We start from the raw sequence: 144,179 nt of genomic DNA on the forward strand, positions 1-144,179 counted from the left end.
ATCTGGTTGTCAAGCGGTTCCTGAAGTCTACTACCCATCTGCAAGACATCCTAAAAATAGCCATGAAACTTTGCATGCACTTCAGCCACTTGTACACCGCAAAGCACACCCTCCTTGAGCTGCAGCGGCAGAACGTCATCCCCCCACATGGGCTGATATGCGACGTTTCAACCATTGGATTTCTACTCTCCATATGTTGGACCGACTATACGAACAGAGAAAGGCTATAAACGATTTCCTGATGATCCAAGCGGACAGCAGTAGTCCCCTGTGTAACTTCGATGTCAGCCAATGGCAGCTCATGCGTGACACCTGCCGTTTGCTCAGGCCCTTTGAGGAGGCCACGTTATTTGTCAGTTGCCAGAACTACGGGATGAACGATGTCATTCCACTGCTTCATGTCCTGGAATAGATGTCGGTAATACTGGCTGGTCAGGGGACTGGAGACGTGGTGCATAGAAAGATGGCAGGCAGAGTTTGATAGGTTTGTCTGTCAATATCTCTGTTTACAGTCAGTGGACGGGACCATCATTTATCATCATTTGTTAACCTCCAGAAGTAGGTCATCGGCACAAAGGAGGAGTCATTTTTACAGCTCAAGGTATCCTCCCGGAAGCTTTACCTCTGCACGTCGACGGTCTGCTTTGTAAAGCTTGTGTAAAATAAAAATCCCACAGTGTAGGAGACTCTTGATCCAGCACAGGCTGCTTTGCTCCTTCAAAATCAATGGACTCTGTACAGCGTGACACTGATGTATAATTTCTCATACACCAGACTGAAAGAGTATTCCAAGCACCTGTCTGCCCAAATAGCTGCCGAGAAGCAGAAGGGTCTTGCCATTGAAGTGGGCTCAGAGCTGAACCTAAAAGCCAAATTTTCCTGTTTACCCGGATTCAAAAGAAAGGACAGAGATCCACTGGCTGGGCTCATACAGATTTCATCCAAGCCTCCACTCACCAAGGCAAGCACAGAGGACCGGATTGTGTGGACAGGTTGGTTCTGCAGGATGCACAAAAAGGACAATCTATTGGAGGTGTTACATAAGATATTTACTTGCCTCCCGCTCTTCCTGTATAACAGCTCTGAGGCGTTTATGGCTATTGTAGGGACGTGGTTCCATAGAAACAATGACTGTTGTTTCGGTAATCTTGTGATCAGTTCTCAGGAGCTTACATGGCTAGCAGCAATGTGGACCGGGTATGATGTGTCTGGATCATTGTCGGCCACATGGACATTTCTTATGCCATCCATGCAGAGGACTTCAAGACTTTATGGAATGATATTCATAAATCGAGGTCACGTTGGAGGAATTTCTTCAGACACTTTAGAATCCACTTATCAGCAAACCAGCTCATTCCGTGAGTTGGCTTGTTTGCTGGACTGTCCTCCAGTTATCAGCCATAATCCCATACATTTCTTTATCCGTATGCATTACTCCCGTGGTAATCCCGATACTGGTTGTCAATCCATTCTTGTTGATGAAGCTGTTTGTCTTTTAAATCTTGTGGTTTTGCCCCTTCTGTGTTGTATTTTATGTGTGTTAATATCCTGTTTGTTAAATAAACCTTGTTTTCTCCCCCATTTAAAAAAAGAAATACATTTGTTTATGATTCGTCTTGAATTTTTTTTATTTCTTTAAAAATTGGCGAACCGACGAATGGAATTTTTGAAAAATTCGCTCATCTCTAGTCATTACTATCACAGACAGACTGAAATTTTTTTAGAATTCTAAAATCTTTTTAAGGGGAGATGCTGGGGTAAAACTCAACCGGCCAATTGCCTAGGGCCCCAACCCTCTCCGGGTTTCTCAGACTCTGGTTCCTGGCTTAGGAGTTCCTGCTCTAACTCCATAAATTGCTGTGTCCATATATGGAGCCAGTACTATGAACATGAAAGGGGTATCCCAAACCCTGTGTATTTAAGTCTTATTTAGACGCTACTTTTGAAATGTTTCTGCCAGGATTCAAACTCACAACCATGTACATTAAAGTCAAGAACCTAAACCACTGAGCTATAGAGCTCAATGTTAAACTGCTGCTGAAAAACCTCATAGAAGTTTGTTGTGTATTAGGTATTCATATACAGAAGTATCATTTTATATTCTTTGTAGTAATTGTAAAAAAAATGTATAGCACAAAATTTTGTAATATGTAATTACTAAAAAAATATATAAAATGATACCTTTGATATATATGAATGCACAATGCATGGGAAACTACCATTGAGGTAAAAATAAAACTAGATAAAACTTAAATACACATGGTGTCCCCAACAGTGAAAAGTTTGAATTTATTGATTTTTTTTTAGCAAAATGTAAAATATGATCAAATAACACCCGTGCTAATCCACACCAACCTTTTTAACTTGATTTAGGGTGGGTTCACACTAGCGTTAGGGATTCCGTTATGACTTTCCTCCCAGTCATGAGTCTATTAGGACGGAAAGCAAACGGAATGCCTTTTAAAGGCTTCCGTTTTGCATTCTGTCTGGGCATTCCGTTATTTTCCGTTATAACCATGTTATAACGGAAAGCCATAATGGAATTCCTAACGTTAGTGTGAACCCACCCTAACCAGTATTTTTTTTTACTTTTTTATAGTTATGTCTACGGAGATGAGTGGAGGATCCTTTTTTGCGGGTCGTTTTTTGGCAATTTTGGGGTGTGTATGATCACTTTTTATTCAATTTTCTTCGGAGATAAAGTGATTAAAATACGGCGCATCAGCCTTTTTCATTTTTTTCTGTTACGCCATTCACCATATGGGCTAACTTTTTTAGATTTTAATAGTACGGGCGTTTTTGCATGTGGCGATGCCCATAATGTTATATTTTTTTGTTTGTTTATTTTTATTTTGGGGAAAGGGCAGTGATTTAAATTTAATTTTTATTTAATTTTTTAAAAACATTTTTTTTCTTTTTCTTAGGTCCTCAAGTAGACCAGAACTTGCAATAATCAGATTGCAACTTATACAGAATAATGTAAATTGCTCCATTATTCTGTATAGAAATCACTATATCACAGTCAAATGCACCCACCTGCTGGCCTGAACTGGGATATACTAATAATGAGCCTGGACGCCTAGTGCAGGCTGCAGCTCATTTTTAGAACAGGCTGCTTTCCCCGATCTCCGCTGGGGGAAAGCCTGCCTGAACAGGAAGCCCGCACTTCCGGTTTTTAATACTCTCATATGCCGTGGTGACGTTTGACGGCATCTGAATGGTTAAATGTCCAGGTCAGCATTACGGCAGATCGTGGACATTGGCCTTGGGTACTGTATGAAACAGCAGGCACCGGGTTGCTATAGCACCCGCTTCGCTCCAGAGTGGGCCCATCTTTAAAGACTCGATATGCGCCGTACATTTATGACGGATGTTGGAAAGTGGTTAATGGTCACATGACCAAATGTGTATAGGACAGAGCTTTCTTTCTGCATGGACACTGTAGCTCGTGCAGGTACTTTGGGAGAGAGGGGTTGTGTATGCCTGCAAGTGGCCGTATGAGGGAGGGTCTAGTGGTGTGCAGTCCTGGGGTACATGCTGTATGACCACCCGCTCTGTTGCTGTAGCTTTTTGTGAGTGAGGAGAACTTATTCCTGTGAAGGGAGGGGGTTCGTGGCGTATTCTGGGGTCCATGAGGGTGCAGATGTGTGAGGAGCTTTATGGGTTGTAAATCTGTGAGGGAGGGCCGGAATCGACAGACTGTGCTGTTAGTACATTATTACAAGACTTTGGGGCCTCACTTTTTCTGGCAGCAAATAAAATGTTAGGGTGCATAAAAAGAGAGATACAAACCTGTCCATTGTAATATTGCCCATTTATAGATCCCTCGTAAGAGCACATATTGAAAATCTGATTCAGTTTGGGGCTGCTATAAGAGATATGAAGTGGGTTCAATGCTGGGTGACTAAATTATTAAATGGGATAGTAAATCTCTCTAAGGGCTCACACGACTGTATGTATTTTGCGGTCTACTAAAAATATGGATGATGTCCGTGTGCGTTCCGTATTTTGCGGAACGGAACAGCTGGCTCTTCATAGAACAGTACTATCCTTGTCCGTAATGCTTACAATAATAGGAAATGTTCTATTTTTTGCAGAACGGAAATACGGACATAGGGAAACGGAATGCACACAGAGTAACTTCAGTTTTTTTTTGCGGACCCATTGAAGTGAATGGTTCCGCATAAACAGAAAGAAAATACATTTGTGTGCATGAGCCCTTATAATGACCATACAAAGAACTGGCACATGATTAATTCTTTCCAAAGACTCTACAAAGAACGGTTACTACTTCTTAGTGCACCCCTTTTCCCCCCTTGTTTTTTCTCCAGGCATTCTCTGGCGCCCTTCCCTGCCTTGCTCACTCCTTTTTTTTCTTTGTCTTAGGGTAGGGCAGTGATGGCTAACCTCCGGCACTCTACAACTACGACTCCCAGCATGCTTCATTCATTTCTATGGAGTTCTGAGAACAGCCAAGCAAGTATACATCTTGGAAGTCGTAGTTCTACAACAGCTGGAGTGGCGGAGGTCAGCCATCACAGGGTAGGGCATTCTCTAGTTTGACTTCTTGTACTGCATTCCATGTGGACGGAAAGGCTTCTTTACAGTTAGAGCAGTCTGGCTATAGAATGCCCTACTGCAAGAGGTAGGAATGACAGAAGCATGTCAAAACAGGGTGAGATGTCTATCTAATTGCAAATGGCATTAAATAGTCGCTAACTTTTCAGACAACTTACTCTCATTGGTCACTTTAGGTGAACCTGAACAAATGTGCAAATTACTTTGATTAAAACTTTTTGAATTCTCTGACACGGCTCCTTCCAGCAATTTTACTCTCCAGTGTTTCTTTCTTTAGTGGCTGAGCTCAGTGAGAGTCTGGTTATGAGCAGGGCCCTTCCTCCATTTGTAACTCATCCACCCCCCCCCCCCTCACCTAAACAGAGATGGTTACTTCGGGTGATCAAAACTTTGAAAGGCACTGAAGGGAAGAAATGTACTTTATTTATGAACCATTAGTGTCTATCTCTGCTTTTCTCAGGACGGTTAAAAATTTGTGAAGGGAAGTCTAGACTGGTATAGTACTGACAGACTGTCTGCATGTGGACATGCCCCCGAGCTCTAAGAGAACAGCAGGATGCTGCTTTACAACAGCAGAACAATTAGCAGCCTAAAAACAGCACGGGAGTGCTTGGGGAGGCTTGAAAATAATCCAAACCATGTCCCCTATCAGAACATGCATTTTTTTAGATTCTTTTGAAAACTCGGTTGCTCTTTAAAGGTGATAAGTAATTTAACTTTGGATGATGTATAACTGACCTGAGACATTTCAGACTTGATGGCCATGTAAGTAACTGCACAACTTATGATACTGTATTTGGTGTTCAGCATAAAAGAAGACCCAAAACATTGATGGAATTGATTTTATTCTGCATAATAGTAAATTGATGAAGTCGAAAACATAAGTCACCCACCTCCACCACCCACATAACACACAACAGGAACTCAATAGGAAGGATGTTAGTAGGAATCTTTGGTCGCGTCGTCATCATTTTCAGATGCTTTTGACAATCCAGCCTCTATTACATTTTACCATATGATAAAGTTAGCCTAAAATACACACTGACTTTCCCATTTCTTGCAAGTGTAATATTAAATGGAATAAACCTGCATGCTTCACACAGCCTGATCCTCTACTAGTATAATTACATAGGTAATTGCGCTACTTGTTGATTCTGTCACTGACTTCATCTGGCCGCCATCCATCAGTCGCTCCAGTAATTCAGACACTGTTACACACAACTTGAGATGTTGCCAAAACATGTTTTTCATTTGTCATTTTAATTAGAGAATCTATAAAACTCTCTCAGCAGCTCGGCAGTGATTAATCTGTTTGTGGCATCAAAAGAACAGTACTGACTTGAGCTGTGGTACCAGCGCATAGGCTGTCTGACTTCCTCCCAGTCATGAGTTCTTAAAGGGATTGTCTCATGTGATATTAGTGTCATTAATTAATGTACATCTTTCAAAGATGTGTACAGTTGTGTACAGTATTACTATCCTGTCTTATCTTGACCTTCAGTAGGCCATACAATTAAATCCCCCATACTCTGCTGATATTGCCCCATTCTACACAGCAAAGCTGACTTCAGAAGAAATAAAGCAAGTCACATATAAATAAAAAAGGCAACACTAGAGTATCATGAAATTTATAGACATTTGATTTTGTTTTTGTTTTTATGAGAGATTCCCTTTACATAACAAATCCCCAACCTTATGACAACTCACTTTTGGGATGAATTGGAACAAAGATTATGAGCCAGATGTCTCACATCAGTGCCTGACCTTACAAATTCTAAATGGGCATAAATTCCCAAGACCCACTCACAAAATGATGTGGAAAGCTTTTCCAGTAGATTGGAGGCTCTGTTATAGCTGCAAAAAGGGGCCAACTCCATGTTAATGCCCATGATATTAGTTAGAATGGGATGTCCAACAAGCTCCTATAGGTGTGATGGTCAGGTGTCCTCATACTCTTGTCCATACAGCACATTGTTACAAATATTCAGCTTACATTTTTGTTTCATGGAGCAAAACTGTAAGGACTCCTTAGAAATTTTGCTGATGTCGGTTCACACAAAATACAATAGAAGATTGTACACCTAAGGTTTAGCACAGTCTCACGTTTGCCTTATTATCCCCCTAATTCAGTTTGACATGGAATCAAGAACATCTAGAAGACCTTAGGAGATACTGTAATGCCCAGAGAAGCTTCATTCATCAGCATTCAGGGCCTGCCACAGTATCTAGGTGCTGTGTGTCAGCAAAAGACAGGTGGAACCAAAGTTCAGGAGATAGCTGGGGAAGGTCCTGCATTGTAGTAGACAGGAAGTCTGTTGTGTTTCCTGGACAGGGAAAAAGCAGAAACAGAGGTATCTACACCAAGTGTGTCCTGCTCAATTTAGAGACAAAGAGCTGTGCAAAGTGTGAGAGCAAATTAGAAGGTTGCAAGTGAATAATCAAACAATCAAAGCAGCCAGGCAGGAGCTGGCCACAGAAATGAGTGGAGCTTGGGTGCAACAATAGCAATGGTGATGCCTTCCTTGCACCAAAAGCCTAATTTGCATATTAAGAAAAAGTGTTATAACTCGGGAATGGAGAAGAAAAACAGGTGAACCACAGCTATGTGTCTATGCAACAGTTTGATAGTGAGGTCATTAGTGATGGATTCCCTTTATCGATGGCCGACGAGCAGAAGAGAAGAAGTCTGAGTGGGAGAAGTGAAATGAGAGTAGGGCGATGTGGAAGACACTGTGCTGCCTATGGATATGGATGAGGTCTGGCTGCCGCAAGGGGGACTGGGATAAGCTGTTGTGATAGCTGGCTGCCACCTTTGCTTGCCCACAGGATGGTGTGATGCCACTTCATGTAACTCAATAGAGTTGTGGTGCCTAGGTTTGTGTTTGCCCGATAGTTTCTGGCCGGATAGCTGGTGCTGTTACTACCCATATTCTGGCTCTGGGTCCTTCATTTGAAACCCTTCCATAGCCCTGACATTTTAGGGCCTCTCAGATAATACTGTGCACTACCTGTGTATTGGTATAGTAATCGTGTATATGCTGGTTTTAATAAATTTAACAACAGCACAAAAAAAATTTGATTGAAAACGTGTGGAGACAGAAATAAACAAAAACAGATTTAGGCCTAAATTCGTTATCATTCACAGATAATTTGTTGCCCTACCCTGTGTATTGGCATACTGATCATTAGAAATGAGCGAATTTCTAAAAAATTTGATTCGACCGGTTCGCAGAATTTTCAGAAAATATTCAATCCGAATTTATTTGTGGCAAATTGCGTTAAAAACAGCTGGCTTCAGAGAGCCTGTGTAGTGGTGTAGAACACTGGTAGTACTGGTAGTAAAACAATACTGTAAGCCAGTATGACACGCAGATGAAAGGAGTCGCTCTTAGAATCAATGCACACTTCACTTATTTGGCCAGTTATGGGGTCCAAAACAGACCAAATAACTCAAGTGTGAACTCAGCCTTACAGGTCAATGTTAGCATCAAGAAGAAGCGTACTCCTTTTACACCGTCATCAGCTGATTCCAGATAGATGTCTACAGAACCTGTTCTATTAAACACTTATACAAGTAGAGCCCCCCCCCCCCCCCCTGACAGAGTGGAGAGGGCGTCAGCAGTAAGTTTGTGTTGACGTCACTGATTATTTTGCCCTTCCTCTGATCTGTAGAGCATCCGCCTTCACTCGGTCAGCATTTGGTCAGGAGTGGATCCAAAACAAAGATGACACGTGAATGGAATATTTGCATGTCTTCTGTGTTTTGTACCCACTCCTGCTTTTGGCTACCAAATCATAAGCCAATTCTTATGGGACTATACAAGCCTTACAGCTGCTACACAGACAGGATCCATTTTGCATCTCATTTTTCCTTCCCTCTGACAGATCAGAAGAAGGGTCAAATTAATAATGATGTCAACCAGACCAAAAAGGCAAAATAGTGGCCCAGTCATGAAGTGGGGAGGGTGGAAACATAATGAGAAGTTCACAGAGTGGCCCAATGACATAGTGGTGAGGTGGAAGCAGCATGAGGAAACCACAGAATGGCCCAGTGACATAGTGTTGAGGTAGCAGCAGCATGAGGAGACCACAGAGTGGCCCAGTGACATAGTGTTGAGGTGGCAGAAGCACGAGGAGACCACAGAGTGGCCCAGAGACAGAGTTGGCAGCAGCATAAGGAGACCACAGAGTGGCAAGGTGACATAGTGTGGAGGTGGTGGCAGCAGCAGCATGAGGAGGCCACAGATTGGCACATTGACAGAGTGGGGAGGTGGCAGCAGCAGCATGAGGAGACCACGGAGTGGCCCACAGACAGAGTTGTGAGTTGGCAGGCAGCATGAGGAGGCCACAGAATGGCACAATGACAGAGTGTGGAGGTGGCGGCAGCAGCATGAGGAGACCACAGAGTGGTAAGGTGACTTCAGCATGAGGAGACCACAGAGTGACCCGGTGACAGAGTGGGGAGGTGGGTGGCAATAACAGTACCTGCTGACAATGGTGGGTGTAAGAAGGAGCACTTGGCATCATATGTGCGGCATCAGGCGGGTGGCAACATCAGAATAGTAGCTGAGGCAGGTAGCCAGAAAAAAACTGTCTCTTTTGTCAAAGTGTTGATGTGGCACCATGGATAATCTAGTCTGATGCATCAGGAATTGGTGTTTCAAAATCCTTGCTGATCCATGCCTGATTCATCTTGACAAAGGTCAGTTTTCACATTTTGGGTGGACTAGTGAGTTCTCCTTGGGGTAACTATGGCCCCCGCCGCACTAATGAGAGGAAACAAAAAACAATAAAGAGGTTTAGGGTACACGATATTATGGGTGGGTGTACAACCCTGAGAAATGGAAAAGAAAAGTACCCGGAGGGTCGGGTGCCAAGAGGTTGGATAAGGAATCTATAGGTCTACGTGGTTCAGAATCCAAACGGGTGGGGAAGGCTGCACAAATGGTACGGGTGTACAATAGCTAGCACTCTGGTAAGCATATATAAAAGAAGATTACGAGTTAAATCCACGGGATGGGTCACCCCACGTCTGAGCCGTAACAAAAACCACACCAATAGGCGCCAATCCCTGTACCAATGAGTATTCCTGGTTGTAAGTGATAGAGTTCCCAGATATAGATTAGACAATATTAAGTAAATGCATACTGAAGACAGTTTAGTTTGTGATCATTTAGCCCATAGCTATACAGTGAGAATAAAAGATGTCTCAAATGTCAAGTATTCTACTCACTTTACAGGAGGGATGTCCGTCGGCTAAAGCTCAAGACAGAGCCGGGTCCGCTTATCGTATGATGGGAAATGATGGCAGCCGGGTACGATATACGGACCCGGCGAGGGGGGCTCTGTCCGAAGGTGTCTTGAGCTTTATCCGACGGACATCCCCCCTGTGAAGTGAGTAGAATACTTGACATTTGAAACATCTTTTATTCTCACTGTATAGCTATGGGCTAAATGATCACAAACTAAACTAAACTGCCTTCAGTATGCATTTACTTAATATTGTCTAATCTATATCTGGGAACTCTATCACTTACAACCAGGAATACTCATTGGTACAGGGATTGGCGCCTATTGGTGTGGTTTTTGTTACGGCTCAGACGTGGGGTGACCCATCCCGCGGATTGAACTCATAATCTTCTTTTATATACCCCGCTGCACTAAACACCCACTCTGATGCCACATTACTGGCCGGGCAGGACAGCTTTTTCAGGGCAAACTTGGCCAGTTGTGGCCACAAATCCAGTTTGGCTGCCCAGTAGTCCAGCGGATATTTAATGTGGGGTGGCAGGGTGCTGTCCAAGTATGCCACCACCTGCAGGTTCAGGTTCTGCTCCAGGTCTAGCTGCTAGTGAGTAGTTTCTTCACTAGGCAGGTTGAAGAAAGCTGCTCATCAGCGACTCTAGACTCAAGTTGTTGCTGATGGAGCTGGTACTGCTCCTGCCGCAGCAGCCATGGCAGTGGAACGTGAGCGCAGAGGGCTCCCTCGGTCAGACCTACAAGAGGATGGGTGAATGTGCACATAGACAGTAGCCAACTGACTACATAGGATGTCTCTATAGTAGTTCAGTCTGTCCTCTTTCTCAGCTGGTGTAAAAAAGGCTCCATTTTGGACCAGTAGTGAGGATCCAACAAGGTGGAGAGCCAGAAGTCAGCCCTCTGCCAAATGGTGACAATTCGTCTGTCCCTACCCAAGCAAGTAAGCATGCAGCGGGCCATTTGCGCAAGTGACTAGAAGGGACTCCCTGCCTCCATCTACTATGCGTACTGCCACGGTTTGCCTAGGTCATCTGCCTGGTCTTCCTCATCTCCTGTCACTGGCCTATGGTGTGCGTAGTGACATTTTCCTTCACTTGGTTGCCCGTGACTACGTTTGGTGTTGTATGCATGTGGTGGCAGTGTCTCAGCCTTCTGGCTGATCCCCAGGACATGGTTGCCTTGCATGCCGTTGCCCGCGCAACAGTTGAAGTGTGTGATTATGTGTGTACTTCCCCTTTAAGTGGCCGTCTTCCCTTGCCTTGTGTTGGAAGGGTTAAATCCCTTCTGTGTGTGTGAACACTGGGTGTGTCTGTGTGGGTGTGGCTACTTGGGCCTATAAGGGCCTCAGTTAAGATCACTAGTCTGAGGGGTACTTCAGCCAGGGTTAAATCCCTTCTGTGTGTGTGAACACTGGGTGTGTCTGTGTGGGTGTGGCTACTTGGGCCTATAAAGCCTCAGTTAAGATCACTAGTCTGAGGGGTACTTCAGCCATGGCTAGCTGGAGTCAGCGTCCTGTGTTATACCATCTGCCAGTGGGGGCCACCCTTGTGGTCATAGGTTCATGTATGGTGTTATGAAGATGTTTCTTTGGTCTTTATTTATTGCAGCGTATGGTTTCCTGGGTTCCTGTGTGGTGTGTGCTGTGTCTCTTGTGTTGTTGTGGACAGCAGCACTTATACATGGGTTCCAGGCTCTGTGTCTGTGGCAGGTAGGTGTGGTACTAGCTGCACTTACCTGCCATTGCCATATGTCTGTTTCTGTTTCCCCTTTCTTTAAAGCTTGGCCAGTGAGACTCCTGTTCGTCCGTATCTAGGAGGAACAGGTAGTCTTACCCAGCTCCTAGTCCAGGGCCACCCTGAGGGCTAGCAGGAATATCAGGTTCCGGTGTATGAGCCCTCCTACCATCAGGGTCGGCTCATACGGCTAGGAGACAGGGTCAGAATTAGGGATGGATAGGAGGTGACCTGCTCCCTGATTCCTGTCCTGGCCTTGTACTGACCATCCATCTTCTGGCATCACACGGCTGAGGGTTTTCCCCATCCTCAGCCGTGACATCTCCCTCTTGATCTTCCAGCTGCTCCTGCTCCTCTTCCTCCTCTCCTCTCACCTGTGTAGAACCCCCCCCATTTCGCTATACATAGCCTGTGCTCCAATATCCTCCTCCCCCTCTTCCAGTTCAGCCCCCACAGGGCTCATGTGGCCGTGAAATCTAGACGCCACGTCTCCAGTCCCCTGACCAGCCATTGTTACCATCATCTGTTCCAGGATGAAAAGCAGTAGAATCACATTGTTCATCCCATAGTCCTGGCTACTGAGAAATAACGTGGCATCCTCATAGGGCCTGAGCATACAGCAGGTGTCACGCATGAGCTGCCACTGGCTAATATCAAAGTTACACAGGGGAGTACCTCTGTCTGCCTGTATCATCAAGAAATCGTTTATGGCCTTTCTCTGTTCGTATAGTCGGTCCAACATATAGAGGGTGGAATTCCAATGGGTGAAAACGTTGCATATCAGCCTATGTTGGGGGATGCCGTTCTGCCGCTACAGCTCAAGGAGGGTGTGCTTTGCGGTGTATGAGTGGCTGAAGTGCATGCAAAGTTTTCTTGCCATTTTCCGGATGTCTTGCAGATGAGTGGAAGACTTCAGGAACCGCTTGACAACCAGATTGAACACGTGCGCCATGCAGGGCGCATGGCTCAGCCTTCCTTGACGCAGCACTGAGACCATGTTCTTCCCGTTGTTCCATGGTTCCAATTTTCAATTGTTGCGGAGAAAGCCAGGATTCAATTTTTTATTAAGGACGCAGAGAAGTCCCTCCGCTGTGTGACTCAGGCAAATGAGGTGTTGACCAGCGTGATACGGCCATGCCCTGCACATGTGGGTATACTGGAGGGGCACTGAGGACACGTGGAGGATGAGGAGGCGGACATTGCCGCAGGACCAACGGCGTGAGAACGTGGAGGCGGAAGCTGCGTCATCTGGCCAAGTTGCTGGTGTGGCAGGATATATGGCAGGATATACCGTATATATTGTCCTTGCCCATAGTTACAGCTCCACACGTCGCCACTAGAGATGAGCAAATTTTTCAAAAATTCGATTCGCTGGTTTGCCAATAAAAAAAAATAATAATTGGTTTGATCCAAATATATTTGAGGTGAATTTCATTAAAAACGGCTATTTCCTGGCTGCAGAGAGCCTTTATAGTGGTGTAGAACACTGTGCCTTGCAGTAACACGCATGGGGAGTCTGCTTTGGTAGTGAAATAATACTATGATCCGTATGACATGCAGATGACAGGCGTTGCTCTTAGAATCACTGCACACTTCACTTATTTGGGCAGTCATGGGGCCAAAACTGACCAAATCTAGTATAAACTCGGCCTTACAGGTCGATGTTAGCACCAAGAAGAAGCGTACTCCTTTTACACCGTCATCAGCTGATTCCACATAGATGTCTACAGAACCTGTTCTAATAAACACTTATACAAGTAGAGCCCCCCGACAGAGTGGAGAGGGTGTCAGCAGTAAGTTTGTGTTGACGTCACTGATTATTTTGCCCTTCCTCTGATCCGTCAGAACAATAACCCACAAAAAACTGATCCTGTCTGTGGAGCATTTGGTCAGTAATCCATCAGTATTGCTAATGCAAAAAAAAAAAAAAAAACAGGAGTGGATCCAAAACAGAGATGACATGTGAACGGAATATTTGCTCAAGGAGGGTGTGCTTTGCGGTGTACGAGTGGCTGAAGTGCATGCAAAGTTTCCTTGCCATTTTTAGGATGTCTTGCAGATGGGTGGAAGACTTCAGGAACCGCTTGACAACCAGATTAAACACGTGTGCCATGCAGGGCGCATGGCTCAACCCTCCTTGACACAGCGCCAACACCATGTTCTTCCCCTTGTCGGTCACCATGGTTCCGATTTTGAGTTGTCGCGAAGAAAGCCAGGATTCAATTTCTTGCTGAAGGACACGGAGCAGTTTCTCCCCTGTGTGACTCTGTTTTCCCAGGCAAACCAAGTGCAGAACAGTGTGAGAGTGATGAGAGGGGTCACACATGGCTTGCATACACGACATGCCTCCAACATAATTCTGTGATCTCTACATGAAAATAGTCTTCTGTTGACCAGACTCTTGGCTACTGAGACTGGACTTTGTGGAAGACAGGGTGGTGCTTAACTGACTGGAAGCATTATCTGCTGCAATCCAACCGACCACCTGGTCGCACTGGTGTGACTTTGAGAGTGGTGTCTTGTGCCACTCTGTAAACTGGGACATGAAGCTAGGTATCGTGGATGAGTGTGTTTCTTGTGCTCTGGCAGCAGGCACAGTTTCAACGCGCCCAGGGCCACGGCCTCTGCGTGCACCATTAGCAGCATGGCCACTTCCCCGTCCCTTACTGCTCGCCTTGAACATATTAATGGTATATATGCTTGCAAGTATGTCACATGTACAGTAGCGCAGGGTTTGTACGTGTATGCGCAAATAAATTACACTGAATGTCATAGATATTTAGGATGCGCAAACGTTATACAGGAGATGTAGCACAGGTAATGTTGCTGTCACCAGCACCTAAGAAAAAATTACACTGAATGTCACTGATATTTAGGATGCGCAAACGTTATACAGGAGATGTAGCGCAGGTATTGTTGCTGTCACCAGCAGCTAAGAAAGAATTACACTGAATTTTCACAGATATTTAGGATGCACAAATCTTATACAGGAGATGTAGCGCAGGTAATGTCGCTGTCACCAACGGCTAAGAAAAAATTAGACTGAATGTCACAGATATTTGGGATGCACAAACGTTATACAGGAGATGTAGTGCAGGTAACTTGCAGGATGACAGGCCGAACTGGATGGACAAATGTCTTTTTTCGGCCTTATGTACTATGTTATAATGTTACTATGTTGATGTCGCTGTCACCAGCTGCTAAGAAAAAATTACACTGACTGTCACAGATATTTAAGATGCGCAAACGTTATACAGGAGATGTAGCGCAGGTAATGTCGCTGTCAGCAGCGGCCAAACATTTGTGCTGAATGTCACAGGTATTTTGGATGCGCAAATATAACACAACAGATGTAGCAGAGGTTGTGTCACTGTCAGCAGCGGCCAAACAATTGCACGCAATTTAGTGCAGGTTGCGCTAATAATATATATTGCAGCCATATAAAACAATAGTTCTTAAAAGGACTTTTGGGTCTCTAACACCTTTCAACAGTAAACCCTGCCTGAAAAACAATTCCTGTCCCTAGACTATTTGTCCCTTCTGCTGCAGCTCTCCCTGACTAAGACTGAGCCGAACCACGTGTCATCGGGTGCTATATAACACCCGATGATGCGTTCCGGCCAGCCAATCACTGTAATGCCAATAACAAACACATCGCGCTCGAGCGCACGCGGTGTTCGGCCGAACACCACAATGTGCCGAGCATCGCGATGCTCGAGTTAAAATGGTGTTCGGCCGAGCATCCTTGCCCAACACTAAACAATACCAAAAAGATAAAATTCTAACCATGTGGATATAGAATAAACGGAAACAGACTATTGAGGCCTGATGCTTATTTTCATGTTAACACTCTCAGGCAAATTGTTGCTCTACCCTGTGTATTGGTGTACTGATCACCTATATGCTGGTTTAACTAAATTGAACAATCCCAAAAAAGATAAAATTCCAACCGTGTGGACATAGAATAAACAGAAACTGACAAATGAAGCCTGATGCTTATTTTCATGTTAAGAATCACAGGTAAATTGTTGCCCTACCCTGTGTTTTGGTGTAATGATAACCTATATGCTGGTTTAGTTGAATTCAATAAAAAAAAAAAAAATACATTAAAATTGGAACTGTATGCATGGACATAATAAACAAATTCATCCCTAATAATTTATTCTCAATCACTGATGTATATAGTTTTTCAAACTAAAACAAAAAATAAATAACTAAATATGTAAGAGGATCTGATATGCTAGATTGATGGATGAACATGTGTTGTAAGGTTTTCTCTTATTCCACCCACCACCCCCCTCGCCTTTCCCTTCACTGTCCCTGGAAGTAGAGAAGATAATGCTGTGGCCCTAGTCTTGTTTTAAAGCTTATAATTCTAGATTTCAAACAAGAGCATATCTTCTGTAAAGCTTGAGGCATAAAGGGTTAAAGCAGACCTCAGACCTCACAACTGTGATAACTCTGGTGGAGGTCTAGACAGCCTATCCAAGTTTACACCATCTATAGAATTAGTAAATCTGCCCCATTGTGCTCCCTAGATGTGTCTTAGTTTTTTTCTTTTTTACTGGAGACAATAAAACAAAGCTAGATTTGAACAATCTATAGGTGTTAAAAACTAGGAGGATAAAAAATGTATAAATAGTGATATAAATGTGAACTAAGTAATTCAATTACCAAAGACAAGTAAGGTAAAGGTAGAGAGTAAAAACCAAGATTAAGGAAGTGCTTGTCTGAATTAAAATAGGAAAACTATATATATATATATATATATATATATATATATACAGTCGTGGCTAAAAGTTTTGAGAATTACATAAATATTGAAAATGGGAAAAGTTGCTGCTTAAGTTTTTATAATATCAATTTGCATATACTCCAGAATGTTATGAAGAGTGATCAAATGAATTGCATAGTCCTTCTTTGCCATGAAAATTAACTTAATCCCCAAAAAACTTTCACACTGCATTTCATTGCTGTCATTAAAGGACCTGCTGAGATCTTTTCAGTAATTGTCTTGTTAACTCAGGTGAGAATGTTGACGAGCACAAGGCTGGAGATCATTATGTCAGGCTGATTGGGTTAAAATGGCAGACTTGACCTGTTAAAAGGAGGGTGATGCTCGAAATCATTGTTCTTCCATTGTTAACCATGGTGACCTGCAAAGAAACGCGTGCAGCCATCATTGCGTTCACAGGCAAGGATATTGTGGCTACTAAGATTGCACCTCAATCAACAATTTATAGGATCATCAAAAACTTCAAAGAAAGAGGTTCAATTCTTGTTAAGAAGGCTTCAGGGCGTCCAAGAAAGTCCAACAAGCGCCAGGATCGTCTCCTAAAGAGGATTCAGCTGCGGGATCAGAGTGCCACCAGTGCAGAGCTTGCTCAGGAATGGCAGCAGGCAGGTGTGAGCGCATCTGCACGCACAGTGAGGCGAAGACTTTTGAAAGATGGCCTGGTGTCAAGAAGAGCAGCAAAGAAGCCACTTCTCTCCAAAAAAAAAAAAACATTAGGGACAGATTGATCTTCTGCAGAAAATATGGTGAATGGACTGCTGAGGACTGGGGCAAAGTCATATTCTCCGATGAAGCCTCTTTCCGATTGTTTGGGGCATCAGGAAAAAGGCTGAAAAGGTGAGCGCTGCCATCAGTCCTGTGTCATGCCAACAGTAAAGCATCCTGAGACCATTCATGTGTGGGGTTGCTTCTCATCCAAGGGAGTGGGCTCACTCACAATTTTGCCCAAAAACACAGCCATGAATAAAGAATGGTACCAAAACACCCTCCAACAGCAACATCTTCCAACAATCCAAAAACTGTTTGGTGAAGAGCAATGCATTTTCCAGCACAATGGAGCACTGTGCCATAAGGAAAAAGTGATAACTAAGTGGCTTGGGGACCAAAATGTTGAAATTTTGGGACCATGGCCTGGAAACTCCCCAGATCTTAATCCCATGAGAACTTGTGGTCAATCCTCAAGAGGCGGGTGGAAAAACAAAAACCCAGTAATTCTGACAAACTCCAAGAAGTGATTATGAAAGAATGGGTTGCTATCAGTCAGGAATTGGCCCAGAAGTTGATTGAGAACATGCCCAGTCGAATTGCAGAGGTCCTGAAAAAGAAGGGCCAACACTGCAAATACTGACTCTTTGCATAAGGCCCCATGCACACGGCCGTGTTTCACAGCCGTGTGCGGGCCGTGGAACCGCGGCCTGGATCCCTCCTGAGAGCAGGAGCGCACGGCGTCACTGGTTGCTATGACGCCGTGCGCTCCCTGCTGCCGCCGCAATACAGTAATACACTGGTATGATCTATACCAGTGTATTACTGTACTGTGCCGGCAGCAGGGAGCGCACGGCGTCATAGCAACCAGTGACACCGTGCGCTCCTGCTCTCAGGAGGGATCCAGGCCGCGGTTCCACGGCCCGCACACGGCTGTGAAACACGGCCGTGTGCATGGGGCCTAAATGTCATGTAATTGTTGATAAAAGCCTTTGAAACATATGAAGTGCGTGTAATTATATTTCACTACATCACAGAAACAACTGAAACAAAGATCTAAAATCAGTTTAGCAGCAAACTTTGTGAAAACTAATATTTGTGTCATTCTCAAAACTTTCGGCCACGACTGTATATATTAATTAAAATATAAAAATAAAAAATATATAAATTAGGAAGGAGATTTGTAGTTAATAGAGCAGAGTTTCTCATTCAAGATCCTCATCTATTAGCCAGAGAAGGGCTACAAAAACTTTCTTTCTCTGGAGGACTTGACACATCTGGGCATTATACAGATAGCATTTGATTTCAAAGGTGTAATACCACTCTTCCCCCTGTGGTGGCACTGCAGGGGAGTTGTACACTTGCTGTCAGGGTGCTCCTGCAGATTACAGAACATATCTTCAAGATAACATAAAGGGCGAGGCACCACCCTTGATGACAACCATATGTTCTAATAGGCCAATAGCCCCTTTCATGACCTGAATAATATTTCCTAAACACTTGATGGAATAGTTGGGTGAATATAACTTTAAATTATGAAATAGGAAAAGTTATTTTTATGCGGGATGAATAGAATCTGGTTGCCATGCAGAATCTGAAGCCAAAACACATTTTCTTCCTTCCAGGTGACGTGTGACCTTGCAATCTGTTAGAAGTGTTGCTATGGAATCTCTCATTTCTACATTCTGCATTGACACCGACTGATCGCAGCTTTTAAATTAACTCTAACAATGAATATGAATGTTTACACCAGCAATTAATGTAGGGAGTAGCTGACATCCACATTCAATTATATCTTAGATGTCTGGGAGGCACAATCACAAAAACAGCACAGTAATTGGCACCAAATATATTTGCACGCCTCCTAATAAATTTGGTGCATTTTTACCTATAAAACAGGGAAATCGAGTAAAAAAAAACACATTTACTTAACAGTTTCTGCCATATTTTTGCATGATCTGTTCTAAAAATGGTGTTACTCATTTAGTTACTTTTTTCATTGCTTACCAGTTTTTAAAAGTGATGAGAAAAGTGAGTGCGGTCTCCAAGAAGATGTAGCTTTCCTAATATTAACCTCATTATGACCAAGAACTGTACGTGTATGGCTGGAGATGAAAATTTAGCAGGAGCAGATCAGGACCCTGGAGCCTGAGGGAAACCGCTGTGATACATCCTATACTCAGAAACACTACCACTCCCATCCTCCTCTCTGGATCCTCAAGGGCTCGCATACACCATGACTACTAAAATTATGGGGAATGGTTGTTCATCCAGGGAGTTATTGTAATTGCCTGATTGGAGTCGGAAGGAATTTTGTACCCTAAAATGAGGAAAATTGGCTTCTGCCTCACAGTTTTTATTTTTTTTGCCTTCCTCTGGATCAACTTGCAGGATGACAGACCGAACTGGATGGACAGATGTATTTTTGCAGCCTTATATACTATGTTACTATGTCACTAAATAGAAGTGGACCAATTACATATTTTCATTAGATTTTTTTTTCTAGCAGATTTTTTTTGTGAGAAAAAGGAATCCTAAGATGGAAAAGAATAAATGTACTGTTTTTGATACAGTTTTTCTCCCCCCCCCCCCCCCCCCCCATATATACTGAATAGACTTGTAATGGAAAATATAATGTCAAAAATACAGGTGTCTTAGCATAGCATGTAGGATGCAGGAGAAATTTACAATAGAACTAAGAAATATATTTAATATACTTTCACCTACCATTTTATGCCTCAGCTGGCTACAATAAGTAGCTGATTTCTTTCTCTCACTGCCACATTATATACTTTATATTCAGTAAATCAGCGGCAGGGCTACTTAGTGAAGCAATGAGAGGAGATAGGTCGTGAAGGTTAATCTACATATGCAATAATCCACTAAGTGTCCATGATGCTGTGAATGCACGATTTCCAAGGTAAATGGGAAAACATTAAATATCCATGACACATGCTGGGAAGAAATGTGAAAACTATAAAGCACAGCATGATATTTTATTTTATTTGCGCCCATTTACCATGAAGCTTGACGAATACAGCTCTTGCTATGGAGGCATCCATTATGTCTCCTCCCTCCCCAACGCCATTTTTTAGGGGCACAGTTTAGATTTAATTTTCCAATAGGAGGCACTTGCCCCACCACCGGACATTTCGCAATGGAAGCAAAGCAAAATAATCGCCGCCTATTAAAAAAATCCTCCTCCCAGGTCAATTCATTTCAGTTACTTAAATGACCCCATCTTCATTATGGGGACTGGACCTCTGCTGCTTCCTGAACAGTGTACATAGCACTCATTGCATACACTGAGCAGAAGGCAAAAAAAAACGTCTCTGCTGTCACTGTGGAGAGTCAGGCTGTCTGTGGACGATGGATCTCCTTTCCTGTAGATGATTGATTTCACTTTACTTGGCCCAAACCACAGGATACGGGCATGATTGGCCATCACAAGAGTGGCAGTCCGTCCTCCCCCCTCATTTCTCTGCTCCATTCAGTTCTATGGGGCTGCTGAACATAGACGAGCGCATTCTGGCAGTCCCAGAGTTGAATGGAGTGGTGGGCATGCATGCATGGGCCCCCTTCACATGATCCACGGAGGCCTTAGTAGTTGAATAAGGGGTAAGTTGTCGTCATTGGATAACCCCTTTAACCACCTCCGGACCGCCTAACGCAGATGTGCGTTCCGGAGGGGGCAGCCCTGCGCACAGTCACGCATATATGCGTCATCTCGCGAGACGCGAGATTTCCTGTGCGCGCGCTCACAGAAACGGAAGGTAAGCGAGTGGATCTCCAGCCTGCCAGCGGCGATCGCTCGCTGGCAGGCTGGAGATCTGATTTTTTTAACCCCTAACAGGTATATTAGACGCTGTTTTGATAACAGCGTCTAATATACCTGCTACCTGGTCCTCTGGTGGTCCCTTTTGTTAGGATCGACCACCAGAGGACTCAGGTAGCTCAGTACAGTCGGACCAAACACCACACTACACTACACCCCCCCCCCCGTCACTTATTAACCCCTTATACACCCCTGATCACCCATGATCACCCCATATAAACTCCCTGATCACCCCCTGTCATTGATCACCCCCCTGTCATTGATCACCCCCCTGTCAGGCTCCGTTCAGACGTCCGTATGATTTTTACGGATCCACGGATACATGGATCGGATCCGCAAAACGCATACGGACGTCTGAATGGAGCCTTACAGGGGGGTGATCAATGACAAGTGGGTGATCACGCATATAGACTTCCTGATCACTTCCCTGTCATTGATCACCCCTCTGTCATTGATCACCCCCCTGTAAGGCTCCATTCAGACATCCGCATGATTTTTACGGATCCACTGATACATGGATCGGATCCGCAAAACGCATACGGACGTCTGAATGGAGCCTTACAGGGGGGTGATCAATGACAAGTGGGTGATCACGCATATAGACTTCCTGATCACTTCCCTGTCATTGATCACCCCTCTGTCATTGATCACCCCCCTGTAAGGCTCCATTCAGACGTCCGTATGATTTTTACGGATCCACGGATACATGGATCGGATCCGCAAAACGCATATGGACGTCTGAATGGAGCCTTACAGGGGGGTGATCAATGACAAGTGGGTGATCACGCATATAGACTTCCTGATCACTTCCCTGTCATTGATCACCCCTCTGTCATTGATCACCCCCCTGTAAGGCTCCATTCAGACATCCGCATGATTTTTACGGATCCACTGATACATGGATCGGATCCGCAAAACACATACGGACGTCTGAATGGAGCCTTACAGGGGGGTGATCAATAACAGGCGGGTGATCACCCATATAGATTCCCTGATCACCCCCTGCATTGATCACCCCCCTGTAAGGCTCCATTCAGACGTCCGCATGTGTTTTGCGGATCCGATCCATGTATCCGTGGATCCGTAAAAAATCATACGGACGTCTGAATGGAGCCTTACAGGGGGGTGATCAGGGAATCTATATGGGTGATCACCCCTCTGTCATTGATCACCCCCCCCCCTGTAAGGCTCCATTCAGACGTCCGCATGTGTTTTGCGGATCCGATCCATGTATCCGTGGATCCGTAAAAAATCATACGGACGTCTGAATGGAGCCTTACAGGGGGGTGATCAGGGAGTCTATATGGGTGATCACCCCTCTGTCATTGATCACCCCCCCCTGTAAGGCTCCATTCAGACGTCCGCATGTGTTTTGCGGATCCGATCCATGTATCCGTGGATCCGTAAAAAATCATACGGACGTCTGAATGGAGCCTTACAGGGGGGTGATCAGGGAGTCTATATGGGTGATCACCCCTCTGTCATTGATCACCCCCCCCTGTAAGGCTCCATTCAGACGTCCACATGTGTTTTGCGGATCCGATCCATGTATCCGTGGATCCGTAAAAAATCATACGGACGTCTGAATGGAGCCTTACAGGGGGGTGATCAGGGAGTCTATATGGGTGATCACCCCTCTGTCATTGATCACCCCCCCCTGTAAGGCTCCATTCAGACGTCCGCATGTGTTTTGCGGATCCGATCCATGTATCCGTGGATCCGTAAAAAATCATACGGACGTCTGAATGGAGCCTTACAGGGGGGTGATCAGGGAGTCTATATGGGTGATCACCCCTCTGTCATTGATCACCCCCCCCTGTAAGGCTCCATTCAGACGTCCGCATGTGTTTTGCGGATCCGATCCATGTATCCGTGGATCCGTAAAAAATCATACGGACGTCTGAATGGAGCCTTACAGGGGGGTGATCAGGGAGTCTATATGGGTGATCACCCCTCTGTCATTGATCACCCCCCCTGTAAGGCTCCATTCAGACTTCCGCATGTGTTTTGCGGATCCGATCCATGTATCCATGGATCCGTAAAAATCATACGGACGTCTGAATGGAGCCTTACAGGGGGGGTGATCAGTGACAGGGGGGTGATCACCCTGATCACCCCCTGTCATTGATAACCCCCCTGTAAGGCTCCATTCAGACGTCCGCATGTGTTTTGCGGATCCGATCCATGTATCCATGGATCCGTAAAAATCATACGGACGTCTGAATGGAGCCTTACCAGGGGGGTGATCAGTGACAGGGGGGTGATCAGGGAGTCTATATGGGTGATCACCCCCCTGTCATTGATCACCCCCCTGTCATTGATCACCCCCCTGTCATTGATCACTCCCCCTGTAAGGCTCCATTCAGACATTTTTTTGGCCCAAGTTAGCGGAAATTTTTTGTTTGTTTTTGTTTTTGTTTTTTCTTACAAAGTCTCATATTCCACTAACTTGTGTCAAAAAATAAAATCTCACATGAACTCACCATACCCCTCACGGAATCCAAATGCGTAAACATTTTTAGACATTTATATTCCAGACTTCTTCTCACGCTTTAGGGCCCCTAAAAAGCCAGGGCAGTATAAATACCCCACATGTGACCCCATTTCGGAAAGAAGACACCCCAAGGTATTCCGTGAGGGGCATATTGAGTCCATGAAAGATTGAAATTTTTGTCCTAAGTTAGCGGAAAGTGAGACTTTGTGAGGAAAAAAACAAAAAAAATTAATTTCCGCTAACTTATGCAAAAAAAAAATAATTTCTATGAACTCGCCAGGCCCCTCATTGAATACCTTGGGGTGTCTTCTTTCCAAAGTGGGGTCACATGTGGGGTATTTATACTGCCCTGGCTTTTTAGGGGCCCGAAAGTGTGAGAAGAAGTCTGGGATCCAAATGTCTAAAAATGCCCTCCTAAAAGGAATTTGGGCACCTTTGCGCATCTAGGCTGCAAAAAAGTGTCACACATCTGGTATCGCCGTACTCAGGAGAAGTTGGGGAATGTGTTTTGGGGTGTCATTTTACATATACCCATGCTGGGTGAGAAAAATATCTTGGTCAAATGCCAACTTTGTATAAAAAAATGGGAAAAGTTATCTTTTGCCAAGATATTTCTCTCACCCAGCATGGGTATATGTAAAATGACACCACAAAACACATTCCCCAACTTCTCCTGAGTACGGCGATACCAGATGTGTGACACTTTTTTGCAGCCAAGGTGGGCAAAGGGGCACATATTCCAAAGAGCACCTTTCGGATTTCACAGGCTATTTTTTACAGATTTTGATTGCAAAGTACTTCTTACACATTTGGGCCCCTAAATTGCCAGGGCAGTATAATTACGCCACAAGTGACCCAATTTTGGAAAGAAGACACCCCAAGGTATTCCGTGAGGGGCATGGAGAGTTCCTAGAATTTTTTATTTTTTGTCACAAGTTAGCGGAAAATGATGATTTTTCTTTTTTTTTCTTTTTTCCTTACAAAGTCTCATATTCCACTAACTTGCGACAAAAAATAAAAAATTCTAGGAACTCGCCGTGCCCCTCACGAAATACCTTGGGGTGTCTTCTTTCCAAAATGGGGTCACTTGTGGCGTAGTTATACTGCCCTGGCAATTTAGGGGCCCAAATGTGTAAGAAGTACCTTGCAATCAAAATGTGTAAAAAATGGCCTGCGAAATCCGAAAGGTGCACTTTGGAATATGTGCCCCTTTGCCCACCTTGGCTGCAAAAAAGTGTCACACATCTGGTATCGCCGTACTCAGGAGAAGTTGGGGAATGTGTTTTGGGGTGTCATTTTACATATACCCATGCTGGGTGAGAAAAATATCTTGGTCAAATGCCAACTTTGTATAAAAAAAATGGGAAAAGTTGTCTTTTGCCAAGATATTTCTCTCACCCAGCATGGGTATATGTAAAATGACACCCGAAAACACATTCCCCAACTTCTCCTGAGTACGGCGATACCAGATGTGTGACACTTTTTTGATGCCAAGGTGGGCAAAGGGGCACATATTCCAAAGTGCACCTTTCGGATTTCACCGGTCATTTTTTACAGATTTTGATTGCAAAGTACTTCTCACACATATGGGCCCCTAAATTGCCAGGGCAGTATAACTACGGCACAAGTGACCCCATTTTGGAAAGAAGACACCCCAAGGTATTCCGTGAGGGGCATGGCGAGTTCCTGGAATTTTTTATTTTTTGTCGCAAGTTAGTGGAATATGAGACTTTGTAAGGAAAAAAGAGAAAAAAAAAAATCATAATTTTCCGCTAACTTGTGACAAAAAAAAAAAATTCTAGGAACTCGCAGTGCCCCTCACGGAATACCTTGGGGTGTCTTCTTTCCAAAATGGGGTCACTTGTGCCGTAGTTATACTGCCCTGGCAATTTAGGGGCCCATATGTGTGAGAAGTACTTTGCAATCAAAATCTGTAAAAAATGACCGGTGAAATCCGAAAGGTGCACTTTGGAATATGTGCCCCTTTGCCCACCTTGGCATCAAAAAAGTGTCACACATCTGGTATCGCCGTACTCAGGAGAAGTTGGGGAATGTGTTTTGGGGTGTCATTTTACATATACCCATGCTGGGTGAGAGAAATATCTTGGCAAAAGACAACTTTTCCCATTTTTTTTATACAAAGTTGGCATTTGACCAAGATATTTTTCTCACCCAGCATGGGTATATGTAAAATGACACCCCAAAACACATTCCCCAACTTCTCCTGAGTACGGCGATACCAGATGTGTGACACTTTTTTGATGCCAAGGTGGGCAAAGGGGCACATATTCCAAAGTGCACCTTTCGGATTTCACCGGTCATTTTTTACACATTTTGATTGCAAAGTTCTTCTCACACATTAGGGCCCCTAAATTGCCAGGGCAATATAACTACCCCACAAGTGACCCCATTTTGGAAATAAGACACCCCAAGGTATTCTGTGAGGGGCACGGCGAGTTCCTAGAATTTTTTATTTTTTGTCGCAAGTTAGTGGAATATGGAGCTTTGTAAGAAAAAAAAAAAAAGAAAAAATCATCATCATTTTCCGCTAACTTGTGACAAAAAATAAAAAGTTCTATGAACTCACTATGCCCATCAGCGAATACCTTAGTGTGTCTACTTTCCGAAATGGGGTCATTTGTGGGGTTTGTAGAACCTCAGGAAACATGACAGGTGCTCAGAAAATCAGAGCCGTTTCAAAAAGCGGAAATTCACATTTTTGTACCATAGTGTGTAAACGCTATAACTTTTACCCAAACCATTTTTTTTTTGCCCAAACATTTTTTTATCAAAGACATGTAGAACAATAAATTTGGTGAAAAATTTATATATGGATGTCGTTTTTTTTTGCAAAATTTTACAGCTGAAAGTGAAAAATTTCATTTTTTTGCAAAAAAATCTTTACATTTTGATTAATAACAAAAAAAGTAAAAATGTCAGCAGCAATAAAATACCACCAAATGAAAGCTCTATTAGTGAGAAGAAAAGGAGGTAAAATTCATTTGGGTAGTAAGTTGCATGACCGAGCGATAAACGGTGAAAGGAGTGTAGTGCCGAAGTGTAAAAAGTGCTCTGGTCATGAAGGGGGTTTCAGCTAGCGGGGCTGAAGTGGTTAAAGGCTAAGAATACTTTCCGGGCAATTTTTTTTATGATTGCATTGTACTCATTTTGGGTTAAAAATTTTCAGTAGGTCTTTATTAACCCCTTAGTGACCAGCCTGTTTTGGGCTTTACTAACCAAGCGTTTTTCTTCCTTTTTTCATTGTCGCGTTCCAAGAGCTATAACTTTTTTATTTTTCTGTCTATATAGCTTTATGAGGGCTTGTTTTCTGTGGGACAAATTGTAGTTTTTAATGGTGCCATTTTGGGGTACACATAACTTTCCGATTAACTTTTATTAACTCTTTCTGGGAGGGAGAGGGGAAAAATAGCAATACTGCCACTGCGTTTTTACATTATAAATTTTACGGCTTTCATTTTTCAGTATAAATAATATAATATCTTTATTCTCTGGGTGAGTACGATTACAGTGAAACTAAATACATATAGTTGTTTTTTTTACGTAGTCCACTGCAGTAGATGCCCCCAAAAATAGGCATTCACCTGACAGCAAAGGCCTTTTATGCCTCTGTACATACAGTTGCAAGAAAAAGTATGTGAACCCTTTGGAATGATATGGATTTCTGCACAAATTGGTCATAAAATGTAATCTGATCTTCATCTAAGTCACAACAATAGACAATCACAGTCTGCTTAAACTAATAACACACAAATAATTAAATGTTACCATGTTTTTATTGAACACACCATGTAAACATTCACAGTGCAGGTGGAAAAAGTATGTGAAACCCTAGACTAATGACATCTCCAAGAGCTAATTGGAGTAATGTCACGGCTGAGAATGGGGAAAATCCTCAGCCGTGCGATGCTAGGTGATGTTGTGGCTGCTCGGCCAGGAGAACAGGATAGGGAGCAGGTCACCTCCTCAAGCATCCCTAACCTGACCCTAACTCCTACCTGCATGGGCCGACCTTTAAGGTAGGAGGACCCATGCACAGGAACCTCGGAGCCCTGACTTACCCTCCGCAGATCCCTGAGCTAGGAGCTGGGTAAGACGGCCTACTCCTCCAAAGTACGAAGGAGCGGGAGTCTCAATGGCCAGGCTGTTGGGAAAAGGGGAACACAACAGCTTTACGGGTATGGCAGGCGAACTAGAAGTTCCACCAACCTGCCACAGCCTTGCTGACTTGAACCCTGTGCAAACAGGAATCCAGAACCGTAAACTGCACAAAGTCACAAGGAAGGTCCCAACAGAACATCACATACAACATAACACACATGAATGACATAAAACATAACGACAATATCTTCATGACCACAGGGGTGGCTCTCACTGGCAGGCAGAATAGACAGGAGGCTGCTCCAGCCAAGCATGACTGAAGCAACCCCCAGACCTGTGCTAACAGTGAGGCTTTATAGGCCAAGAAGCCACACCCCACAGTCGGACACACCCAGTGACACACACACACACTGGGAAGGGAGTTAACCCTTTCAAAACCACAGAAGGGAAAACACAACTAAAAAGGGAAGTGTCCAAAACACGAAACACACTGTGGCTGTTGCCGCAGGCAACGACATGGGTGGCACTCATGTCCTGGGAGTCAGCCCGAAGGCCGGGACACTGCCACCACATGTACACACAACGACCAAACGTTGCCACGGGCAACCACAGTGAGGGGAAGATGTAAGTGCACACCACACATAACACAGAGTGCACACAGACATACAAAAGTGCATACAAACACGCACACAACTCCAAGGGAACCGCACACATAACTGTTGTCCGTGGCAACCGCACCTGAGGCAAACAGCAAAATGCCTCCAGCTGCGGTTGACACAACAACCCGAAAACCGCGGGCAACTGTATGCGGCTCCCAAGGAGTCACGGCCATAAACATGGTCGTGACACTCCCACCCCTCAAAGCCCCCCCCCCACCAAAAAAAAAACTTGGGAGGGACTCAGACAAGGGGATAGGAGAAGGGAACGTCCACTCTCAGGAAATGGTTCCCAGGAAGTCGCTGCCAGCTGCATCCTCTCCCAGCACACACTCAGCCAGTCCAGCGAGGCCTGCAGCCCGACACAGCAACACAGGAAGAGAACCACTGAGAATGGACGAGGGGACTCTCCACTCACGTCCCCACTCCAGTCGCTGCCAGCAGACACTCCTACCCAGCACGCAGCCAGACCACAAACGGAATGCTGCCAGCAAACGACCAGAGATGGGAACATGGAGAGGGACGAGGGATCACCAACACGGACACGGAAGGTAAGGTGGCGGGGAATAAGCCACCAACCGTGCCGTTAACGGTGATCCCCCTTAACGCTCTCCCTCCGGAGAACGCGCATGCAGGCCACAAGAAGATGGCACTGCATGCTGCACCCTCTTTCGAAGGTGTGCTACCACACACAAAACAAACACCAACGGTGCAATATAAAACTCAGGGGACGCCAAGACAAAGCACAGTGAAGGGATGGCGGGGAAACGCCACTCACCGCGCCGTCAGCGACGAAACCCCCATAACGCTCTCCCTCCGGAGAACGCGCATGCACCCCATCCGCATATGGCTGTACATGCTTCACCCTCTTTCGAGGGACGCCACGTGAGAAGCCTCTGTGGTCATACTGTCACGGCTGAGAATGGGGAAAATCCTCAGCCGTGCGATGCCAGATGATGTTATGGCTGCTCGGCCAGGAGAACAGGATAGGGAGCAGGTCACCTCCTCAAGCATCCCTAACCTGACCCTAACTCCTACCTGCATGGGCCAACCTTTAAGGTAGGAGGACCCATGCGCAGGAACCTCGGAGCCCTGACTTACCCTCCGCAGATCCCTGAGCTAGGAGCTGGGTAAGACGACCTACTCCTCCAAAGTACAGAGGAGCGGGAGTCTCAATGGCCAGGCTGTTGGGAAAAGGGGAACACAACAGCTTTACGGGTATGGCAGGCGAACTAGAAGTTCCACCAACCTGCCACAGCCTTGCTGACTGGAACCCTGTGCAAACAGGAATCCAGAACCGTAAACTGCACAAAGTCACAAGGAAGGTCCCAACAGAACATCACATACAACATAACACACAAGAAGACATAAACATAACGACAATATCTTTATGACCACAGGGGTGGCTCTCACTGACAGGTAGAATAGACAGGAGGCTGCTCCAGCCAAGCATGACTGAAGCAACCCCCAGACCTTTGCTAACAGTGAGGCTTTATAGGCCAAGAAGCCACACCCCACAGTCGGACACACCCAGTGACACACACACACACTGGGAAGGGAGTTAACCTTTCCAAAACCACAGAAGGGAAAACACAACTAAAAGGGGAAGTGTCCAAAACACGAAACACACTGTGGCTGTTGCCGCAGGCAACGACATGGGTGGCACTCATGTCCTGGGAGTCAGCCCGAAGGCCGGGACACTGCCACCACATGTACACACAACGACCAAACGTTACCACGGGCAACCACAGTGAGGGGAAGATGTAAGTGCACACCACACATAACACAGAGTGCACACAGACATACAAAAGTGCATACAAACACGCACACAACTCCAAGGGAACCGCACACATAACTGTTGTCCGCGGCAATCGCACCTGAGGCAAACAGCAAAATGCCTCCAGCTGCAGTTGACACAACAACCCGAAAACCGCGGGCAACTGTATAAGGCTCCCAAGGAGTCACGGCCATAAACATGGTCATGACAAGTAAGGTGTCAGCCAACTGGAGTCCAATCAATGAGATGAGATTGGAGGTGTTGGTTACAGCTGCCCTGCCCTATAAAAAACACACACCAGTTCTGGGTTTGCTTTTCACAAGAAGCATTGCCTGATGTGAATGATGCCTCGCACAAAAGAGCTCTCAGAAGACCTTTGATTAAGAATTGTTGACTTGCATAAAGGTGGAAAGGGTTATACAAGTATCTCCAAAAGCCTTGCTGTTCATCAGTCCACGGTAAGACAAATTGTCTATAAATGGAGAAAGTTCAGCACTGCTGCTACTCTCCCTAGGAGTGGCCATCCTGTAAAGATGACTGCAAGAGCACAGTACAGACTGCTTAATGAGGTGAAGAAGAATCCTAGAGTGTTAGCAAAAGACTTACAAAAGTCTCTGGCATATGCTAACATCCCTGTTAGCGAATCTACAATAAGTAAAACACTAAACAAGAATGGATTTCATGGGAGGATACCACAGAGGAAGCCACTGCTGTCCAAAAGAAACATTGCTGCACGTTTACAGTTTGCACAAGAGCGCCTAAATGTTCCACAGCAGTATTGGCAAAATATTCTGCGGACAGATAAAACCAAAGTTGAGTTGTTTGGAAGAAACACACAACACTATGTGTGCAGAAAATGAGGCACAGCACACCAACATCAAAACCTCATCCCAACTGTGAAGTATGGTGGTGGGGGCATCATGGTTTGGGACTGCTTTGCTGCGTCAAGGCCTGGACGGATTGCTTTCATTGAAGGAAAAATTAATTCCCAAGTTTATCAGGACATTTTGCAGGAGAACTTAAGGCCATCTGTCCACCAGCTGAAGCTCAACAGAAGATGGGTGTTGCAACAGGACAACGACCCAAAGCATAGAAGTAAATCAACAACAGAATGGCTTAAACAGAAGAAAATACGCCTTCTGGAGTGGCCCAGTCAGAGTCCTGACCTCAACCCCATTGAGATGCTGTGACATGACCTCAAGAAAGCGATTCAAACCAGACATCCCAAGAATATTTATGAACTGAAACAGTTCTGTAAAGAGGAATGGTCAAGAATTACTCCTGACCATTGTGCACATCTGATCTGCAACTACAGGAAATGTTTGGTTGAAATTATTGCTACCAAAGGATGCTTAACCAGTTATTAAATCCAAGGGTTCACATACTTTTTCCACCTGCGCTGTGAATGTTTACATGGTGTGTTCAATAAAAACATGGTAACATTTAATTCTTTGTGTGTTATTAGTTTAAGCAGACTGTGATTGTCTATTGTTGTGACTTAGATGAAGATCAGATCACATTTTATGACCAATTTGTGCAGAAATCCATATAATTCCAAAGGGTTCACATACTTTTTCTTGCAACTGTATATTGCGGACATGCTAGCGGCAATCTAGCCGTGCATGTCCGTATCTCTATAGCCCCAAACCTGGTGACAGAATCCCTTTAAGTCAAAATTTGCCAGGGGTATAAATAATTATGGGCAGCACTGTATATCTGTATGTGTGTATTTTATCTACAAGTGGCATATTAGTGGCATATATTTATCATATTTTATGTATTTTATATCTAATTACATCATATTTTATGTATTTCATATACAATTCGGTACGATAGTTTTTATTTAATTATTCATTTTTATAGAATAAATTTTACAAACCAAGTACCATTATTCAACCTCCACTTATGGATTATGTATTAAATTTATCTACCTTCTCTTTCTTTTTAACTGGTGTTTACTCCCGTTAATATGTTTTATTTATATTTCAAAAAAAATTTTTTTAGACTTGACAAAGGGGTCCCATGTACCCCAAAATGCTTTGTCTCAGAATAAAGTAAAACTATATTTGACTCCTGGTTGTGACGATGCGCTCTGTGCGGAAGCCGGGACGGCTGGGGCACGCTCGCGTCATAAGCACGCCCGGCGTCGCTCGCTCCCATGGTAACCACAATAGGGCTGAGTGCCGAGCAACTCACTTGGCGCTCGGCCGCATTAGAACTCAGGAGTCATGTGATGCTGGCCACGTCACATGACTCCACCAGCGCCTTATTTAAACAGGCAATCTGCTAGCCACAAATTGCCCTTTATTGAGGTCCTTCCTGCGAGATACTCATCTGGTTTGCTGTTCCTGCTTGGCTTCCGATTTCCCATCCGTCTCATCCTTTGGTCTTGGCATTCCCTCCTGGTTTTGACTTCGGCTTGTCCTGACGATTCTCTGCCTGCTCCTCCGGTACCTTTCTGCTCTCTTGGTCATTGACGTGACTTGTTTGACTTTCCTGTTACTTGTGTTGTTTGTCTTCCCTGCACTATCCTAGCTAAGGGTTTGTTGACCAGTTGTCCTTTGTCGCTAGGACTTGCAAGGCAAGTAGGCAGGGACAGGGGTGTGGGTGGAGTTCAGTGGTCACTACCCCACCCACTGTGTGTGTGACAGAATAACAGTCCATCTTCTGAGAAACCCATACAGGTCGGGATGACTCAGAGATCAGCGTCCCCGACAAGGGGCTTGTTTCTATTGTGGCGAGTCAGGCCATTGGATTAATCAATGCTCCAAGAAACCTTCTTCCGGTAAATCTACCAAGATGGTTGAGCTTAAGAACCAGATATTTCCTAATGTGGTCAAGAATAAGTTACTAGCACCTATTACTGTCTCCATGGGTATAAACAAATGTTCTTGTAATGCGTTCATTGACTTAGGTTCTGCTGCCAACTTTATTGATATGAGATTTGCTTTAAAGTTGGGTATTCCGATTTTGACACTACCCACTCCCATCCACATCAATGCTATCAACCCAACCCCCTTGGTGGGTGGTACTGTGAAGTATTCTACCCCTGAGATATCCTTGACTGTGGGGGGGGGGGGGGGGGTGTAACTCTGAAATATGCTCTCTGTTGGTTCTAGAAAACTTACCAGTAGAGGTAGTACTGGGAATGCCTTGGCTCCAGTTAAATAACCCTATTATTGACTGGACCAAGGGGGAACTGGTGAAATAGGGGGTGGAATGCGACTCGTGCTTGTCTGTAGTGCAAGCGGGGGTCTCAGCAGAATCCAATACTTTGCCTTTACTCTTAAAGGAATATATGGATGTATTCTCCTCCTCGAACCCCGAGTTGCTACCGCCCCATAGATCTTTTGATTGCGCCATTGAATTGATAGAGGGGGCCAGGTTTCCCAAGGGACGTATCTATAATCTTTCCAGACCTGAACACAAGGCCATGGAGGATTATGTTGAAGAAAGTCTCAGTAAGGGACACATTAGGCCTTCTGTATCTCCTATGGGGGCGGGATTTTTCTTTGTCAAAAAGAAAGATGGAGGCCTCAGACCTTGCATCGACGACCGGGAGTAAAATAAGATTATGATCAAGAATCAATACTCCCTTCCGTTGATTCTTGATTTGTTTAATCAAGTAATGGGGGCTTCCTGGTTCTCTAAAATTGATCTGAAGGGGGCATATAACTTAATTTGAATTAAGAAGGGAGACGAGTGGAAGACAGCTTTCAATACGCCAGCTGGACACTTCGAATATCTTGTAATGCCTTTTGAACTCAGCAATGCGCCAGCTGTGTTTCAAAACTTTATAAGTGATATTTTTTGAGAATTCTTGGGTAAATTTGTAATTGTCTACCTTGATGATGTTTTGATTTTTTTTCCCCTGATTTTGAGAGTCATGTGTCTCATGTTGGAGGTTTTGAGGAAGGATCAATTGGCGGCCAAACCGGAGAAAGGTGTTTTTGGGGTACAAGAAATTTTGTATCTTGGGTATGTTCTCACTCCTCACGTTTTTAAAATGGATCGTAGCAAGGTATTAGCAATTTTGGACTGCGTAAGGCCATCATCCTTAAAGGCCTTACAACGTTTTTTAGGATTTGCTAATTATTACCGTAGATTTATAAAGAATTTTTTGGTAATTGCGAGGCCCTTAACCGACCTCACCAAAAAAAGGGCGGACCTGGAGAACTGGCCTGTTGAAGCTAGTGAAGCATTTGAGACACTTAAGAAGGCTTTCAGCTGCGCCCCAGTTTTGACTCAGCCGGATCAAGAGAGACCTTTTATTGTGGAGGTGGATGCCTCTGAGGACGGAGTAGGGGCAGTCCTCTCTCAAGGTCCCGCTAGTCTTACCAATTTAAGGCCTTGTGCCTTCTTTTAAAAAAAAAATCTCCAAGAGAGAAATTATGACGTAGGGAATCGTGAATTGCTGGCCATTAAATGGGCGTTTGAGGAGTGGAGACATTTTCTTGAAGGGGTTAACATTGTGTTACCGTTATTACTGATCACAAAAATCTGATGTTTCTTGAGTCTGCTAAGAGGTTGAATCCCCGCCAAGCCATATGGGCATTGTTTTTTACACGCTTTAATTTCTCCATCACTTTCAGGCCAGGAAGTAAGAACGTGATGGCAGATGCCCTATCCTGGAGTTTCTGTGCGTTTCAGCCTACGGATGCACCGCCTGAAACCATATTGCCAGCTAGTGTCTTTGTAGCAGCCATGTCCCAAGATCTTACGGCTCTTATTAAGGCAGAACAACATCTGGCCCCGGCACTCACACCAACAGATAAGTTGTTTGTTCCTGAACAATTCCGTCTCCGGCTGTTGGGTGAGTGTCATGACTTTGTTTTGTGTGGACATCCTGGTATCAAGAGCACTAAAGAGCTGGTATCTAGGTCTTATTGATGGCCCACCCTATTTAAGGATGTCAAGTCCTATGTGTTGCCCTGCGAGGTGTGTGCCAAGTCCAAAACCCCTAGAACTCGTCCTGCTGGTGAACTGCGACCCCCTACCCATTTCCAGTAGACCCCGGTCCCATATTTCTATGGACTTCATCACAGATCTGCCACCTGCTGAGGGTAAAACTGTGGTTTGGGTAGTGGTCGAAAGGTTCAGTAAGATGGTACATTTTGTTCCACTTGCTAAACTTCCCAATGCTAAGACTCTGGCCTCTGTATTGTTGGAACAAATTGTATGTTTGCACGTTGTCCCCGAGAACATTGTGTCTGATAGAGGTGTCCAGTTTGTGTCTAGATTTTGGAGAGCCTTCTGTCAGAGGTGCCAAATCTCATTGTTTTTTTCATCTGCCTATCATCCTGAGAGTAACGGGCAGACGGAGTGACTTAATCAGTCTGTGGAACAATTTCTCAGGTCATATGTCTCTGGTAATCAACAGTTGTGGGTTAAATACCTTCCTTTGGCAGAATTTGCGATAAACAGCCATGTTAATTCGTCCGCTGTTGTCTCCCCATTTTTTTGTAATTACGGTTTCCATTCATCATCTGTCTCCTCATCTAAGGATAAGGTCTCGTCTGAACTGTGCACAGTTTGGGCTCGGGTTCAGTCGAACCTAGAAAAAGCTCAAAATAATAAAAAAATAAAAGCAAATAAGAAACGTTCTAAGGGGATGGATTTTCAGGTTGGGGATCAGGTGTGCCTATCCTCTAAGAATGTGCCTCTTAAGGTGACCTCCAAAAAGTTTGCACCTCATTTTATGGGTCCATACGAGATTACGGAGGCAATTAATCCAGTGTCATTTAGATTTAAGTTACCTAAATCTTTCCACATCCATGATGTCTTCCACAAATCTCTACTGAAAAAACATGTTACTCCTGTTGTTCCTTCACAGTCCGCTTCGTCGCTAGTACTGGTTAATAATTCTGAGGAATTTGTGGTTTCCAAAATCTTGGATGTTAGGAGAGTCCGTAACTCCATACAGTACCTCGTGCACTGGAAAGGCTATTGACCGGAGGAAAGGTTCTGGGTACCAGCTAAGGATGTTCACGCCGCTAGACTTGTCAAAAGATTTAATGTAGAACATCCTGAGAAGATTTCGCCTGGGGCCTTGGTCCGGTCGCCCCGCGTGGAGGGGGGGTACTGTCACGATGCGCTCTATGCGGAAGCGGGGACGGCCAGGGCGCACTTGTGTCATCAGCGCGCCCGGCGTCGACTGCTCCTATGGTAACCACAATAGGGCTGAGCACCGAGCGGCTCACTCAGCGCTCGGCCGCATTAGAATTTAGGAGTCATGTGATGCTGGCCACGTCACATGACTCCACCAGCGCCCTATTTAAACAGGCAATCTGCTGGCCACAGATTGATGTTATTGAGGTCCTTCCTGTGAGATAATCACCTGGTTTGTTGTTCCTTCTTGGCTTCCAATTTCACATCTGTCTCATCCTTTGGTCTTGGCGTTCCCTCCTGGTTTTGACTTCGGCTTGTCCTGACAATTCTCTGCTTGCTCCTACGGTACCTTTCTGCTCTCTTGGTTATTGACACAGCTTGTTTGACTTTCCTGTTACTTATGTTGTTTGTCTTCCCTGCACTATCCTAGCTAAGGGTTTGTCGACCAGTTGTCCCTTGTCGCTAGGACTTGCGAGGCAAGTAGGCAGGTACAGGGGTGCGGGTGGAATTCATTGGTCACTACCCAACCCCCTGTGTGTGACACTGGTTGTGTTCTGCGCCTTGTACTATCCCCTACAAGCTTGACTACCACGGTCCGGCTGCCTCCTACTTCCTTGTACAGTGACCTCTGCACAGGGCACAGAGCGTGCCTAGAAAACTCTGCCATAGAAGTCAATGAGGTCCCCTCCTGACCATTGTGTCTATGGCCCATGTGCTGCCCCCATAATCATTTTCAGGAAATATAAAAAAAAAAATCTGTAATCAGAAAAAAAAAAATATGTGTTGTTATCTAGTTTTAACTGGAACATAAAATTTTTGATAATACATTTCCTTTAACGCTGCTGCACTATTGATTTATTTAACAATTGAGTGAGATACAGTCCACACAATTGCATGTGACTTACTGGATTGCTTTCATACTACACTTGTAATCCCGAAGTTAAACATATTCCCCGGAACTGGTATCTCACGGCTAATATGCTTTTTCTGGTTATATGTGTTCTCTTTCCTTTTTTTTTCTGCATCTAGCCCAGACCACCATGATGGCTTCTCGTGATCACTGCTCAGTTTGCTGCCAAAGCATCTTTTGTCCCTCTGCTTCTGCAAAGATCACCCGTTTCTACAGTAACACATATAACTGTAGTCCCCCACACCAGACCCCTATATTAATTAAGACCCTAATCTAGAGCCATAAACACATTCAATCCCAGAGGAGACACTACAATTAATTCAGTGTTGGATAATTCAGTTGCTAGAGGATTTCTATTGCTTTACTAATGAAGCTTTTCTCACATAGTGGATTTAGAGATACATTCTGGTTTAAATGTACTTTCATAATAATATATTAGGAATAATTAATAAGCCCAAAAGAGTGCCGCCACCATTCACAGTCATTAGGCCTCATTCAGTAACTGCACGGAATAGCATTGTCTTATCTTGGCACAGTTCAATCGTTTTATCAGCGCCTGTATCCAGATGGGTTAGCACTATAAATAATGCTGAATCGTAGAGCAAACTGCTCTGTATAAATTGATATTAGACTTCATGCACATAGCTAAGCCTATATAGAGATATTACAGGTCCATATTACAGAGCCATAGGTAGTCTTTGAGCACCAAATATGGTGCTTACCGTACTGTATTCTTCCCTATTAGAAATGCACCTAGAGGAAAACACTTCTCCATGGCATGTGATTGTAAAGTCCACATATGACACCATCGTGCTGTATGCCTATCTATTGAGTTAAAGGTACAAAACATGGGCCTAGAGATTTCAATGGGATAAAGGTACAAAAAGGTACAAAGCACAGGCTTAGAAATTTCAATGGGATCTATATTATGAATCTGTACAACACAGATCTGTAACGTATCTTTATGTATCACTAGAATGGGTCGTTACCAAAGTAGCTACGGGCTGCGTGACTCAACAATTTTAATGAGCACTAATGTATTGTGCAATAGGCATCTAGCAGCCTTAAAGGGGTTGTCTCACTTCAGAAAGTGGCATTTATCATGTAGAGAAAGTTAATACAAGCCACTTACTACTGTATTGTGATCTAATGTTTTGCAATATGGATAATAACAATACATTAGTAAGTGGCTTGTATTAACTTCCTCTACATGATAAATGTCACTTACTGAAGTGAGACAACGCCTTTAAAGGGAATATATATTATCAGAAAATGACCTATTGTTTAAATCCAAATTTCTATCTTAAACATTTATTAATGACTTTTGATCGTGTTATTTCCAAATTTCCATTCCATATTTAGAAAAAATCCTAAAATCCTTCAGTTTTTATCTTGGCAACTAAGCCTCATAATAGATGCCACTTGTTGGTCTGTAAATATATCTCTTTTGAGCAGTCATCTCATTATCATCCTGGGATTGTGGGAAGGATTACAATGATAGATATCACCCCTCATGCTCTCTCTCTCTCTCTCTCTCTCTCTCTCTCTCTATATATATATATATATATATATATATATATAGTATATATGTAGCCCAGGGTGGCTGCTGTAAAGCAAAAGCATATGCTGTTAACAACAATTTAAAAAATCTACAATCAGAAAATAAAAACAGATTATAAAAAAATGGAATATGTATCAGTGCCTGGTTTTAAACAATTGAAAATAAATTATAGGTGACTGTTTGCCTTTAATTAAAAAAAAAGGAATAGACTCTTCATGCTCGTAATAAGATCATGCAGATAGATTTCTATCATTGTAAAGTGCTGTAAATCAAGACTCATATACTGCGATATTAGCTCAGGGGTGATTAAACATAGCACAACCTCCTGCAAAGTACTATGGGCCACATTTATTAAGACCAGTCTTTTATATGCCCAGTAAGCACCTGTGGATCGCCTCTACATAACTTTGGCGTATTCCCCATTGATTATAAATGTAAGACAGCTTCCGTGCTGTCTTACATTTAGACCATTTTCTATGCCTTCCCCGCTCACGCCATGCTCACTTTTTTAGACCTGGCGTGAGCGGGGAAGAAGTTGCAGATTATTCAAGATGTATCTTTTTTCCTCAAAACAGGGGGGGGGGGGGGCGGTGTTAGTGCATTTTATAAAGTGAATATTAATGAGCGCTAGTATGCAGTAGGCGCGAGGAACAGTCAGTGTAGTGCTGGCTATGCTCAACGCTCCCTGGTCTTCTTCCGGGTGCCCATTGAAATGTGTCCGGACTGTGTATAGTGTCAAGTCATAGTGCATGTAGGCAGAAGACCTGGGAGCAGTGAGTGCATGAAGGCACTCTGTCCGAGGCAGGAGAGGTAAGTTATTTTATTGATTATACTGTCTGAGAACTGATAAAGAATGGAGGTCTGATAAAGATAAGTTGGCTGATTGGTGGGGTCTGATGAAGACTGGCAGTCTGATCTGAGATCTGGTAAAGATTAGGGGTCTGATCTGAGGTCTGATAAAGATTGGGGGTCTGATCTGAGGTCTGATACAGATTGGGGGTCTGATTGTCAGGTCTGATCTGAGGTCTGATGAGGATTGGGGGTCTCATCTGAATTCTGATGAAATTTTTTATTTTTTTTCTCAATTTCCTCTTTTAAAACCTAAGTGCGTCTTATGACCAGGAGTGTCTTATACAGCAAAAAATTACTATAGATACAGATAAACTAAAATAAAACATGCAACAAACTGTGTAATGTAGGTATTACATATGTACAATCTATTTATTATCAATGTGCTGTAGTGCCGCTTTAAATAAGTGAACGACTAAAAGATGCCGCAACATTTCAGGACTTCAATGGAAAGCACATGTATTTGTTCCTCGACTCTGGAGATTTAGATAGATATATCACATGGTTGTTTGTGGGATTACTATATGAACATGTAATAATAGTAACCATGGTGATTCACATTTCTTTTTTTTTCTTTCAAGAAGTAAGTAAATTGAAAAGCTGTCTTTCTTCATATATAATAAAATACATAAAGATGATAAACAATGAAACATCACATTATATAAAACTTACACAATTGTTGTAACAGTGTATTGTACAGTATCAGAGCAAAAATCAGGAGTGGGTCAAAAACACAGACAAGGTACAAATCTCTTCATTATAGTTTTTTCTGTAGGTGTCACTCCAGCTTCGGCTTACAGATACTGACGCAAAATATGGAGCAGAATACTGCTATATGAAAATGACCTTAGGCGATTTCAGACATTGTGGATTTGCAGTGTGGATTTTGCTCTGCAAATCCATAGCAATTAACTGTAGAAAAACTACATGGAAAAACCTACAAAGAAGTCACACACAGAAAAATGACCATGCTGCGCATTGACAAATCCACAGCATGCTCCTTCTATTATGGAAACGCTGAGGATTCCACTGAGAAATCCACAGTGAATCAGCAGCAAGTCCACATGTAACAGATGCAGATTTTGTTATGGGATAGTCACAGATGGCGGCATGATCAGGAATAGAAAAATCCCACCAGATGTGACCTTCCCCTTAGGGCTCATGAACACTAATGTGTGCGGCCCGTACCCGTATTGCAGACCGCAAACAGCTTGAATGGGTTTGCAATCCGCAAGATACAGAGCGATGCAGAGTGGAGTCACGGAGCACGACGGAGCACTTCTATGATTAAAAAAAGACTTGTGGCAGATCAGATATCCTAAGCTTGATGTGGACTTATACCGCCATATAGTGCAAGAATAAAACTGCCACACAGTTTAGTAGTTAATAGTAAGAACTCTGGTGGCCAAGGATAGTGCAGAGGTTAAGACCTGTTTCTTTAGTGGTCTAAGTTAGTGGAGGGGCTAATTCAGAAAACTGTACATTTTTCTCGATCAGGTACAGCAGTTGATGATTTTTTTTCGCTGTTCTTAAGGGAACTTCCTGTTTTGGTCCTGCCAAACAGTTAAGGGGTCCGTGCCTTGGCCAGTGATAGCATCGCACCTCTTCTCTTGGAGATGGGTCTAAGAGAAGGTGCGCACCACATAGACTTACTTGGATTATGGAGATTCTCTTCACTGATATTCGTTGCTGGCCCTGGTTATGGGGTAACATTATGGCGTCCCCCAAGTGGCATGTGGTTGCAGAGACATGTAGTATTTGAATAAAACATGGGTGTAACCATAGGCTTAGCTGTCATAACAGCTGCTATGGGGCCCAGATTTGGAAACTGGTTGCTCAAGTGTAAGAAAGAACAATGTGGGAGAGGAAGTTCGTGCACCTATGGAGAAATCTATGACAGCTCTGAGCTGCCATAGATTTCTGTCTTCATTTACACCAGAAAAGTGGCATAAATGAAAATAAATGTGCAGATGTAAGCCGTCACGAATGAGGAAAGTAACCCCAACACCAGCTTTTGCCAAAACAGAATTTTATATAAATGTGGCAATAAACACAACCACAAATGCTGGGAACATACAATCAAATTAAATGCACCCAGTCCGAAGGCTGAGACCCTTGTACTGCACAGCACGGTGCCCTCCGATAGATGAAGGAAGAAAATGCAGTAATTTACCTACTGGTGGGCACAACTAAACTGCCACATCTTACCTGTTATTACCCTAAAAACATGTATCCTCCGTCGACAGCCGAAACACCTGTATAAGGGTACTTTCACACTAGCGTTAAAGTTTTCCGATATTGAGTTCCGTCACAGGGGCTCAATCCTGGAAAAAAAAAAACGCTTCAGTTTTATCCTAATGCATTCTGGATGGAAAGCATTCCATTCAGTATGCATCAGGATGTCTTCAGTTCAGTCCCTCCTACGGTATTTGGCCAGAGAAAATACTGCAACATGGATTTCCCAAGCCTACACTTGCCGGAATGCCAGATCTGGCATTAATTTCCATTGAAATGTATTAATGCCGGATCCGGCACCAAGTGTTCTGGAAAACCGGATTCGGTTTCCTGGTCTGTGCATGTGAAGACCCTTAAAAATGTGAAAAAAATAAATACCGGATCGGTTTTTCCGGATGACACCGGAGATACGGCTCCGGTTTTTGAATGCATTTGTCAGCCGGATCCAGATCTGGAAGCAAATGCTATCCGTTTGCATACGGATTTCCGCATCCGGCAGGCAGTTCCAGCAACAGAACTGCCTGCCGGAATCCTCTAACGCAAGTGTGAAAGTACCCTAAAGTGTTTGCAGACCGCTTCAGCAGCCGACTCTGCTGTCTGGTCTATGGTGGATCTGTCATGACTAAACAGCATGAGTGTCCCGAGGTAGAGTACCCAACCTGTACGTAATCGATCATAAGGAACGCTAGGGGCGCTGAGGTCCGGATGGCCTGGAAAGAAGCCCGCTGGGCCGACACTTAAGACATACCTCAGCCACTATGTCTGCCAGATCTGGACAGTATACCAGTCGTTGGAGCCACATGAACGTTTTGTCGCTCCCGAAATAGACGCCCCTCTCATGGGCTTCCCGGGCGGCCTTTGGTCCCAATGACATGGGGATGACAATCTGTTGCCGGAACTGCAGCTCTGACTGTAAATAGTTGCTCCATTTAGATAAATTAGGTAAAGTATAGGAAGCAAGGCAACCCCCTTAAAGGACATGGCCCTGGGTAACAGTCAGCTTATCCCACTGCCTCAACAACTTTTGGCCCTCCAAAGTAACACGAGCCGGCTCTTCTGGCAGAGGCCAGTTCTTGGTCCAGGTCCTTTCTTTCACTTTTTCACAGGTCCAGGCAGCCATTCTGGACCCTCTCCCAATCAGCCAATGTCTTTCCCAAAACCATTGGCATCCCGGACGCCACCAGACTTGAATGTGCCACTTCCTGGAACAAGGGTAATCGACTAAGGTCAGGAGTTCCAGTGTCCTCTAGCTCCTCATCGGCACTCTGAGCTGACAACCCCACAGAAACTTGGGAGAGTGCCGTTCTCCCTACCTGACTGGAACTTGATGCTGTATTTGTACTTAGAAAGGTGAGCCAACCACCTCTGCTCAAGCGCACTAAGCTTTGCATTCTCCAGATGTGCTAACGGGTTGTTTTGTTATCCATCATCACGGTCACCTCTGCACCTGTCTGGTACTCTGCAAATCTTTCGGTCCACACCAGTGCCAGTAGTTCCAATTTAAAGGAGCCATAGTTGTCAGGATTGCACTCTGACTCCCACAGAGACTGGCTGCCATAGGCAATGACTCTCTCACGTCCATCCTAGACTTGGGATAACATGGCCCCCAGACCATGTAGGCTTCCGTCAGTGTACAGCAGGAATGGGGTGTCGAACCGCGCATAAGCCAGAATCGGGGCACTGGTCAGCGCCTCCTTCACTGCTTCAAAGGCCTCTTGTTTCCAGAGTCCCCACTCAATGGGACAATTCTTCTGGCCCCCCGCAGTGGCCCTTAATAACTCGTTTAACGGACCCACCAAATGAGAAAATTTGGGTGTAAACCTCCTGTAGTAACCGGCCATGCCCACGAACGCCCACACCTCTCGTAGTGTACTCGGCTGGGCCCACTTTTGGACGGCTTCCACCTTGTTGGGGGCCGGCTTTACCCCCTCCTGGGTGACCAAATGTCCCAGATACTCTATCTTCTGTCAAAACATTTGGCACTTCTTGGGCTTGATCTTGAGCCCATGGTCTCACAGCTGTCTTAGGACCTGTCGCAGCTTCTGGAGGTGAGCCTCAAAGGAGGCCCAAAACACTACTATGTCATCCAGGTATATCAATACCGACTTGAAGTTGAGATCTCCCAGACAGTCTTCAACATTGAGGCAGCGTACAGAAACACATCCATCCTTCACAATAGCGAGGGCCCGGGCTCCCAGTGGGCGAGTCTGCGTTTCCTCTTGGTAAGCGGGCTTGAGCAGGACCTCCAGTCCATTTAGTTGTCATCCAGCCCCCACTGGAAGCATCAATATTTGTTCTTGTCGAGGTTGGATTTTCACCAGGGTCCTCTGTGGCACCCTCACGTGTTCAATAGGCCGACCGGACATGTTGCCCTTTCGCAGACTACAGCTCCTCACCATCTGCTGTAGATCCTTCTGGGTTGGCCGGTGTGTGGTGGCCCGTTGCCAATACTTCGGCCCTTCTTTGGCATAGAGTTGATGGTCTAGGTCTCTCAGCACGTTCTCTCCAGGACGAATGGTCCACCAGCACGACCCTCTTCTTGCCGACGCCTTGCCCAAACAGTCGGACCCGCATCCAGACTATCCCTCGGATGTCCACCTCTCTGTTATTGGCAGCCTGTCAGCCTGATGACGCTCTCCTATCTTCCGGCTCCATCATATGTCCAAAGTGTCTTTCAAAGAACTCCAGAGGCATAAGGGTGCACTCTAATCCTGTATCAACTAGGCGTTTCCATAACGGGGCTGCTGGCATACAGGTCGTGTTCCTCGCGCATAGGGCTTAGCTTCTGGTGTACCGCCGCAGGACGCCCACCTACTGCGGCGGTCAAAAGTTTAACGTCGGCTCGGACTTCATCTGTTCTGGGCACTCTCTAGCCATATGGCAGTACTTTTGACAAGCCCAACAGAGGGGCCCCCTTTTGACGTGCCCCTGCTCCTAAATAGTCCTAGATGGAGTGGCGCAGGGTGCTGGGGTCATTTCCGGAGGCCGGGGAGATTCTGCCTTCATCTGGGACACTTCCAGCCGAAGTTCTCTCAATTCTGTCCGCAGGGCCTGGACCACATCCTTTAAGGACTCTACAGCTTCAGATGCAGACCGACCTCCCGTAGCATGGGTAACACTCACTACTCTCACCGCCACAGGCATGTACTCTTCCTCTCCCTCCACGACGGCTAGGTAGATGCTGTAGAATGTCATGTCGGGTGTCATCCGGGTCATGTCTTGCAATTTGTCCTGTAAAAATTTGTTGGAGAGCCCCACTATGAACTGGTCTCGTAGTAGCCGGTCCACCTCCCTGAAAGCTCCCATGCCCTCTGGATCTCGCCGCTGTATTTCATTTAGCGCCTCCTGTAGGGCATTGGAGTACTGTATCAGGGTCTTGTCCTCTCGCTGTGGTCGGTTAAAGAAGTGGCTCCGCAGCTGCACTATTTTAGCACGCCCCCCTTGGGCTCTCTCCCGCAGGGAGAATATTTTCTCTATGGTGTCTCTTGGATTCAGGCCTTAACATCACTGTCCGTCTGACGTCACCCTCTAGAGCCCCCAATGCAACCTCTGCCTGCAGCTCGGGGGTCAGGTACACATCCTAACCGCACTTCGCACCCTTTCAGTCAAGTCCTGCAATGTCATATTTTTTCCGTAAAATTTGTGGAAGATGACGCAACAGTGCCCCCGAAGGGATGTAACCTACTGGTACGGGCATGGCGGGGGCAAGCTGTATCAGTGGGGTTGGGGCAAGTTGGTCTTGCATTGGCGCCCTCCGTGCTGGGTCCTGGATCGGCGCCATTGGCACCGGGGGAAGATCTCCTGTCGCGTTCCCATCCATAACGGTCGCTGTATCCTGCCAACTACGGAAAGATGTAAGCCATGTACTGAAGTGGGCTCCCCAAGATACAGTGAAGTCACGAACGAGGAAAGCAACTCCATCACCAGCTTTTGCCAAAACAGAATTTTACTTGAATGTGACAATAAACACAACCACAAATGCTGGGAAGATACAATCAATTTACATACACCCAGTCCGAAGGCTGAGACCCTTGTGCTGCACATCACGGCACCCTCTAATAGATGAAGGAGGAAAGTGCAGTAATTAACCTACTGGCAGGCACAACTAAACTGCCAAACCTTACCTGTTATTACCCTAAAAACAAGAACCACTGTATGGGTATGTGTTACTGGCTATCCTGCGGTGAAGCACAACAACTTACAATCTTACCAAGTTCTACAGTATTCCCCCTCCCATAAATGGTCCTGTGGCACATCCCTGAGTATTCCTCCTGAGCACGAAAACGCCAGCCTGGCTTGAGTTTGTAAGAATTGTATCAGCTCTCCAATGTGAAATGTCACTTTGAGTTATGGAGTCCATAAAATGAACAGTAGTAACACTTGTGGCCTGACACAAACAGAAACCCTAACTAACTAACTATAGGCCTAGTCTCAGTCTCTAAACGCCAACACTGTGATGAGTTGCGTGCATGATCCTACTGACCTGGGTCTGCTTTGCATCCGTTGGTGACTCTGAACAGAACAAATGTCATTCCAACAAGCATGCGGTACCGCAGTGTATGTTGCTTTGTTCCTCTGCTCTCATCAGCGTTTCTAGCAGCAATCCTCCTTCCTCTGGATAGAATGAGGATCTTGGAAACGATCAGCTTCACTTAGCTGCAGCTCTGGTCACTGAGGGATGCTATAACACCTGGATGCCATCATATTCTCTGCTCACACAGTTCCTTAGTTTCACCTCCTTCTAAGATAGTTGCTCTCTCCTTCTCTTCTCTCCAGCCTGTAGCTGTGTTTAGGAAACAGCAATATCTTGTGGCCAAACAGCAGAATGTCAGTCCAGAACATTTCATTTAATCACACAGTGTTCAGACAAGGAGAGCTGTTTCCCCATCTCACACGGGACCCAATGGTTCTGCCCCCTCCCAGCCCTAACCACACCACTTGTTCAGAAAGTGATGAGAGCATTGTTGAAACACCCCTTGCCATTAAATGTGTGCCAATGTGGTGTTTAAAAGGTCACAAACATGGGGTTTGCACCTTTCTGACATCAGAAAAGCGGCCTGGAGGGAATGATAAATTTCCCTCATTGTTTCTTTTTGCAAGGAATATTAAGCGGGCGTGTTCTGCCTCCCGGCACTACTATGTGGCTTCTCTGATATATGACGCTATTATGCATACCTTTATTATTGATACTAATAATGCTTACATTTTCTGTCAATAGATGATGGGGACCGAGGCCGATCTTATTTTGTTATGAGGAAATATGAAATCTAGCCATGGTCCTGAACAGAACATAAATATACACTCACCTAAAGAATTGTTAGGAACACCTGTTCTATTTCTCATTAATGCGATTATCTAGTCAACCAATAACATGGCAGTTGCTTCAATGCATGTAGGGTTGTGGTCCTGGTCAAGACAATCTCCTGAACTCCAAACTGAATGTCAGAATGGGAAAGAAAGGTGGGCTACAACAGCAGTAGACCCCACCGGGTACCACTCATCTCTACTACAAATAGGAAAAAGAGGCTACAATTTGCACGAGCTCACCAAAATTGGACTGTTGAAGACTGGAAAAATGTTGCTTGGTCTGATGAGTCTCGATTTCTGTTGAGACATTCAAATGGTAGAATCCGAATTTGGCGTAAACAGAATGAGAACATGTATCCATCATGCCTTGTTACCACGGTGGTGGTGTAATGGTGTGGGGGATGTTTTCTGGGCACACTTTAGGCCCCTTAGTGCCAATTGCCGATCGATTTAATGCCAGGGGCTACCTGAGCATTGTTTCTGACCATGTCCATCCCTTCATGACCACCGTGTACCCATCCTCTGATGGCTACTTCCAGCAGGATAATGCACCATGTCACAAAGCTCGAATCATTTCAAATTGGTTTCTTGAACATGACAATGAGTTCACTGTACTAAAATGGCCCCACAGTCACCAGATCTCAACCAGATCTCAACCCAATAGAGCATCTTTGGGATGTGGTGGAACGGGAGCTTCGTGCCCTGGATGTGCATCCCTCAAATCTCCATCAACTGCAAGATGCTATCCTATCAATATGGGCCAACATTTCTAAAGAATGCTATCAGCACCTTGTTGAATCAATGCCACGTAGAATTAAAGGGATTCTGTCACCAGGTTTCACCCCCTCCAGATAAAAATATGGTTATGTTCAGGGAGCTTTAACCATTCCTAATGTGGTCTTATAAATGTAATCTGTAGGCTCATTTTGCTAAAAATACGCTATTACTAACCTGTCATTCATAAAAATAAGGTGCCCAAGGGGATGTAAATGGATCCAAGCTGCCGCCCGCACCCACAGCCGTTCGTGCCCAGCTCCGCCTTTCCCGACCTCAGTGCCACCTCATAATCTTCTGTGACGCCTCCCGCTCTCCCTCCCTCCCCCCTCCTCCTGCTGTAAGATCGCTGTGACGCCTCCCCCCTCCTCCTGCTGTAACATCGCAGTGACGCCTCCCGCTCTCCCTCCCTCCCCCCTCCTCCTGCTGTAACATTGCAATGGCGTCACAGAGTCACAGCGATGTTAGAGCAGGAGGAGGGGGGAGGGAGGGAGAGCAGGAGGCGTCACAGAAGATTATAAGGCGGCGCTGAGGTCGGGAAAGGCGGAGATGGGCACGAATGGCGGCGGGTGCGGGCGGCAGCTTGGATCCATTTACATCCCCTTGGGCACCTTATTTTTATGAATGACAGGTTAGTAATAGCGTATTTTTAGCAAAATGAGCCTACAGATTACATTTATAAGACCACATTAGGAATGGTTAAAGCTCCCTGAACATAACCATATTTTTATCTGGAGGGGGTGAAACCTGGTGACAGAATCCCTTTAAGGCAGTTCTGAAGGCAAAAGGGGGTCCAACACCGTATTAGTATGGTGTTCCTAATAATTTTTTAGGTGAGTGTAAATTTGGGTTTTTACAAAATTTTGAAAAGTTAGGTTACAATAATAAAATTCAATGTTTTAGTAGTCATGTATGTAAATAATATGCATGATAAATATATAATACCTGCACCTTATTGTTTATACCAAACTAAGCTTCATTTATTATATATTTTATATGTATATGGGTACTTTCACACTAGCGTTTTTCTTTTCCGGTGTTGAGTTCCATCACAGGAGCTCAATACCGGAAAAAAACAGATCAGTTTTATCCTAATGCATTCTGAATGTAAAGCATTCCGTTCAGGATGCATCAGGATGTCTTCAGTTCAGTCTTTTTGACTTTTCAGGACGGAGATAATACCGCAGCATGCTGTGGTTTTATCTCCGTCCAAAATTCCGGAACACTTGCCGGAATGCCGACTCCGGCATTAATTTACATTGAAATGTATTAGTGCATGCGCAGACCTTTTAAAAATGTGAAAAAAAAATTCTACGGATCTGTTTGTCCGTATGACAAACGGACAGATGGATCCGTTCTTGCAATGCATTTGTGAGACGGATCCGCATCCGGATCCGTCTACAAATGGTCTCCGTTTGCATGCAGATTGCCTGATCCGGCAGGCAGTTCCGGCGACGGAACTGCTTGCCGGATCACTCTGCCGCAAGTGTGAAAGTACCCTAATATGGTTGTATTATATGCAGGTAGTTAGCAGGATATTTTTTTTTTTATTTTGCAATTATTATAAAACTTTTGTTTCACCTTTTTCCTATTCAATAGAGTTGGTCTATATAGATACATCACACATACAGCTGGCATACCACAAGGTGGAGCTGTACCAGCTGTTTTTCCTTTGTATAAGAAATCCCAGGGATGTACGTTATGTATTATTTAATGTACAGTTTATTTTTTATATGGCACAATATTTTTATTACAGTATATTGTAGTCATTTTGCTTTTCTTTACTTGGAGAAAAATGTCACCGTGTTACATAATGTAATACAATCTCTTATAGATATTTACAGCACTAGACAAAGGATTTGAGATTGATAAAAAAAATGTTGGCTTTCACATTTGCTGCTTCAGTGTTTCTTGATCTTTTTGTCAGATGTTTCTATGGTATACTGAAGTACAATTATAAGCATTTCAGATTATTTTTTTATTTATTTTTTACAAATCCATCAAGTTTATACACAGACTCAATATTTCCAGTGTTAACTCTTCTTCTTCAAGACTTCTTAAGTTCCCCCTGGCATGCTGGTTGTCAGCTTCTGGACCAAATCGTCATCAGTGCGTGGAATACATGACTATGATGTATTTTGATTTGTCCACAAGCTTTTTGAGGAAGGACCACAGGTTCGCATGGGATTCAGATCTGTGGAGTTTCCTCGCCATGGACCCAAAATTTCAATGTTTTATTTACCAAACCACTTAGTTCTCACTTTTTCCTTGTGAGAAGATTCTCTATCATACTAGAAAGGCATTGTTTATCACCAAAATTGCTTTTGGATAGTTGGGAGGATTTGCTTTTGGTAGATGTTTTGATCCTATTTTTTAATTTGTGACAGCGTTCTTAGGCAAAATTGTGAGTGAGCCCACTCCATTGGATGTGAAGTGACCCCGCACATGAATGGTCTCAGGATGCTTTACTGCTGACATGACACAGAAATCGTGGTAGCATTTCCCTTTTCTTCTCTAGATAATTTTTCCAGATGTCCCAAACAGTCTAAAGGGGATTAATCAGAGAAAATAACTTTACCCCAGTCCTCTGCAGTCCAATCCCTGTACTTTCTGCAGAATGTCGACCTGTCCATGATGTTTTTCTTGGAGAGAAGTGGCTTCTTTGATGTCCTTCTTGACACCAGGCCATCTTCCAAGGGCCTTTACCTAACTGTGTGTGCAGAAGCATTCACACTTGCCTGCTGCCATTCTTCAGCAAGATCCGCACTGGTGGTGACTAGTGTTGAGCAAGCACCAAAGTGCTCTTGTGCTTGGGCCGAACACATTGGTATGCTCATGTGTTCTACCGAGCACCCAAGTACAATGGAAGTCAATAGGAGAACCTCAGGCACCCCCTGCTCAGAAGAGAAGAGAGTGTCTGGTTCAAAAAAAAGGTTAGAAATTGATGGAAACCCCATTAAAATGGTTTGGAAACAGCATTAAGAGTATAGCTGGATGCATCTTAGACTCCTATTATGTACGACATACAATAGACAACCACACCAAAGGCTGTATGCCAAAAGCCAGGTATGTGCAAGCCATCAAATTATCTGTGAGACAGATTACAGCCAGCATACCTTACAATGGCAGCCTTGTGCACTATGAGATATTTCAGACCAGCTCTCATCTGACTGAGAGCCAGTAAGCCTCAAATTTGTTTTGCATCTGTTGGATGGCTTGGGTGGACCTGCACACCTAGATCAATATCATTAGGGCGACAAAAAGTTTTCTGATTGTCCTAACATAATATTTGATAACCTTTCTATACAGTTTTGTCATGTAAAAACTCATTTGCATAAACATGGGCATATGGGAAAGACATGCAAAGGAGCCGAATCTGCCTTGTTTTTCAGCTGTCATAAAACTATGAAAACCAATAGATGGCGCTATTGAGTTATAAACAGCGCCCTCTATTGGTTTCACAGTCTTATGACAAGAGTAGATTAATAGTTTTGTCAGAAGACTATGAAACCAATAGATCTTGCTGTTCATAACTCAATAGCGCCATCTATCGGTTTCATAGTCTTCTGACAAGAATATTAGACTATGAGTCTAATTAGTGTAGCCTTTTGCATGGAAAATTTGTGATCTACACTGAGTTATTACCCAGCTTCCCCAGTGTCAGATTTTATCACTGAGTTATTACCCAGCTTTCCGTGTCAGATATCATCCTAGTGTAGATCGCAAATATTCTAATCGCAAAAGGCTACACTAATAATCTTGTCATAAGACTCATAGTCTAATATTCTTGTCAGAAGACTATGAAACCAATAGATGGCGCTATTGAGTTATGAACAGCTCGATCTATTGGTTTCTTAGTCTTCTGACATAACTATTAGTCTACTCTTGTCATAACACTGTGAAACCAATAGAGGGCGCTGTTCATAACTCAATAGCGCCCTCTATTGGTTTTCATAGTCTTATGACAGCTGAAAAACAAGGCAGATTCTGCTCATTTGCATGTCTTTCCCATATGCCCATGTTTATGCAAATTCGTTTTTACATGACAAAACTATATAGAAAGGTTATTGAATATTATGTTAGGAGAATCAGAAAACTTGTTGTCGCCCTAATGATGTTGATCTAGGTGTGCAGGTCCACCCAAGCCATCCAACAGATGTAAAATATTAGGTTTACTGGTTCTCAGTCAGATGAGAGCTGGTTTGGAATATCTCATAGTGCACAAGGCTGCCATTGTAAGGTATGCTGGCTGTTATCTATCTCATGGATATATGGATGGCTTGCACATACTTGGCTTTTGGCATATAGCCTTTGTGTGGATGTTTATTGTATGTTGTACATAATAGGAGTCTAAGATGCATCCAGCTATCCTCTTAATGCTGTTTCCAAACCATTTTGATGGAGTTTCCATCGATTTCAAACTTTTTTTATGTACCAGACACCCTCTTCTCTTCTGAGCAGGGGGTGCCTGGGGTTCTCCCATTGACTTCCATTCTGCTCGGGTGCTCGGTAGAACACACGAGCATACCGATGTGTTCGGCCTGAGCACACGAGCACTTTGGTGCTCGATCAACACTAGTTGCAATCTTACAAGCATCCTTGGCTGTAAAGCCCTTTTGATGCAAAGCAATGATGATTGCACGTGTTTCCTTGGAGGTAACCATAGTTAACAGAAAAAGACAATAAATTCAAGCACCACTACCCTTTTTAAAGCAACCAGTCTGCTCTTTTAATTCAATCAACACTTTCTCCTGAACTAACGAGAAGATTCTGGCCATTAGTGTTGAGTGAAGCGGATCTCCGTACAGAATCAACGTGACAGCTCCCATCAGTGCCAGGCCTGGGCATGCACATTCATCATTACTTGAAGCACAATGTGGTTACAAAGAATATCTCTTGCTCTGGATATCTATCTATTATCTATCTATCTATCTAGTAGTAGAAAAAAAAGGCAAACCATGTTTCCAGATGCCAAACTTGATCTCGAGAATATCCAGCACCTGGTAAGACCTGTCTATGGACTACAAAGAGATTTTTAATTGATTTTATTATGCACAATTGATTTATTCTATACACCTGATCAATTTATCAACAGGGATCATGTCACGTTATGGACTTTATGCACTAGATGATTTTTAGAAATGTATGGTTCTATGTAATCATGTCACAAATTGAATAGGCCCTGTATAATCATGTCTTTTTTTGGAATTTCGAAGTGTAATCACGTCTTTTTTTTATTTTTTTTATTGATAATTATGTAATTATGTTACACCTGATTGACACTAGTATTTACAGTGCTGCCCATAATTATTCATACCCCAGGCAAATTTTGACTTAAAGTTACTTTTATTCAACCGGCAAGGAATTTTTTTGACGGGAAATGACATAGGTGTCTCCCAAAAGATAATAAGACGATGTACAAGAGGCATTATTGTGGAAAACAAAACATTTCTCAGCTTTTATTTACATTTGATCAAAAAGTGTCCAGTCCAAAATTATTCATACCCTTCTCAATAATGAATAGAAAAGCCTTTATTGGCTATTACAGCAATCAAACGCTTCCTATAATTGCAGACCAGCTTTTTGCATGTCTCCACGGGTATTTTTGCCCATTCATCTTTAGCAATGAGCTCCAAATTTTTCAGGTTGGAGGGTCTTCTTGCCATTACCCTGATCTTTAGCTCCCTCCACAGATTCTCAATTGGATTCAAGTCTGGACTCTGGCTGGGCCACTCCAAAACGCTAATGTTGTTGCCTGCTAACCATTTCTTCACCACTTTTGCTGTGTGTTTTGGGTCATTGTCATGCTGAAATGTCCACTGGTGCCCAAGGCCAAGTTTCTCTGCAGACTGCCTGATGTTGTCGTTGAGAATCCTCATGTATTGCTCTTTTTTCATGGTGCCGTTTACTGCGATTAGGTTCCCTGGTTCATTGGCTGAAAAACACCCCCAAAGCATTAGGCTCCAACCACCATGTTTGACAGTGGTTGGAGCCTAATGCTTTGGGGGTGTTTTTCAGCCAATGAACCAGGGAACCTGGTGTTCTTTTGGTTGAAGGCTTCTCCTTTTTTACGCCAAATGAAGGAAACATCATTGTGACCAAACAATTCCATTTTTTTTTATCTGATCATAACACAGAAGACCAGAAGTCTTCTTCTTCTTTGTCCAGATGAGCTGTTGCAAAGGCCAAGCAAGCTTTTGTGTGCCTTATCTGGAGAAGTGGCGTCCTCCTTGGTCTGCATTGTGCAGTGTCCGTTGGATTGTTTGCCTTGAGACATTGCCACCAGAAGAGCCCAGATTCACCAGGATGGCCTTGGTGGTGATCCTTGGATTCTTTTTCACCTCTCTAACTATCCTCCTGGCCAGCACAGGTGTCACTTTTGGCTTCCGACCACGTCCTCTGAGATTTTCCACAGTGCGGAACATCTTGTATTTTTTGCTCAAATGTAAATAAAAGCTGAGAAATGTTTTTTTTTTTTCACAATAATGCCTCTTGTACATCGTCTTATTATCTTTTGGGAGACAACTATGTCATTTCCCGTCAAAAAATTACTTGCTGGTTGAATAAAAGTAACTTAGTCAAAATTTGCCTGGGGTATGAATAATTATGGGCAGAACTGTATATATAAGGTTGCTGTTAAATGGGTTAATAAACCATCCACTTTTTTCACGTTATGCTGAAGTGCTGCCTTTTTCTTCTACTTCTATTAAGTGAACCTTGGTTTCCGGTCCATTTGAAGGATTTGCACCCTCACTACAGTGTGCTGCTTTTTACTTTTCTATCTATCCATTCCCCCATGACATAGACCAGGAAACCTAGTACATGATTCACACTTCCATATTACAGATCTGTATAAATTCCATTTATTTTAATTTAAAAAAAATTGCTAGTACTTTTAAATATTTTTATTCACATTTCTTTTTTAGGCACTTTTTTTAAGCAGCATGATCACACGGATCCATATTGTTGCTCTTTTTAACCCATAGAAAGCAATAGGTCGAGTATGAAAATGCATGTTCTGTATTTGCATAGTTCACACGTGAGGATTTATTCTAATTTTTTGCATTCATATTTCAACAACATTAGAAAAATAACTAATATTTTAATCCTTTAACGAATAACAAAACATAAATAACTTACAGCAAAATATGGAACCAAAAATGAAACAAATTATGAAAACTGATTAGGATGCGTTTGCATTTGATCAACACATGTATGAAAATACAGATTAAATACCGATGCGCAATTATTGATCTTTTTTAAATGATATGTTCCATTTTTGTCCGTATGTTGCTCTAGATTTGTTAATATTTTTGTCAAAAATGTAACAATTTTCTTTTTTTTTTTGCTGTTTTCGTAAAAAAACAAAACAGAATGCGCACAGGTGAACTAGATATACAAACACAGAACATACATTCTCAAATTCAGTCCATTGACTTCTACCAGCTAAAACAAATCCATATGTATAAAAACAAATATCGCCACACGCAGACAAAAAAACTGCGTAGAAAATAACGGAGATTTGAATAAATATGTTGACACTTCTTTCAATAGGAATACGGAAGTGTGAATGAGCCATATGTCCTACTGCACACAAACTATAAAGTAACATATTCAGCTCTGCTACATCTGCCTAGCTCTTGAGTTGCATTTAGCAGATTTACAGAACAGACTGGCAGATATACATTTCCATTGCCTCAATACATTCCCTTCCAAAGGAACATTCTCCCAGTCAATCGTCGGTGAGCTGCAGACAGCACATGAGCATCCTAATTAAAACTACAACTCCCAGCAGGCTTTGCACGCAACCACTCCCCGGCTCAGATCGGCACTGCTGGAATATCTAGATGAGAAGAGCAGGCAGGCAGCCTGGGCTACAAGTGCGGGCGCTGACAGCTCCGGTGCATGCTGCGGGCTGGGATGGGGAGCATCTCGGGGAACCAAAGCAATTGGTAAGTACCAAGAGAACTCATGGTATTGCTACATTGTTGCGGTGAGTATTATTTTATGCATTGTTCCTCTCCTATGACAACAGCTTTATAGCATAAAGTACAGTAGTCAGTGCATGCTCAGCACATCGTCCCCATCCTCCAATATATGTCTTATCATCTACTGTGCATTCCTGGTTTTGCACATTTTCCCAGACTTTCCAGATTTCTATGGACCCAGGATTAATATTACACGTTACTTTGGCGGCGTGTTTGCTCTCGCTACAATGTGAATGTTAACCCTTGGTGTATCCAGGATGCAGATTTAATTAGAGCTGATTCTTTATCATGACATTACTGGATTTCTGCTGCTGAAGCACCAGGCGCATCCCCCCCAGGGATTATCAAATTTCCTTGGAGGATCCTCGGTATCTCTGGGTTACAATACCCGGCTCTGCACATTCTCCTCTGCCCCCAGGGACTGTGCGGACAGTGTGCTCTGCTCGGGTTCATTAGTCGCTATCATTTATTTTATTTTTTATATGGACATATTGTAAGTGGCGGCTTTAAACAGCTGCCATTGATCTGATTTATGAAGGTTAAATGTATCCTGACTTTCAGATCCTGCTTTTTCCCTCCGGCCGTCATTAAGTTTTCATCTTGGTTGTAGGTTTGGAAATGCTGTATGATGGATAAGAGGCTGGGGGGAGGAAGAGGAAGAGACATGCATGAAGTATAGAGGACAATGTACTGTATGGGATATAGGAAACTGGAGTTGTCAGAACCAACTCTGGAAGTTGTCAGAAAATGTCCTTTACTTACTCATCTCAAGAAGCTCTGCGAATGGATGTATTGTACTGAGGAAATCTCGTAGGGTTATTTAGTACATACTCTTCGTTCATTTGTACAGATTGACTAGGACTGGATTACAGGGAGGGCAAAAGAGGCCATTACCTAGGGCGGGGATGGCCAACCTGCAGCTCTCCAGCTGTTGCAAAACTACAACTTCCAGCATGCCCAGACTGCCCACAGCTATCAGCCTACAGCATTGAGTTCCTCCACCCCCTCAAAGACATAAATGAAATTTCTCTAAAATAATAATGCTGGACCATCTTCTGTGGTGTTCCGTTCCTCTGTTATTCTTCTTGGAATGGTGCTATAGTGTTACCCTTCCTTTGGTCATTAGGGTGTGTCCCTGCTCCCTTCACATGTGGCAGATTTTGTTGTAAACACTGAAACCAGTTCCATTCACCTGAATAAGACACGGAGACATGCACCAACCAACAACCCTCTTCAGATGAATGGAACGGATTTTCAGTTGCGGGAATATTCTGCAGCAGAATCTACCGTCTGTGAAGGCACCCTGACGCTGCAAGTGCCGACTGTCACAGGGTGTGGGGACAGGTTCTATTGCCAAGGGGATGGTAGCATCCAGTTATCACTTTATTCTTACATTTGCAGGAGGAATACAGAAGAATGACACATTTCCGAGTTCTAAGAATAAAATGCTTCCAGAATAGTTAATTTATGGTGGATACGAGTAGTTACAAAAACAGACATGGCAGCAGAGGCGACAGATCCTCTCTAAAATGTGCCTATGGCAGTATGAAAGATTCAGGCTTCATTCCAGTATCCGTCCATGAAATACAGATGTATGTAAACCCATGTGGACAACCAAAAGGCGTCTGGGTCCATTATTTCTGCACCCACTGAACGGAATGAATGAATCTCGATTGCAAAATGCATTTGCTTTACTTGGTTCGTGGGCAACACTGCTTGTCCAGACAGCACACGGATGCAAAATCCTGTTGTGTGACTCAAAACTCAATAGGTGATTATTTATTAAAGGGGTTATGTCATGATTGAGAAATGAAAATCAGACATCATATAAAGGTGAAAAATTAGAATATCGTGCAAAGTTCATTTATTTCAGTAATGCAACTTAAAAGGGGAAACTAACATGTGAGACTCATTACATGCAAAGCGAGATATTTCAAGCCTTTATCTGTTATAATTTGGATGACTATGGCTTACAACTTATGAAACCCCAAAGTCTCAATTTTGAGGTCCCCTTTGCTCAGGGGGTATGGACTAATTAGCTGACTAGAGTGTGACACTTTGAGCCTAAATATTTAACCTTTTCACAAAATTCGAATTTTAAGCTGCATTAATGCAATTCCTTTTAATTTGCATTACTGAAATAAATGGACTTTTGCACGATATTCACATTTTTTGAGTTTCACCTGTAGCACATGACAATCTCTTCCTAATAAAGCTAGAACCAGTCCTGTACCTCAAATGGATCCAGCAATCTCCACATTAATTGCTCTGCTAGATTGATATGAAACTGGCAGCTCAGGAGGCATGTCCTTTCTCAGGGGGTATGTCCTTTCTGCTGCAGCTCTCTCTATCACAGCTAATGTGTGTCCACCTCAGCAAGGTGGACAGAGAATAAGAAAAAGGACAAACAGCAGGTGGCGCTATACAGATACATTTTATTGAATAACTTACTGGCTATGCTAAATTCATAGTTGCACGCATGCAAAAGTATTCAGATCCAAGTGCTGGTTTGAAAACTGTAGAATATTTTTTGTGGGACAACCCCTTTAAGAAGAGGATCAGGGCTCCACTCTACTGCCTGCACTGCTAACTAGAAGAAATGCCAGAGACTTGCATGTTACAGTATATCATAGGGAGAGGGTGATAAGCAGCTGTCAGATGCCTCTGGTTCCACTTATCTTGAACTAATACAAACGTGCCAAAACATGTTTCCCCTAAAAGCAGCCACCCTGGTTGCCCCCTAAATATTAGATTAGAGTGCTGTTGGTGCCTTCTACCATCAATGATATTTACTGACAATTTTCCGTGTCCACCAGGCCTACTGTCATGGCCTTGGTGTAGTGCGCATGACACTTTGTCGTGCATGCCGCTTGCCAGGGGCAACGCATTTATGTCAGCTTGTATGTGCCTTTTTGCCCTTTTCCTGGTTCCTCCCCTGTCTAGTGCTGGAGGGATTTACTACCTTGCTTGGTGTGGTCAGTAGGTGCTTCTTATACCTGTGGCTTAAGGCCAGGAGTCAGTTGTACTCCAGCCTTGGTTTGTGCTGGAGTTATGCTCCTTGTCTGGATGTTCCCTCTTCCAGTGTGAGGGCCACCTAGTGGGACATTGATGTCTCCAGCAATGTCTTTCTTATGTCTTCTCCATTTTTCCTACCTTACCTGTTGTTATGTTTGGTATGGGTATATGTTCAGGGGTTGTTGTACGTCTAGATGTTGTTCCGTGTCTTGTCAGTGTTTGGGATATTCTGTCCGGCATGTATGCTAGATGTTCCCCTGTTTGTCTGTTGTGTCCTGCGGAAGGGAGCTTCATGGTTTCCCGGAGGGGTGAACCAAAAGTCAAGTCTGTGAGCTGTTGCTGGAGTGCTGGTTCCTGTGTGTCAATACGTACTGCATACGTTTGGTGTTCGTATGCAGTACGGTTGCATGACTTCCAGTTTACCTTGGTGTGGTCACAAGTTACCATGCCTTCCTGGGTTCTAGGTTCAGTGGTTATCCCCACCACTGGATACTTACCTGCCATTCCACCTGGCTTCCTCTCCTTGCTGTTAGGCCTGCAGAGAGTACTGCTCTCCCATGTCTTGGAAGAACAGGTCGTCTCTACCCTGCTCCTATGTGAGGGATTATCAGGGTGACTCAGGGTCCTAGGTATCCTGGGTATGAGCCATCCTACCATTCAGGTCCGCTCATACGGTGAGGAGGTAGCGCGAGTATTAGGGACGCTTTAGGAGGTGACCTGCTCCCTGATCCCGGCATCCTGGCCTAGCTGCTTCCCCGCATACCATATATCGTACGGTGGGGGTTTTTCCCCACTCCCGACCGTTACACCTACAGTACTACTCATGCATACTCATGCACTCTCCATAAGGAGAAACCTTTTTCTGCACTGGAAATGCTTATTCTGTGCAACAGACTAGAGAATTTTCATTAGGTTTTAAGGAAAAATTACCATATAAAAGTGTTCAGACATTGCATCAGGATGCCATTTAACTAAGAACAAACTATATTTTTCACCCTATAAGACGCACCTAGGTTTTAGAGGAATAAAATAAGGGGGAAAAAATTCTGACCTCAGATCAGACCCCCAACATTAATCAATCCTAAGCTCAGACCCCCCAATGTTAATCAGACCTCAGATCATATGCCCAATGTTAATCAATCCCCAGCTTAAACCCCCAGTCAGGCTGCCAATGTTAATCAGATCTCGGATCAGATCTCAGATCAGACCCTCATTGGTAATCAAACCTCAGCTCAGACCCCCAATCAGACCCCCAGTATTAATCAGACCTCAAACAGACCTCAGGTTAGACCCCCAAGATTAATTAGATGACCAGCTCAAACCCCAAATCAGACCTCAGACCAGATCCCCAATGTTAATTAGAACGCAGCTCAAACCCTCCAAAAGACCTCACATCAGATCCCTAAACAGACCTGAAGTTAAACCCCCAGTTCAGACCCTCAATCAGACCTCAGATCAGACCTCCAATGTTAATTATACCGCAGCTGAAACCCTGAAAAGACCTCAGATCAGACTGCCGATGTTAATCAGACCCTCAATCAGAGCTCAAATCAGATGTGTTAATCTTAATCAGGTCTCAGATCAGACAAAAAAAAAATCAACTCATATCTCCAGCTTTGGACGCCGCCGTTCCTGAGATCCAGAGCTCCTCCTGCAGCGCTGTGCTGTGACTGGACATCGCACAGTGTAAGGTCAGAGAGCATATCCTACATCCTCACGCTGTCCCCACCGTGCGGCACTGGCAGAAGAGGACCAGGGAGCAGAGTACAGTCAGCACAGGGAGCGATGTACTTGCTGCTCCCCGGTCCTGCTGTTCTAATGATCGCTTTCATAATGAAAGTGCTCATTAGTGTTCACCCCGTAAGACACACATAATTTTGCCCCAACTTTTGGAGAGAAAAAAAGTGCATCTTATAGGGTGAAAAATACAGTAAAATCCATGGTCAAGTAAATTTCCTTTACCTGTCACCTCTCTGTTTTAGTAACTGTGCACATTCCCACGTAACCACAATTCTAGAGCATAAATTCTTATGACTCTTGTGCCTATCTTATTACTTATATCTTGTGCCGTTACTCTATTATTCCTACTTTAATCTAATGAGTAAACTGGGTGTTACCATTCTCCTCATCAAAGGGGTGTGTTCCTTATTAGGCTGCCTCTACTAACACTGATTAGACAGTGTCAGACTGTGTAGGGACACACCACCCACTGGTAACATCAATTTGCTAATTTACTAAAAAAAATTGTAGTCGGAATTATAGAGAAACAATATAACATAGCGTCATTAGAAAGAATACAACGGAATAGTCATTTCATGTTGAACATAATTGTTTATTAAGACTGGCATGTCTGTAGAGGTGATGGGTCCTCCTTAATCTAGCATCCGGAAATCAAGAAATTCTTGTTTCTGGCACATTACTTAAACTGTAGGACCAGAATCCTGAACAGAGAACATCCATTCCAATGTCTCTGATTATAAGGTAAAGTGACTGCAGCACATCATACATTATATCATATAGAATTATATTTAGGTTGTCTTTTTGGACATTCTTTACATTAAGGCCTCATGCACACGACCGCATCCATATTGCAGTCTACAAACCATGGACCTGCAAAATACGTACACCATTTATGTGCAATCCGCACTTTTCTCACAAATTACTATTCTTGTCCACAAAATGCACAAGAATTGGACATGTTCTATAATTTGCGTTGCGGACACATGGATGACACAGATGCAAAATATGGTTGTGTGCACGATGTATAAATCTGATTTCCTGTTAAATACTCCAAAATGCTTGACAGAGTGGCACCTAAGGGCCAGTCAGTTTTTTAGTGCTCATTTTGGCGTACTTTCCACTTGTAGTCAGCGTCAAAAAGGCCTCCAAACAGCATCCCAATGGAAGGCGGCTCTTGCTTTTTTTTCAACGTGAAAAAAATGCAAGGGAAAAAGAAGCAGCACGGAATCTGAGCTGAATCTCGCATTGGAGTGAATGAGGAGTGAAAAAAAGGCGCACTGTATGCTCCATCCGCATGGTTTGTGGTGCCTATTCTCTCCAAAAACTGAAAGCAGAAAATACAGTTTTGCATTGAAATATATGCATAAAAAACTTGTAAAAAAAAGTGCTAAACACAAAAAAAACATGGCAAAACCTCACTTAAAAAAAAAAGCTTTTAAAATCAATGTGGATTCTATGCTGACTTTAAAAGTGAGTGAACATACCCTATGAGTTCCTTTACCTGGGGGCAATCATTCAGCTTGCTGACCCAGCCGTTTATCTAAAAACCCTGCCCAAGGCTAAGTGACTAGCACATTCCCCCCTATTAATTGTGTTACATTGCCCTATCTCCAGCACGTCACTTTTCCTTCAGCCTGCCTTATTTCCAGACTTAGTGGGTATCGTTTTCACTATTGGATTGGGGCATCATGATTTATATATAGAGTTATGGTATAAGCTACAGATTCGGCAGAGCTGAATTTGTCACTTAACTCTTTGCGGCTGCGTTGTTTGTCCATTATAAGAATGATGCCTCCCTGCAGAACGCTTGCCTGTTGCTAAAATGGAAACCACATCCAATGTAATGAAGGACAAGTCCTGCTCTATGTAATTTCTGTATATCTGTAATGAACATTACATTGAATTATCGGCTCTCGTTCATCATTTTCCTTTTGCAATCGTGTTGTATCACTCACTAGTGTGGAGCTGAATGGATTCTGTACATGTTAGAAAACGAGGCTCAAACAGATTAGAGGATGAGATCAAACATTTCAGTGCATGTCTAGCAGGGGCGGACTGGGAACTTAAAGGGATCCTGGAAACCTAAAAGTGGCCCCATGTTGTAGGCGATTCCAAATTGACAGAAGGAGGAGAAACACAAGTAGGCAGTGCCAGCAATACTGTAGTGCTGCAGAAAATACCGCCCCTGCGGAACTAAATACCGCAGTGCAACACAAACTACCACCACCCTCTCTTCAGTATTCAAAGGTATCCCTATCCTCAGGACGCAGTTGAATTCAGAAGAGCATCAGATCATTATGTACCTAGCTGGAAGAAGAGATCAGGAGGCCCCCTGGGCATCAGCCCACCATGAAATTTCCCTGTAGTGTCTATAGCCAGCCCACCCCAGATGTCTAGAGTTTTCTGGCATCAACTTGCCCATATGGTCAGTTGGCAAGATCAGGACTAATCTAAGCAGCTGAGGCCCCCTGTGCAAAACATATATGGGCCCCTCAGTTTATTATAACTCATCCTATATCTCCCACATGGCACTCTAACAAACTACAGGAGGGCTCTACTATTAGGATACAATCACCCATGGAATAGGATGCTGCATTTTTTTCAGAATTGCAGAAAACTTGCAGCTAAGTGGATTTTAACAAAATCCTATCCACGCGCTTCAGAAAATTTCCACGATGGTATGTGGGACAGTTTTGAATCAATTTATCCTGAAGATTGTCCCCTTTGTAATGCAGAGGGTGAAATCTGCTGCAAAATTTGCAACAATATCCGCATGTAACTCTTTATGATTTTGATGCAGATTTGGGGAGATTTTGACCACAATACGGCACTTGAGGTCATCCCTTTAAACGTAGGTTCACACTTTCATTTATCAGATCTTGCAATCTGGCAAAGACCAGCCTGCCACCGGATACCGGAGTTCACCGCAGGACCCCTTTGACTAGTCTATAATAGGATCTGTCGGGGACCTGGACATTTTCTGACATGAGTTCTCTGCTGGATCCTATAAACGCAACTGTGAACTTACCCTACAGGAGAGTGGCTCCTCTTAAGAACTGGATTCCTTTACAGATGGCATGTCCACCCATGGGTAGGCTATGTACATTCAGAATGAATGAATAGCATGTAAACAAACATTACGTCCCCAACATTTCTAGTTGTACCCCCATTCACAGGACACTTTTATGCCATATTTATGACCCATTTTGCTGGACAAACATGCAGATATAGGCTGCGGACACCTTTGGGGGCAAGTATATTTCATTCTACTTATTTTTGGCTAAAATTATTATTTTTTTTTTATTTGGTCTTTATTACGTTTTTCTTGTCACAGCTTTAACTTTCAGTGGGTTTGCAGGCCAGCAAGTGCTTCACAATGAATCCGTCAGGGAGCTGGTCTGATGGATCTGTAGTTCTTATCTATAAGCTCCTGACAGCTCAAAAACACTCATTTATAGCAAAATTCTGATCAAAGATACCTGCTGGCATCAACATCCTTTAAAATAATCATTTATAAAGGTAGCTGTAATTTTGTAATGCATTTCTTTTACCTTTATTACTCCTATGTTCCTATCTGGGCTGAGGTCACATGACCATGTCCATGCAGATCTCTCTTTCTTATTTCCTGTGATGTTCTGTCCATGGACGGAGCAGTGATAGGGGAGTGTCTATATAACTAGCTTGGTGAGAGGAGCTATAAACTAGTGGGGCATTGTTAGAGGCATGGATAGGGGAGTGTCTATGAAACTAGCTGGGTGGGAGGAGCTATAAACTAGTGGGGCATTGTTAGAGGCATGGATAGGGGAGTGTCTATGAAACTAGCTGGGTGGGAGGGGCTATAAACTAGCTCGGCATTGTTAGGGGCGGAGCTGGAGCTGTGACAGAGAAAGGAGAAGTGCATCATGGGTTTGGTTGGATACAGAAACAGGAAGTGCTACATACAGGATGGAAACAGACCAGAGGGATTGTTTTACATGGTGAAAATGGGTTAGGAGAGTCCAAATTGAGAAAGAAAAAGCATGGGGAAGATGTACATAAGGTAATCAACTACATGACTATATCTGTTAATAACCATAGTAATCCTGGAAAGACCCTTTAAGGACAGAAAATGTACCCAGTTTTATCTGATATACATGAGATATTTCTATTTCCTACAACAGATTCCTTATTTTATTTTTGCATTTATAATATAGGAAGGAAATTTTTTCTCCACGCTTTGTTATATAGATATTTTACATTTAATTGGATCAGTAAGTGCCTGGAAGCTCAGAAATGTCTCCATTCTTTGCCAATGAAGGGTCATGAAACCATGGAAACTTTGAGGGATGAGAAGTGGAAGAAAATCTATTTATATAGTAAAGTAATAGGAGAAGAGAATGGACTATTAACGGTATTGTACACGATGACCTCAACCACATGAAGGTTTTACATGATAGACCATGAATGGAATATCCCCAAGTTAGAACTTATTTGAAACCAATGAGCTATAGTTTTATATTTTTCTGTTATGTTTTCTTATTTCCATGTAAGTGTTAATATTTCCAGCGTACAATACTTTAATATATTACATACCACTTGGAGAAGGGAAGAATTTTTGCAAGCACATGCAAGAATGGGACTTTATTATGCATTACGCGATCAAAGGCATATGGTAAATTTAGTGAGCGGGAGATCCTGCACTACAATGTGGATTAACCCTCAGTGGAAACAAATATCAGGACAGGAAAACTAAATGAAAAAATGATGATGATAAAGTCGTTAAGGCGTCACAGTAACATCTGGTCTGTAGGAAAATGTGATTCACATAGTGACACTGCATCTTGTCATAGCCCAATATATTCACACACACTATGGGAGGAATAGGTAATTTGTTTCACATAACCTGAACACATGCTAATAGATGTTTCCTTTCTTGCTTTTGACTCAACATATCCTAAAATGCTTGGCATAACATGACCAGCCTTGAAAATGAACATGATTTTGCAGTATTGTGTCACGAGATGTCTATGTTATGTGTCTATGTGGCCACCCAGTGGCAGTGCTATGTCCTGCAGCCTGTGAAGGATTTTACTAGCATGTTGTGATATTATATAGAATTTCTTTTGTGGGAAATTAGAATTATTAATTAAATTCAAGCAAAGGGTGGGCAGATCTATATGTCCAAGCAATAGTCCACTCAGCAATGCTAATATATAGAAATAATGGCCCTAATAATATTGGCATATACTGTAGCACCCACATACTGCAATATTACAACACATCGCCTTGTCATACATTTCCTAAAGAATTTGAAATTATTATATGTGTTTATGTAGATAACGCTTTCAACTTTTCCTATGCTTTGTACAGCATAATATCGGGGTCCCATATGAAATTGTAATCTATAATTAGACCGGTGGAGTACTTGTTGAGGGACGTGTTGTGGAGCTGGTTGAGTGATTGGTGGAGGTAGTGTTAGAGTACTGGTTGAGGGAATTGTGGAGGCAGTGTTGGAGTACTGGTTGCGGGACTAGTGAGGTAGTGATGGAGTTTTGGTTGAGGGACTGATGAAGAAAGTGTTGGTTAAGAGGCTGGTAGAGGAAGTGTTGGATTCCTGGTTGAGGGACTAGTAGAGGTAGTGTTGGTGTACTGGTTGAGGGACTGGTGGAGGAAGTGTTGGAGTACTGGTTGAGGGACTGATGGAGGTAGTGTTGCAATACTGGTTGACATATCTGGTGGAGGAAGTGTTGGAGTACTAGCTGAAGGGTTGGTGGTGGTAACGTTAGAGTACTGGTTGAGGGGCTGGTGGAGGAAGTGTTGGAGTACTGGTTGTGGATTGGTGGAGGTAGTGTTGGTGTACTTGAGGGACTGGTAGAGGTAGTGTTGAGCTACTGATTGAGAGACTGGTGGAGGTACTGTAGTGTTGAAGTACTGGTTGAAGGACTTGCTAGAGGTAGTGTTGGAGTACTGGTTGAGGGGCTGGTGGAGGAAGTGTTGGAGTACTAGTTGTAGATTGGTGGAGGTAGTGTTGGTGTACTTGAGGGACTGGTAGAGGTAGTGTTGAGCTACTGATTGAGAGACTGGTGGAGGTACTGTAGTGTTAAAGTACTGGTTGAAGGACTTGCTAGAGGTAGTTTTGGAGTACTGGTTGAGGGGCTGGTGAAGGAAGTGTTGGAGTACTGATTAGGGCTTTGTTTACAATACCATCTGATTTCCAAATAATCCCATAGTGTGTGAGAAAACAGCAGTTCTATACAGCAGCCAGATAAAGGCTAGATACATTTCCCAGATAATTAGTTTCATACAGTCCCCAAATAGCACCACAGCATGCCTAGGTAAATACTGTAAGTCATATATTTTTGAGCTACAGTATTTTTCCATTATGGAGATCAGCCACCATATCATAGAGACTCAATACTGATCTATTCCCACTGTCAGAAGTGGTCAATGGTCAATGGACTCCTGGCCAGCAGTGTCTTCTGGATACAGGTGGCAACTGGCAAGCCTCTGACATGAAAAGGGCTGCCTCTTCGTTCAGCATTAGGATGAAGATCCTTGTGGTAGGGACCCTCAATCACTCATTAATGATGTAGCTAAGGCCAGTTTCATATCATGGTCAATGCATGGGTAATCTGGAATAATGGGGCGTTGAAAATTGTATTAATAATAGATAATTGTGAAAAGAGGAAATGAGTTTAACGATAGCTACATTACAATGACTTTGATCCCCTTCCGATGCGTTCATATTGTTCTCATCCTGATTGAATAACATTACTACAGAGAATAGGAGTATATAATGAAGAAAACAAACAATTAGATGGAAAACAATGTCCCCATTAAAAGCTGCTTCATTCCCTTATCATGCAAGAAAGTTCTATTTGTTGATTAAAAAATTAATGAAAAACGCAATGCTTCCTGCACTTGTAGTTTAAGTTGTTTTAATCACTTCAATTTCATCGTGCCATTTCTCATTGACTGCTGAGCTCTGAATATAATGTTTTTCAATGAGTTGTATTGTCAAAGGAGCAAAAATCAAGCGATATAGCCAATAGCAAATCACTTCGGCCGTTGGCTCTCATCAGAAAATGACATTCTTTAAGGCTACTTTCACAATTACGTTGTTGTTTTCCAGTACTGAGATCCGGCAGAGATAAAAAGGGGAAAAAAATGCTTCTGTTTAACCCTCATGCATTCTGAATGGGAAGAGATCCGTTCAGGATGGATCAGGTGTCTTCTGTTCCAGCAGCATTCTGTTTTGTGACTGGACTGCAAGCTGCAGTTTTGTGTCCGGTCATAAAAACGGGGGGAAAAAAAAGGATCTGTCACTGAAAACTGGTGACGGATCAATTTTTTTAGGAGCCTAAAAAATCTGATCCGTCGCCCATTGACTTTCAATGTATTTAGTGACAGATCAATTTTTCAGTTTTGATTTCACACAACCGCAACCTAACTATCACGATCGGCGTGACTATCACATACGTGACACAGAGGGAGGGAAAGAGGAAGGCCCTGCCCAAGTGAGAGGGAAGGTGGTGACCCCTGACTCACCTTGCGGCTGGCACCTGGCTGCCCTGACGTCCCTAGACGGGTTCCTCACCCGTACGCCGATCACGTGCCTAAAACCCTGGCTTTCCCTAAGATGAGCCCTAGATAGTGAACAGGGCGGTGGGAACACTAGTCCGCACCACTAGCTCTAAAGGAAAACACCAAGGGGAGGACAGACAATACAGACTAAACATATAATCCCAGGTAGGCGACAACAGGAGACAACAAAAAGCCCAACAGGGATCCGGAGGGTAGCACTCTGGAACAACAACCAGGATTCACAGCTCCAGTGGGTCAGTATAGAAGTCCAGGCAGGAAGCTCTATAACTGGCAACTAGAGAAGTGTGAGAGGGGAATATAAGGAGGTTGGGAGTGGCAGACAAGAAACAGCTGAGGAGGAGAAGCTACGGATCCCTGAGTGAGACAAAAAGGATTGCAAGGCAAACACAGAAAACAATCACTAAGAAACAACGTGATCTTTAGACATAGAGCGCGCAGCCACCCGCTGCGACTTTCTGACCCCGGGTATAACGGAGTCAGACGTGGCTCTTGACACCCTCGTGACACTAACAGACCGGATGCACATGTTACTGCTGAGGCCAGTGATTGAATGCACTGGTCGCATGAATAAGAACTAAATGTCCTCACCGCCCGATCCGGCAGGGACAGGAAAAGACAGGACTCTCCCCCCCCCCCCCCCCCCCAATTTTTTTTTAACACTTTCATTCCTACTCTTTTCCTGTCAATTCCATGGAGAAATGCAGCTCCTGAGCTGCTGCGCCATTGTGTGGGAAGGCTTTACTCTATTTCTGGTAGGGAACACTTTTGTCCCATGTAATTATTAATACTGGTATACCTGTGAGCCCCACTCTCAGCTTAGCACTGCACCTGGGCACTTCTGCTTTACAGACGAGAAGTGGTCCTCTTTTCCGGGGGTCCCTGTGAAACGGAACCAGCTGTACAGGCGGTATGTCCACCCCTTTGGTCATTTTTTTTCAGCCAATCGCATGTAGCAGCACTGGGCCTCTGATTTCTGGGACCCCAAGAATTTCCTAGGTTTGTGTGGTGATAAAGTCTACCAATGGATATGAACCCACCTCATCCTCAAAAGAAGGTCTACAGCATCTCAGATGCGTATTACAATGTTGTGCAGCAGCTGAAGGATGTATTATGTGGTTCCTGAGTCACGGTGCAATCAGCCCAGGTAGGGAGTAGGGCAAAGGACAGGAGTGATGGTAGTGACCGTGCTCACGGTAGCAGTCCTCGCTCTGGTGTTCCCTGGGTCAGGCAGTGATGGGATGGCTAGATTTGGGGTCCTCCTGCCTGGTTGTAGTTTAGGGTGCCCTGGACATAGGTGGGTCTTTGGGGTGCAGTGTCCCAGCGCAGAGCAATTAAATGTGATAGTGTAGCAATTTAGGTGGTGGACCCAATGATTAGACAATAAAGTTCAAATACAGCAGACACAGTCTTTATCATGCATGGACTGGAAGATCTTATATATGATGCAGTGTCCATCGTTCTCACAGTTGTCCGGGCTGCTAAGGTGATAGACAGGCCTAGATGTTTTTTCCAATCTTCTACAACTGTACTTTTTCTCTCTGATTCAGCCACAGGGGTGCAATATCTCTTTATTCTTTCTACCATATCTCTCTTGTGAAAATGCGGCAAACCAGCACTACTATGTTCAGCAAAGTCCTTTAGCAGATGACCAATTTCCCTCTCAAAGTATGCCTGGATGCCCAAGCTCCCATTTATTCCAGACACGGGTGCTATGGAGTAAAAAAGTAGTATGCAGGTTATGTCCACAGTCTTTTTGGTATCTCTCGTCTCCAGGACTGAGACACTCCAACTAATGACTCAATTGCTTCCTCAGAGGCTGGTGTACGGCTCTGTCTCTCAAGCTGGCTAGTTATTCCTCAGGACCACTCTCCTTCAGCTTCATCTTTGTTGTCTGTCTCACATTACACAACGGCACACTGCGTGCAGGTCACTCCGAGGGGTGATGGTAGCAACCCCACCTAGTAACTAGCTACCACGGCCTGTTAACCCTTTAGCAGCCTGTAGAAAGGAAGGAAACATATGCAAATATATCCTAAATCCCACACATTTTTAACCGTTCTAGCAGTAAACCACTGGGCCATGGCAATAGCACTGTGTAATATACATCACAACTGCTGAAGAACTTCTTTTTGAAAAATAAAAGAGTAACTACATGTCAGTCAATTAGTGGTTGACACAGGGGCAAGCAGCATTTATGTAGCACCACTTATCTCTATCATCAAGCTCTGACATCAGAATGTGATGCATATAGAACTATTATTTACAGACATGTCAATGAAACATTTATCCTCAATCCATATAGCAGAAGGGAGATAATTATTGTATGTAATAAAAAACTCATCAAGAAAAAATACCCCCCACCCCCACCTTATTACTTGAATTCTCATTATCACCTGCTAAAAATGGGTTAAGCGGTATCCAGGTGATCGGCTTCTGGCGTGCTATGGGCGTAGCGACAAATACGCTGCTATGAGGTGTTGGAAAATCAGGAGTAAAAATAAATATTCTCACTCCATCAGCTGGTGAATTCTCACTTCACGACAACTTCATGTGTCCTGGTGACTGCAGATGAAATGCTATAAACACTTTCAGGGACCATTTTTTATGATTTGCATTTTATTAATTTGGGGCAAAAACATTGTTTTAAGCAGTTTTTGTGCTACAGAATTAACTTTCAGTCTATTTGCAGACTGTCCTTTTCGTCAGATGATGGCTATCTGTTGCTCTTACATCTGTATTCCTGACAGCTCACAAACACTCATTTAAGCCCCATTGTTATCAGTTTGATAAGACTTTAGGCTGTTGTCATAGATTATGAGCTGTCAGGAGTTCAGAGATATGGGGCTATACATCCAGACGTCATTTGACAGAAATTCACAGTCTGCAAATAGACTGAAATTTAACCCTGGAGCACAAGAACTGCTGACATTTTTTAATAAAGACCAATTGAAAAAAATTACCTTTTTAGCCCAAAATAAGTAAAATGCAGTCATAAAAATTGCCACTGAAGGTGTGCATAGCCTTTAAATTTGCAGGAGAAGGTAACTGTGGATAGTTCATGTGATGGAGGGATTCAGCTGATCATTTTAGGCTATCCAGTGATGTATTGAGCACAATGCATTGCTACACCTAAAGGCATTCTGAAAATAAGTTATAATAATAAGAAGAAGAAGAAGAAGAAAAAGAATAATAAGAATTTGTATATATATATTTTTTTTTTACAATGAGAGTTAATGCATCCATGGCTTATGTCAGTTGTCCTGACATAGACGCAAAACATCACAGCAAGAACAGAGACCTGAAAATAACCCGAGGATCTGTTCACATCGTGTTTAATGTTTGTGTTTGCCACACATACTGGGAAAAAAATCTCCTTACATGTCATACGTATAGGTATAGGGTATATGGGGGCCAGTTGTATAGGAAAGCACTTCAGGCTACACTTTCCTATATAGTAAGAAAAACAGTATGCCAACATATACCTGCCCAGAGGATGCAAGAAAGGACACTGTTTAGCATCTATTGGATCTACCGTATAGTGGTCTGAGGATCTGCTCTGTGTATGTACATACAAAAGTATACTATATATGTGTGTGTGAACATAGCCTAAGATGGTCAAATAATAATTCTATGTTTCCTCTTCTCACCCCCATGAACATGGATAGTCTGCTTGGCTGTGGGTGTGTGTGGTCGGTGGTCGTACCCTTATAGTGATAGATGTTTGGCAGCTCTCATCTTGTGGCTAGGTAAAGCAAAGCATAACAACCAAATCCTCTGGACAGCACTCCATTTATTGCATAGAAATTCCCAAACATTAAAGGGATTGTGTCACTTCAGCAGGTGGCATTTATCATGTAGAGAAAGTTAATACAAGTCACTTCCTAATGTATTGTGATTGTCCATATTGCTTCCTTTGCTGGCTGGATTCATTTCTCCATCACATTATACACTGCTCGTTTCCATGGTTACGACCACCCTGTAATCCATCAGCGGTGGCCATGCTTGCACACTATAGGAATAATTGCCAGCTCACAAAGGCTAGTGCTTTTTTTCTATACTGTGCAAGCACGGCCACCACTGCTGGACTACAGGGTGGCTGTAACCATGGAAATGAGCGAATCCAGCCAGCAAAGGAGGCAATATGGATAAAAACAATACAAGTGCTTTGTATTAGCATTCATTATGTAAAGAAAGTTATTTACTGAAGTGATACAACCACTTTAAAGGGGTATTCTCATCTCAGAAATGTGCGGTATAACCACAGGATGCCATTAAATATATTCACAATATGCTTCTAAAATGTGAAGGGAAGGAAGATCTCCCTACAAGGCCCCATTCACACAATAGTATTTTTGGTCCGCATGTGATTCGCATCTGCAGCAAATGTGGACAGCACACCATGTCCATTTCGCAATCCCGCAAAAAAGATAGCACATGTCCTATTCTTGTTTGTGTTGCAGAAAATAATAGACCGTGTTACAATAGGTCCCAAAAAAAACAAACAGATGTAACACGTGTTTTTTTTTGCAGTATGCATACGGTTGTGTGAATGCCCCCTAACAGCTCACTTCCATCGTGTCGCTACATAACAAGGAGGAAATCTTGTAGACTATCTTATGAAATGTGTTAATTGAATTGTACAAATATAGTTCTGTATAAATTTAGTTTAACTTAAAAGGGAACCTGTCACCTGGATTTTGTGTTTAGAGCTGAGGACATGGGCTGCTAGATCGCCGCTAGCACATCCACAATACCCAGTCCCCATAGCTCTGTGTGCTTTTATTGTGTAAAAAAAAAAAACGATTTTATATATATATATGTAAATTAACCTTAGATGAGTCCTGTCAGAGATGAGTCCAGCGTTCTCAGCCAATAATACACTCCTACAGTGCTCAGATAATATAATATTGCAGTGTAAAATAATGCAGCGCCCAAAATATACAGTGCCTACGTAATACATTCATACAGTGCCCAAATTATATATTCATACAGTGCCCAGATAATACAATAATGCCGCACCAAAATACACACATACTGTACATTGCCCAAATAATACAATCATATATTGCTCCAAAATATAATACAATGTCCAAGCCATATAGTCATACATTGCCCAAATAATACAATCATGCACTGCCCAAATAATTCAACAATGCAGTACCTTAATAATACAATCATATGTAACATCCCAGAGTTATGTTACTAAACTCTTTTACCCCGCTACAACCTGTTAAGTGTATTTGTACGGTCATCTAATGTGATTTATCTTATATCCTCACAAATGTGCATTTTCTAAGCCTTGTACATGTATTTGCTGTAATTTCCATGTACACCAGCAGGTGGCAGCAATGTTATCAGGAACTTAGAGACAGTTTAGTGTTGCTGAACTGGAATAGTTAATTTCAGTTTAGCTCCCCCTCTTTGAGCAGAGTGGGCTTGCCCATGTCCTGCCTCATGGGGAGAGAAGGAAGTTCAGTGAGTGTGCCAGCCACCCCGGCCAGAGGAAGGCTGTGCTGGTAGGAGCTCCCAGTTCTAGGGATCCCAGACCAGGATCTTGTCTCAGCTGAGACAAAAGATCATCATTCCCAGCCTGAGCCCTTCAGCCTCAGCTGGTGACAAGCAAGCAGCCACCTCCAGAACTCCAGGAAGAACCATACCCTGTGAGCATAACTGTAAGTACCGTCCAGAGACCAGGAGAAGCCAAATTCCTCCTCAGCTAGTCAGTCCCATATACAGCAGAAGATAGAGCAGAAGATAGCAATTCCTGCTATATTCTCCAGGCATATGATAGAAGCAGAAGACAGTTTCCTGCCATACATTGCCAATACCTGCTGGGATCAAAGACTATTGCTGTATCTCATATGGATTACTGCTGCACCAGAGTAAACACCAGTTTGAATTATATTCCAAGTCTGGATCTCATTCATTACTACCAAGTTCCTCAATTACTCCTACTAGCAACACACTCATTTATTGCAAGTGAGCCAGGATCCAGGAGTCCAGCCGTACCAAGGTAGGAGACACCTTTGACACTATACCTACTACTACACAGAGATATTACCCCACTCTGGCATTCCTCACCTGGTACATGAGTTGCAACACCTTAAAGGGCCCTGAGACTGTACCCTGCGCACGCTGCAATTGGCGTCACGAACAAAAACTATTAACTATTACCTACACCCGACCCAGTCATTGCATATTATAGCGTCAGTGTGCATACCCCAATCCGGCTTACTGCACATACATTACCCAAATAATATAGTTATACATGTCTCAAAAACTACACTCATATAGTGCCCACATAATACACTCATACAGTGCCCAAGTAATGCACTCATACAGTGCCAAAGTAATGCACTCATACAGTGCCAAAGTAATGCACTCATACAGTACCCACATAATACACTCATACAGTGCCCACGTAATGCACTCAAACAGTGCCCATGTAATACACTCATACAGTGCCCACGTAATACACTCATACAGTGCCCAAGTAATGCACTCATACAGTGCCCACGTAATACACTCATACAGTGCCCACATAATACACTCATACAGTGCCCACATAGTACACTCATACAGTGCCCACGTAATACACTCATACAGTGCCCACATAATACACTCATACAGTGCCCACATAGTACACTCATACAGTGCCCAAGTAATGCACTCATACAGTACCCACATAATACACTCATACAGTGCCCACGTAATGCACTCATACAGTGCCCATGTAATGCACTCATACAGTGCCCACCTAATACATTCATACAGTGCCCACGTAATGCACTCATACAGTTCCCACGTAATACACTCATACAGTGCCCACATAATACACTCATACAGTGCCCACGTAATGCACTCATACAGTGCCCACATAATACACTCATACAGTGCCCACATAATGCGTTGTGCCAGACCACAGGGAAAACATGTGAGGTGACGGTGGGCCGATGGGGGTAGTAGTTCATTTGTACTCACAGTTAGCAGAGCCTCCCTGGGTCGGCAGTGCAGTGGATAGGAAGACAGCACTAAAGCCTCTGTGGCACTCTCTGTTGCAGGGAACACCAGCCAGATGGAAGTTGAGGTGCCCTTGATGGTGGTGGTGTTTAGGGTGCTTGTGGCTGCTGGGCCCCTGGTTCGTGACGCCAGCACCGTTAGGTGCAAATGTTGATTGTAGTAGTGGAAATGATGAGGAGTCAGTTGTTATCAAACCGTTGAACATTTACTAATATTAATTGTCTTCAGGTAGTCAGTACAGACACAGTTCATTTGTATGATATAAGTGATGACTCAGAAATAAGTTAAATTGTATTCCTTTTATCAGGTTTAGGCAATTGTCAGTTGAGGAGTTCTCTTTAGGATTGACACTTTACAGGCAAGACTTCTGCAATTATTCTAAATCCAAACTATAGCACTGGTACTAAATATGCTGTTTTCTACTTATCTTGAGCTATCCAATAAGGGCGTTCCCCTCGCGGCAGCCAAACTCTCTGCATCATTATTTGCAGGATGCTCTCCTGAAGTAAACAGGTTTTTTGGTTTCTAGAAGGCTTCTAGTTGCTCTCAGGCACTTGTGCTGATGAGGTCCCTAAGCTAGATTCAGCTATAACCCTCACTAGGCTTGCTTCATATTTAGACATAGGCCTACTGCCTGGTGCTTGGCTGCAGTAACTACTCTTGGTTTGTCCTCTCCAGGATTGATCAGGTCCCGGGGGAAAGGAATTGCAGCTAGTTGCAGCACTTATACAGTGCCAAGATACTACCATCATGCAGAGCCAAACTAAGTGCCCAAATAATACAATCTTGCAGTGCCCTCATGGGCTAAAAGCCGGGCATCACTAGTATAAGCAATGAACATGGAGGAATATTAGCACAGAATCTATATTGATGCCCAATTTGGAGGTTTGATACATGGTGATGACTCCTTTTTAGTACTGAAATGTAGATGGAAACCAAACACAAGGGGGATGAGAGTCCATGTTTTTGAGTACTGTATATTGTAAGGTCAGTGATATAATGTACAGTAGACATCTTGAAGGCTAAATACACAAAAACACTCAGACATTTTATCAATTATACTGTACACTACACCACAGTCTGGAAATGGCCGCGTATCAGTGTAGCATCCTGCCATGACCCCGCACAACACAACTATGTTACCGGCCGCCAGACCCTCTTATTATACAAGGTAATTAAATAGTAAGACAAAAATAAGGCGCTAATAGAGCAGTGGTAGACAAAGGTCAGATTGTATTACTTCTTTCCCATACTATTCCATTCCATACACAGATGTAGCAGAGCTGTATTTGTTCTTTATTAGGCCTCATGCACACAGATGTTTGTGGTCTGCACACCGTGGATCCGCAAAATACGGATACCGGCCATGTGCATCCTGCATTATCCTCGGTCCCTGTTACAGAAATGCCTATTCCTGTTGGATGCATGCGCATACGGATGACATTTGCAAGTTATCCGCTCTTTTTGCAGACACATAGAAATGAATGGGTCCGTGTGCAATCTGCAAAAAATGAGAATCGTATGCGGACCTAAAATACAGTCGTGTGCATGAGGCCTTAAAGTGATTCCGTAGGTTTACCCGTAGTCCTACGTATGTCCACAGATTGATACAGATTTGACGTGATGTCAGATTACCCTACATCATATCATTATTAACATGTCTATGCTATCTGTGGCAGACAGCCTGGGAGAGGGGAGGATGGGAGTAGTGGTTTTGGCCTTAAGGCTGGTAATAGTACCCACAGTGGCAGTTCTTCCTCGCTGGCTCTCCCTGGCGCAGTGCTGATGGGCACATACTTTCTTCCTATGTCTTGGGGCTCCTGCCTGGTGGTGATTGATGCGCCCTTGATGTCTATTGCTTTGGTGGGCTTCAAGGTAGGAGTGTGAATGCAGTAGCCGGTGGAAGATAATGGAGTCCAAAACCAGGCCAATTGATATCAATAAATATGTCTCTCTTTGCTTAAAGGGGTTGTCTACTTTTTATTCTATTGATGACCTATCCTCATCTGTTTGAAGAGAAGGCGGTGCTAGTACGATCACAGCGCAGTTCTTCTCCAATCGCAACATATGGACAGTGGCAATGAGGAAGGGATGTAGTGCTTCTCTCTATCTCTCTAAAGTCTCTCTGCTGAACCTTAGGTATGCAATGAGGTTCTTGGTAAATGTACGACGTGCCGCCCCCCAGTGACGATCGTGTGCCAGGTTTATAGAAATGCAGAGTGGTGTGGTGTGGCCTTAATAGTCTCTGTGTGTGTCACAGTGCTTCTACCTGGACATCCCGGCGCTCCCCAGGGTTTGGCTCCGAAGCAATAAAAGGGATGAGAAATGGTGGAGAATAACTCAAGTTCAGACTCTTATAAAGTTCAACAGCTTTACTTGCATCAACTTGCATCCAAACAATATTCAGGCTTTTTCTTGGTTTCAGCAGGCTTTGGCATAAACTGTCAGGCACACTTGATAACTCTGCTTTCTCCCTCTGCTGTACTAAACTTAGCTTTAGTCTGGTAGCTGCACTTTAAGAGTGTATTGATATCTCTGGAGTGGGGTGCTTTTGGCTGCTGATCCCCTAGTGACACTCTGTCTGTAGATCTGAGGAGTCATGCTGCTCTATGAGCTACTTCCCTTTTGAGACTTCTGCTGCAGGAGGTGGAACTTTCCCCTCGGTGCTACATCTTTCATGTCTTCTCAGCTCCACTATTGAGTCTAAACTGGAACTAACTAGAACTGCAATCCCTCCCTTTGGTAGGAAACAGGACTGGCCCACTTCTGCCCAAAGGGGAGAAAATGGAATGGTAAGGCACAGGGGCACAGATTTGTGAGGAGAGGTGACAGTCCCTTTTTAAAGATGCATTTAATACTGTAAATTTGGTGCAATTTATGGCAAACCAGACATCTGAAAAGCTGTCATTAAAAATTCCTGTCATTATAAATCTCCCCCTTTTTACGACAATGTTAAGTGAACTCACATTAGAACATGTGGGCTATTGTTTTATTGTGAAGATCATTCTATGCAGTAATTTTAAGCTCCCCCTAGTGGTGGATGAAAGCATTCAGAATTTTGTCGTTTATGTCTACCAATGGGAATTTTGTCATTGAGATATTTTAAAGAGATTTATTCAGACTAATTTTGATGGCCTTTCCTAAAGGTAAGTCTTCAATATATGATCTGTCAGGACTTTCTTGTTTTTCAGGCTGAACTAAGAGGCACCTCTTCTGGTATTGACGCTCCAGAGCATCTTCATTCTGCTGTGCAGCAGAGGTCCCAGTGATCAGACACCCACAACTAATCCTAAGGATGGTTCATCAATATTTTAGTCTCGGAGACCCCTTTAGTTAGTTAATTAGAATTTGAAAATACTAATTAAAGGGTGACTGTTCACTTTAAAGGGGACCTGTCACTTGCACATGGTGGCTGATCTGCAGGCAGCATGTTATAGAGCAGGAGGAGCTGAGCAGACTGATATATGTTTTTTGGGGGGGAAATATTCTGCAAAACTTGCATGCATTTAAATCAATGCTTTTTCTATGCCTAGGAGTCCAGTGAGAGGCCCCATCAATGACCGATCCATTTATTTTATGAATGTGCGTACAGATATAATTTTCTGTCACTGACTAGGACCACCCACTGGACTCCTAAGCATAGAATGGACAGGAAATCAAATGCATAAAATACAAGTGAGGCTACATTTATACTTCCGGTTTGAATTCTCTGCAGGAAGAGCCTGGCGGAAATCTCTGGATCCGGAGCTGCCGGATGTGGACGGAATCTCCACCGGACCCCATTATACCTAATTATCCATAGTCGTTCCAGCAGACAAGCAGAGAACCGGCCGGACACAAACCGCTGTATGCTGCGGTTTGTGTCCATCCGATTCCCTGCTAGTCTGCTGGAACAGCCATGCCAGAGTTTCCTGCCGAAGGCGTAAAAGTAGCCTTAGGACTCATGCACATGACCGTATGTATTTTACGGTCCGCAAAACACAAACAAGTGTTGGATCCGCGGATCCATTGTAACAATGCCTGTCCTTGTCTGCAAAACGGACAAGAATAGGACATGCTCTATTTTTTTGCGGAACAGACATGTGGATATACCGAAACAGATTGCACACGGAGTCATTTCAGTTTTTGTTTTTTTTGCAGACCCATTCAAATGAATAGTTCTGCATACGGACCTGTAAAAAAATGAAATGGAAACGGAAAAAAAATACATTTGTGTGCATGAGCCCTAATATTAAATATTTCCGCTCAAATCCCCTTATAAATCTTCTCAGCTCCTCCTGCTCTGTAACATGCTGCCTGCAGAGAGGGCTGTGTGTGCAATGTGACAGCTTCTCTTTAAAGGGAATGTGTAATCAGAAAATACTGATTGTTTTAATGAAGTTTTTATGTTAAACATTTTTTTTTAGCATTTTTTTCCCATGTCACTGCCTACAGTTAAACAAAAAAAAAAATCCTAAAATAAACCCTGGTATAAAATATAGGAAAATTTCCTGTTCTTTCGAAAGCAGTCACACAGGCCACAGACCCAATAGATAGGAGAGGACCCCCATTGACTTCTATGGGATATTTTAGTAGGCCTGCTCGGTGACCTGTGCAGAGGACAGGAGGGAGTAGGATAAGCAGTGATATCACCTATTGGGAATAGTGGATCCTGTCTTATCTATACAGAAAGCAAACAGAAAAATGTATGGCAGCACAACATTACACATACAAAGAAAAAAACTGGGGGATAGGGAATATTCCCCAGTTTTATTGTTTGTATGTGTAATGTGTTTTGTTTGCTTTCTTCATTTTTTTTTTTTTAATACAGGTAGAGACATGGAAAAGAAAAAGAAAAAAGAAAACACCAAAAATTTTAACTAAAATGTATTTAACATAAAAGCATGATTTCAACAATAAGGGGGGAGATTTATCAAACTGATGTAAAGGAAAACTGGCTTAGGCTACTTTCAGACTTGCGGCAGAGTCGCTGGAACTGCCTGCCGGATCCGTCAAAACGTATGCCAACTGATGGCATTTGTAAGACTAATCAGGATGCTGATCAGTCAGAAAAATGCATTGAAATGCCGGATTCGTCTTTCCAGTGTCATCTGGCAAAAAGGATCCGGCATTTATTTATTTTTCACCTTTTTCACATGCAAGTGTGAAAGTACCCTTAGTTGACCACAGCAACCAATCAGATTTCACCTTTCATTTTCCAAAGGAGCCCTGAAAAATGAAAGGTGGAATCTGATTGGTTGCTATGAGCAACTAAGCCAGTTTTCCTCTACACTAGTCTTGATTCATCTCCTTATAGGTCTTTATCTGATGACACATTCCCTTTAAAGGCCACTTTACATGGCCAGATGGAGAAGATGATTGTCGAGAAGGAAACTTTTCTTCCCGACAATCGCTTGCTCGTCAGTGGAGGTGACCGCTACACTTACATGCAGCGATCTCTTCCACAGTATGAGGAGGACCAATCATTAATCCCATCACTCGTCCCCGTACAGAATCATTGTCTGCCGGCAGCAGAGTTTAGACACCAAGATCTGCTGCCGGCAAACAATAATTTAGGTGACCGCACCAATGATCTATTACCCAAAGAACAAGCGTTTTGTAATTGTGTAAATGCTTGTTAGTAGAGATGAGCGAATGTTCCAAAAAGATTAGATTCGATCCGAATTTATTTGTGGCAAATCACATTAAAAAACAGCTATTTCCTGGTGGCAGAGAGCCTGTATAGTGGTGTAGAACACTGTGCCTCGCAGTAACACGCATAGGGAGTCTGCTGTGGTAGTGAAATAATACTGTGAGTCAGTATGACATGCAGATGACAGGCATCGCTCTTAGAATCACTGCACACTTCACTTATTTGGGCAGTTACGGGGACAAAACTGACCTTACAGTTCAATGTTTGCGTCAGGTATAAAGAACCGTGCAGAGGCCCAAGATCCTACTATAGCGTGAAAGAGCGCACTCCTTTTACACCGTCGCCAGCTGATTCCACATAGATGTCTACAGAACCTATTCTATTAAACGCTTATACAAGTAGAGCCCTCGACAGAGTGGAGAGGGTGTCAGCAGTAAGTTTGTGTTCACTGATTATTTTGCCCTTTCTCTGATCCGTCAGAACAATAACCCCCCAAAAACGGATCCTGTCTGTGGGGCATCCGCCTTCACTCGGTCAGCATTTGGTCAGTAATCCATCAGTATTGCTAATGCCCCTCCCCCCCAAAAAAATCACAATTCACCGCAGAACGGCTTATGGGACGTATGTATATTTCCTTTTAATACACCACGCAAATGGCTGTAGTACAATGTAACTTCACCGCTGAATGGCAATTAAGATTTTTTTTTTCTGATTAATAAACTCCCCCCCCCCCCCGAAAAAATAAAAAATAAATAACAATCACAATTTACTGCAGAACGGATAATAGGAAGTAGGTTTATTTCCCTTCAATACACCCCGTAAATGGCTGTAGTACAATGTAACTTTACCGCTGAACGGCAATGATAGCATATCGTTTTTTTCCATTTTTTTTTCCTATTAATACACCCCCAAAAAAAGTAAAACAATGTAAAACCAACGCAGAACGGCAAATAGGACGTATGTATATTTCCTATTAATACACCCCGTAAATGGCTGTATCACACAGAACTTGCACCCCGATCACAAGTAAGGTTTGCTGGAATTAGTGATGTATCGTATAATGCAAACAACCTAAAAGCAGCAGTATAAGTCCAATTTGGATCCCCAATAATTGCAACAAGGTGTAATAGGATAGTTCCTATTACATCCTGTTCTCCTTATATAGTGTAGATGATTTTTCCCTATCCTTTCCCTACACCTTGACTATTCTTTCCGTGAACTTGTAAATCTTTTTTTCAGCACTTTCCCTAGTGCCTGCTAATGTCTCTCCTTGCACTAAGTACACTGGAAAATGACTAAATCCAAGATGGCTGAGGGTATTTATAGGGCTGTGACATCACAGGGCTGGCCTGGCTGCTGATTGGCTGCATGCATGGCATTGCGGGTGATTCCTCGTTCCCAGATTTTGTTTGTCTCCATGTCCTAACATGTGCAGCAGCCATTTTAGGAAAAAATTTGATTTGTTACCATGAAGCGTGAGGAAATTCGGATTCGGTGCGAATCAAATTTTTCCTGAAATTAGGATCGAATTCCACTTTGTCAACTTCGATTTGCTCGTCTATACTTGTTAGCAATATTCTGCCCAAAGATCAGGTAGAGTGAAGGGGCCTTTAGTCTGGACTGAGACTCCTGGCTGAGACACTAAGAAGACCCCCACCTAGTCCGAAGATGGCAGAGCATTAAAAATGGTTTCACTCTCCTCCTGTGACATGATCTTAAGTGTTATCCTGTTAAATCTCTATGGAGAAGACCACCAGGATGTGGGAGCGGGAGAAAAGTAAAAGGCTTTACTTCTGCAGCCCTGGGAATATGTTATTCATTCAGCAGGAAGCAGAGACTCAGCGTTAAGTCATATTCTGTACAGGACAGGAGACAAGTGCATCAAGAGGATCAATACCAAGGGCAGGAAGAGATGGGGGATGGGGCGGAGGCAAGGTTAAAGATCAGGACGAAGGTCTTCAGCACTTGGGTTGCAGGCATGATCTAGTCTGATGCTGTCATTCGTGAAGACTTGAATTCAAGATTTAATTTATGACACCATAAGATTTTACAGCTTAACATTTATTTTAACCTCTTCCTATCTGTCATAAGCATCTAAGAATGTAAGGAACGCTAGACATATACAGAACAGACCAAAAATTTGGACACACCTTCTCATTCAAAGAGTTTCAGGTTTAATAAGTGGGATTTCTTGCCTTAATAATGGGGTTGGGACCATCAGTTGCGTTGTGGAAAAGTCAGGTGGATACACAGCTGATAGTCCTACTGAATAGATTTGTATTATGGCAAGAAAAAAGCAGCTAAGTAAAGGAAAACTAGTGGCCATCATTACTTTAAGAAAAGAAGGTCAGTCAGTCCGAAAAATTGGGAAAACTTTGAAAGTGTCCCCAAGTGCAGTCACAAAAACCATCAAGTGCTACAAAGAAACTGGCTCACATGCGGACCGCCCCAGGAAGACCAAGAGTCACCTCTGCTGCGGAGGATAAGTTCATCCGAGTCACCAGCCTCAGAAATCGTAGGTTAACAGCAGCTCAGATTAGAGACCAGGTCAATGCCACACAGAGTTCTAGCAGCAGACACATCTCTAGAACAACTGTTAAGAGGAGACTGTGTGAATCAGGCCTTCATGGTAGAATATCTGCTAGGAAACCACTGCTAAGGACAGGCAACAAGCAGTAGAGACTTGTTTGGGCTAAAGAACACAAGGAATGGACATTAGACCAGTGGAAATCTGTGCTTTGGTCTGATGAGTCCAAATTTGAGATCTTTGGTTCCAACCACCGTGTCCTTGTGCGACGCAGAAAAGGTGAACGGATGGACTCTACATGCCTGGTTCCCACCGTGAAGCATGGAGGAGGAGGTGTGATGGTGTAGGGGTGCTTTGCTGGTGACACTGTTGGGGATTTATTCAAAACTGAAGGCATACTGAACCAGCATGGCTACCACAGCATCTTGCAGCGGCATGCTATTCCATCCGGTTTGCGTTTAGTTGGACCATCATTTATTTTTCAACAGGACAATGACCCCAAACACACCTCCAGGCTGTGTAAGGGCTATTTGACCATGAAGGAGAGTGATGGGGTGCTGCGTCAGATGACCTGGCCTCCACAGTCACCGGACCTGAACCCAATTGAGATGGTTTGGGGTGAGCTGGACCACAGAGTGAAGGCAAAAGGGCCAACAAGTGCTAAGCATCTCTGGGAACTCCTTCAAGACTGTTGGAGGACCATTTCAGGTGACTACCTCTTGAAGCTCATCGAGAGAATGCCAAGAGTGTGCAAAGCAGTAATCAAAGCAAAAGGTGGCTACTTTAAAGAACCTAGAATATGACATATTTTCAGTTGTTTGACACTTTTTTGTTATGTATATAATTCCACATGTGTTAATTCATAGTTTTGATGCCTTCAGTGTGAATCTACAATTTTCATAGTCATAAAAATGAATAAAACTCTGAATGAGAAGGTGTGTCCAAACTTTGGGTCTGTACTGTAGATCAGTGTCATGTCTGCTGCATGTGGCTCAGTAGCAGCAGATAAAGTTAGTTGCACACTAGCGTTTGGGATCTGAAAGGCTGTATTAGCAGGGAACAGCCGCCATATCCCTCTGCATTCTGGCATTGTCAGAAGCTTGAACATCCCCATCCGGCTCCATTAACTATGATGGGGACCGACGGAGATCCAGCTAGAACCCAGCAACAATGCCAAGAATTGCACGGAAGAAAACTGCTGTGTTCAAGCAATGCCGAAATGCAGAGAGATCCGGCAGGCTGTTCTCTGCCGGAACAGCCTGCGGTATTCTAAACGCTAGATCAGGGACAGCAACCTCCGGCACTCCAGCTGTTCAGAAACTACAACTCCTAGAATGCTTCATTCACTTCTAAGGAAGTTGGAAGAACAACAGAGAATGTGTGCATGATGGGAGTTGTAGTTTCACAGCAGCTGGCGTGCCAAAGGTTGCTGATCCCTGCGCTAGAGTGCTTCTCAGATACTTTCTTTTTCAATTTTTTGGTATAAAGACTATTTTCACAACTGCATCAAGACGCCATGTCAGATCCATCAGTGATGGACACCAAGGGCACACGACAGACCCCATGACTCATAATGGAGTCCAAAGGGTCCTATCCCATTGTCCCTGATTTTGCTGTCACAATCAAATGTGACAAAATCTGCAATGGAGACTCCTGTCCCTGCCAAAAATAATATGCAAAGAAGTATCTTCCAGAGAAAGGCATCATCTCCCTAGTGCCACCTATTAGAAGTGGCTCCCAATAAGTCAATGGTCAAGTGCAGATGTCTGTTTTAGGCCTCCTGCACACGAACTTGTGCTGGCTGTGCCCGTGCCTCAGACCGCATATTGCGGTTAGCAATGCACGGGCACCGACCGCGGGGCAGCGCATGTGGATCGCAGACCCATTCACATGAATGGGGTCCGCGATCCGTTCCGTAAAAGTTCTATCTACTTGCGGAACGGAAGCACGGAACAGCACAGAAGCTTCCGTGGGGTTCCGTTCCATGCTTCTGTTTTGCATCTCCATTCAAGTCAATAGGTTCGCAATAGGTGCCCGTGTATTGCGGATCCGCATATGCGGTCCACAATGCGGCAACCGGACACCTACGGTCATGTCCAGGAGGCCTTAGGGTTCTTGGCCATCATCGGTATGGAGTAGGATTCTGGCTGGCTGAGTGCGATGCCTTAGGGCTCGTTCATACAAACGTTTATTGCGTTCCGTGTACGGAACCATTCATTACAATGGTTCCGCAAAAAAAACAAAATGTACTCCATAATCATTCCGTTTCCGTATTTCCGTTCCATTCAAAGATATAACATGTCCTATAATTGCCCGCAAATCACGTTCCGTGGCTCCATTCAAGTCAATGGGTCCGCAAAAAAAGGAACACATACAGAATGTACTCCATATGTCTTCCGTATCCGTTCCGTTTTTGCGGAACCATCTATTGAAAATGTTATGCCCAGCCCAATTTTTTCTATGTAATTACTATATACTGTATATGCCATACGGAAAAACAGAACTGAACTTGAAACACTACTGAAACAAAAAGCAGAAAAACTGATCCATTAAAAATGGCCCGCAAAACACTGAAAAAGCCATACGGTCGTGTGAACAAGCCCTTAGATGCAGCTTTGAAAGGTAATAGCTTTCCTTTAGGAGCCCTGCTGAGTATGGAGACTAATGCCTTAGGCCTCATGCACACGGCCGTGCCGTTTTTTGCTGTCCGCAATCCACGGATCCGCAAAAAACGGAAGCCATCCGTGTTGCCTTCCGCAATTTGCGGAACGGAACGGGCGCCGGCAATATAAATGCTTATTCTAGTCCGCAAAGAGCGGACAAGAATAGGACATGTTATTATTTTTAGCGGGGCCGCGGAACGGAGCCACGGATGCGGACAGCAGGCAGAGTGCTGTCCGCATCTTTTGCGGCCCCATTGAAGTGAATGGGTCCGCATCCGTTTTGGCGGCTCGGATGCGGACCCAAACAACGGTCGTGTGCATGAGGCCTTATTCACACGTCAGTGTTTTGGTCAGTGATTTCCATCAGTGATTGTGAGCCAAACCCAGGATTGGAGCCTCCACAGACATAAGGTAGAAGGGACAGATCTGCACCTGTTCTGTGTTTAGAGCCGCATCTGGTTTTGGATAAAAATCACTGATAGAAATCACTGACCGAACACTGACTGTGTGAATGAGGCATAAGTGGCAGTGTTCCATGGGAATATAATATGCAATGATAGGTGGCTGTAGCAAGATGGTTTTATTTCTATGGGAGATATCTCTTTGCATATTATTTTCCCATGGAGCATTGCGACTAATTCTCTATGCAAAATGGATCTCCTTAAAGGGGTTTTTCAGATTCTGAGACTTTTTTTTAACAGACACCATCACCATATTGTACCTCTTTAAAAAAAACTCCTTGGCTCCTTTCAGCAGTCTTCCAGGCCCTGTCCTATAAACTTCCAGATGGACAGGGTCACATATACCGCTGCAGCCAATGACTAACCTCAATGGTGTGCATGTTACCCAGCAGTGATGTGCCACTTGCAGACACATCACTGCTGAGACCAGTTATTGACTGCAGTGGTGCACATGACCCCGTCCATACAGAAGTTTACAGGATGGGAAGCAGAAAGGCCCTGAAGGGAGCCAGGAAGCTGGATCAAAGGGGCAAAGAGCTGGTGAGAATGAGTTTTGTTTTTTACAGGAACAACACAGTGCAGAGGTCTCATAAAAAAATATATATATAAATATGTATATATCTGGAGGCTGGACAAGCCAATCGCTCTCCTAAGCAGTTATTTTTACTAAAATATGACAAATCCGCCCTGCAAAACTATAAGCCCCATAAGTCCTGCATTAGAAAACCAAATTTGAAGGTGACTTAAAAGCCAATCACTTGTCTGTATTGTCTGTTCCTTATGTGATAAGTAGATCCTAGTAGATCCTATTAATGATCTGTCCTGTGTGTAGAATGGTAGCAACAAAGATCCTAATGTTCCAATTAAAAGTAGACATGTACATGTTCTGTATGAATGGCGGGTGAATCATGTCCTGACCATAGAAATAAAGTCCCTGGAGAAGTGTCTTCGTTTTGTTTTCAATAAGTAGTTTGTTTTTTAAATAACTGCATGCATTATGCCTAAAGCGTGCTGTGACGAAACCAACCTCGCCACGGTGTTTTGGAGGGGGCTGGTTGCTAGCCTCTTGCCTCAGGATTATGGCCCATACTAACTTTAAAGAAAACAGACCGGCCGCACAGCTTAAATCTGTCTTTGGAATTGTGTTTTATGTTATTATGCGTTCGGTTAAATTGTATGTTATGTGAGGGCACCCAGATAGCTAATATTATTGTATTCGTGTATTCTGAGGGCCATTCACCTAATGATATGCACTCAGACTTGAGCTATCTGGGGATATGTTAAATGTCTGTGTTTGCTGTGGGGGTGTGCCATTGTGTGTTTGGGTGGTGATTCCTGTCCTGTTGTCTCCACGTGTGTATTGGTGTTTTCCCTTTGTCCTGAGACATAATTGGATTGCTCCTCGGGTGTCGCCAGGCAGAGAGGAGGAAACCATGATGCATTGTGGGGATGTGTTGTGTCTGTGTATCCTGAATTTCTGCATATCTGTCCTGTGTCGCAGTCTCCATTCTGGTCCCCTAAGGGCGTGGCCACCAGATGGGGACCTGCATAAATACGGGCGGGTAGCCCTCAATAAAGTGTTCCTGTTTTATCCTTTATCATGCTGAGACTGGTGTTTGGATAACTGATCAAACTGGGGGATTGCTATACGCTGAAGATTTGCTATACTCCCCTGGCATAACTACGAGCTCTTGTAAGAGCTGTTCCTGCTCTCTGGCTGTAGGAGAGGTTCACCCACTGGAGCCTGGAGCCTTGTCATAGGTCCAGCGTGGGTGGAGGACGGTGAGACCCCAACCAAGCTGCGGCGGTTCGTGGGGTCTGCAGGGCGTATGGTGTCAAGTGGAGTGCTTGGAGTCCTCGGAAAGCACTAGGAGCATCTATCGACGGAGGTACCCGGTCGGGGTGCTAGGCGTTCCGTTACATTGGTGGCAAGCAGTGGGATGGCGTCCTAGTGTGAGGAGAAGCAGCTCGGAGACACCGTTCGTGGAGTATATTGAGGGCAACGCTAGTATCCGTACAGCGCCCCTGTCTACAGCAGGATGGAATCGGCTAGTCTTCGAACAGCGTTCCACTACGAGGAGGATGATGACCCGGACTGGAGGGATGCAGACAGAAAGGAAGTCTGGTATGATGCCCTGGAAGATGCCCAGCGGCGGCGAGGTGAGAGTCTCCCCAGTTATGAGCAGCGGCTACAAAAGCGTGTGGCGATGCGGATGGGTCTCTTGGGAGAGCAGCCCCTGGATGACTGGGTAACAGAGCTCCAGAACCTGGTATGTAAGGAGCTTTGGCTAGAGGACGCTTACCAGGCCCTAAGGTGGCATGTCATTCAACATTCCCCCTGGATGGCTGAGCACGACAGACCCGAGGGTGAGGATTATGATGGACCTGGGTTACTATGGGATGCCTTGGAGGAGGACATTGATCTTGGCAGCACGGAGGAGTCTAGGTTTTGGGACATCTACGACTACCGGATGGGCATGCATGATTATGCTGACGGAAGGGAGGTGAGCAAAGACATGATCCACCTGGTAACAAGGGAGTGGGAGCTGGAGCAGACCTACCAACACCTGCTCAGCTCTGTTTATCCCCAACCTACTCGACAAGTAGAGCCAGATCTGCCCTCCTACAACTGGGAAGACTTGCCGGCAATACCCCCTGCTTCCCTACCAACTCCCAAAGTAGGGAACTTCATTGACTGGTTCTGGGAAGACGTCCCGACGGCAGGTAGAGATGGGACCGAAGTCTCTCCACCGGCCCTACAGGGATGCTGGGTAGCCGGCCCAGATCCCCAACTACAGCCAGCATTACCTGGAATCCAGACAACCGGTCTCTCTCCCCAGCGGCAGACAGGATCACAGGGAGAGGATATTGTCAGTCCCCCGTCCCTGCAGCAACCAGCATTACTAGGAGTGGAGATGGTCGCACCCACTACCCAGCACCAGGCAGCGTTACAGAGAGTTGAGACAGTCGGTCTGACTCCCCAGCAGCAGTGTGTTGTAAAGAGAGAAGAGACAACCGGTCTCTATCCCCAACCACAGGGGGACAGCACCCCTAACTTCGATGGTGCAGATGGGACCGCGGTCTCTGCACCAGGCCTACCAGGATACTGGACGGCCGGTTCAGATCCCCCACCAACCCTGCAGGAATGCCTGGAGGAGGAGGTAAGCGATTCCTCCTCTCCACAGCCGATCTGCAACAAGGTCCTGGGGATAGGATTTCCTGATCCCATCCCAGCGGAAGAGCTGGCATCTGGGCAGAGCGCAGTCGGCCTCTGCCCTCCCCTATCCTCTTCTTCAGAGCCGGACTCCCCACAAGCGACCCCAGCGGAAGAGCTGGCATCTGGGCAGAGCGCAGTCAGCCTCTGCCCACCAAGTACCTACAGCTCCAAGCTGGAGAACCACAAGGCAGCAAGGAATCGCAGATGCCCACTCAACAGCTGGGGACATACGGAACGGAGCCAGGCCCCAAAATTCAACAGGTCCAGTATGGGGTTGTGGTTGGACTGCCAGACTAACTCAGGTACTGACCGTGAGGTCAGGTATCTGTTTAGTCTTCCCTGGAAGGGGGAGATGTGTGACGAAACCAACCTCGCCACGGTGTTTTGGAGGGGGCTGGTTGCTAGCCTCTTGCCTCAGGATTATGGCCCATACTAACTTTAAAGAAAACAGACCGGCCGCACAGCTTAAATCTGTCTTTGGAATTGTGTTTTATGTTATTATGCGTTCGGTTAAATTGTATGTTATGTGAGGGCACCCAGATAGCTAATATTATTGTATTTGTGTATTCTGAGTGCCATTCACCTAATGATATGCACTCAGACTTGAGCTATCTGGGGATATGTTAAATGTCTGTGTTTGCTGTGGGGGTGTGCCATTGTGTGTTTGGGTGGTGATTCCTGTCCTGTTGTCTCCACGTGTGTATTGGTGTTTTCCCTTTGTCCTGAGACATAATTGGATTGCTCCTCGGGTGTCGCCAGGCAGAGAGGAGGAAACCATGATGCATTGTGGGGATGTGTTGTGTCTGTGTATCCTGAATTTCTGCATATCTGTCCTGTGTCGCAGTCTCCATTCTGGTCCCCTAAGGGCGTGGCCACCAGATGGGGACCTGCATAAATACGGGCGGGTAGCCCTCAATAAAGTGTTCCTGTTTTATCCTTCATCATGCTGAGACTGGTGTTTGGATAACTGATCAAACTGGGGGATTGCTATACGCTGAAGATTTGCTATACTCCCCTGGCATAACTACGAGCTCTTGTAAGAGCTGTTCCTGCTCTCTGGCTGTAGGAGAGGTTCACCCACTGGAGCCTGGAGCCTTGTCGTAGGTCCAGCGTGGGTGGAGGACGGTGAGACCCCAACCAAGCTGCGGCGGTTCGTGGGGTCTGCAGAGCGTATGGTGTCAAGTGGAGTGCTTGGAGTCCTCGGAAAGCACTAGGAGCATCTATCGACGGAGGTACCCGGTCGGGGTGCTAGGCGTTCCGTTACACGTGCTATACCAGGAATTATTATTATTTGTATTGTTATTATTTGTAATTATATGTTTCACATATTATTTCTATTTTAATGGTCGTAGTTTTTCTAAGTATTCATAATTTATTAATATACAGTTGCAAGAAAAAGTATGTGAACCCTTTGGAATGATATGGATTTCTGCACAAATTGGTCATAAAATGTGATCTGATCTTCATCTAAGTCACAACTATAGACAATCACACTCTGCTTAAACTAATAGCACACAAAGAATTCAATGTTACCATGTTTTTATTGAACACACCATGTAAACATTCACAGTGCAGGTGGAAAAAGTATGTGAACCCCTAGACTAATGACATCTCCAAGAGCTAATTGAAGTGAGGTGTCAGCCAACTGGAGTCCAATCAATGAGATGAGATTGGAGGTGTTGGTTACAGCTGCCCTGCCCTATAAAAAACCCACACCAGTTCAGGGTTTGCTTTTCACAAGAAACATTGCCTGATGTGAATGATGCCTCGCACAAAAGAGCTCTCAGAAGACCTACGATTAAGAATTGTTGACTTGCATAAAGCTGGAAAGGGTTATAAAAGTATCTCCAAAAGCCTTGCTGTTCATCAGTCCACGGTAAAACAAATTGTCTATAAATGGAGAAAGTTCAGCACTGCTGCTACTCTCCCTAGGAGTCGCCATCCTGTAAAGATGACTGCAAGAGCACAACGCAGACTGCTCAATGAGGTGAAGAAGAATCCTAGAGTGTCAGCTAGAGACTCTGGCATATGCTAACATCCCTGTTAGCGAATCTACGATACGTAAAACACTAAACAAGAATGGATTTCATGGGAGGATACCACAGAGGAAGCCACTGCTGTCCAAAAAAAACATTGCTGCACGTTTACAGTTTGCACAAGAGCACCTGGATGTTCCACAGCAGTACTGGCAAAATATTCTGTGGACAGATGAAACCAAAGTTAAGTTGTTTGGAAGAAACACACAATACTATGTTGGAGAAAAAGAGGTACAGCACACCAACATCAAAACCTCATCCCAACTGTGAAGTATGGTGGTGGGGGCATCATGGTTTGGGGCTGCTTTGCTGCGTCAGGGCCTGGACGGATTGCTATCATCGAAGGAAAAATGAATTCCCAAGTTTATCAAGACATTTTGCAGGAGAAAAGGCCATCTGACCACCAGCTGAAGCGTGTTGCAACAGGACAACGACCCAAAGCATAGAAGTAAATCAACAACAGAATGGCTTAAACAGAAGAAAATACGCCTTCTGGAGTGGCCTAGTCAGAGTCCTGACCTCAACCCGATTTGAGATGCTGTGGCATGACCTTAAGAAAGCTATTCACACCAGACATCCTAAGAATATTGCTGAATTGAAACAGTTCTATAAAGAGGAATGGTCAAGAATTACTCCTGACCGTTGTCTGATCTGCAACTACAGGAAACGTTTGGTTGAAGTTATTGCTGCCAAAGGAGGTTCAACCAGTTATTAAATCCAAGGGTTCACATACTTTTTCCACCTGCACTCTGAATGTTTACATGGTGTGTTCAATAATAACATGGTAACATTTAATTATTTGTGTGTTCTTAGGTTAAGCAGACTGTGATTGTCTATTGTTGTGACTTAGATGAAGATCAGATCACATTTTATGACCAATTTGTGCAGAAATCCATATCATTCCAAAGGGTTCACATACTTTTTCTTGCAACTGTATCTATACTCGAGATGAGCGAATCAAATCCAACGAAGTGGAATTCGATTTCAGGATAAATTGGATTCGCCGCAAAGCCAAATTTCTTCATGCTTCGTGGTAGTGAATCAATTTAACCTGAAAAATCAGACTTACCTCCTCCATTTGCTTCCATTTGAAGATGTCATCTTGGGCTGCGTGAGATTTCGCGCCTGATTTTCAAGCAAGATGGTGGCGGTTGGCCTGTCGCAGGAAAATGGAGGCAGTAAGTCTGATTTAATTATTTTTTTCAAATAATTTTGCACTATTTTTACTCTCAGATGTTGCAATCATGTATGAACATGGCATCTGAAGGGTACAATGATAGGGAGCGACGATTTAACCGCTCCATGTCATAGCACCCGCTACTTACAAAACAATGCGTTTTGTGACGAAGTAATTCGTCACAAAGCAAATTTTTATGTAAAATTTGGCGTAACCGACTAATCGAATTTCCCAAAACTGCGCTCATCTCTAGTCTATACCTATATTATTAGTGTTGCTTTTATATTTGTTTTTTATTACTGATACTATTAAAATAAAAATTTTTATAATTTCCTATATAATTTATTTTATATTTTTACACTATTATTATGTTTCTATATAATTTATCATTTTATATTTACATTACTATATATTAATTTATTATTTTAGCTTTTTACATTTGTAACGGACCATTCAGCACACAACTCCGTTCAGACGATATCCTCCTTTCAGATTGACAGGCAGTTACTGCAAGCACCAATTTCCTGAACTGCAAACTACACGAATCCTTCAGCTCCCGAACAGGAAACACACGAACACTGGAAACCGCTGAACAGGAAAAGCATACAATCAGCTTACACTCCTGGCAATCAGCATACAATCCAATTCCCCCAATAACGAGACGACACTTCGTTTTGAGGTCAAGCAAAACTGACTGTACTGGCACATACAGCCTCTTTTATTCGCAATCCACAAACAGAGTACTGCCCAAAGGGTTTTGAAATACAACCAATCAATCCGTACAATACACACAGACACTCCCACACAATATCCTCCCCTCTGCCTGTGATATGATTACTGAAAACAATGGGTAATATAATTATCACAGGCAGAGAAATACAGTTTTATAAAACATATCACAGGAACCCCAAAACATGCAATAACCCCATAACAAGTATATCCTCGGAACCGGAGGATCTGGGTAAACCACATATCGAAAATTCACACAGATCCGTTCAGTAGTATGGAAGATACAGTTTAATGCAGATTCCGCAGAACATATACAGGCTATATCAAAAATAATTACTGTATAATGTGTCCCCTGTTGTATAGTTTAAAACTACTGCCCGATGTCTTTGTCCACCAAATACCGGCGAGATGGCACCGTGTAGAAAAGTCCAAACAGTGTCTGTGAGTTAAAAATGGCCGCCATCCATTGTTCTCACCATGTGCTTCATCCATTGTTCTCACCATGTGCCTCTGATACATGAAATGGTGGCCATCCAGTAACTCCACAGTATGTCCCCAGATGGTTCTTAAAGGACCATAATCCAGGGGCAGGAGGCGGGCAAACAGCCCCCTCCAAAACACCGTGGCGAAGTGGCTTTCGCCACAACATTATACATGTTTCTATATAATTTATTACTTTACATTTTAACATTATTATATTTGTTTCTGTATCATTTATTATTTCATATTTTACACTATATATTTTTCTATGTAATTTATTATTTTAGATTTTTACATAATTATACATTTTTCTATATAATTTATTTTAGATTTTTATAACATTATTATTATTTGTCCAGATCCAACCCTTGTCTTCTAAAAAAAACTGGCACAGTTTAGAACTTGGCATAAATAAATCCTCTCCACCCCCTCCCCCCTTCCCCAACATATCGCAAATGGAATAGATCCACCCACATCTATTCTTTTTTTTTTGCATATGACTGTTCTGTGGCTTAAGGAAGTCGGCATAATTGGCACATCATAAGAGAACATTACTTTGTGTGTGCCTGGCGCCGGTCCAGTTCTCAGTAGTTATTTATAATGTCTTGAGCTGCATTAACATGTATCCGTTTTATTTTTTATTTTTTATAAAATAATAAAACAGCAATGTAATAAGAAGGAAATATATATTTTATCTATCTATATCTTTAACCACTGGCAGTATTTTTTAGTTTTTTGTTCTTCATGTATCTGGAAGCCAAAAATACATTCTGGCACATCTGTCTGCCAAGAGCCATGTCCTGAAATCTGTGACTTAGACAGCTCACTCTCGCAGGATATTGTTCTCAGGCTCTAAATAGAGTGTCATGAATAAATTATTAAGCCATTGGCCTAGCAACCTGTGACGGCTTATGCTTATCCAGTTAATTATATTTGCATAAATTCATTTAAATGAACAAAGTAAAACCCAGTATGTGAAAGTTAATTTGGTAAATGAAGTGTATTTCATCTAAAAAACACAACTTGTTACTTTTTATCCGCATGAGAATGAGCAGATAAATCCAGATTGTTCGTGGATGTGAATATATGCATCTCATTTCAGGGTGAACTGTATTCAAAAAAATTATTTGTAGTTTTGTTATGGTGCCAATAATTTATATTTTTTGGCACAATGTGAATAACAGATTGAGTTTTATATTGATATCATGGAGTTCACTATTGAAAAAGTTTAATTTGAAAGGGGTTATCCCATCAGGACAACCCCTGTCTGTATGCCCTAATAGGACATATCGATGTCTTAGATGTGGGCTCTCTTGCTCATGACTCTCTTCCAATAGGCCAGAAAAGAGTGCCATTTCTGCTCTGGAGGACTCAGTGTGACCATATTTTAGATGAAGGAGCATTAAACTATAATGTGTGCCATGTTATACCACATTTCTCCAGAAGTGGCCACTGTAAAAAAAAATTGCAACTATTCACAGCTTCCATAAGTGGAAGAGACGTTTCAGCTGTCAGACCCATGGCGATCAGTTGATCACCAGCAAGTCCTCATATTAAGCAGGGGTTACACCTTTACATAGATTATTAAAGGGTGTTATGACCAGCGGGTGAGAACCCACTTTCCCACATGACCAACTCCCTCTGAGGGTGATGTCTGAGCACACCCCTCGTTCTTCACGTGATACCGCTGATGGAGAGGATTGACTTTCACAAGGGGTTTATCAAGTGCTACCTCAGAGGCCTCAGAGGTGAATAGGAACATGAGGGAATCGGGACCTGATTATGAACCCACTGGACTGACCTCCAGGTGACACAATACACCCAGTGGATGATAGGAGTCCAGAAGCTGAAGGCAAAGTCTATAAACGTAGACCAGGGTCTAGGCAGGCAGCAGTCAGGCAAAGTCTGTAAAACGTAATCCAAAGTCTGGTACACAGAATGACAAGAAACCGCAGAACACCTTAGCTCAAACAAGAAAGTAGACTAGCTATAAACCTAATTGCTCAGGCGCCTCCCAGTTGAATAAAGCACCTTTAAATAGACATTGCAGACCAGCCATAGGCTGGGGAACATAGAGGGCATGTGTATGCTGCTTAGCAATCAGTACAGGACTCTGAGCCAGAGTGCAAGCTTCGCTCAGAGCTGGAAGGAGGATGACAGAGACTATATAGCTTCACCCGTGCCAGTAAGGAAGGAAGTGCCGGCATGGGGCGTATACAACAGTTAAGCTACGCATTGCCCATGCTTATCAGCATGGCGCATGGTAGCAGGAAGAAGTGAAGGAGCCCGAAGCCCGTGCCTGCATGTAGTGTCACGGATGTAGTAAGGGAGAACACCAAAAGACAACAAGAAGGAAGAGGAAAGACACTAGGCCTCACTGATAGGGAAGGAAAAGGGTCACCACCTATAAAACCCTGCTCCTGACCATAACTCTTATCCGTATGAGCACCTCTTGATGGTAGATACGCCCATACACAGTAACATGGAAAACCCTGGTAACCCTCGGATGCCCTAAAGTTAATGACAGGGAAGAGACAAACAGTTCCTTCCCTAGTGAAGGAACCAGCGTCTTGCTGAGGCCTAGTAAACAGCCGGGGGTGGGGGGGGGGGGGGGAATACAAAACACAACAAGCGAAAAACTTAACTTCTAAGGATGATGGATGAACAGGACTTTAACAAGAACTACACTCCAGCTCTTCCAAAACCAAATGAAGCTATCCAGAGCAAGGAGTGATGGGTAAAGTCAGACTAAATAGGGAGAGGTAAAGGTCACATGATCCACACCTGAACAGGAGGTGTGGACATACCAGCAACACACAGACAAAGTGAAACAAAAAGAGGCTGTCAGATCACTCATGTGCAGTCAGTCTTTCAGACTTTCTAACACCTGTCACAGGTGTGACATGTAGGGGCAGCAGCGCGGGCAAGTAGCGCTGGGCTAACAAAGGGATTGTATCACTTTATTAATTTTTTGTTTTACTAATTAAAATCAAATTATGGCACATATTTTCTAATATATCGTCATATTGTGCTTGTACATTTTTTACATTTTCTGTACTTGATTATGGGGCATTATTCTGTCGGAGCTGCTGCTTTGCTCTGTTATCAGCATTAAAGATATGCTTTACAGCCACATAAGCAACTGTAGTCAGGAAATTATTAATTTATAGGTATTTTGAGCATGTTCTGTGACCTATGCAGAGGTCATTCTGCAGGAAGGGGGAAGAGGTCTGCCTCCAGTTCAATATTAGTAATAGAGGTGTAAACTTACATTGAAATCCTGCCTGTGATGATAATTAGATGACTACTGAAAAGTGATAACTTCAGAATAGGAAAAGAGGCTTATTGAAAGTGTGAGGCAGTGACAGGCCTCATGGTTGTTAGGGGAGATATATGGCAGGATTTGCTGCGTCTTCCCCACAATCACCAGGTCTGAAGAAAGACCAGGTGTAGCAATCACCTGGGGATAAAGGAATCCTCAGAGTGAGAGGGGGTGGGGACTTGCACACAGAAGGCTGGAGTGGCTCTGGGTGGTCTGAGCCGGGAGGGCTGAGAGACCACTATCCCCCAAGAGACACTGGTGTGGGAGCAGCCTGGAGGCTGCTGGAGGTTGGGCTGAGAAAGCCGCATCTCATCATGGGTGTGAACGTGAACTGTGTTACGCTTTAGGTGAGTCAGGGAAACCTATGTGTTTAGGTAGAGCCCAGATGGGCAAGGTATGTTATTTTGGCTTTGTGTGTTTTTTCGTTATGCCGTGTACCACAATAAAGCACAGTTTGGCCCCTAAATCCTGCTGTCTGTGAAGAAGTGTGTGGTTGCAACCCCCGAAAAAGAGTTAATCCCCCACAATTGGTGGAGGATGCGGTCAGGCGTCCCTGCTGAAAGAAGGCAAAGTGGTTGCTAGGGGCAACGTCATCACTGAAAGGAGCAGGTGCTGCTCGTGCTGTTCCAGATATTTAATTTTTTTTTGCTGGGTTGCAAAGGAGTCGCTGTGTGGGCCAAGCCAGAAGCCTGGTGAGAGAGACTGACGGGGGAAAAAAGCAACAATTTTTGGGGTCTCTGGCTAAGAGGACTTGGTTGCCGATAATGTCTATTAAGGTAACTTTTATGACGGACTATGACACACGGTGGCAGCATATAAAGCAGCAAAAAACCCAGGCCAAGAAGCTGGGTTATGGCCCAAGTGAAATGGCGTGTTTTGATGTAGAGCAGGAGGCGTTGAGGGCGCAATTGCAGTGGGTCCGCGAGACAAATTTTCCAACGCTGAGTAGACTGAAGTTCCAGAGGAAAAGTGGACCTATGCCGTTGACAAGGGCAACCGTCAGGAAGACAAAGAGGTAGAGAGCGGTTCGGCTCTCAGGAGTGCCTGTGTTTCCTGTGATTGTGCACAAGGCCCTAAAGGGTGCACCTGGAGTGACCGTCTGGAAGAGGCCATGTGGTTTCCGGTGGCAACGATTTCAGTAAGGAGTCTGACGGTGGTTGTGTTACCAGGAACCCAGAGAAGGAGAGATGATCTTGGGATATCTTCATCTCCAGAGACTGCAGAATCTGCGACGTCAGGCGGTAATAACATTCCTGTATTTATTGGGCTGGCAGACCCTGGGAAAGTACGCCGACGACAGTTGCTATCTGCTGGGCCGGCAGGTGGTAAGTCCCAGAGGCAAGGAACTGTCGCAAGGGGATGTATCTATGTGGAAACCGCGGTGTCTGAACAGGCGGGTAACCCTGTTGCGGTTGCTCCCTCACAGGAATCTGCAGAGGAGAAGGGTATTGTGTTGCACAAACTGCCCGTGACCAAAGCTCGGCTCGGGGTCGTGAAAGTTTCACTGTCGTGTGAAAAAGGCTCTAAACACAAGTATTTATGGCCTATTACACATTTTGCCCGAAAGCGATCAACCCCCTTTAAAGGGAACCTGTCACCTCTACTATGCTACATTTCTAAATGTTCATTGTGTTACCCTAAACATATAAATTACACTTTTAATTTCATTTGCAGACAAATTCAATAATTATTATGCATTTTTGCACTTCCCGCCTTTTATGCAAATTCACATAAAAGAGTCATATCTTACTTGTGTGACCAGAGAAGAGTCATATTTTCAAGCTCTGACTTATCTCAGGTTAATTTGCATATGTATCAAATTGTTTTTTTTTACACAATAAAAGCACACAGATCTATGGGGACTGGGTATTGCGGATGTGCTAGCGGCCATCTAGAGACCCATGTGCTCAGCTCTATACCCGAAATCCCGGTGACCGGTTCCCTTTAAGTCGAGCTGATCAGCAGGATACGGACCCTCTTGCTTCAGGATTAGTAAAAAGCCGTTCACAAATACATCATTTTTTTACTCTCCCCCCCCCCCCCCCAAAATCCCTTCTTTGCTTAGTATCCCTTTAATTATTTTTTGACTTTATTAGTCGTTGCTTCTAGCAGTCAGTTGAGTGTGATGCGTGATTATATACATCTAATTACTGGCGTAAGATAAATTGAAATAGGTACTTTCACTAATTAACATGGCAAGCGAGTGTCAGCTACGTGTTTTATGCAGAGAACGAGCACTTTCTTTAATTAAACCCATAAAAACATTGATTAGACCTGACTGGCTTCCCCGCACTTACATTATTTTGAGGATTTTTACTGTGTTTTTCTAGCGCTTATATTAAAAGACAGGGCCCAGTTTTTTATGTCCTCAGAAGATCATTTTGACTAGGAATAAATGGATCATAAAGTTTCAGTGACAAGTGGTATAAATCATAGAAGCACAGAGAGGACACTGTGTACAGCGGGAAGATAGTCAAATGTGCCTTCTAATTCATATTCTCCAGTTGTAAAGTATATGAGCTGATGGCACTGCTTGAGAAGCAATCCTTTCCAGTACACAATTAGGTTATCAGTGTAGTCCATATTACAGTATATAATATATAAATATTGTAACATAGTGTATGGTGAAGTACGTTGGGGGGGTATATCTCACCAAGTACGCTCAGAAGGGTGAAGCAAAAGTTTTCAAGGGCTATATTTTTATGGAATGGTTGGTAGGTTGGTAGAGGGACCTGCCATTCCCTCCCACTCTAGTACAATATTTTGCCCTAGCCTGTGATAAACCCAGGTGTAACCGCTGGGTTAATTGCTGTGCTGATACAGACTAGTGTTGAGCGCGAATATTCGAAAAGCGATATTTTTTTCATGAATATTTAGAATATAGTGCTATATATTCTTAATGACAAATATTCTTATTTTTTTATGTTTTTTTTTTTAACACAGTACATATCAGGTGATAATATATATCAGGTGATATTAAAGACAGGGCTGAGAGCCTTATTCTATGTCATTGCCTGGAAGCTGCATGGCCTGTGGTGGCTGTGCAAAGCCTGATCCCCTGTGTTTGGATTTAAAGTACATAAGTGAGGTAACCTGATATATAGTTAGCGCCCAGGCGGGCAAGGCGATTTATTTTGTGTATATCACGCACATGCAGATGCATAAAAGTGACAAATGAAATTGCATGGTACTGTTTTGTGTCAGATGGAAAATAAAAGCTGTTTAACCCCCAAAATTGCTAAACCCCCCAGAAGCACACAGACCCACGACAATATGTATAAACATGTAACATTGCACAAAGTTGCGTAATTTTTCATAGGATGATATCAGTGCCTTAGTTTGGATCTGTGCCACATGGTACTGGTATGTGCATTGGGATTTAATCTCATAGGTTCAACTATTTAAATGGGGGTTGTCTTGTCAGGGTATGTGGATGTCAAACGGTAGCGGGTCAGTCAGTTTAAGGGGATGGTGAACACCCACGAACTGAAAATATAGAAGCAACCTTAGAATAGAATAGGTATACAGGAACCTTGGCATCCAGACTCACGGATATTTTGACCAGTCAGGGTTTGGCTGACAGACATAGCAACCTTCCTAAAACAGCTCAGCATGGGATCGTGGCTGGCTAAATTCCTGATATCTGCGCTGTGCTGTTCCTTTCTTATTCCTCCTGGAAGTGTATAAATACATTAAGGCCTCTTGTACACGACCGTATGGCTTTTTCAGTATTTTGCGGTTAGCAAAAAAGGATAACGGATCCGCAAAAAATATGGATGACATCCGTGTGCATTCAGTTTTTTGCAGGAACGAAACAGCTGGCCCCTGATAGAACAGTACTATCCTTGTCCGTTATGCGGACAATAATAGGACGTGTTCTATCTTTGAACGGAATAGAAAAACCGAAATACTGAAATGGAAGGTATACAGAGTACTTTCCGTTTTTTTGCGGATCCATTGAAATGAATGGTTCCGTATACGTACCGTATACAGAACGCAAAAAAACAGAACGAAAACGGAAACAAAAAAAGTTTGTGTGCAAGAGGCCTAACAGTCTGGACAGTGTGAGATTGTGCAGGGACACACCTCTACAGGCAACACTCAGTCATCTACAGTATTTATTCAGAATTTTTTTGAGGAATAACCGAGGAAGGTACAAAACGGTGTTATCAGGACTGTTATTTCATGGACAATGCACTTATTTACTAAATAGACTTGTTAGAGCTGACAGATCCTTTTTAACTTCAATATCCAAAAGTACTATCTGTCACCGTGGATACACATAGATCTGCATGGGAGCATTAGACACAAAATGAGAGAAAATAGCATTTATCCATGTAGAGAAAAATAATGCAAACCATTTTCTAATGTATTGTGATTGTCCATATTGCTTCCTTTGCTGTCTGGATTCAATTTCCCAGTACATTATATATTGCTAGTTTCCATGGTCACAACCACCCGGTGGTCATGCATGCTTACTATAGGAAAAAGCACTGGCATATGTGAGCTCCCATAGTCCCGGCCACCAGAGAGGCCAGTGTTTTTTCCTATAGTGTGGAAGGATGACCTCAAATTCTGGATTGCAGGCTGGTCGTAACCATAGAAACGAGCAGTATATAATGTGATGGAAAAATGAATGCAGCCAGCAAAGGAAGCAATATGGACAATACATTAGTAAGTGCCTTGTATTAACTTTCTCTACATGATCAATGCCACCTGCTGAAGTGACAGGAAACCCCTTTAACTACTTGCAAAGTTGTGGATGGATGGGAACAATAAGAAATGTTACAACGGTTCAGTTTGCCTTTGAATGTATCAACTTCAAGCCTTATTTAATATTCTTCTGCTGTCTTTTCAAAACTATTATCCAAATTGAAGCTTTGTCCTAAATTTGCCAGAGAACATCTAGACTTGAGGTAAATATGTATGCCACTTTAATGATATTTTTGAGAATGTGCCAAGACTCATTTAGATGGATTTAAGCAGAAATCATGAAAAAAAAAATCCAAGACAGATTTTAGGAAGATGTAGAGCTCAGTGTTCATATGGATGTTCTTGGCTCACATCTTAAATCTAAGATGCGCTATAAATAGAGCCATTACTCCATGGCACCGACACAGAGAGACCTGCTCCGAGTGAATAAGAGGTGCCCAGTGGCTCCAGTACAGAAAGTAATGTAATGTGAATGGCGATCAGCACAGGGAGATGATGTAATGTTCGATTCACATTGTGAAGCCATGCTATCTGCATGATCGCTGCTCACAGACTATTTCAGAGAAATGATGTCATGTGATTGCCTTCGTAGGTTATCAAGGACAGCATGGAGGCCGGCAGACAGCCCTTCGCAAACCCGGTTCCTAATGATTTTCATATTAGTTAAATTTCTAGCTATAATATTCTTACTTTTTAGGTTCGTTTTGATGATCAGTTCTGATTAGGAGTCCATTCAGACGTCCGTAGGTGTTTTGCGGTCCTGCAAATTGCGGATCCGCAAAACACGGACACCGGCAACGTGCGTTGCGCATTTTGCAGACCTCACATCGCCAGCACTATAATACAAAAAATAAAAAAAAATGGGACATCACGTTCATCGATCACATGGTCTAGGAGCAGCTTGGCCCTATTGAAGTAAATGGGGCTGAGATGCAATGCCAATGTACGGCGCTGTGCTTAGTGAGCTGATAGAAGGCCGCAGCACTACTGCAAGCCTCAGTGCCTGATCAAACAGCTGACCTGGTTGTCGGACCATCACGAATCAGATACTGATGACCTACCCTGAGGATAGGTCATCATTAAAAATATCTAAAAAAAAAAACTTTAACATATAGCTATAATTTAAATATCAATTTAGAAATTTTTCAAATACCCTGTGTAACTCACATTATATTAACTTTAAAGTGAATGTCCACTATGATACATAATTGTATTTTCAATGTATTCTAAAATTCTGTGATGATTAATTTCTTAATAGTCATATCATTTCCTATATCTATTTGGCAGTTGAAGGTCTTTTTTGTCTGATACAGCACTCCAAATCTAATACATAAAGGGAGTCTATCAGCAGTTTTGACAATTCTATACTGCTGACATCACTAGGAAGGGTCTAGAGAAAACAGTACAATTTTACCTTTTGGGGAGCTTTAATTTTCAGCAGTAGTGTAAATATGAATTCTAATTCTGGCAGATTCTGCTCCTGCAAGGTCCACTGGAGGCTGAATGCCATTACGAAGTGCAGTCTGCTTTCTGAATTGAGCTGTATCCCCTCTGCTCAGTCATAGACCAGGAGACCACTACAGCTCTCAGGAGGGGTGGGGGACTGTAAATCAACTCAATGCAGAGAGCAAAAAGCACTGCACAGTGAAGCTCCTATTGAAGGTCACTTGCAGGAGCGGAATTTAGCAGAATAAAAGTTCGTATACACACTTCTCCTGATAACAGCTCCACAAAAGATGTTTGTACTGCTCTCCCTAGCCCCTACCTAGTGCTATCAGCAATTCAAGAGTGTTGGCAAATATGGAAGTATTGCTTCAATTTGTTTTATTCTGTATTCTAGAAGAACTAATAAAAACAAAACTTTTGTATAGATCTACAGAATTTCTAAAATGGGAGGCACTCCGGAAAACAGTATGAGCACACAGCCGGGTCTGGTCTGAGGTCTGTGATTATTTGGTCTGTATTACTATAGTGGTCTTTGATTAGTATTTAGGGAGTCTGGTCTAGCATTGGTATTCAGGGGATCTGGTTTAGGATCTGTATTTATTGTGAGGTCTGTTATTTTAGGAGGTCTCATCTGGTCTTCCTTTTGATCCAAAAATACATCTAGGAGATCAGGTATCTTGAGTTTGATACACAAGGGGTCTAAAAGACTGGCTATGTTTTTAAACGATTGGACATACAAGGACATTATGTTATTATTTGACCATCAAGCATGGCCCAACTGTGTAGTTTTTCTAACTACTACTATGTAAGTTTGCATCTTTATCCTCATGTGGGACCAGGAATAGACATACTATATAAATTATGTAATCTACTCAGTTAGGGGGTGGGGTGGTATTGGGGTGTTGTCGGGGATATAAAGCAAAAGGCTTTATATAAAAGAAAGGATCAAAGAAAAAAATGCAAAAGATTATTGATCCTTGAGGTGAACATATATAACACCTCAAAAAGAGTTTGATCGGTTATTTAACTATATTGTGCAATCAGTAAAACAAGGTACAAGCATCTATGCAAAAATATACAGTGGATATAAAAATTCTACACACCCCTGTTAAAATGTCAGGTTTCTATGCTATAAAAAAATGAGACAAAGATAAATCATTTCAGAACTTTTTCCACCTTTAATGTGACCTATAAACTGTAGCACTTAATTGAAAAACAAACTTAAATCTTTTAGGTGGAGGGAAGAAAACAAAACAAAAAAATAATGTGGTTGCATAAGTGTGCATACCCTCTTATATCTGGGAATGTAGCTGTGTTCAGAATTAAGCAATCACAATAAAAATCATGTTAAATAGGAGTCAGCATACACCTGCCATCATTTAAAGTGCCTCTGATTAACCCCAAATAAAGTTCAGCTGCTCTAGTTGGTCTTTCCTGAAATTTTCTTAGTCGCATTCCACAGCAAAGGCCATGGTCCACAGAGAGCTTCCAAAGCATCAGAGAGATGTCATTGTTAAAAAGTATCTGTCAGGAGAAGGGTACAAAATAATTTCCAAGGCATTAGATATACCATGGAACACAGTGAAGACAGTCATCATCAAGTGGAGAAAATATGGCCCAACAGTGACATTACTAAGAACTGGACGTCCCTCCAAAAAATGATGAAAAGACGAGAAGAAAACTAGTCTGGGAGGCTACCAAGAGGCCTACAGCAACATTAAAGGAGCTGCAGGAATATCTGGCAAGTACTGGCTGTGTGGTACATGTGACAACAATCTCCCATATTCTTCATATGTCTGGGCTATGGGGTAGAGTGGCAAGACGAAAGCCTTTTCTTACGAAAAAAAAACATCCAAGCCAGGCTACATTTTGCAAAAACACATCTGAAGTCTCCCAAAAGCATGTGGGAAAAGGTGTTATGGTCTGATGAAACCAAGGTCGAACTTTTTGGCCATAATTCCAAAAGATATGTTTGGCGCCAAAACAACACTGCACATCACCAAAAGAACACCATACACACAGTAAAACATGGTGGTGGCAGCATCATGCCAAGGGGCTGTTTATCTTCAGCTGGAACTAGGGCCTTAGTTAAGCTAGAGGGAATTATGAACAGTTCCAAATAACAGTCAATATTGGCACAAAACCTTCAGGTTTCTGCTAGAAAGCTGAACATGAAGATGAACTTCATCTTTCAGCATGACAATGACCCAAAGCATACCTCCAAATCAACAAAGGAATGGCTTTACAAAAAGAAGATTAACGTTTTGGAATGGCCCAGCCAGAGCCCAGACCTGAATCCGATTGAAAATCTGTGGGGTGATCTGAAGAGTGCTGTGCGCAGGAGATGCCCTCGCAATCTGACAGATTTGGAGTGCTTTTGCAAAGAGGATTGGGCAAATCTTGCCAAGTCAAAATGTGCCATGCTGATAGACTCATACCCAAAAAGACTGAGTGCTGTAAATGTGCTTCAACAAAGTATTAGTTTAAGGGTGTGCACACTTATGCATCCATATTATTTTATTTTTATATTTTTTCTTCCCTCTACCTAAAAGATTTCAGTTTGTTTTTTAATTGAGTTGTACAGTTTATAGGTCACATTAAAGGTAGAAAAAGTTCTGAAATGATTTATCTTTGTCTCATTTTATCACAGAAACCTGACATTTTAACAGGGGTGTGTAGACTTTTTATATCCACTGTAAATGATTTATTATACAATAATTTTAAATACAATCAAAGATTAATCAATGTGAAACCAGCGTGTACACAGTACCTCTCAGACATAAGATTAAATATAACGTCCTGACCACACTTTTGAGATATAAAAACTCAATAACATTAATAGCAATATAAATGATCAAGCCTGGTATTGACCATGGAATGAAATTATTCCAATCAGAGAGTTACCTCTGAAATAAATATTTAGGTCTTTTATTTAGTAATACGCTTTGTTACTGAATAGTGACAATATCGATGTAGCACTTTTAACAACTATACATCCGCCAACAGCGGGGAGTTTGCTGAATATCAGGCTGATTAATTTATATCAATACTACACCAAATAAAGTTATACATTACAGAGAATGCAGAGGATGTGCAGAGACTAAGGGAAGTCAGCTCTAAGGTACGATCTGGTCATTAGGATTTTTTTCCTGGGTTTTCTTTGTTTCTCTGTGTTTTCTCTTTTTTTCTTGTTGTCTCCCTCATGTGTGTGTGGTTTATGATCACAAACTTATCAGTTAGACACACCTTCCTAGCTTGGAGTTTTTCAATCATTGTTGGCTAGGCGTGTACATATGATAAGGACTGTGATGTCATTGTATTACCCAAAATGCACTTCTGCTGTTGGTGTAATGTTACTCAGTTACCTCTAGGTGACACTATTATCTAAGCTATTAGTATCATTCTATTAAGGGTTAAATATCCAAGTATGACTTTATCTCACATTCTATACACGTGACCTCTGGAACCTAAATCAAAGCTGAGGGATTAATTTTGACATGTATACCAATTAAAACACAGACATTTGGGCACCATTTGAATATTTCCCATACTCCTAAATTTATGTTATAGATAATAATGATGAGCCTTGTTTTCTCACAGAGATATCTGTGCCTCCTCTACACCAACGGGTGATTGATAGTTAAAATAACACATCTTTACAGATACTCATTAACAAAGTCCATACTTAAACTGTTTTCATCATATAATAGGAATATATGCGTTCCTATTGAGAAAAATATATGATAACAAATACATAAACATCTTTATTAATACGCAACAATATAAAATGATACATAGGTCTTATTGATTTTCTTATACAAACAAAACTAAGGTTGAATATACGTGTATATAGATATTTCAGATTTTCTGCCTCATTAATAGATACCAAACTATAGAGGTAATTAGTACCAGGTACTTCTAGAGAACATTATTATCTCCTGTCATAAATCCATAAGGAGACCAGAAGGCCTCTTTTCAGACTGGTACATCCATGAGAAGAAATCTTATTAACAGCATCCTTTCCATGACCCTCTCTCAGCCATCTTTAAAATACATACATGTAGCAATATGGCCTCCTATAGCTCTAATCAAATGCACTATAATTATAATATTTAGATAAATGTTTTATACACTTATGAAAAAGCACAACAGTGTTGAGGGCCATTTCTGGCCACAGGAGGGCGTAAAACATGTATTCTGTCTCTTTCCCCTCACTCCCTTGCACAGACATCAGAAAATGCAATAACCCAATCACAGAGCCTGCATAATTGTAATTGGCTGATGATGTAGTATCTTTGAGTCTGAACAGTCTTCAGCCACATATGGAGGAACAGTGGATGAGGAGCCTTGCAGCCTTCAGTAGAAACATTTAACACCCTTCACTACTATAGACCACCCTAGATGTTATCATTAACCTTTACACTTCTCTAGCCCAACAGGTCTGCTTTACAGCCCTAGACCACCAGGGAGATTACCTCTCAATGTAGGAAAATAAAATCTATCTGACTATTTTCCAGGTAGATAACATCCATATTGTAAATTTTTTATGCAAATATATGAAGATGTAAGTTGCAGGTACAGTACTGTAAAAAAATAAGTTTTAGGCAGGTATTGGAAAAATGCTGCTTAGTAAATATACTTTGAAAACTAAATGTGTTGATGGTTAGCAATTAACAAAATGCAAAGGGAATGAAGAAAAAAGAAAGCTAAATTCAATCCATATTCGGTGTGACCACCCTTTGCCTTTAAAACAGCATCAGTACTTCTAGGCACACTGCACACAGTTTTTAAAGGATCTTTGCAGGGAGGTTGTTCCGAACACCTTGGAGAACTAACCACAGATCTTCTGTGGATATAGGATTACTCAAATCCCTCTATCTCTTCATGTTATCCCAGACAGACTTGATTATGTTGAGATCACTGCTCTCCGCAGGACACCTTGTTCTTCTTTACACTGAATATAGTAATTAATCACAATGGTTGTATGTTTGGGGTCGTTCTATTTCTGACAGCATTCTTACTTTGCAGAATTTTTTCCACAACGACCTAGAACTTTTGCACAGTATTGTATGTTGATGGCAGCAGACTGTATTTACACAGAGGCCTTGAGATGTCTACCCCGTATATGGTACTGTGGATGATCAAGTTGACCCATAAAAATAAAAAGTATCACAGAAGGTTAACTGAATGTCTATTTAAAGAGGACCTGTCATCTTCCATCAGTGGTGGCTGTCATTGCCTGGATGTAGTCGCCACCTCAAATAATCAGCTTTTTTTTCTTTCCCCCCCCCCATCTCCCCCACATTCCCCAGCCACCTGTGCTCCCAATATGCCACTGAGACCATTCACTGCAAAAGGAATGGCCCTTGGCACTGATTCTCAAAGGGGAGTGAACCAGTATTCCACGCAAATTCAATAGCCTCAGAGCTGTGGCTTGCTCACCATTGAGAATCAGCATCAGAGACCACCCCCTTGACAGTACATGGCTTCAATGACATGTTGGCTGCAGGAGCTATTGGCACTTATTGTTCATGGAAAAACAGTGCAGCAATCTTCAGAGCAGTGGCTACCACCAGGTAATGAAGGTTGTTATCGTTGAAGGACAGGTCCTCTTTAATATTATTTGTCTGTGATTTTAGATAACCGTTTTCATTTTCTTCTCTTTAACAGATCTTCAAAAATCATGGATAAAGACGTCTATGATCTGTAAAGAAGCCTACAGCTTGGATGGAGCTCCTTCACATCAACGGTCAACCACAAAGGCTTGATGAGTGCAACAATGTGGACTGGGGTTATAATGTCAAAGACCCAAAAGCCTATTGCTATGAAAACCACTGTGTGACCTCAGCCTTGTCACCAGATCAATATGAGTCCATATCATTGGCAACATCCGATGAAGTGTCATATCCCAAACTATCCCAAGAAGATCATGGCAAAGAAAGAAGGAAGGTGTGTTGCGTCGAAGAAGTGGAAACATCTTTCACTTATGTTGATGAGAACGTGAACATAGAACACGTGACTCATCAACCATTAAAGAATGGCTGCAGCCATCAACATGTCAACTCTGATAGAGAAATCCAACAAGATAGTATTCAAGAAGTGTCTATTATGTCTGACGATGAAGCCACCTCAGAAGCATCTGGGAAGTCTGTAGACTATGGCTTCATCAGTGCAGTGACATTCCTCATCACTGGGATTCTTCTCGTTATAATTTCATACTTATTCCCCAGAGACTCTAGATCGGATCCAAGTTCCATCACAGCGAGAGAAATGGAAAAAATTGAGAAGAAGAACGCGATTATCGGAGCTCATTTGGATAGGTGTGTGATTGCCGGGCTGTGCCTTTTAACTCTGGGTGGTGTTGTCTTGTCAGTATTGTTAATGATATCCATGTGGAAGGGTGAACTCTACAGGAGAAAGGCGTTTGCTTCTAAAGACTCTGCTAAACTGTATGGATCCATTAATTTCAACCATTCAAAGTCTGGTGGAACTGAAAACACCTTGGTGCAAGAAGAAACCATTGACGTTGTGAATTAATGTTTCCTTCCAGACATGGCAAATGATTTTCATTGTCTGTCGGCTAAACTATTTTATGCTGTAAATCTCATTATTTTTCTTTTTCTTTTCTTTGCTTCTTTGGAAGTTAAAAAAGCACTAGTCGTGTCATAAACTGTTCTGTAAAATAAAGCCGTTATAAGGATTACGTGTATTAGTCTATATCGGGGCTATTAAAACTGACATGAGCATGGACTTCTATACAAAGTTTAAAAGCTGCATTAAACAGGACCTGCACCCACTCCTGACATGTCTGTTTTAATACCTACTTGCATTCCCCATGTAGTAACAATTTTGGATAATGTTTTCATATAACTTTGTTGTGCCAATCAAGCCTCATTCACACGTTTCACATACAGTATGTGAGCTGTACGTGTTCTCCACAGACAGCACACGTCCCCATTTATTTAAATGTGTGCATTCAGACATCAGTGTTATACCAAGGTCCGTGGGTCCGTGTTTTTAGCACAGATACATGCTCTATGTTGTACATGTTCACAGATCCATCACATCCATTATAGTCTATTGGGTCCATGAAAGCCACGGATGCAACACTGATGCCATCCGTGTTGCATCCAGGTTTCACGGATCATAAAAAAGAGATGCTGTAAAAATTATTTTTCAGCTGTTAAGGGTCAGTGAAACACGGATGGCACACAGACAGCAAAAAACGGACACATGGACCGAACACAGATCATTCACGGACAGTTTCACGGATGCATCACTGACCAACTTCTCACGGATTTGAGCACGGACACAGACGTGTGAATGAGGCTTTATTCTTACTAGAATTTTATGAATGAATTAACCAGCAATCTGCAATAAAGGTCCAACTGGGGGTGTGTCCTGGCACATTGGCAGCATTGATTGGATAGTGTCTGACTGTGCAGGGACACCCCCCAGGTGATAACACTCAGATGGTCCTTCATTGTAGACTAAAGGCAATTTATTCATAAACTTCTAGAAGGAATAATGGAAGAATGCCACAGCACAGAGTCATCAGAGTCAATGCTCCAGAATAGTAATTGTATGGGGAATGCCCGCAATTACTGAAACAGACCTGTCAGGTGAGGAGAAAGGTCCTCTTTAAAGGGGTCTAGATAATGCTCTGTGGGCTAAATAACCTGATCTCCAGACTGATACATAGAGGGTCATTTACTATCCAGAAATATACCTATATTAGGCTTATTTCTGGCACCGCAATCTGCAACTTTTCCCTACCCACACCAGGTCTAAAAAAGTCGACGTAACATGGGTGGGGAAGGGGACAGGCCGGCAGGCCCGTCTCATTTATCATTTTCTACGTCTGTTTTAGGTGTAGAAAATGGTCCAAATGGAAGACAGAATGGAAGCTGGCTTAAATTTAGACTGGCGCTGGATGCGCTTATAACTTTGTATCCACCACCAGATATAGGGGTTATATATGAACCCCATTGTGTTTAGCTCAATAACAAATGTATTCATTTCTCAACTGAGAGCAGAACTAGTTGTATACAGCTCTGCTGCCTCTGACTGTAGTATTTGGTGAGGAATTGAAACTCATAGTATATTAGAAAACTATAGAATTTTCATTCACACAGTGATTAAGCTTCATTTATACAACATCTGACAACCTCAGTAGCCCTTTAACCCCAGGAGCCAGTTCTGGCCTCCAGGAAGCAACCTCGTTTTTCAATTCTGACATGTGCCACTTTATATGGTAATATCTCTTTAATGCTTTGACTTATCCAAGTGATTCTGAAATTGTTTTTGCGTGACACATTGTAACTTATATTAGTGGTAAATTTTAGTTGCTATATTTTGTTTTGATTTAAAAAAATAAAAAATAAACTGAAAATGTAGCAATTTTTGAAAATTCTATTTATCTGCTCTTAAGACAGATAGCCAAAACAGTTAACAATTAATATTTACCGTATGTCCTCTTTATGTTGGCATCATTTGTTTCAAATGTATCTTTGAAATGACCTTTTTTTGCAGATATTAAAATGTTTATAGGTTTTCCCAGCAATTCTTAAAATTTTCAAAAAACATTTACAAAACCTATTTCTTTAGTTACCAATTTAGTACTGAAGTGGCTATAGGAGCCTAGATACTGGAAAAAATAATAATATATATATATGCCTTTTTTGGACCACAACAGGTGGTAAAAAGACTTTTGGATTGTTGTGTATAGAGATAAAAGGCGGCGGCATCCACCACTGTAGAGTATATGTTCCTTTCTTCTTCCATATACTAAAACATCGGGCCTGGAGGTTTGCAGGTCGCTCCAGTCCCAATGTTTTAATATATGGAAGAATAAAGGAACGTATACTCTACAGTGGTAAGTGCCGCCTTCCTTTATCTCTATACACAACTGTCGTTGGCACTTTGAATGCTGGCTGAGCATCACATATACTGTTTGAAAATAGACAGTGTCAGAGGGGTTCAATACGTAGCGCATAGACACATGGCAGTACCACTCATCTCTACATTTTACTTGTTTTGTATTGAAATAGACTTTTGGATTTCTTTTATGCCATTTTTATGGGAGGTCAGGTGGCAAACTTTTTGTTTATGGAACTCACCATGCGGGTAACATGGTTATTTTATGGATCAAATACCAATTTTGTGATATATATTTAATTTTTTTGTTCCACTAAGAAACAAAATGTTTATTTAAAAAACTATTTTCTAAACATTTTATGTCCCATTAGGTGACTTTAACTTATAATCTTCCAATAATCTGTATAGTAATGTATTATACCTGATAGTAATACCCTGACATTTTGCCTACAAGACCCTTCCTCTGGTAGGCTCTCATCGCCATTCGTGTATTGACAACATTGGGGGCCATCGTTAGGCCTCTATCAGGACCCTGAGTTTGTGTTGCCTATATCCTGATGGAGAATAGAGGGAGATGTCACACTCGGTAGACCACTTAGATGACAGGATTGACTAAGGTGCTAAATGGCCAGGAAGAAAGTTGAGGGATTGTAAAACACTTTAATTTAACTTTTTTTTTTTTTTTTACATATTTTTTAATAAGGAGCCCATCCTGAACACAATATTTCTCAATGTATTTACACCTGACAGCTCTAAATAACTGTTTCTCTTGTTATATAACAAACTGGAAGTCTGAAATCACCTCTAGGGAGAGCTTAGTGCATAGGAATTTATACAGTTACCATTGACTGTAATGGAAGCTATAATAAACTCTTTGCACTAAGCTCCCCTAATGGCGACTACAGGCATCTGTTTTCATGAGTTCAGCACCGGGCTCCCTCTCCCCATGGGACCCATAGCAGTCGTATGGTCTGCTGTTATTGAGGTTTATAAAACTGCATATTTGTGCTCGTCACCAAACACATTTCATCAGATAGCATTTAAAGTGTAACTAACCTTTAAACAAACTGTACATTAATCAGTAGTGAAGTGTGTGTACATGAGGAATAACACTATTTCTGGCCACTATCTGACTTGCATCTGTCATGTTTAGCACTTTTTTCTGTACATAGTGAATGTCTATTTTTCACTTCTCTCAGAGATGGTGAGTGGAGATTATTTCCCATCCACTGCACACAAAAAGTAGAGGAGAATATGTTTCCTAACCTTCTCTTACTCACTCAGAGGAAGTCCCAGTAATGGATCATGAAAGACATTACAAAGAAGTAACAGAGAAGTACTGACTTGTATGGATGTGAAAAATGCACTTGCCTTGAGATATAAACTCCGCTGTCTCACTCCTGCTGCTGCTCACTTCTCACCCCTCCCCTTCCCATAGACTTGTATTCACATGTTTAATCTGATACTTCAGCAGAGCTGCTTCCGTCTTGGACAGTTTTCAATAATTTTTTAAAGTGAAAAACAATCAGCAAGGGGGAGAGGATCCTGCCAGTTGTGGTGCTACATTTAACACATCTACAAAAGTATAAAAATAAAAAGATGGCATAGTGCAGAGTGTTAAAAAACAGGCTGTCAGTTATCACTAGATGCCATTAATCAGTCACTTTGATAATGCTGATCTTGTCTTGAAAGGGGTTGGATACAGTCCCAGGAGACCCTAGAGTTTCATACGTGACTTTTCAGGGCAATTGGGGCACTTTCAATTTAGGTCACATTTATTGAGACCAAAGGCAATCTGATGACCGATTTGACCAAATTGGAACCGAAATACATTTTGGGAAATTCGCTTGCCTCTAGTCCTTTCCACTAAAACTTTAAAGACGTTGAGATAATAAAAATTTAATAAGGCAAGTCTAAAGTAACAAGAAAGACTGTAAGTAGAGATGATAGAAGCAAATCACCAATCACAGATCCAGAGTGCTTTGCATTGTGGGTGATCAATGAAGAAGAGGACTAATTAATGGATTTCTTAATTTTGAATAGCACGTAATCCAGCATCTCTGTGCTAAAGGGGTTTTTAGGTTGACCTTGTATAGCAATACCCTGTAAATGTCTGGTCGCATGTGTCCTGACTTAAGGGACAGTAAATACTAAGAAGAATAAGGTCTCCTGGCCCTTCTGCTTCTTTGACGTTTGACAAAATGGAAGTATTTGTTGCTAATATCCATTCATATAGGAAGATATATCATTTTTAGGTCCAAAATTTGCTGCTGATTTTTGTTTTGTGTATCTTTATAGTAATTGTGGTTAAATTTTTTTCTGATACCTTGCACATAAAGAGCTTACTGCACCTTGTTTTATTATTAAAGGGATTCTCTGGGATTTAACCATTGATGACCTATCCTTTGGACTGGCCATCAATATCAGGCACAGGATGTTGTACACTTCTAAACCACCACTACCACTTTTATACCACAAGGGACTATGTTTCCGAGTATGTCACTATACTGTATCTAGTCTTTGTTGCTACAATATCTAAAGAAGACACATAATCATGTTTGTATGCAAACTACCCCTGACTAGTCATGGGTAGTGTTGAGTGAATCGAAGCCAAATTAATTGACTTCGATCCGAATTTCAGGAAACAATTTGCCGTGAAGCCGAATTTCCTCGTGCTTCGTGGTAATGAATACATTTTTCCTGAAATGGCGGTAAAAAATATACTCACCTCATCTATTTGCACACTAAGAGGCTGTCATGGCCATCTTGATTGCAGAAAGCACGTGGAATCTTGCGCAGGGTGATGTATGATATCTCCACGAAGGCGTGCTGGCCGGGTGCGGTGATGTCATTAGTGATGACATCACCGCACCCGCCAGCGTGATTACATCAGCGCGAAAGATTTTGCACTGTGTCTTCAATCAAGATGGCCGCTAAGGCCTTTATGCAAGCAAATGGATGAGGTGAGTATTTATTTATTTATTTTACCTTGACTAACCCCTGAAAGGCCTAGATTGTAGCCTCAGATGCCATGATCAGAGATGAATGCGGCATTTGAGGGGTTCAATGATGGGGTGGCACGATAGTCGTTTCCGGTCATTGTGCCCAGTAATTTGTCATAAATTGAATTTCTTTGTGAAATTTGGCGAGGCAGCCAAATAAAAATTTTCATAACTTCGCTCATGTCTAGTAATGGGGGGTGGTACCATTGTCTTGAATAGTCATGCAAGCCTGCCTCTTTACAATTAATGGTCTCTCATCACAAGCCAGCTCTGGTGGCAGCCCTCACATACAGAGAGCACAGGTAAAGCGGAGACCAGTACACTTTGCTGTACCTCACTGCGCATGTTCTGGGTGCCACCAAACATGGCTTGTGATGGTGGATTCTAGCCAGTGGGACCAGCAGTCAAGATGAGCATTATCACCCCGATAACTGTTCAGGGGTAATTTGAAGGCGGTGCTCGCCGTGTCTGGCGAATGCCGTCTGAAATTCATTAAAATCCAGAAGGTGGTTGGTTGTCTTTAAAACAACAAAAAGGAGCACTCAACTGTTTGCCGGTCCCATTTAATTTGAAGCTGTGTAGCAGGAAAACTAAGCTCGGACACCTATTAATATACATCCTGAAATTAATCGACATTGAATTTTGAATCCATTTAGACAAAAAAATTGAGATTAACAGGAACAAAATCATATAGGGAGGGCATGCACCTAAATCATAGCTGTACAATCAGAGAAACATTCTAAACTGTAACATTTCTAGAAGACAGATCAGTTTATAGGGGTTGACCAGCTGCAGTAGAATAACACACGCGGAGTCTGGAAAAGACTGAAAACCATCCCAGGTCACAAACCGGGTTAAATCCAAACTGCAGGTGACTTGGAAACTGCAGGTGACTTGGGGTGGGTTAATGAGTTGAACAAGTTCTTCAATACTGTAGGTTTGACCAGATACCCCAAACCCTCCCCTGACCCAATCCCCCATGCTGCTACAAACACCCCCCCATCTTCTTCCCCCACCACTACCATCACTGCCTGTTCACCTCTTAGCAACCTACCACCACTCTTCCCCTCTACACCAGAGGACTCTATCGTTCACCCCCCTCCCAACATGCCTACCTTGTCCTTCACCACACTCCAAGTGAGGAAGTAACTACAGAAAATCAAGGTGCGTGAAGCTGCAGGACCAGAGGGCATCAGCTCCAGGTTCCTGAAGTGCTGCTCAGACCAACTGTGTGGCATCATGGGTCACATGTTCAACATGAGCCTGAAGCTGTGGAAGACCTCCTGCGTTGTACCAGTGCCAAAGACCTCACACCCGAAATACCTCAGCAGCTACAGGCGGGTAGCACTGACCTCACACTTGATGAAGACCCTCGAGAGGCTGGTTCTCAACCATCTTCGCCCCTGGTGAGGTTTTCATTGGATCCACTGCAGTTTGCCTACCAGCCTGGCATCGGGGTGGATGATGACATTATCTACCTGTAAGAGGCAGCCCTGAATCAACCAGCAGCATTTACAGCACTTATATCTATGCAGACTGTCATGTTTCCCTCCGGCCACCAGAGGCCACTGTGACTAAACAGGAACCTGAGTTGTGCTAGCCAGAGGCTAAGAAAGAGTTAAGAAGTTTTTCCCGGGCTGTTCCAGAAGTTGCTGGGGCCTTGCTGAGATAACAGGGAGAGATGGACTGCTGAGAGATAACAGTAAAAGACTGTAGCAGCAGGAGGCTATATTAGCTGAGATTTTCCTGACAGCTGTGAAGCTGCACACAGAGGACTTCACTGTGTGTTCCAGAGGAGTGGGACCGTGTGTAGAGACAAGTACAAGCCGGATCCTTCCTGCCAGAGCTGGAACTAGGTGGAGATCTGCATCTGTTGTGACCAGAGAGAGAAAGACAGCCAAGCAAGCGACCAGACCTGGATCTTATTGTACCCAGGAGAATCTGCAAGACTGTGAGTGGCACCGGTGCTTTCCTGTGATAGGTTATAGAGTCAGAGACTTAGTCAGTGCGCTGTAGAAGCGTCCCCTGAGTTAGCAGGGCTAGATAGGAAATTGGTAGTTAGAGTAGCTTACAAGCTGACTGCTTACTGTTTAGCTCATTCTGTGTATATGCAAAACAACATTGCCATTGTTGTTGATTTATGTTTACCTGTTAATACCATTCCTGTCTTTGACCCATTGTGCCTCTGGTGTAGTGGTACTGTATTGTTACTCAGGTTTTACGGCAGTTTCATTTTTCTCTTAATAAAGCCGTTTTTTGCTTCAGTCTCCTTGTCCGCTGTACTGTACTTGAATCCTGCTTTGCGGTCTCTCCCTCCTCTGACCGCTACATACCTCCTACACCGAGCTCTAACTCACCTGGAGAGGCCTGGAAGAACTGTAAGGGTCATGTTTTTTGATTTCTCTAGTGCTTTTAACACCATTCAACCTGGACTTCTGAGGAACAAGCTGGAGATGGCAGGAGTGGACCACCACATGTCACATTGGATTCTTGACTACCTCACAGAACGCCCACAGTTTGTTAAATCTCAGGGTTGTGTCTCTGACAAGCTGATCTGCAGTACGGGGGCACCACAGAGAACTGTGCTGGCACCGTTGCTCTTCACCCTCTACACTGCAGACTTTTCCATCAACTCCCCAGGCTGCCACCTACAGAAATTCTCTGATGATTCAGCCATGTCAGCCTTATCACAGGTGAGGACGACTCAGAGTACAGACAGGTGTCACGGCGGACGAGCACTCAGACACACAGATAAACCAACAACCAGGCTCTAGGTGAGAAGCAGGGGAAGGGTCACCTCCTAGCTAATCCCTGACCTCTCTCCCTGCACTGCTTAGCCCACATGCAGACCTTGGTGGTAGGAATGATGCGAGGTGGTAGGAATCCCTGAGATGGTGAAACAGACAACCTTCTTTCCTTGCTTCCAAGGCTAGACTAATTTCTATAACCCGCTCAGAGCACTGGAATTGAGAGCTATTTAAACTAATGACCCCACCCAGTGCACCTGATGGGAGGCGGATCCAGCACGACTCCAAAACAAACACTAAACACGTGCTGCTATTCTGGCCGACCTCCGCACATAGTCAGAGCAGGGCATTACAACAGGGGACACAGGATTTTGTGGACTGGAGTCACCTTAACCAGCTCCAGATCAACATGGGCAAAACCAAGGAGCTGGTGGTGGATTTCCTCAGCCACAGGCCCTCTGCTTTGGTTCCGGTGAAGATACAGGGAACGGACATTGAGGTGGTGGACTCTTATAAGTACCTGGGTGTTCACCTGAACAAAAAACTGGACTAGAGCCATAACACCGATGCTCTTTTCAAAAAGGGTCAGTGCAGACTCAATCTGTTGAGGAGACTAAGGTCCTTTGGAGTGCAGGGGACGCTTCTAAAGACCTTTTTTGACTCAGTGGTGGCATTAGCCATATTCTATGGTGTGGTTTGCTGGGGGAGCAGCTTATCTGTGGCTGAGAGACAGAGATTAGATAAGCTCATTAAGAAGGCCAGCTCTGTGCTAGGTTGTCCCCTTGATCCAATGCAGGAGGTCGGTGACAGAAGAACTCTAGCAAAATTTACATCACTGTTAGACAATGTCTCCCACCCCATGCACGAAGCTGTTGTGGACAGACTGCTGAATCCTAGGTGCACGAAGGAACGTTATCGGAGGTCCTTCCTCCAAGCAGCGGTTAGGATTTATAACCACCACTGTTCCCAGAAATCCAGTAGTGAATTTTTCAAGTAAATTCTGTGTTATGTTTTTCTTGTATTTTACTCTTTTATTTAGAATTACTCCTATTTTTGCTCCTGTTGTGAATGTGATTGCTGCTGTTATGCCAACATTTCCCCACAGAGAGACAATAAAGGGATTTTCTTCTTCTTCTTCTTCATTTTTCACCTTTAGGACCATTTTTTGCAAATCCGACATGTGTCACTTTATGTGGTGATAACTTTTACTTATCCAAACCATTCTGAGATTGTTTTCTGTCACATATTGTACTTTATGACAGTGGTAAATTTGAGTCAAAATATTTCATTTTTATTTATTAAAAAATACAAAATTTACCCCAAATTTTGAAAAATTCTCAATTTTCATAATTTCAATTTCTCTGCTTTTAAAACAGATAGTGATACCTCCTAAAATAGTTATTGCCATTTTTTTCGCCCTATAAGACGCACCGGCCTGTAAGACGCACCTAGGTTTTTGAGGAGGAAAATAAGAAAAAATATATTTTTAACCAAAAGGTGTGCTTTTGGTGGGTTTTGAATTAATGGTGGTCTGTGCATGACACTATTATGGGGGATCTGTGGATGATACACTGTCATGTGGGGGATCTGTGGATGGCACTCTTATGGGGGATCTGTGGATAGCGCTGTTATGGGGGATCTGTGGATGGCGCTGTTATGGGGGATCTGTGGATGGCACTATTATGGGGGATCTGTGGATGGCACTGTTATGGGGGATCTGTGGATGGCACTGTTATGGGGGATCTGTGGATGGCACTGCTATGGGGTGGGAGATCTGTGGATGGCATTGTTATGGGGTCAGGGGATCTGTGGATGGCATTGTTATAGGGTGGGGGATCTGTGGATGGAACTGTAATGGGAGGGATCTGTGGATGACACTGCTATATGTCATCCACAGATCCCCCTCATAACAGTGTCCCCCAATACACCGGCCCTCTGCTCACCGCAGTATTTATAAACATGAATTCTTATCCTGTTATTAAGTTTAACTAATGCTGCGCTCTCCCATGTTCCCCTGTATCCCCACAGCACTTACGAACAGTCTTCAATAGCAGCAGTAACGTCATTTACTGACGTCACGCGCCTGCTCCGCCTGCTTCATTCATAAAGTGGGCGGAGCAGGCGCTCGACGTCAGTGAGTGACGTTACTGCTGCCGTCCGCTGTGACTGCTATTGAAGCTTGACATTACTGGTGGTACCTCTCCTGTAACGTTTCCTAATCCCAAATACCTATGACATTCCCTGTAATTTCTTTTTATTAGCCGCTGGTGACAGCATTGACATTATCTGCGGGATATATCCTGTGTGACGTTTTCACATCCCAAATACCTTTCTACATTTGTTTGCACATACACTTCCAAATCCTATGCTACTGTACATGTGACATACTTTCAATCATATATAACATTTAATATGAAGAAGGTGAGCAGTAAGGGATGTGGCAATGGCCGTGATGCTGATGGTGCATGCAGAGGCCGTGGTGAAACTATGCCAATCATCCACGATACCTAGCTTCATGTCCCAGTTTGCAGGGCGGTGCAGGACACCACTCTTGAAGTCAGACCAGTGCGAACAGGTGGTCGGTTGGATTGCAGCAGATAATGCTTCCAGTCGCTTAAGCACCACCCTGTCATCCACCAAGTCCAGTCTCAGTAGCCAAGAGTCTGCTCAACCCAATCCTCCCCGTGCTCCTCCTTCCTCCCACCATGGAGAGACTGGGCAAACAAGTGATCCCACACTTGGATATTCCGAGGAGCTCTGTTCAGCGCCATTTCTTGATTTGGCCCTCTTGTCAAGCATGCTTGAAAAAGGACATATCTTGTGCCCTGATTCCAAAACTCTTGAGCATCTACAATCACAAGAAGATGATGGTGGGGGACGACAATTACTGATTAATGAGGTGGATGATGATGAGACACAGTTGCCAATAAGTAAATGGCAATAACTGTCTCAATAGGTTGATGAAGAGGATGAGACACATTTGTCAATCATGGAGGTAGTGGTTAGGTCAACAAGTCAGGAGGATAAGCATAGTGAGGAAGTGGAAGAGGAGGTGGTGGACGATGAAGTCACTGTGTGGCAGGCGCAGCACTATGAAGTGCCTTTTGTGCTGTGGCACTAGAATAATTTTGATATCTCAGACTTTTTGGTCTAACCAGACTGTCTATTACTCTGTAATTCCTCTAGCGCCGTTCAATGGAAACAGTAGGCTTAAATACTGCCGCCTCTGCAACAGATAGTCCATGTACAAAACACGTGTTGCATAAAGATTCATAAAATGGCGTTATGCATAACATGGTGGTTCAACTGTTCAATCTTGTCATTCAACATAAAATGGTGGATATATTTCTCTCTTCAGTATCTGTACTCTCACTTTAAGTTATTTAAGCACTTTCTGATCTCTCTGAGAGGTATATCTGAGGTCTAACTAATAATTCTACTTGCTCAACTTGGTTTGCAGCTTACAGTATGCAATTGCTTATGATCTGGTATGAACAGATCGCATGCAATTTGTATGTGATATGGAATTAGCAATTTGGATTGGTCACAATTTGGAGGAACTGTAAGTAAACACACATATAACTGGTTCAGTATACAGTTCTAATCACAATACTAACAATATATAACTGTTCTAAATACCTATTTTGGTCTCTCTGATTCCATAAAACACAGCTCTTAGTGGAGTGAATGTCTGTTCAGCTCCTCTCCTCTGGTGTAATTATTCTAGCAGCTCCTGCTAGGAGGATTTCAGGCTGTGTGTGAGGCTGGCTGTGATTGGTCTAGACTCAACTCCTGCCCAGCAACAACAGTTTATTTATTTATTTTATGCACTTATATAGCGCTACTATATTCCACAGTGCTTTATAGACATTAGCATCCAACTGTCCCCAGTGGGACTCACAATCTAAGGTCCCTATCAGTATGTCTTTGGAGTGTGGGAGGAAACCCACACAAACACGGGGAAAACATACAAACTCCAGGCAGATGTTGTCCTTGGTCAGATTCGAACCTAGGACCCCAGCGCTGCAAGGCACCAGTGCTAACCACTGAGCCACCGTGCTGCCCAACCTTACATTATATAATGAATCTTAAAGGCACATTATCTTTTTCTGCTTCTGTGGACACAATATATATAACTATAACATGAAGTCACTGTAAATAACTCTGCTTTTGTCTTTACCACACGAACATAGGACCTGTATTAAGGTTATTAGCAGGTCTAGCTGTATTAACATAAGCTAACCTAGGACAGGTCTTAGTGGATAGGTCTTAGCTGGCCAGCTACACACTGACCCAATCTGGGAAGATGGAAAGCCAAGCGAGGACAGCAGTACAGAGGGGGATGGATCCGCAGCACCGCAACAGGCTGAAAGAGGCAGTGGGGTGGCAAAAGGGAGAAGGCGGGCCACAACAAACAGGCCCGCAACTGTTCCCCAGAGCACCCCCTTGCGGAAATCTCCCTTGACAAGGGGTAGGTGTTCCGCAGTATGGCGCTTTTTTGAGGAAAGTGCGGACGACAAAAGAATAGTAGTTTGCAATCTGTGCTGTACCAAAATGAGCCGGGGCGTAAACAATAGCAACCTTACCACCACCAGAACGATCCGCCACATGGCATCCAAGCACCGTAATAAGTAGGACGAACGCCTGGGTCCACAATCTATGTCTGCGGGTCACACCACTGCCTCCTCTTCCTTTCTTGTGTTATGTGCTGGCCAATCCCCTGTCGAAGGCGCAGGCCCGGATGCTTCCTGCCCTGCACCTGGACCTTTGCAAGCGCCATTAGCGACCACATCCACTTCCGTGTCCCAGCGCAGTGTCCAAATGTCCTTACCCCAGGCATTTGAACGCAAGCGCAAATACCCAGCTACCCACCCCCAGGCCATAGCACTAAATGCACAACTTTCCAAATTGCTGGCCCTGGAAATGTTGCCATTTAGGCTTGTGGTCACTGAGGCCTTACGCAGCCTGATGTCTGAAAATGCTGACAGGTTGACTCTTATAAAAATGAACAAGGCCTGGATTTACCATGACTTCTGAACTCCACCAGAGGAAAGCTCATGAAAATAAAACACTTTAAATATGTTGTTTATAATGTACTGAATACACTGTATTCCCATGCACCCCTTCCACCACAAACAAGGGTATATGGTTGAATCTTCCTTTTCACATCCTCCTTCTCCTCTTTCATCATATCAACATGCTTATTCGCCGCATATACCATATTTTTCGCCCATAAGACGCACCTAGGTTTTTGGGGAGAAAAATAAGAAGAACAAAATATTTTTAACCCACTTTTGGTGGGTTTGGAACTAATGGTGGTCTGTGGATGGCACTATTACTGGGGATCTGTGGATGGCACTGTTATGGGGGGATCTGTGAAGGACACTGTTATGGGGAAATCTGTGGATGACGCACTGTTATTGGGGGATCTGTGGATGACGCACTGATATGGGGGGATCTGTGACGGACACTGTTATGGGGGGGATCTGTGGCTGACACTGTTATGGGGGGATCTGTGGCTGACACTGTTACGGGGGGATCTGTGGCTGACACTGTTACGGGGGGGATCTGTGGCCGACACTGTTACAGGGGGGATCTGTGACTGGCACTGTTACAGGGGGGATCTGTGGCTGGCAATGTAACAGGGGGGATCTGTGGATGGCACTGTTACAGGGGGGATCTGTGGGTGGCACTGTTATGGGGGATCTGTGGGTGGCACTGTTATATATATGCCATCCACAGACCCCCCAGCCCATAACAGTGCCATCCACAGACCCCTCAGCCCCTTAACTGTGCCATCCACAGATGTTCCTCATAAAACTGTCATCCACAGATCCCCCCCCCCCCCCGCCACTCCAGTGCTGCGGTATACAAATATAAAATGTCTCATTCAATATAAAGTGATTAAACATGCCCCCCCCACTTTTAATATTACCGTACACCCAACAGCTTCTGTAGAATGCAGGCAGGCAGGCCGGGGGACGGCAGCGTAACTCCCTGATGTCACGTGCCTGCACCGCCTACTTTATGAATGAAGCAAGCGGCGCAGGCAAGTGACGTCTTATAGGGCAAAAAATACGGTATGCCCTTCGCATATAATGTTTTACAGGGTCAGCTCAGCTGCAGGCCCTTGTATATAATTTTTTAGACGGTCAGCTCACCAACAGGCTCTCACCTACAATGTTTTACAGGGTCAGCTCACCAGCAGGCCCCCGCATATAATTTTTTATAGGGTCAGCTCACCAGCAGGCCCTCACATATAATGTTTTACAGGGTCAGCGGGGGTGCCTGGTTTAATGCCCGGGTTCTCCCATTGACTTCTATTATACTCGGATGCTCGGTAGAGCACCCGAGCATCCCGATGTGTTCGGCTTGAGCACCCAAGCACTTTGGTGCTCGATCAACACTAGTTAGAAGGCTTAGAAGTTTAGAAGCAAATCTTGAAATTTTTTTGAAAATTTCCAAAGCCTACTTTTAAAAGACCAGTTCAGGTCTGAAGTCACTTTGTGAGGCTTACATAATAGAAACCACCCATAAATGGGCCCATTTTAGAAACTACACCCCTCAAGGTATTCAAAACTGATTTTACAAACTTTCTTAACCCTTTAGGTGTTCCACAAGAATTAAATTTGGGCAGATTTTCCATATTTTTATAATTTTTTTTCCAGTAACAAAGCAAGGGTTAACTGCCAAACAAAACTCAATATTTGTTGCCCTGATTCTGTAGTTTACGGAAACACTGCACATGTGGTCGTAAACTGCTTTATGGGCACACGACAGTACGCAGGAGGAAAGTAACGCCATACGGTTTTTGGAAGGCATATTTCACTGGGATAATTTTAAGTTGCCATGTCACATTTGAAGACCCCCTGATGCACCCCTAGAGTAGAAACTCCAAAAAAGTGACCCCATTTTGGAAAATACACCCCTCAAGGTTTTCTAACTAATTTTACAAACTTTGGTTACCCTTTAGTTGTTCAACAAGAATTAAAGGAAAATGTACAGTAGATGAAATTTCAGAATTTCACTTTTTGGCAGATTTTTCAGTTTAATTGATTTTTTACAGTAACAAAACAAGGGTAAACACCCAAACAAAACTCAATATTTATTGCCCTGATTCTGTAGTTTACAGAAACGTCCCATATGTGGTCATAAACTGCTGTACGGGTACATAGCAGGGCAAAGAAGGAAAGGAACGCCATAGGGTTTTTGGAAGGCAGATTTCACTGGGATAATTTAAAGTTGCCAAGTCAAGTTGCCATGTCATGTCATGCCATGTCAAATGGTAAAACACTCGGTAACACTGACATGGAAAAGGATCTAGGAATTTTAATAAACAGCAAACTAGGCTGCAAAAACCAGTGTCAGGCAGCTGCTTCCAGGGCCAATGGGATAATGGGTTGCATCAAAAAGGGCATAGATGCCCGTGATGAGAACATAGTCCTACCACTTTACAAATCGCTAGTCAGACCACACATGGAGTACTGTGTACAGTTCTGGGCTCCTGTGAACAAAGCAGACATAGCAGAGCTGGAGAGGGTCCAGAAGAGGGCAACTAAAGTAATACCTGGAATGGGGCAACTACAGTACCCTGAAAGATTATCAAAATTAGGGCTATTCACTTTAGAAAAAAGACGACTGAGGGGAGATCTAATTACTATGTATCAATATATCAGGGGTCAGTACAGAGATCTCTCCCATCATCTATTTATCCCCAGGACTTTTTATTTTTTACGGTGTTCACCTGAGGGGTTATGTCATGTGATATTTTTATAAAGCAGTTCGTTATGGATGTGGCAATACATAAAATGTATACTTTTTTATTTATTTAAGTTTTACACAATAATATAATTTTTGAAACAAAAAAAATCATGTTTTAGTGATGTAAGGGGACCCAAATTTTTTTTTTTTTAGCACAGTTTTTATTTCATTTTTTTGATGGTGTTCACCTGAGAGGTTAGGTCATGTGATATTTTTATATAGCCGGTCGATACGAATGCGACGATACCTAATATGTCTACTTTTCTTTTTTCCCTATCTTTAAAAAAAAAAATTGACAGTACTTTATTTTGGGAAAAGGATGCTTTTTTTGTTTTGTTTTTTTACTTTTAACTTAATATTTTTTTTATCTTCTTATTCACTTCATTTTTTTTGTCCCACTCTGGGACCTCAACTTTTGGGGGGTCTGATCCCTTTTACAATGCATTACAATACTTCTGTATTGTTATGCATTGGCTGTATGTGTATTACACATTGTAATACACTTACAGCTTCCTGCCTTCCCTGCCATCGGGTCCCTGTCACAGCAGCTGAGCACCCGGCAGGATCCCGCACAGTGCTGACCGCGGCAGTGAGAGGGTTAATGCGTTTTTAGCAATGCCGGCAAATACAGCAGGGGTCCAGCTATCAGTGACTGCCAGACCCCTGCCGCTGATCAGGCGGGCACAGCTCCTGCACCCACCTAATCAGCCTGCCGTACATGTACGGCGCTGGTCCTAAAGTCACGTCCACCAGCGGCGTACATGTACAGCGCAGGTACTTATGGGGTTAATGGCCTTTTTCCAATGCATGAAACCAGCTCAACTTTATCCAACTTTGCCTTGTTTTTTTGTGTTTCAACTAGGCCAAAGTTGAAAACAGTACCTGATGGGGTTCCAAACAAGCCAATTCAGTGCCATCAAGTCAAGGGACCACACTACTGACTAGTGATTGGTCTGGGAGAATCTTCACTTCACTGTTAGCAGCAACATTGAGGAGGCACCATATTCATAATGGGAAACAAACCACTTGGTATCCAATCATGCAGTGGAAATGTGGCTTAATATAGACACAATTGGGATCATTTATTAAGACCAGCGATTTATACCCCTGCACTGACAGCTAATGCACCAAAGTTATGTGGAGGCGCAGACCTGTACATAACTTTGATGCTTGGTTCCACCGGCCAAGCGGCAAGGTTTAAACTATGCAAGCTCTATTGCTTGGGTAATTTAAGGCCATTTTCCACTCCATAGACTGGCATAAAAAATGGTAAATGAGACAGGCCTGCCGACCTGCCCTATTCTCCACCCACGCCACACCGCCTTTTTCCACCACCTCGGAAAAGTGGTGTCAGCAGGGAGAGGTCGCAGATTTGGCCGCAAATCCCCTTTGTGCCCAAATCTGCAACAAATTACACCACTTCCCATAATAAATGACCCCCAGTATTTCTTTATGTGAACCATATATCTCAACTTGTACGTATAGTGCTATTGCTCTGCATACTTTATCATTATGTTAGTTAGTTTGACAATACAAGGGTGCCTGGAGATAACTCACGGACTTCTATAATAGAGTTTTGTAGGCATGTGCTGTGTTCTATGCAGTTTCTTGTGAGGGTAAAATTCCAGGATTATTGTAAAATATTGATAATGACAAACAAAATAAAAAAAAATAATCAACCCTAAAATACCATAAATATAGGTGTAATGGACTTATAAAAATATACAAAAGTAATTATACATGTCTGAATGCTCACCAGATGATTCCAACACAGAAGTAGTTACTTTTCACTGTCTTGCCCAGCTCTGTGCTGCACATTTGTTTTAATACCACTAGGGCTTGATGGGATTACCAATTTGCAGGACTATAGCTCCCATGATTTCTCTCCCCCCTCACTGGATCTGGTAGATCAGCACAGGGTCTGACTGGCTCACCAGAGGATCCTATGATGGGCCCCAAAGATACTGGAGAAAACAATTTGGCTGCCTTTGGGGCCAAAAACGTGCCACCAGGGTCTATTTCTTTGATTCAAAATCTATTAAACTTTATTGATGCTTTAGGAGTTGGGTCTTGAGGAAAATTTCTTCTCTTGGGCCCTAGGAACCCCAGTTAAACAGTGGACTAGAGAGAGGGGGAGATAACCTTGAATTTAGAATATAGTAGTCACACAAGCACCTAATAAACACCACGGACATGAGTGTATCTACTTGTCCAAAAATAATGAACAACCAACTTTTTTACAAACAAAAATGTGGAAAAACATAATGAATCATAAAGATTATTAATGACACATCTCTAGAGCCCAAAATACTGATATGAAGACATTAGTAGCAATAACAGTGAACTGTAAAATAATAAACACAATCACAAAACCTTGGAGAAGCATCTTCATTAGCTTAATAAAAAAAAGCGGGAAAAAGCGCCCTATTTTTAAGGGTTATCCATAAATTTACAGATGGTTTTCAGCCACATGCGAGACTGGCTTAAAGGGGCATCTCAGCTACAGGCACTACATTAGGAAGTGACTAATCTTACTGTGTAAAAAAAAAAAAAGGAAGCGAGGCGAGGCGAAACGCGCGGCAGGGTGGTTTCTCCCTCCAGGTCCTGGTCAGTATTTGATTGCCTTCTCCATCCATTCAGACTTATGTATTGCCTTTGTGTATTTTGGGCTAACCATGTGGAGGTTTTAAACTTGGACACCCTGTAAAGTGAATATATTTATATAGAAGTATACTGTGTGGATTTACCATTATTGCCAAGTCTGGCTTGTGTAATTCACATATTGTTTGTATAATCACATCCAGAGTCCAGTTATGATATCTGGCCAGTTTACCTGTATGGGAGTTTTTTCCTGCCATGGCACTTTATGTATTTGCTGCTATATTTTAATATGATGTTTAATTTGTGTTGTGCATATTTCTACCAATAAAATGTTATTATATCATATGTGTGTTTTTTGTTCTGTTGGTGATTTCTTGTATAGTATCACACATATTTAATAATTTGCAATTTGTCAGTATCGGATGTTCTAATCTTACTGTGTGTAAACAAATGGGGTCATTTATTAAGACTGGCATTTTAGACACTGGTCTTAATATCCATTGTGCTGGCGCATGATGCGCCTAAGTTATGCAGAGGTGCCGGCCTCTACATAACTTAGGTGCATTCACCGCCTGACTAAATCTACGCCAGCTCCCTTGTTGGCATAGATTTAGATCATTTTATACATTTAAAAGGCATCGAAGATGATAAATGAGAGGGGCTGGCCGTCCATGCTACGTCCCCTTTTTAAGACATGGATTGAGCAGATTCAGGTGCAAATCCCCTTTGCAACCAAATCTGTCACATATGCACCAATTTTTGGCGTATATATCTACTAATAAATGACCCCCAATTTTTTTTAAACTGATTTAAAAACTTTATTGAAAGTCATCTTCTTTTTATACATTCCCTTTAAGCAAATAATCTTTTATTATATTTAGTCTAATGCTATAAAGTGCAAAGACAATTCTAACTGTATACGGACTGCAATCACTCACCCTCTAGAACAGTGTTGGCGACCCTATGGCACTTCGAGCCCTCTCTGTGGGCACCCACGCCCTGGAAAAAGTCTATGGTGTACCAATATGCCTTAAACTTTTCCTGCCATTCATCAGCGCAGGGAGCACTATGAACAGCACAGGCAGCGCAGTGAATGTAGGCAGGCTGTTATAGCTAAATGATAAAGTACATGGAAGATATACCATATTGGACTGTAGTATTCAGGTTAAATTGCTGTGTTGGCACTTTGTGATAAATTTGTGGGTTTTGGGTTGCAGTTTGGGCACTCGGTCTCTAAACGTTTCGCCACCACTGCTCTAGAAGATGCTTTGAGCTGAAGTGCAAATCAGATGATGGAGCTCTTGGGGATGAACCACCAAAAAATAAAAATAATTGCTTCTCTTTGCTGTCCCTGCAATACTCCATTATAGTTCTATTTCATATTATCTTCATGGGTACAATGTATTTATCAGGCAATTTTTTTTTGCCTAAACTTAGGCTAGAACTGGTATCTCTGCGCTTTTGAAAATGCAGTGATGAATGTAGAGATTATACGTAGTATTGCCATGGTTACTGTGCCTTCGTGTCACAAGCTCCGGCTCATTTGTAGAGCATTGCATAAAACCAGTAGCTGAGCGAGGAGGAAGGTTTATCGTACAAATGTACAATATGCCAAGGCTATGTATCATCCGCGCAGAAGCTGCTATAGAAATTAGGCAGGACGGCAGAACATAGAAAGGAGAAATAAAATACTGCAGCAAACTAAGCTTTTTTCTCAATAATAAGACAAAGATCACAGCATCTTTCTAGAGTCCTACACAAGTAAAGTCTAGTTCCCTAAAATAAAGACCAGACTGCGTAAAACAGGCATGACTTATTTTATGCACTTATATAGCGCTACTATATTCCACAGCGCTTTACAGACATTAGCATCCAACTGACCCCAATGGAGCTCACAATCTAAGGTCCCTATCAGTATGTCCTTGGAGTGTGGGAGGAAACCCACTTAAACACGGGGAGAACATACAAACTCCATGCAGATGTTGCCCTTGGTCGGATTCGAACCTAGGACCCCAGCGCTGCAAGGCACTTTGTCTCTTAGTACCTTAGTTATGGTTACAAATATGTCTGGATTATAGTACAAAAAGAGCAATTGCCTTGAAGCATAAATCATTTAAGGACCTCCACCAGCGCCATCACAACCACCACCAACCTTCTGTAGTAGATTGTCTCCAGCCAGAGAAGAGCAAATTTCCCAAAATGTTAGTTGAATCGGCTTTCGGATTCGATTTGGTCTCGATAAATTAGGTCTAAATTTAAAGTACCTCAACTTCACTGAAAATTCATGTATGACACCAGTGTTGGACTGGCCCACCAGAGTACCAGAGGATGCTCCGGTGGGCCAAGGCTCTGATACCATAGTGAGCTCCAAATGTTCAGGAGAATTTTTTTTTTACCTGCCTTTGGAGCCAATAACTTGTCAATAGGGTCAATATTTAGATTTGGGGGTTGAACCCTGAGAATAATTTCCTCTGGTGGGCCCAAATCACCCCAGTCCGACACTGTATGACACTCTGGGGTCTCTTAGAACTGTATCTAACCATTTTCAAGCTCTTTAACACAAAAACATAATTAGTAATGTCAAAGTGACAGTGACACATATGTGTATGGGTGAAGGCAGTGGTAAGTAACAGCTTGTTTATTACCATACTGCAGTGGTGGCGAAACTATGGCACAGGTGCCAGAGGCAGCACTCAGAGCCCTCTCTGTGGACACTCACGCCCTGGAAAAATTCTAAGGTGTACCAGTATGGCATAGAATGGCACAGGCAGCGCATTAAATGTAGACAGACTATTATAGCTAAATGATAAAGTACATGGAAGATATACTATTGGACTGTAGTATTCAGGTTAAGTTGCCATGTTGGTACTTTGTGATAAATAAGTGGGTTTTGGGTTGCAGTTTGGGCACTCTGTGTCTAAAAGGTTCACCATCACTGCCATACTGCATTATTACATTTTTATAAAAAATAAATAAAAAAAAGACCCTTTTTGCTGCAAGATGCCTTGTTCTCTGTCCTCTGAACTGTAAAATAGAGGCCACCATTTTCTGTAAATCATTTCGAAACCAATGTTTTGGGGAAATTCGTAATGAAGAGCTCATCTCTATCTCCAACCATTATGGTGTTGCCAGATGTGATGTTATACAGGCGCTATTACTGTAGATAGTTGTTGTGTAGGATATTACTCTTTTGTTTTATCTGACCCAAGTAAAATTACTCAAGGTGCCTCAGACAGGATGCCCATGGGCCAGATTTCATCGATATATCCCCCCTCTAGCCTAGTACCGCATGATGCCTCCTAGCAGCCATCACTGTCCTCTTCAGAAAGTGCCACATTTTTTGCTCTTAATAACGCTGAAGTCTATATATCTCCCATTTTTTGCAGCATGTCCCCCTTTACAGCATCTATTGCCCTTTCAGCACATCTTCCATCTTCCCCAATGTTTGCAACACATCATCTCCTCCTTGGCAGTACATCATCCTTAGGAATTCTTCAGCAAAACATCTCTACAATGTATAAGCATATCTCCATTTTTCTCCATGAGAGGAGAGAAGTATTCCAAAAGTCAATTTGCCTAATTTGCTGAATAAAAAAAAAATATACTTTGTCACAAAGCGCTTTTCTTTGTAAGTAGTGGGTGCAATGACAGGGAGCGGCGATTGTGCCACCTCAGTCATTGTATCCCTCAGATGCCGCTGCATCCGATACCAATAATTGGGTGTAAAAAAATTAAAAATAAAAATTTAATCATACTTACCATTTGCTCATACGTCACCGCGCACGGGATTTCGTGCAAGATCTTCAAGCAAGATGGTGGTGGCCGACCCGTTACGAGTAAATTGATGAGGTAAGTATGATATTTTTTTGTTTTTGACACCATATCAGGAGAAATCGATTCACTACCACTAAGCATCAAATTATTCACTAATTCAGTAATGCTGATGTAGTAGGGCCATGTATGCAGTACTGAGAGAATGAAGAAGCAGAGAGATCAACAAAGAGTCATAGCTACAGGAGCAATAGAGCCTTGTTAGGTTAAAAGCCTGATAGCAGTGCATTGCCTGTTAGGTTGGCATACAACTCATTGTGGCAGTAGGAGTATGACAAGGTAAGTGAGAATCAACAGAATTTACTTCAACAGTTGTCAGACTGCCTGCATGATGGGCACAGGAAAAAAAGATTCACAGAACATATCGTCGAGACATGTCTGTAAAGGCTATCCATGTTTCCAGTCTAATGTACAAACTCTAACACATGGCATTTGCTGCGAAGACAAGTCAACCGATCCATATTTGCAGAAACGGAGCAGCTCTGCAAATCCGACCTCACTCTATAACCTCTAATGTGACTCTTCAAAGCAAGTAAAAACCCCAAGTATGAAATCACTTTCTATTTTTAGTCGATGTGCACAACCTGTGCCTATAAGATGCAGAGATTGTCAGGGAGAGGAAGCTGTGTGATCTCTGCAAGATGAAAGTGCTCCAGGGGACAACCAGTCACAGGATCCTGGAACAGGCACAGTAGGTGAAAAACTGCATTTTATTAAATGAATACAATTCTACAATGAAGGAGAATTGTCCTTTTTATACCTAACATGTACTTAATAAAATTGCCTTTTTCAGCGATGCAAATAGATATCCAAAAATTGTGGTATTATAGTTATTATGTATGTGCTTTCGAAAGAAAAATAAAATAATGAGTTCCAAAGGAAACATGGCCAACGTCAGAGTAGTTCAAATAGTAGAAGGGCACAAATATAATAGTACATAAATAGCATAATAAATAGAGATGGCCTTGAGGTTCACCCGGCGGTCAGTTCGCGGCGAACTCTTGCGCGTTCGCGATTTGCCGAACATGCGAACATATGATGATATTCGCACCCGCCATATTCTTTTACATTGTGAAGAACTTTGTCCCATGACACATCCATCAGGTGGTACAGGACAGCCAATTAAGACATTTCAGCACATGGACATACCCCCTACCTTATAAATAAACCCGATCTGGCCGCCATTTTACATTCAGTGTTTTGCCAGTGTAGGGAGAAGTTGCTGTGTGGAGCAGGGACAGACTGTTAGGGACACAAATTGCTAGCTAATAGGGCCACAAAAGTCCTTTTAAGGACTGGTATATATATATATAGACTGGTGTGCTATCGATAGGTGTGACTTACTGAGGGGTGTAATATACTTATAATATACTTTCTAACATAGAAAGTATATTATAGTGCATTTGTATTGTGCAGCAGTTGTGTGCGGTTCTGCAGGACAACGCCATTGGAACAACTAATTTCTACTGGTGGGATTTACCAGTTGCCACCCAAAAACCTGATTGAAGCAGGGTGTTATATACCAATAATATACTTTCTATATAGTGCATTTGGGTAGTGCAGCATTTGTCGATGTGGCGATTGGAACACCGCAATGGAAGGTCCCTGGAAGGAAATATTTCTCCCAGAAGGGCATCCCAGAGCTATATGGCCACGTTCAGCGGCAAGTAAATATATCTCTGGCACACAGTGTCAGTGCCAAGATACATCTGACCACAGACAAGTGGTCTAGCAAACACGGGCAGGGAAGGCACATAACTTTTACTGCCCACTGGGTGAACCTTCTGACGGCCGTCAAGCGTGCAACCCGTGGAACCTGTGTAGATTTGGTGTTACCGCCACGGATTGCATGCAGGCCTGCCTCTTCTTCTCCTCCTCTTACTCCATCCTCCTCTCCTCCTCGGCTGACTCCTCCTTTTCCGCTGCTACCGTCTCTTCCGCTGCGCCCCCCAAGATCCCCAGAATCTATTTGACGTGCCAGGTGAGACGTTGCCATGCTGTGCTGCGTCTGTTGTGCCTGGAAACCAAGAGCCACACTGGTTCTGCACTCCTTTCAGCTTTGCAGTCACAGGCAGATCAGTGGCGGATCCCGCTCAATTTGACAGTTGGTAAAGTGGTGTGCAACAACGGTGCCAATCTGCTGAGCGCGCTAAAACAGGGCAAACGGACACACATGCCATACATGGCACACGTCCTGAACATAGTTGTGCAGCGATTCGTTGCCAAATATCCCGGGGTCCAGGATGTCTTGTGACAGGCCAGGAAAATCTCTGGGCATTTTAGAAGATCTTACATGGCCATTGCTCGACTTGCTGACATTCAGCGGCGACACCACCTGCCCGTCAGACGTCTGATTTGCGACTGCCCGACGCGATGGACCTCCACTTTGTATATGCTTGATAGGCTGCTCCAGCAGAAACGTGCCATTAATGACTACCTGTACGAACTCTGCGGCAGGACAGGTTCTGGGGAGCTTGTTTTTTTTTCACCGTGTCAGTGGCTGCTCATGCAAGACACATGCAGACTTCTGCGGCCATTTTATGAGATCACCAAACTGGTCAGTCTCAGCCAGGGCGCCATCAGTGACATCGTACCTTACGCCTTCTTTCTGGAACGTGCATTGCGTCATGTCATTGATAAAGCCATCGAGGAGCAGAAGCAGGTAGATGAGGAAGTCGCAATGCTGGATGAATTCCCAGGGGGGCTACATCATCTGAGACAAGTCAGCAGGAGTCTGAAGAGGAGTCAGAGGAGGATGGTGGCGGGGCGGAGGAGGAGCAAGAAGAGCAGGCTTTAAACGTTTCTGGCATCCCTGGTGTTGTCCGTGGATAGGGGGAGGAGAACGAGGACGACATTATCTTGGATGATGAGCAGGAGCCAGGCCACTCCACCGCTTCAAGTTTAGTGCAAATGGGGGCCTTCATGCTCCAGTGTTTGAAGAGGGACCCCCGTATAAAAAGCATAAAGGGCAAGGACCAGTACTGGGTGTCAACTGTAGTTAGACCCCAGGTACAAACACAAAATGGAGGAAATGTTACCATCACAGAGGACTGTGCAGAATGCAGCACTTCCAGGCCTTGCTTTGAGAAATGCTGCATTCTGCTTTTGCGGGTGCTGGCAGAGGAATTTCCACTCACAGAGAAACAGTTGCGGGTACCAATCCAACAGCACATGGAAGAAGAGGGCGGTTTGAAGATGTGTTGGTAAGTTCGGATATGAGATCATTCTTGCAGCCAAGCCATAGACAGCCTGCCCTCCGGATCCAGCCTCAGGGAACGCCTAGACCAACAGGTGTCAGACTACATCGGTTTAACAGGCCGATGTGGACGCTCTGAGAAGCGATGAACCCCTGGACTACTGGGTGTGCAGGCTTCACCTGTGGCCAGAGCTGGCACAATTTGCCATGGAACTGTTGGCTTGCCCCTCGTCCAGTGTCCTGTCCGAAAGGACGTTCAGCGCAGCAGATCGGGATCATGACCGATAAGCACACTCGCCTAGCTCACGACAGTGTGGACTACCTCACATTTCTAAAAATGAATGAGGCATGGATCTCGGAGGAATTCAACACATGTGACGAGTCGACCATGTTTGATTGAAATTCCTCATGACAGCCCATTAATATCCGCCATGATCCAGAACAAATCATGGTCCCTGTCTTAGGTAAATACAGCGGCATAAAATGCCTTTTATGTCTGTTGAATGCCTAATTTATGAGGCCTGCACTGGCTGACAGTTATATTTTTATCCTGTGACTGCCTAATGTCCCTCCAGCCACAGAATCCTACAAAGTTGTGTGCTGTCAGGTGAATGCCTAATTTTTGGGGCCTGTACTGAAGTGGCAAGTTCTCACAACAATACTTAGTGCACCAATCACTAATATCTCATGAGACCTTATAAAATGTGAAGTTGTGTGTACCGCGAAAAAAATAAATTGCATAATTAGGAATTTTCGCAATGGTGCTTTTTTTAAACACTCAATCTGCATATACAGCGACTGTTATAATATGCATGTGAAATGTAATAAAAATACACTGCTTTAATGTCAAATTACTTACAGTGATCAGAAATTCTTCCTCAATGTCGCGAAAATTGTTGCCAACCATCTTTTCTGATCGCATCCAACTTTGTTCTGGTGGAAACCCAGTTGCTGTAGTAGGCCGAGCCTATTTTGCGCATAGCATCGGTGAAAATTACATTGCCGATATTTTGCATTGAAATAAGTAATGAATGGAGATCGCAAATTCGAATAATACATCTGGTATGTCACTGTCCATGTTGTGGGAAGATTTTTGCACTTCCAGTAAGTATTTGCTGGCTGCAAATATGACCTGACTGTATTCCAGTTTCACCTGCCTTAGAAGTGAATGGGGCCCGCCGCGAACTTGCGGTTCGCAAACATTTGATCGCGTTCGCGCGATCGCGTTCGTGAACCGTCCTGGCCGATGTTCGTCCATTGCTAATAATAAATAAATCTCTGCAATTCTCATTGTGGAAGCATCTAAATTGATATGAATCAGTTTGAGAATTTGTAATTTTGTAACAAAACAAAAAGGTACACAGCCAGGATATATACAGTACAGACCAAAAGTTTAGACACACCTTCTCATTCTAAGAGTTTTCTTTATTTTCATGACTATGAAAATTGTAGATTACACTGAAGGCATCAAAACTATGAATTAACACATGTAGAATTATATACATAACAAAAAAAGTGTGAAACAACTGAAAATATGTCATATTCTAGGTTCTTCAAAGTAGCCACCTTTTGCTTTGATTACTGCTTTGCACACTCTTGGCATTCTCTTGATGAGCTTCAAGAGGTAGTCACCTGGAATGGTCTTCCAACAGTCTTGAACGAGTCCCCAGAGATACTTAGCACTTGTTGGCCCTTTTGCCTTCACTCTGCGGTCCAGCTCACCCCAAACCATCTCGATTGGGTTCAGGTCCGGTGACTGTGGAGGCCAGGTCATCTGGCGCAGCACCCCATCACTCTCCTTCATGGTCAAAATAGCCCTTACACAGCCTGGAGGTGTGTTTGGGGTCATTGTCCTGTTGAAAAATAAATGATGGTCCAACTAAACGCAAACTGGATGGAATAGCATGCCGCTGCAAGATGCTGTGGTAGCCATGCTGGTTCAGTATGCCTTCAATTTTGAATAAATCCCCAACAGTATCACCAGCAAAGCACCCCCACACCATCACACCTCCTCCTCCATGCTTCACGGTGGGAACCAGGCATGTAGAGTCCATCCGTTCAACTTTTCTGTGTCGCACAAAGACACGGTGGTTGGAACCAAAGATCTCAAATTTGGACTCATCAGACCAAAGCACAGATTTCCACTGGTCTAATGTCCATTCCTTGTGTTCTTTAGCCCAAATAAGTCTCTTCTGCTTGTTGCCTGTCCTTAGAAGTGGTTTCCTAGCAGATATTCTACCATGAAGGCCTGATTCACACAGTCTCCTCTTAACAGTTGTTCTAGAGATGTGTCTGCTGCTAGAACTCTGTGTGGCATTGACCTGGTCTCTAATCTGAGCTGCTGTTAACCTGCGATTTCTGAGGCTGGTGACTCGGATGAACTTATCCTCCGCAGCAGAGGTGACTCTTGGTTTTCCTTTCCTGGGGCGGTCCGCATGTGAGCCAGTTTCTTTGTAGCGCTTGATGGTTTTTGTGACTGCACTTGGGGACACTTTCAAAGTTTTCCCAATTTTTCAAACTGACTGACCTTCATTTCTTAAAGTAATGATGGCCACTCATTTTTCTTTACCAGCTGATTTTTTCTTGCCATAATACAAATTCTAACAGTCTATTCAGTAGGACTATAAGCTGTGTATCCACCTGACTTCTCCACAACGCAACTGATGGTCCCAACCCCATTTATAAGGCAAGAAATCCCACTTATTAAACCTGACAGGGCACACCTGTGAAGTGAAAACCATTTCAGGTGACTACCTCTTGAAGCTCATCAAGAGAATGCCAAGAGTGTGCAAAGCAGTAATCAAAGCAAAAGGTGGCTACTTTGAAGAACCTAGAATATGACATATTTTCAGTTGTCTCACACTTTTTTGTTATGTATATACAAACCGGATTCCCAAAAAGTTGGGACACTATACAAAAGTTTACACTGAGAAAATGTACCATTTTAAGGGGAAAATATGTTGAATCAGAATTTCATGGTGTCAACAAATCCCCAAAAAGTTGGGACAAGGCCATTTTCACCACTGTGTGGCATCTCCCCTTCTTCTTACAACACTCAACAGACGTCTGGGGACCGAGGAGACCAGTTTCTCAAGTTTAGAAATAGGAATGCTCTCCCATTCTTGTCTAATACAGGCCTCTAACTGTTCAATCGTCTTGGGCCTTCTTTGTTGCACCTTCCTCTTTATGATGCGCCAAATGTTCTCTATAGGTGAAAGATCTGGACTGCAGACTGGCCATTTCAGTACCCGGATCCTTCTCCTACGCAAACATGATGTTGTGATTGATGCAGAATGTGGTCTGGCATTATCTTGTTGAAAAATGCAGGGTCTTCCCTGAAAGAGATGACGTCTGGATGGGAGCATATGTTGTTCTAGAACCTGAATATATTTTTCTGCATTGATGGTGCCTTTCCAGACATGCAAGCTGCCCATGCCACATGCACTCATGCAACCCCATACCATCAGAGATGCAGGCTTCTGAACTGAGCGTTGATAACAACTTGGGTTGTCCTTGTCCTCTTTGGTCCGGATGACATGACGTCCCAGATTTCCAAAAAGAACTTTGAATCGTGACTCGTCTGACCACAGAGCAGTCTTCCATTTTGCCACACTCCATTTTAAATGATCCCTGGCCCAGTGAAAACGCCTGAGCTTATGGATCTTGCTTAGAAATGGCTTCTTCTTTGCACTGTAGAGTTTCAGCTGGCAACGGTGGATGGCACGGTGGATTGTGTTCACTGACAATGGTTTCTGGAAGTATTCCTGAGCCCATTCTGTGATTCCTTTACAGTAGCATTCTTGTTTGTGGTGCAGTGTCGTTTAAGGGCCCGGAGATCACAAGCATCCAGTATGGTTTTACGGCCTTGACCTTTACGCACAGAGATTGTTCCAGATTCTCTGAATCTTCGGATGATGTTATGTACAGTTGATGATGATAGACGCAAAGTCTTTGCAATTTTTCGCTGGGTAACACCTTTCTGATATTGCTCCACTATCTTTCTGCTCAACATTGTGGGAATTGGTGATCCTTTACCCATCTTGGCTTCTGAGAGACACTGCCACTCTGAGAAGCTCTTTTTATACCCAATCATGTTGCCAATTGACCTAATTAGTGTTAATTGGTCTTCCAGCTCTTCGTTATGCTCAAATTTACTTTTTCCAGCCTCTTATTGCTACTTGTCCCAACTTTTTTGGGATTTGTTGACACTGTGAAAATTTGAATCAACGTATTTTTCCTTTAAAATGATACATTTACCCGGATTAAACGTTTGATCTGTCATCTACGTTCTATTACAAATAAAATATTGACATTTGCCATCTCCACATCATTGCATTCAGTTTTTATTCACAATTTGTTTAGTGTCCCAACTTTTTTGGAATCCGGTTTATAATTCCACATGTGTTAATTCATAGTTTTGATGCCTTCAGTGTGAATCTACAATTTTCATAGTCATGAAAATAAAGAAAACTCTTTGAATGAGAAGGTGGGTCCAAACTTTTGGTCTGTACTGTATATATATATATATATAATATATAATCGCCAGCACCTAGCCATGACTGACTAGCAGACCTACCGTAAATCCTCTGCCTAGCTCTGGGATAGGATGCTGACCCAGGAACCTAATTGGCTTCGCCCTACTGATAAGCCAACCAGCCTGGATTTGACAGCATCTCTCTGGCAACCAAAATAAAACCAATGTACAATTCCTAATGAATGCTAATATGCACAACATACAGTAAATAATACCGCCATAGATAATGTAACTAACACCAAAGCACACAGCCTAAATAATAATAATATACACAACATGTAAAATAACACATACGTAACCTAAACCAGGGTTCCTCAACCCCCTTCCTTAGGGCCCACCTACGGGTCGTGTTTTCAGGATTTCCTTAGTATTGAGCAGGTGATATAAGTGTCAATGCATCAAGACTTACCACATATATTTATTTTAAGGGATATTCTTAAATCCTGACCGGCAGGTGGGCCCTGAGGACTGGAGTTGAGGAACTCTGACCTAAACAATACCATACATAACCTAAATACCAACACCATACCTAAATAATACCACTATACAAAGGCAAAATATTATCACCATACGTGACCTATATACCGACACGCACAGCCTAAATAATACTATTATGCGCAAAAAAAATTAATACAACCATAGACAATCCATATTACACCAATTTACAATGCTTATAATACTAATATACAATGAGCTGGGAACCCACTGCATAAGAGGTTAAGTCAGTATGCAAAGGCTGTGTATAGGTAGGAGGTAGTTAATTGGCCAGCGGGCCCCCTATTTACTGTAGTTAGGTGGACAGCCCACTTCCTCTAAGGAGGAGGATGTTGAGTCTTTTGTAGGCTGAGTGAGCAGCAAAAGAGCAGAGTTATGCTGGAAACTCCTATCCTGTGAACCAAGAGCAGCCAGCAAAGAAGGCACATTTATACCAGCCCCTGAAGAGAGAAAAGCTGGATAGAACAGCTCATAAGGAGAGTACTGAGTATATGCAGAGAACGTAACACCTGAGTTTTGGCTATAGACTTCCTTGCATTTTGGTTAGGGCTATAAATCTCAGGACCCTTGACCTACCAATGAGTAAAGACTGGCCATCTGTTTGCAAGACCGCATCCCGCTTAGGATGCTGTGGAAAAACATTGATATAAAGAGAGTTTGAGTGTAAAAGAGACTTTATTGCATTTAAGGTGCAGAAGATTATTGCAGGCACACTAAAATTATCCTGCTTGCTGCCATTGAATAAAATGTTGTGTGTTGCCACTGGCCAACCCACCAAGGGTTAAAGAATTATGGAAATTCTGCTATGCCATAGACTCTGGCACTTCCCCGCTACACTCTGAAAAATAGCTCTAATCTCCCTGCCCTCCAACCAAAAGAGGAACTATAGTTGTTGCTGTTTTATCCTGGTAAGTCTGTCACAGACTTTGCATTATCTCTACAGGAAGCCCTGAGGGTCTGCTTATAGACCCCTGTGAAGCAGAAAACACAGACAAAATCCTGCAAGAGCAGTTTTTAGAAGGCTCTGGTACAGAAACTTTAAAGAGCCAGTTAAAGATACTGTCTACCCAACATCCAGAATCCACCTTTCTGGACCTCAAAGAACTAGTCCAGATGTGACTACTTATATACTGAATTGTATCGGAGTGTTCAGACATCATATTGTTAATGAAGGATAGAGGGAAAGACATTTGAAAATATTACACATGGGAATATATTCCTTTACTTAACCACCTTCGATTCAGGCCCCTGACAGATTCACTGCTTACTCAATGTGGGATTAACCCAGATCTGACTTATTTCACGGATTGTGGTCCTGCCCACATATTCGCCCTTTTGTAAGCTAGTTGGGGAATTGATTAGTTCAGAGTAGATGCCAGATGGTCTATTGGCCCCATTGAAGCACTGTTTCACACAATTCAAGGAGTAGGAGCTTTGTCTAAACCTACAACCCTTTTGCCCTCCTTAGCCCATAGTGTTATTATGAGAGCTAAGAAATATTTGCTGACCGATTGATTAAAGGCTTCTGTTCTGACCCACACTCAGGTGAAACTATTTTTTTCTGGAATATAGAGAAGCTAAACGTCATAAAGAATACACCTCTGAACGCTTCTTTGAAAGTAGTGTATGCTTTTAGAATCTCAATTTCCTGTCGCCATTATCTACCCATTTGTGGACACGCAATGGTATTTGAGGGAGGAAAAAAATAGTTACACTGGGGCCACTATGGGTGTGCAGAAACCCTTTTAACTCAGGTAATAGAGATAGGGAGGAGATGTATAGGTATTTCTAAATCCCCCCCCCCCTCCCTTATCACAATCTCACTATACTATTAGCTTTAAAGAAAACAATGACCAATTACTGTTAATTGAAGGATAGTACAATAGGTGGTCCAGAGGGGATGGGTGGGGGGGCGAGAGGATTGATGTTCTATCTCTACATTGAAAGAACACACTGGCACATAGTTTAGTTAAATGGTACTGTTTTGATATATAATTTTTTTCTCTTAGTTTTTTTATTTTATTTATTTATATTATTTGGATATAAATGTATGGCATGACTCTATGACCATTGTATTTGTTATTTCAGAGGTATGCATCTCTATAGCTGTAATGTCATATGCTGTACCAAAAACTTAAATAAAATATTTTGGGGGAAAAAATTAACAAGCCACCAGAATTCTGGGGATGGACCATAAACCTGCCCAGACTGCCATATCATCTGCTAGCAGCTATCCTCTACTTTCAAAAATAAATCTGATCAGAGTCAGGAAGCTTAAGCTAAACTTCCAGATGCTGTTGCAATCCCAACAGATCTAGTTTTTTCTTGACCACAATTATGGAGAAAATGTGCCAATAACTTTAACAGCTGGAGAAGCTTCTACAGCTAGAAAGTGAGTCTCCACTGCTTTGAAGACTACCCCCTTTTGATACCAATGAGATTTACTACTGCCACAAAAGTAGTCATGTGGAATGGCAGTGCTGGTGTTTAAAAGGTCATCCCCCATGCCCAAGGGCCACCCCTTAGGTGGTAAAACAGTAGAAAATCCAGGCTGTTTTCCAGATATGTTGCAACCTGTCCAGAAGTGATCATTCTCATTCATGGGGTTTTCCTTGTTGCTCAGCTGTACACTGGTTCACAGGTTACCACGATCCCAAAATCTACGTTTGAGAATTACAGTAGTGGGACTGCAATCTACTGATGCAACCTCCAGGATCCTGGCTAAATGCCATGGGTAGTAATGGCCAACTAGTACTTTTGCAAGGGTGCTAGGACCCCACTATTAAAATGGGAGAAACAAGACTTATTCAGCAAGGTGTAATCATTCTGAAAGTTCATCATGATAACAACACTCTTCCTGTGGTGCTCAGGATGAATGTCCTAAGAAATTGCTATGGGGAAATATTAGATGTTGTTCATCAGTCTCTACCTTCAGCCTCCAATTCCACCACAAAGGGAATCCAAGAGATCCATGTGCTGAGTGGTCAACAAAGGTTTGCCAATGAGAAAGGAGAGATCCATCGTACCCGCAATAAAGATAATCATCCATTGATTCTGCAACTTGGTACTGAAACCTTCCTATGGTGCCAAGCCTGCCCAAGAATCCAAGGCCAGAACTACCAGGCTTTGGTGGAGTCTATGCTTCTGGAATAGCATCCTATTTTATTAACAACAAGAATTTGAATGGCCATCTCTCATTGCAAAGTACCAATTCTCCTTCTGAACCTAAGCAATAACAGTGTGATATTAACAAAGCCCAACCCTGTTGCCCAATTGTTCCTAGTCACTTTCCAAGATATTTTGAATGTAATAGCAGCTACTGCCCAACAGTCTTCTCAAAAACAGACCACCCAAGAAGATTCTCGTGAAGTTGTGATGGACAGGAATCCATGTGGGAGGTACAACCATGCCTGCAGACCAAGTTGAAAGAGTGCTCAATGTTGTGAAAAGCCAGCATGATCCAGCACATCATTCCAACCGGCTCTCATCCTCCAATCAAAGAAAAGTACTGGCCAATAACACAAGCCATGTATCAATCCCTCAAAAAGATGATCCAAGAGATCAAAGATGCCAAGGTCATCCAAGACAGCCACAGTCCATGGGCTGTACTTCTGGTCCTTGTCAAGAAGAAAGATAACAATATTTGATTCTGTTTGAACTAGAAAAATTTGCATTACTCACAAAGATGTC

General features: G+C 43.2%; 1 protein-coding gene across 1 annotated transcript; it reads left to right on the forward strand.

The window, feature by feature from the left end:
• Window positions 1-55,547: 55,547 nt before the first annotated feature.
• On the forward strand, window positions 55,548-110,441 carry TMEM74 (transmembrane protein 74). Its single transcript, XM_044295047.1, has 2 exons — window positions 55,548-55,647; window positions 109,116-110,441. The coding sequence occupies exon 2, from the start codon at window positions 109,173-109,175 to the stop codon at window positions 109,980-109,982; it is 810 nt and encodes a 269-aa protein (XP_044150982.1). The 5' UTR covers window positions 55,548-55,647; window positions 109,116-109,172; the 3' UTR covers window positions 109,983-110,441.
• Window positions 110,442-144,179: the final 33,738 nt, after the last annotated feature.

Source organism: Bufo gargarizans, chromosome 5 (genome assembly GCF_014858855.1).
Source record: "Bufo gargarizans isolate SCDJY-AF-19 chromosome 5, ASM1485885v1, whole genome shotgun sequence".
NCBI lineage: Eukaryota > Metazoa > Chordata > Amphibia > Anura > Bufonidae > Bufo > Bufo gargarizans.

Bases quoted from the DNA above. Each gene is read 5' to 3' on its own strand.
- TMEM74 (XM_044295047.1), top strand. From the start codon at position 109,173: ATGGAGCTCCTTCACATCAACGGTCAACCACAAAGGCTTGATGAGTGC.